Below are 144179 nucleotides of genomic sequence, written 5' to 3'. Positions count from 1 at the left end.
AATGAATATTTCAATGCAACATAGATTGGTTGTGTGTTTTTGTTTTGTTGTTAATACCACTTTTTTCAAGAATGTAAATGTTGCTAGTTGAATTGTATATTAAACAAAAATACCTCACTTCACTTTCATCTGTTTCAGCCCTTAAGCCTGCCAATGACTCAGTGTTTGATGATGTTTGAACCAAAAATTTGGATTTTAAATTCCAACTGTTAAAGCTATTCATAAGGGTTTATGATGCCAGGGATTACGTATTCATGAACATCACCATCATCATTATCATTATTATTGTCATCATTATTAAGTGCTGTTGTTATAGTTTTTATTATTAGGTAACAGATTTCTCATAAAGTTGTCATTTTCAGCAAAAACTTTTCAGAATGCTGAATGCCTTTCAAATACTTTGAAGGAGAGTGTACTAAAGAATATTGTAATATGCTCCAGCAAATCTCATCTCCTCTTTGCTCAAAGTTTCTATAAATAAAGGTTCAGAAGAATTAGTTCTGTTTTCACATCAGGGAGTGTATGAATTGCACATGGTGTATACATGGACATCATCACTATTATTAATGTTACCTTTATTTTTTTTTATTTTTTTATTTTTTTTATTTTTTAATATATGAAATTTACTGTCAAATTGGTTTCCATACAACACCCAGTGCTCATCCCAAAAGGTGCCCTCCTCAATACCCATCACCCACCCTGCCCTCCCTCCCACCCTGCCCTCCCTCCCACCCCCCATCAACCCTCAGTTTGTTCTCAGTTTTTAACAGTCTCTTATGCTTTGGCTCTCTCCCACTCTAACCTCTTTTTTTTTTTTTTTTTCCTTCCCCTCCCCCATGGGTTTCTGTTATGTTTCTCAGGATCCACATAAGAGTGAAACCATATGGTATCTGTCTTTCTCTGTATGGCTTATTTCACTTAGCATCACACTCTCCAGTTCCATCCATGTTGCTACAAAAGGCCATATTTCATTTTTTCTCATTGCCACGTAGTATTCCATTGTGTATATAAACCACAATTTCTTTATCCATTCATCAGTTGATGGACATTTAGGCTCTTTCCATAATTTGGCTATTGTTGAGAGTGCCGCTATAAACATTGGGGTACAGGTGCCCCTATGCATCAGTACTCCTGTATCCCTTGGATAAATTCCTAGCAGTGCTATTGCTGGGTCATAGGGTAGGTCTATTTTTAATTTTCTGAGGAACCTCCACACTGCTTTCCAGAGCGGCTGCACCAATTTGCATTCCCACCAACAGTGCAAGAGGGTTCCTGTTTCTCCACATCCTCTCCAGCATCTAGAGTCTCCTGATTTGTTCATTTTGGCCACTCTGACTGGCGTGAGGTGGTATCTGAGTGTGGTTTTGATTTGTATTTCCCTGATAAGGAGCGACGTTGAACATCTTTTCATGTGCCTGTTGGCCATCCGGATGTCTTCTTTAGAGAAGTGTCTATTCATGTTTTCTGCCCATTTCTTCACTGGGTTATTTGTTTTTCGGGTGTGGAGTTTGATGAGCTCTTTATAGATTTTGGATACTAGCCCTTTGTCCGATGTGTCATTTGCAAATATCTTTTCCCATTCCGTTGGTTGCCTTTTAGTTTTGTTGGTTGTTTCCTTTGCTGTGCAGAAGCTTTTTATCTTCATAAGGTCCCAGTAATTCACTTTTGCTTTTAATTCCCTTGCCTTTGGGGATGTGCCGAGTAAGAGATTGCTACGGCTGAGGTCAGAGAGGTCTTTTCCTGCTTTCTCCTCTAAGGTTTTGATGGTTTCCTGTCTCACATTCAGGTCCTTTATCCATTTCGAGTTTATTTTTGTGAATGGTGTGAGAAAGTGGTCTAGTTTCAACCTTCTGCATGTTGCTGTCCAGTTCTCCCAGCACCATTTGTTAAAGAGACTGTCTTTTTTCCATTGGATGTTCTTTCCTGCTTTGTCAAAGATGAGTTGGCCATACGTTTGTGGGTCTAGTTCTGGGGTTTCTATTCTATTCCATTGGTCTATGTGTCTGTTTTTATGCCAATACCATGCTGTCTTGATGATGACAGCTTTGCAGTAGAGGCTAAAGTCTGGGATTGTGATGCCTCCTGCTTTGGTCTTCTTCTTCAAAATTACTTTGGCTATTCGGGGCCTTTTGTGGTTCCATATGAATTTTAGGATTGCTTGTTCTAGTTTCGAGAAGAATGCTGGTGCAATTTTGATTGGGATTGCATTGAATGTGTAGATAGCTTTGGGTAGTATTGACATTTTGACAATATTTATTCTTCCAATCCATGAGCAGGGAATGTCTTTCCATTTCTTTATATCTTCTTCAATTACCTGCATAAGCTTTCTATAGTTTTCAGCATACAGATCTTTTACATCTTTGGTTAGATTTATTCCTAGGTATTTTATGCTTCTTGGTGCAATTGTGAATGGGATCAGTTTCTTCATTTGTCTTTCTGTTGCTTCATTGTTAGTGTATAAGAATGCAACTGATTTCTGCACATTGATTTTGTATCCTGCAACTTTGCTGAATTCATGTATCAGTTCTAGCAGACTTTTGGTGGAGTCTATCGGATTTTCCATGTATAATATCATGTCATCTGCAAAAAGCGAAAGCTTGACTTCATCTTTGCCAATTTGGATGCCTTTGATTTCCTTTTGTTGTCTGATTGCTGATGCTAGAACTTCCAGCACTATATTAAACAGCAGCGGTGACAGTGGGCATCCCTGTCGTGTTCCTGATCTCAGGGAAAAAGCTCTCAGTTTTTCCCCGTTGAGGATGATGTTAGCTGTGGGCTTTTCATAAATGGCCTTTATGATCTTTAAGTATGTTCCTTCTATCCCGACTTTCTCAAGGGTTTTTATTAAGAAAGGGTGCTGGATTTTGTCAAAGGCCTTTTCTGCATCGATTGACAGGATCCTATGGTTCTTCTCTTTTTTTTTGTTAATGTGATGTATCACGTTGATCGATTTGCGAATGTTGAACCAGCCCTGCATCCCAGGAATGAATCCCACTTGATCATGGTGAATAATTCTTTTTATATGCTGTTGAATTCGATTTGCTAGTATCTTATTAAGAATTTTTGCATCCATATTCATCAGGGATATTGGCCTGTAGTTCTCTTTTTTTACTGGGTCTCTGTCTGGTTTAGGAATCAAAGTAATACTGGCTTCATAGAATGAGTCTGGAAGTTTTCCTTCCCTTTCTATTTCTTGGAATAGCTTGAGAAGGATAGGTATTATCTCTGCTTTAAACGTCTGGTAGAACTCCCCTGGGAAGCCATCTGGTCCTGGACTCTTATTTGTTGGGAGATTCTTGATAACCGATTCAATTTCTTCGCTGGTTATGGGTCTGTTCAAGCTTTCTATTTCCTCCTGATTGAGTTTTGGAAGAGTGTGGGTGTTTAGAAATTTGTCCATTTCTTCCAGGTTGTCCAATTTGCTGGCATATAATTTTTCATAGTATTCCCTGATAATTGTTTGTATCTCTGAGGGATTGGTTGTAATCATTCCATTTTCATTCATGATTTTATCTATTTGGGTCATCTCCCTTTTCTTTTTGAGAAGCCTGGCTAGAGGTTTGTCAATTTTGTTTATTTTTTCAAAAAACCAACTCTTGGTTTCGTTGATCTGCTCTACAGTTTTTTTAGATTCTATATTGTTTATTTCTGCTCTGATCTTTATGATTTCTCTTCTTCTGCTGGGTTTAGGCTGCCTTTGCTGTTCTGCTTCTATTTCCTTTAGGTGTGCTGTTAGATTTTGTATTTGGGATTTTTCTTGTTTCTTGAGATAGGCCTGGATTGCAATGTATTTTCCTCTCAGGACTGCCTTCGCTGCATCCCAAAGCGTTTGGATTGTTGTATTTTCATTTTCGTTTGTTTCCAAATATGTTTTAATTTCTTCTCTAATTGCCTGGTTGACCCACTCATTCGTTAGGAGGGTGTTCTTTAACCTCCATGCTTTTGGAGGTTTTCCAGACTTTTTCCTGTGGTTGATTTCAAGCTTCATAGCATTGTGGTCTGAAAGTATGCATGGTATAATTTCAATTCTTGTAAACTTATGAAGGGCTGTTTTGTGACCCAGTATATGATCTATCTTGGAGAATGTTCCATGTGCACTTGAGAAGAAAGTATATTCTGTTGCTTTGGGATGCAGAGTTCTAAATATATCTGTCAAGTCCATCTGATCCAATGTATCATTCAGGGCCCTTGTTTCTTTATTGACTGTGTGTCTAGATGATCTATCCATTTCTGTAAGTGGGGTGTTAAAGTCCCCTGCAATGACCACATTCTTATCAATAAGGTTGCTTATGTTTATGAGTAATTGTTTTATATATCTGGGGGCTCGGGTATTTGGCGCATAGACATTTATAATAGTTAGCTCTTCCTGGTGGATAGACCCTGTGATTATTATATAATGCCCTTCTTCATCTCTTGTTACAGCCTTTAATTTAAAGTCTAGTTTGTCTGATATAAGTATGGCTACTCCAGCTTTCTTTTGGCTTCCAGGAGCATGATAAATAGTTCTCCATCCCCTCACTCTCAATCTAAAGGTGTCCTCAGATCTAAAATGAGTCTCTTGTAGACAGCAAATAGATGGGTCTTGTTTTTTTATCCATTCTGATACCCTATGTCTTTTAGTTGGCGCATTTAATCCATTTACATTCAGTGTTATTATAGAAAGATATGGGTTTAGAGTCATTGTGATGTCTGTATGTTTTATGCTTGTAGTGATGTGTCTGGTACTTTGTCTCACAGGATCCCCCTTAGGATCTCTTGTAGGGCTGGTTTCGTGGTGACAAATTCCTTCAGTTTTTGTTTGTTTGGGAAGACCTTTATCTCTCCTTCTATTCTAAATGACAGACTTGCTGGATAAAGGATTCTCGGCTGCATATTTTTTCTGTTTAGCACACTGTAGATATCGTGCCAAGCCTTTCTGGCCTGCCAAGTTTCAAAGGAGAGATCAGTCACGAGTCTTATAGGTCTCCCTTTATATGTGAGGGCACGTTTATCCCTTGCTGCTTTCAGAATTTTCTCTTTATCCTTGTATTTTGCCAGTTTCACTATGATATGTCGTGCAGAAGATCGATTCAAGTTACGTCTGAAGGGAGTTCTCTGTGCCTCTTGGATTTCAATGCCTTTTTCCTTCCCCAGTTCAGGGAAGTTCTCAGCTATAATTTGTTCAAGTACCCCTTCAGCACCTTTCCCTCTCTTTTCCTCCTCTGGGATACCAATTATGCGTATATTATTTTTTTTTAGTGTATCACTTAGTTCTCTAATTTTCCCCTCATACTCCTGGATTTTTTTATCTCTCTTTCTTTCAGCTTCCTCTTTCTCCATAACTTTATCTTCTAGTTCACCTATTCTCTCCTCTGCCTCTTCAAGCCGAGCCATCGTGGATTCCATTTTGTTTTGCAATTCGTTTAAAGCGTTTTTCAACTCCTCGTGACTGTTCCTTAGTCCCTCGATCTTTGTGGCAAGAGATTCTCTGCTGTCCTGTATACTGTTTTCAAGCCCAGCGATTAATTTTATGACTATTATTCTAAATTCACTTTCTGTTATATTATTTAAATCCTTTTTGATCAGTTCATTAGCTGTTGTTATTTCCTGGAGATTCTTCTGAGGGGAATTCTTCCGTTTGGTCATTTTGGAGAGTCCCTGGCGTGGTGAGGACCTGCAGTGCACTTCCCCTGTGCTGTGGTGTATAACTGGAGTTAGTGGGCGGGGCCGCAGTCCGACCCGATGTCTGCCCCCAGCCCACTGCTGGGGCCACAGTCAGACTGGTGTGTGCCTTCTCTTCCCCTCTCCTAGGGGCGGGATTCACTGTGGGGTGGCGTGTCCCGTCTGGGCTACTTGCACACTGCCAGGCTTGTGTTGCTGGGGATCTGGCGTATTAGCTGGGGTGGGTAGGCAAGGTGCACGGGGGCTGGAGGGGCAGGCTTAGCTCGCTTCTCCTTAGGTGATCCACTTCAGGAGGAGCCCTGTGTCAGCGGGAGGGAGTCAGATCCGCTGCCGGAGGTTTGGCTCCGCAGAAGCACAGAGTTGGGTGTTTGTGCGGAGCGAGCAAGTTCCCTGGCAGGAACTGGTTCCCTTTGGGATTTTGGCTGGGGGATGGGCGGGGGAGATGGCGCTGGCGCCTTTGTTCCCCGCCAAGCTGAGCTCTGCCGTCCGGGGGCTCGGCAGCTCTCCCTCCCTTTGTCCTCCAGCCTTCCCGCTTTCCGAGCAGAGCTGTTAACTTCTGACCTCCCAGAGGCTAAGTCGCGCTTGCTGTCGGAACACAGTCCGTCCGGCCCCTCCGCTTTTGCCAGCCAGACTCGGGGGCTCTGCTTGGCCGGCGAGCCGCCCCTCCGCCCCGGCTCCCTCCCGCCAGTCCGTGGAGCGCGCACCGCCTCGCCGCCCTTCCTACCCTCTTCCGTGGGCCTCTGGTCTGCGCTTGACTCCGGAGACTCCCTTCTGCTAATCCTCTGGCGGTTTTCTGGGTTCTTTAGGCAGGTGTAGGTGGAATCTAAGTGATCGGCAGGATGCTCTGTGAGCCCCGCGTCCTCCTACGCCGCCATCTTCCTAATGTTACCTTTAAATTCCAGAACTTTCTCTAATCTTCCCTTAGTGATTCTAGTGCTCGTCATTGAAAACTTTATATTAATATTGTACCTGTTACCATTTGGGGAGGTTTTAACATGCTTAGGGTTGACTGTTTCAAAATGCAAGTCTCAACATTTTCTGTTTTCTCTGTTCTAGTGCTTCATCTCTTATTTGCTGTTCATGAAAATAAATGTATTTAAACTTCCTCTTCACTAGGAATTATCCAACTGATTGGATATCATACTCTAAAAATCTACTCCCTTGCCACTGCCTCATGCCCTTTCATACCTCCTATACGTTTATGTCACTGAAATTTTGCATATCTTATATTGCACACGTGATCACAGTTCAGATGCCATCTTTTACATTCCTTTGCTTTTTTATCAGATTCTTCTCTCCATTTCAACACTTCTTATTTTAATACCCTAATTCTCCTGTTCTACTCTATTGCTTTCCTTAGTTTCTTCACATCTACCTTCTTGTTGAATCTATACTACTCTACAATGATAATCAAACCAAAGATTAGATTTTGTTGTTTGTAGTGTGTTTCTCTGTATGTTTTGATATTGTTGATAGGCCTCATGGGGACTTCTCTGCTTCCTTGGTTTGCAACACAATTCTTTCTAAGGTATTCAAAATCTTTTCTCTTCTTCCAACTGCTTCTCCAGATGTTTCTTGTCTTTTTGTTAAACTCCAAATCTACTCGAGACTCCTTTTTTTTTCTTTTTCTTAATTTCTTCTAGGTTTTCTTCAACAGTAAATACCTTCAGTTCACACCAGTTGGTTCACCTCTGTAGGCCAAATATTCCCAAATCTGTTTTCTAACGCTGAAATCTATGGAAGTTTACTTTGGCATTTCCATCTTCCCCTTTTACAACTTTATAGATATGTGACAGCAGAGTTGTAAGTCATAGGTTAGGCATTAAGAGCTCTTCTATCTAGATCTATATAAGTTTTCCTACTTTATGTTCCATACTTCAGTAACTCCATAAGAGTTCTCCCCTCCCCTGTCATAAATGTCTGTTAGTTCTTTCTCCTGCTCTTTGGCCCTGTTTTCTCAAGACCAAGGAACAGGTTCAAATGCCACTCCTTTTTCTGGCCCCATGCGAATTCACATCCATAATAACTTCTTCAATGTCTTCATCTCGAAGAAATCTCTCTCATTTGAATTTTAATTTTGTTTTATCTGTCTCTTGGGGAGACATATTACTATCTCCATATTAATAGAATATTAATCCATATTAATAGAATAAAATATTTTAGGAACATTTATTACTTTATAAACATTTATTTTTGTAACCTATGTTTCAGTATACCACATTGATATAATTATATAATAGCAGTTTTAAATATAAATGATTTAGCAAATTATCAAGAGAAGTATATCTTTGCTTATGCCAGGTGAATGTCACATAAGTATGAGGGACAGTGCATTTTCTGTTAAAGAATTCTAGACAAACCTTTGAAGTCCTATTTTTCATTATCTCTACATGTGTCTCGGAAAGGTAACTAAACTCATTTAACAAACAACTTTTGGAATAATGATTATGCATGCAAAACTAGAAAAGTGAAACTATTTTTTCAAATTTCAAACATGTTACCAAAAAGTATACCTCTACTTATAAACATTATCTTATATGTTAACAATAAATGGCTATGCAGATAAAAAACATAATATTTGAAGGTAATTATAAGCATATATACACACTTTCTTCTTTTTCAATTCTTTGAAACCAAGGAGAGCAGTGAAGGGAGTGAGTTTGCCTAACAGTATTTTTGTGGTCTATTTTAGAACAACTAGATTGACAATACAAGTTCAAGGAAAAGAGTTTGTTTTTCCTTTCCATTTAGAAGCATTTGACTATGTTGTCCCAACCTCTAATAGGAGGGTCATGTTTCCTCAGAGTATTTAATATAATAATAACATTTAGCTTATTAATGTTATTCACAAGATAATTTTATACTTGAAAAAACCTTGGTTTTCAAGTGAACCTTAAAAGTACCTCTCATGATATGAATAGCTCAGTCTACATTTTTGTGTATGTATGCCTACATTGTTTGTTTAATGGCTCAGTGAATACCTGAAGACTTTTGTGGCTTATAATCCTCAAGCAGTCCTTGGATGAAACAATTTTAGAGTTTTAGGTATTTTTCAAATAAAATACCCTATTTATAATAGTAGCAATAAGTGGTCCACTGGACATGGAGTATTCATTTGAGTCAAACCAATGCTTCTTAATCTTTAATTCTATAACTGGAGTGGAAAATTTCCCTCTACATTTAAGTGACAATAATGTAATAGAGTTTATGCAAGTAATTTCATTAGCCGTGAACAATGATTGCTAGATCAGACTAGCCAAGCAATGTAAGTGTCTGCTATCCCTTCCTAACAATCCTGTGAGCCACATTCCTTCCCAAAATGTAAACTCATGGCCTATAAATGTATGCATCCTGATTAGTACTGAGAATAATCAGACTGCATGATGACTTACTGAAATCCACCTCATAATTTAACTGAGTGATAAGAAACAGATTGATCTATTTTGTAACAATTTATTTTCAGATATCAAATATATGAGATATTTTAAAATGCATGTTAAAATCCGACTTTTAAGAGCATTTTGAATTTCCAAATTTTAATATATCAGTTGAAAATGCACAGAATGCTTAGCAGGAATGTTTTATGTTAGGAAGTCCCTTTACTGAGTTGAATGAATTTCATAGCTTTACATCCAAATATTTCTCTATTTGGTAAATCATTATGTGAAAGAGTTCTTTTCCTTGAGTTTACATGGAATATCATGAAAACAATTTAATTTGTATTTTATTCCTTTACATTTTATGATATTGGCAAAACTTTTTAAAAGCTTTACATGGTTGATCATTTTGGCCAAATATACAAATGATTCTTCTTGTGAGTATGGAACATTAAATGCACTGAAAATGTAGCATGCCAATATTCATAATATGTAATTAAAACTGTATATGGATTTTTTTTACTTTTAGTCTTTAGAGAAAAAATCTTAAACTCTATTTGGATGCACTGGAATCCCTTATTTATTTATTTCTATAAAGTTTTTATTTATTTATTTTGAGAAGGAGAGAGAAAGCACACACACCCACACAAACAGGGGAAGAGCAGAGAGAGAAAAGGAGAGAGAATCCCAAGCAGGCTCCACACTGTCAGCACAGAGCCTGATGCGGGGCTCCATGTCATGAACTGTGAGATCATGACCTAAGCTGAGAACAAGAGTCAGATGCTTAACTGACTGAGCCACCCAGGTCCCTCTGGAATTAATTTAGATTCCTATATCTGATAATTGATAATTTCAGTATCCAGGAACTATTTATTTATTTATTTATTGAAATATACTAACATTCATTGTGTTGTCATACATAAATAATTTGACCTAATTTATAAGCAACACTGACTTCACTCTGGGACTTGCGAGAGTATAAAGAAAGCAGTAGAAAGATTAATAAGTCTTGTCACTATTTTATTAATTTTCTTATAGGTAAAAAAAAAGTGGGATTAATACATACCAAAATATACATACCAAAATATGTCCCATAGCATTAGGTCTCTAGCCATATGAATCTGAGAATTTTTGATTAGACACAAAAGAATAGTTTGTTTATCAATGGACTGGAAACTTTTAATAAACAAATGTGTTTGACAAGACCCAGGAGAGATAGGGTATGGATGAAGTCACTGTGGGAATGGGGGTGGGTGGAGAGCAAGCATAAAATTAACATCTACTTGGGGGGATCTGCAGTACATATAAAAACTAATTGGAAATTTATAAAACCAATAAATACTGTTTTGAACCAAGTGGTTTATTGTTTTCTTCTTATCAAGACCCTCCTCTTGGATTTAAGATTTGTGCCTGTGTACATATTTGTATATATCTGCCATCTATAATAATGACAAGCCAAAGTGAAGTGTTCAATATATACATTATTAAATGTTTGGGTAAAAAAATATTTAATGATTCAAGAATATATTTGGAAAAATTATTATTCCAATCAAACTTTAGGATCAATGTAGAATGTTTCACTCAAAAGTAAAACTGGGGCTAGTAATAGGAATGTGTATATGAGAGAACTCTCTGTTCCTATATTACTAGACAGGCATGTAATATGCAGTAACCATTTTCTGTTCTGAAATAAGAAAAAAGTAGATAGCTTCTGCAATAGAGTCTCAAAATCTATAGTTTAATATAAAAAACTGAATCTTGTTTAGCCTTCACCGTTAAGATGCTGATGCATTTTTCCTTGAGGACACATTCTACAGGAAACTTTGTTGCTGGCAAAGTTTATACCGTTTGAAATAAGCAAACAGTCCATAAACTCTCTACAAGCAGGCAGCAGTAAACAATCAATCTCTAAACCATTCACTAGGCCAGAAAAACTTCCTAATATACCAAATAATTTCTTCAGACCTTGCGGTCCACACATGTGCCTAGCAGAAATTCATTTAAAATTCCTATCTTAGAGAATATGTACTATCTTATTAGACCTCATGAGAATCATTTCAGCAATGCTTAGCTTCGGAAATAGGGTAGCAGTGTATGGGAGCAAAGCCTCTTAAAAACAAGTCAATCAAAGTTGCCTCCTTTATTTTAACAGTGACCTTACAAATACCTGGTCTTGAAATCTTGTTGAATTTAGTTACTCCAAAGAGTCCATCTCTTTGTGATGACCCTATTTCTTTTCACTGGAAAATAATGAAAAGTAGCAAAATCCAAGATTTATAGGGATAGCTACACATACACGTAACATTTAAAAAAAATTAAAGTTCAAATAATGTTATTCTGCCTCTCTGGATTTCATAGATGGCTCTGTAAGTGATACCTGCATCCTGGTAATATTTCTGAACTATTTTGAGTAAAAGCACATATTACATTTGGAGATTCACGCTTTCCAATACATGCTGACTTTGAACTTAGTTCACGTTTGCTTAGCTTCAGCAATATATATTATATAAATATATAATTTATTTATTTAATATAATTTATATAATATATATTTATTTAATATAATTTAATATATATTTATTTAATATAAATATATATTATAAAATGTAATATAGTTATATTTAATATATATAATTTAATATATATTATATAATATATATTATATATTATATATATAAATTATATAATATAATTAATACATATATATAATATATATAATTTTATATATTATATATAATAAAATATATATTATATAATATAAAATTATAATATATATATTTATTTAATATAATTTATATAATATATACATATATTTATATATGTATATATTATATAAATTATATTAAATAAATATATATTTTATAATATATATAATATATGTGTGTATATATATAATACATATATATAAATATATGTGTATATTATATAATATATATATTTATGTTTTATTTTTTATTTTTTTCAGTTAAATGATGAATCCACATCCGGAAGGTAGATATGGAATGACATATTCTGGCTAGTAAATGTGTAAACATAAGGGTCTGGGTAATTATTTTCAAAATTTATTTGTCAAATTACTTTTTTATATGTTGTATATTATATAGGAGACCTATAGGAGACCTATTTTATTTTTGCTTTTTATATATTTCATTGAAGTACAATAAACAAACAGAAGAGTTCACATCATATGTTCTGCTCAGTGATATTCCACAAAGTGTATACACTAGAGGAACCAACACCCAGATAAATACAGCCATGTAACCAGCACACCACCCTCTTCTAGCCATTTTGTGTTACAATAAGAATAAGCATTATCCTGACTTCTAACACCTTAGAAAAGTTTTGCCAGTTTTAAAACATAAATAAATTATACTAAATGGACTCATTTGTGTGTTTGGTTTATTTGCCTCAATGTTAGAATCTTACAATTCCCCCTTGTTTTTTGATGTAGTAATAGGTCAAGGATTCTCTTTGCTGTATAGTAGCCCATTGTGTGGATATACCATAGTTTGTTTATCCATTATTCTGTTAATGGGCATTTGGGTTTTTACTTGGTAGGGAAAAATCTGTTAGAAGATGGCTGACAGGACTGATAGGAGAATTCCAGTCCCTGCCCAAAGACTCCCCTTCCAGGTTTTTCTTCCCACCCTGCTTGCTGCCCTTGCCAAATTACCACTAATGCTGAATGCAGAAGTAACAGACCATAAATTGTCCCCTTTGCTTATGCTCTGGACTTAGACCTTTGGAGAGTGATCTCCTCTGAGCCTGCTGGTGTAAAATAAACCTCCTGCCTTCCAAGATCTCAGAGTGCTGCTTTGTTCTTCCACCCACTGATCCAGACCAGGTTCCATAACATACTGTTTCAGAGACTGGAAGAAAAACAGTGCTGTGAACATTCTTCTACAAGTCTTTTAGTGAATACATGCACAGATTTCTTTTGAGTGTATTCGTAGGATCATATATTTACCTATTATACATACATATAGGATATATGTATAGCCTTCTAGACATTGTCAAAAAGTTAACATGTAAAGTTTCTGATGTTCCTCTTGCTGTACCTTCTCACCAACTAGTTATTGTCTGTTTATTCTATTTTTATTTCATTTATAAAACTATTTAGTGTGTTGTATAGTGTTTTTTTTTTTTAAATTGTTTTAATGTTTATTTATTTTTGAGAGACACAGAATCCAAAGCAGCTGGGCTGTCAGCAAAGGGCCTGAGATGGGGCTCGAACCCACCAACTGTGAGATCGTGACCTGATCCAAAGTCGGAGGCTTAACCAACTGAGCCACCCAGAAGCCCCTATACCATTGTTTTTTAAGTTGCAGTCCTCAAATCAGAAAAAAAATAGGTTTATTTGCCATTTTAACAAAGTGTAATTTTTAATATAAAATGCTCAAATGTAATTTTTAATATAAAATAGTCAAATGGAAAAATGCTCATCCTTATAGGAGTGTATAGCAAGACAGCCAAAATAAATCTGAATGAGAAACAAAATGTACTATTTATAAAGGGATAATTAATGAATAAAAAATTAGTTCTAAAATAACCATGTTATGGGATGAAAATACAGCATAGGGCATATAGTCAATAATATTGCAATAATATTGTATTGTGGTGGCGATTGTACTTAAGTGGTGAGCACCATGTAACTTGTGGTATGGAGTCACTATTTTGCACACCTGAAATTAATATAACATTATATATGTCAGCTAAACTTCAATAAAAAAACGAAATTACAAAAAAAAAATTCAAAAAATTAGAGTTAGATCCTATTGTTAGAACTCCTTTTCTCATCTCTTGTATGTATGACTATTATTTGAAGGAATGTCTTGATTGGTTCTGTTCCCTCTAAGAGGATACCTTTTCCACAAAATGTGCCTCTACAAATATGTGTTAGGTGCGTTAGAAAGGCAGTCTCACAAGTGCAGTCTCTCAACTTCCTCTCCCTGCACAGGAATGTGCCTCGGTCCTGGAACACTTGCTTATCAAGAGAGAAAGAGCCCCAACAGCCTGTGCTGGTTTTATCATCCTGTGAGCTAATGTGTCACGTGTCACAATATCTGGCCCATCCCACTGTTAAATCTGTCCCCTGAGGCAACAGAAGGGGCTTTCTTCCACTGTAGCCCTGAGAGGGATATGTTTAGGCTGAATTCCCTGTATGGGCCTCCCACTGCCAAGAGACCTGCTGGCCATGGGGAACCCACGTCCACTGTTGAAGCAGATCCTGCTTTGTCTCTTCCCTTTGTGAGTAAAGTACTGTCAGATACCAAGAGGCAGTGGGCGGAAGTGTGTGGAATTTTTCCTGATTAGTAACAGGTGCATGGTACTCCACAAGACACTAAGACTGGATGAATTCGTGAGTGCAGAATTTATTGTTGGCTGTTGTCAAAAGCCGAGCCAAGCATTCTTGTACATTAGTATACATCAGGATCACCTGAAGGGCTTGTTAAAAACAGATTCCTAGACTTCCCTTTCAGAGTTTCTATTTCAGGAGTTTTGGGTGGGACCTCAAAATTTGCATTTCTATCAAGTTGCCAAGTGATGCTGAGACTATTTGTCTGGAGGCATCACACTGACAATTATTGTTCTAAAAAAATAGGCCAGAGTGGTAAGAGGCCTTAAAAAAAAAAAAAAAAAAGTTATGTGAGACTCATTCAAATTTCCATTTGGTTCCTTAATTAGCTGTGTGACCTTGAATTACTTCACATCTGGGATTCATTTCTGCATTTCTATATAATAATTTTATTTTCAAATTCAGCAGAATAATGTATTATTTTCATATAATAGAATTATGTATGGTCTCTCCCACATTCTTGCTGATTCCAAAGGAGCATGCTGAAACTGTTTCAATCTGGTGATTATTATGTATGTGGGGTGTGTGTGTGTGTGTGTGTGTGTGTATCACCTCATTATATGGGGACATAAAAATTAGCATAAAATTTCTGAGCCACTGAGCTAGATATAGGCTAGCTAGTGAATGAGTCTTTCATTTCCTTCAATGGAAAAATTACAGCTTTGTGCATATGAATATGTATTTTATTTGCTTCTCCATGAGTTCCTCCTTACATCTTTGATAATTTGATATGGAAATGTTTCATCCAAATGCCAGAAGTTGTAGTATTACTTTAATGACCTTTTTGTTTTAATGCAAATTACATCTTGAGTAACCAGATGTCAAAGCAAAATATTTTCAGGGCGCCTGGCTGGCTCAGTCGATTAAGCATCCGATTTTGGCTCAGGTCATGATCTCATGGTTTCATGGGTTCAAGCCCTGCATCAGGCTCTGTGCTGACAGCTCAGAGCCTGGAGCCTGCTTTGGATTCTGTGTCTCCTTCTCTCTCTGCCCTTTCCCCGCTTGTACTCTGTCTCTCTCTCTCTCAAAAATAAAGAAACATTAAAAAAAAGCACAAAATATTTTCAACTTTGTTTCCTTGCTTTTCTCCTTCTCTCTCTTCCTCCTTCTGCCACCCTGTTTCTCCCCTCACCCTCACTCTCCCATCGCTCTGCCCCTACCTTTCCCTTATTATGAATTTTACAGGATCCTTTGTCCTTCTACAGACTGGCATTTGTTTATATTTTAACAATCTTGAAGCATATTTACAAGCTTTGAATTTTAAAGATCAATTTTAATTTTATGTATTGTGGTGTAACAAAATTTTTCTTTCTGTGGTATTTTCTTCTCAAATATTTTTTCTTGTGATTAGGGCTTTTAATATTAAAGATTTATCTGAGAAGTATTTTCACCTTAAAAATTATCATATTTGATAATTATATTTGAGAAGCACTTGGTGGTCCTATGTTTGGTAATATATTTAATAAAAATTTATGACATTTACTTATTAATCAAGGCATATTAAGAACTATTTATCTTTTAAATCAGTGTATTAGCTGTTCCTCAAAAAAGTTTGTTTAAAATATCCACTTCTCTTTATAACATAATCCATTTATGCCTCTAAATCTATTGTGAAATTGCTGTATGTTTACATTATTGCATGTATTTTCATCCTTAATATGATTAATAGGCCAAACGCAAAACTGAAGAAATATTTCAGATCTACCACTGTAGTTGCACAAGTAGACGTTACTTAGTATGTGTCATTTTGTCATTGCTGTTTATTTTTACTACATACAAATAATATCTTTTGCTGTGTTATAATTTTTGTTGTATTTGTTATTCTTTAAGTTGTTTAAGTTTATTTTTGAGAGAGAGAGAGAGAGAGAGGGAGAGCACATGTGCGTTCAAGTGGGGAAGATACAGAGAGAGAGAGAGGCAGGGAGAGAGTCCCAAGCAGGCTCCGCCCTGTCAGCCCAGAGCCTGAGGTGGGGTTTGAACTCACAAACCATGAGATCATAACCTGAGCCGAAATCCAGAGTCACTTAACTGACTGAGCCTCCCAGGCAGTCCTGTAGTATTTACATTTGTTATTTTGGATTGTGTTAGAAGTTAATAACTTAATTGAAGTAAGAATACAAACAACTGAAGGCATAGCTCCATTCCAAGCACATATGCAAAAATAAATATTAAGTTTCATTTACTTTATATTTCAATTTTCTATTGAACAATGCATTTGGATTTTCTTTTAAAGTTTAGTTACTTATTTTGAGAGAGAGAGAGAGAGAGAGAGAGAGAGAGAGAGAGAGAGAGAATGTGTGCACAAGCAGGGGAGGGACAGAGAGAGAGAGGGAGAAAGAGAATCCCAAGCAGGTTTAGTGTGCTGTCAGAAAAGAGCCAGATATGCAGTTCCATCTCAAGAACCATGAGATCATGACCTGAGCCAAGATCAAGAGTCAGATGCTTAAGCGACTCAACCACCCAGGCACCGCTTGATTTTTATTTTTGATATTTGATTCACAGAAATGGTAAATGTCTATTAAGAGGCTACCTTTTTAGATACTCTCTTCTAAAATTTTTGCAGTATTTAAAGTATTTAAAATAAATTATGAAAAGGCATATGAGATATGAAGCAGAATAACAGCAACAATAACAAAACAGAACACTTTTGGTGTTCTTGAAGTGAGACCTCATTTCTGATACCTTATGTGCCTTCTTAAGGAGATAAACCAATACCTGCAATTTTGCTTCCATTACTCAGTTGGATTAAAAAAAGTTCCATATATCTGATATTTCTAAAGAATATATCATCTAGTGTTTCTTTGCTTTGAGGTTGAAAAATGTGATATCATGTTATCATACTGTATATAATGTTCTGTATTATTCCTTTCGTTCAACATTGAGTTTCCACAACTCATCCATGTTGTTATTATAGAAGATTATGCATTCATTTTCACTGCCTTAAATATTTCATTGTGTATAAACATAATTATTCGCTTATCCATTTCGAGTCAATGAAAATTTGTCTTGTTGGTGTTTTTTTTGTTGCTAATATGAAATGCACAGGCAAATACGTTTTGGACATGCACCTTGGTACACATAGAACAATTATTCTAAGCCACATACTGAACAGCAAAATGACTGTGTAAGAAGTTTATAAATGTTCACCTAACATAATTCCAAATTATTTTTAAAGAGTTTGTACCAGTTTATGCTCTCGTTTTCAATGAGTAAGAATTATCTATTTCTAATTTTTTGCCTATAGTAACATTAGACTTTTTAATTGATGGATATATGGTGTGTATAAAGGTTATACTTTAGTAATCTTAATTTGCAAGTCCATCTTTGGTAATAAAACTTAACTAATTTATTTTCTAGCCACAAGAAGGCATGAGGTGATGTAGAACAGGCTTGTTCAGGAAAGATTTATACCACTGAATCATATCTACATTTTAATATTTTTTATTTAATGTTTTTATTTATTTTTGAGATAGACAGAGACAGAATGCAAGTGGGTTTGGGGCAGAGAGAGAGGGAGACGCAGAATGTGAAGCATGCTCCAGGCTCCAAGCTGTCAGCACAGAGCTGGATGCGGGGCTTGAACTCACAAACTGTGAGATCATGACCTGAGCCGAAGTCAGACGCTCAGCCGACTGAGCCACCCAGGCACCCCTGAATCATATCTACATTTTAAAATAACTAGCTTGCTCTGCCCCTGTCACCTTCCCTATTCAACTAATTATCATACCAGTGAAAAATGATTCAGGTTTGTATAATTAGAAAAAATTAGCATTCTCTTCCTCATTCATCTGCCATATTTTTACTCCTTTGCATGACCCAACTCAGCCATCTATTCTGAGAAGTTTTAAACTATTCAACATGGTGCATTTCCCTATTAAGTGTATTATGTTCTAGTGTAAATTGTGTGTTTTCTACAATACATCGTGTGTGCATCTTAACGACAGATCTATGTTGGGGCACCTGGGTGGCTCAGTCAGTTAAGTGTCTAACTTTGGCTCAGGTCAGCATCTTGCAGTTCGTGAGTTCGGGCTTGTTTCAGATTCTGTGTCTCCCTCTCTCTCTGCCCCTCCCCTACTCATGCTCGCTCGTGCGCGCGCGCTCTCTCTCTCTCTCTCCCTCTCTCTCTCAAAAATAAACATTAAAAAAATTAAAAACAAAAAATAAATAAAGTCGAAATAGCATTAAATTTCCTGTGTTTACCAGGGTAACTCCCTCACTGCATGCACTTATTAAGTTAAAAGATAGTACTTCTATGTTCACTCTTTAGTAGATCCCTTTGCAGAGCATTCATCCCTTCAAAAAGTGGCCTTCAACTATATTATACTCCAGTTGGAGAGATAAAGGATTGTGTTTAAACAGCTAATTTTACTAGATGTCAGTGAAATACATCCTGAAATTATAAGCCACAGGTTCTGAGTTGGAATGGAAAAAAGTAAGGTATTGGAAAGAGGAAGCAGAAAATGCAGCTGACATTCAAATTTTTCTTAGACAGATTTGCATGGATTTAAAGTGGGAATATAACTAAGGTCATTCCATACTGATAAAGCAGAAAAATAGAATGGCTTGTTCAGAAATCATAAACCAAACAATGCCTAGACTGTAAGATATATGCATGTAGTAATGTAGCGTTAGGCTAGAAAGTAGAGTGGAATAGCTCATAGAATTACCAAAAATTGACATTTTATCCTGGATATTTAATTGAATGGCTTACATGTAATTATTCAGAATAATATTATTCTAATACTATGGGAAAATCATTCTAGGACGTTAGGGTGAAAATTTTGAAGAATAATTGTACTAGAGTTACTCTTTTACTCTCATAATATTTTTGTGTTAAAATTTAGCTTTTTCTCTTTGATTTTATGGTAATATAGAGTCTCTTATTATATATAAATTAATCACACAATATTCATATATATTATATTCCCCAGAGTTATTTCTTTATGCAAGAAATGGTATGACAAGGAAATTCTAGTGTTGTAGATAATTTCCTATTTAGTTTGATTTCCCTGGCATAGTTACTGATGCAAGAAGTAAAATTCGTTCCTGTTGAAAAATTGCTACCCCAGGAGGGAAAGCATTCTACCATCTCTTCTTAGAAAAAAAAAATGTTATAGACTTGAAATCTAAAATAAGGATTAAGTAAATGTATGTGTAAACTTATCTGCTTATTTGAAAGAACAAATTAAATCACCAGATGAATTAAATTTTTGTTTTCTATACCCAGTTATATTTATTTTGAATAGATCATTTCCTGACTATACTAAGCATGTGAACATAGCCTTTAGAGGTACAATTAATGAACTAAGGAAATGGTTTATATCAAATAACTTAAATATGTTTCCAGGCATCTGTCTATTCACTGGTGGCCAGCTTTCACCTTGAGTCTAAAAGAAAAAAAGGAATGCTAAATATGTTGGCTGTCGACGATGCTGAAGGAGGCATGTAAGAAAAGTTTTATATAGCTCTTCCCATTATAAAACTTTCCAGGACCCAGTTTTTATAAAGTTACACGTATAATATAGTAACAACCATAGTCCTAAGTAAATGAAAACAAAAGTCCACAAAAGCACATCTGTATTGATATATACAGCAGATTTATTCATAATTACCAAAAATGCAGAATGCAAATATCCATTGGTGACTCACTGGGGTACATCTATCCATTGAGTTACTACTCAACAATAGAAAGATCATACTACTGCAAAATGTAACCATGTGAATGAATCTCAAAAATGGCAGGAAATTTGAGCAAAACATGTAGAAAAGGGTAAAACTGTAATATGATTTTAAAAGGGGAGGTGGGGTGACTGGGTGGTATAGTCAGTTAAGCATCCACTTCTGCTCAGGTTATGATCTTGTGGTTCATGGGTTCGAGCCCCTAGTTGGGATCTGTGCTGACAGCTCGGTGACTAGAGGCTGCTTCAGATTCTGTGTCTCCCTCTCTCTCTGCCCCTCCCCTGCTCACTCTCTGTCTCTCTCTCTCAAAAATAAGTAAACATTTAAAGAAAACTATAATACCATTTAATTAAGTTTCTATATGACAAAACCATAGGAAAAAGACATCCTATCACTGTTTCCCAGGGCCTGGGTTTGGGGAGAGAAAATTACCTATGAAAAACACGAAGAAACTTTTTGAGGTTTCAGAAATATTCTGCATCTTGATTGCAGATGTGGTTATGTCACTGCATGTATTTGTTTAAACTCACTGATTTGTACACTTAAAAAAAAGTGGATTTTACTGAGTTTAAATATCTCAACCTGTCTATATTTAAAGAAAAAAGAAAAGAGATGAAAAGAAAAGAAAACAGAAAACAAAACCACACAAACCAATGAACAAGGAAAGTCATCAATTAAAAAATAAAAATTCTAGGGAATATTTTCCTAGAATATTTAAATATAGCAAGGACAAAACACATAAACCCAACTACACAAATGTAAATTTTTTTAAAGTTGGTCTGCAAACTGTAATGAAATGAAGCCAAATTAAAAAAAAAAATTAAGCTTCATTCCATACATTCAAATAAGAGTAGCTTTTGTATGTATCAGATTTGTTAAGGTTTAGTGTCATTAGATAAATAACCTCCTCTATTGTAGATGAATTTATTTTAAAAGCAATACTTTCTTTCCCCATTTAAAGTAAAGGCCTTCATGATTTTAGTAAAGATGCTGAATTATTTCCCAGATAGTATGACCTCACCTGTCAATTTCCAGTGCACTTAAAAAGAAAGAAAGAAAAGAAAGAAAGAAAGAAAGAAAGAAAGAAAGAAAGAAAGAAAGAAAGAAAGTTATATGGTAGGTAGTTAAAGTTTTACCTCTCTGTTCAACGTAAGTCATCCTTTATTAATTTAAGCTGTAACAAAAATTAAGTTCACAAAAAACTTTTCTAAGTTTGAAAACAGGCACAAAAATAATGAGCACACTTTTGATATCCAAGCTCCATATCCAAGGTTTCAGGACAAAGTTAGTGTATTTCATTCATTCATTCATTCATTCATTCATTCATTCAGTAATAGCTCTTCAATAGCTAATCTGTGATCTGTGACCGGTGTATAGTAGTCCTAGCTCTAGATATTACACTCACAGTGACAACCAGAACCTCTCATGTGGGCTATGTCCCAGTTCGAGGTGACAGAGAACAAATTAGAATGTACTGTTTAGCACACAAGCTAGTTTAAAAGCATAATTTGAATATGTTGTAAATAAGCAGGATAGTTTGATGGAAAGGACCTGGGAAGAGTGTTTTCGACGCTGTTAGCAATTCACTCTGAAGAGTTAGGGCTTGGGCTGGGCATTTTCGAAAAGCACAATGAAGTCATATTTCTTGAAATGTCAGTGCGATGTAGGGAATAGCTGGAGCGAACTCACGTAGGACCTTTTAAGTGATGGTTAAAAGTCTGGATTTGATTCCAAATTCAGTGAAAAGCAAATGAAGGAGTTCAAATATGGTAGAAGTGTGATCTCAATTATGTTTTAAAATATCTACTCTGCTGTGTGTGGATAGTTTGTAATGTCCAGGAGGGAACTGCAACTATCATTTGAGATAAGAGTCCATTTTAGATCATTTTAGATCAGTGTCTCAGTTTGTTCATGTAAGGGGTGTTCACTGCTTGTGCAAAAGTTCTAGCAAGTGGAGGTGGAGGGAAGTTTTTAGATAGGGGTGGATCTTAGTTAACTTTACTGTCAACTAAAGTGTTGGATATCTTCCTTAAGATTTTGTGGGAGAGCAACAGACATAGCTTTCTAAATTTGGGTCATTGATTTTTGCATGTTATTTAAAAACATGGGGCTAATTAAAAGAACTGCTCTGAATGACAGCAGATTGTGACAATGAAAATTAGAAGACTATGAGTTATATAAAACAAGGCTTATTTTTTCCAGGATGTTCAAATGGACCAAGAGTGTTAACTCATATTAGTACCTGTTACAGAGGACTGGGAGGCAGCAGAGAATAATAGTGCCTACAATTTCCCAGTGAATAGGGAAAACAATCAAATATGTTTGCATATTTAAAAATCAAAAGCTTTTTAAAGTAAATTGTATTTCTTATTGAAATTTTATTTTGGAATATTAGGTTTTTGGTAAGAGCATAAAATTTTTGTGGCTCAATGTTAAAAAACATTTCCCCAAGTATACATAATAAAAGGTAAGATAATATTAAAAGTAAGATACTTCCATAATCATGTTTAGAGATTTGCTGTAAATAAAGTCCTTGCTGTTATGTGCATAATGATTGTACTCTAGTTGATAAAACTTGTTTCCCATGGGAATATAGGTTAGCAAGTCTGTTTCTTGTTGTATGTGCTATACATGTATACTGAAATTGAACAATTAAAAAATGGATATTGGTTGGAAACAGGTTTCTGTTGGAGTTAAAGTTGACATGTAAACAGGGAAAGGGATCTAGAATGATCTATGTGGTACTGCAATAGACTTGATGGCATTGGTATGAACTCATGTTTAGCTTATTGTAGATACAGATGGTTACATATAGAGCTGTTTATAGATACGTTTATATAGAGCATTAATATCCACACATGTATGTCATAACTTTGCTAGCTGAAAGGGTTTAGAAGCAAGGACATCCAAGTAGCAACAAGCATATCTTGAACCTAGATCTTAGGGGTTTTTTTATGTTTATTTATTTATTTTGAAAGAGAGAGTGAGTCAGGGGTGAGGGTGAGGGACAGAGAGAGATAGAGAAACTCAGAATCCCAAGCAGGCTCTGCACTGTTGCTGTCAGCACAGAGCCCAAGGCCGGCTCACGAACCATGAGATCATGACCTGAGCCAAAATCAAGAGTTGAATGCTTAACCAACTGAGCCACTCAGGCATTCCCAGATCTTAGGTTTTAATACCATTCTCTAATAAAAGACGCTAAGGCTCCTTGGAGAAATGTCTGATTCTAATACCTGAGGCAGAAAATATTCAAGATGAGCCTGGAACATCTTGCTGTGCCAGAAAGTAGAGAACTTCCCCTACAACCCAAAACCAAACAAACAGAAAACCTACATTAAAGAGGATATGGCAAAGTAAAATAGCCAAATGACATATTCTCTAATGGCCAAAGTGAGAAAAATGTGAGCAACAGAATAAATAATGTAGTATTGGGTTATAACCCACAGAATAAAATGATATTTATGAGTCCGTGGTAATATAAACAAATGACTGAATAAATAAAGAATTGGAGAAGTGGCAAATTTGCCATGCAAAAAAAGTCCAGATAATTTATGTAGATACTGTGCTTTAAAGTATGGGAAGCCTAATTCCCCACTCCTTCAGTGTTCGCTGGGCATAGTGACTGTCTTCTAATAAGTACAGATAAAAGAGAAGAGTTACTTTACAGTAGAAAACTCTGACAAACACCACCTAATCCAGGTGATCAAAGTCAACACCAACAATGAAAAATTATGTTGATACCCTGGTATCATCATCATACACCGCATATGATATGATAAAAATGGAACTTTACCTCTCTAGTATTCCCCTCCAAACCTATAAACCCAGTAAGCCATGATACAGCAGCAGCAGCAACAACAACAACAACAACAAAATAACACACCAGAAAAATTCAAGTTGGTAGGCCCTCTACAAAATACATGACCTCAAGACAATCAAGTCATCTGAGACAAGGAAGTCTGCCATATGTCCCAACAAAGAGGAACCTAAGACCAGATGCCTGAATGTAACATGATATCCTAGGCATGATAGAGAAACTGAAAAAGTTGTTAGGCTAAGCTAATGAAATATGAATGAAGTATGGACTATTATCATCTATTAATCATAATAAATATACTAACAAGATTTTTTTAAAGGGGGAAGTTAGACACAGAGTATGTGGAAACTCTCTATATTATCTTTCCAAAGGAAATATAAAACTTGTTTTTAAAGAATCTATGAAAAATATCAACAGAAAATTTTTAAAAAATGAAGTCTTATTTTTTTAGGATATTTGCTCCACAGTATTAATTGAAAAATAAAGTCCTCCTTCTAGCACTTCATCTCTGTGCACCAGACTTTTAATTTCTAACTTACATTTTGACACCTTTAAAAAGATTTTGCTAATCTTCTATATTTGCTTACTGTTCCCTAACTACCCACCTCATATCTAGTGGTTTGAAAGAGTAACCATTTATAATTACTCTGAATCTATGTTCAGCTGTGTGGCTCTTTTGGTCATGCCTAGCTGAGCTCTCTCGTATATCCACTGACAGCTGAATGGCTCTGCTCTGGGAGTCAGCCTGGTATTGGCTGCTTTGATTCTCTCCCATGTTATCTTATTTTTCAGAAGGCGAGTCTAGTCTTGCTTACATGGTTGTATCACCAAGTTCTTGCAGAGAAGGAGGAAGCATGCAAGGCCTGGGCTCAAGCTGGCACATCACTTCCGTCACATCGCATTGACCAAAGTAATCACTAAACTAGTACATATTCGAGGAGCTGGAAAAGAAACTTTACTACTACTGGGAGAAGTTGCAAAATCACATTGGGGACATGGATAGAGGTAAAGAAATAATTGTGGCCATATGACTATCTACTACACCCCCCATTGGAACTCATCCTTTAATGTTTGAATTTCTGGAACCCTTTGTCACTGACCTTCTATTACATTTTCTGCTAGATTTAAAATCAAGGGATACGTATAGTACCTTCATTGTTTTATAGGTCAGTATATTTCTTTATAAATTAGTAGTTGAGTAAATGTTAAATTTTTAAAATGCAGGATTATGGTGTATTTTTGTAATTTCCTCAAGATACTAAAAATATCAAACACTTTTCACCAATAATAGAACTTCAGCATAAGGCAGCTTCAGTATGATCCTTTCACCATTACATAAAGGAGAAAATCCCTGTCTCTTTGATCTTGGTATATTATTTTCAGTATGGTAATAGTTGTTATTGTACTAAGCCCAAATCTATTATCTAAATAGGGAAAAATCCCACATATAACTTTAATAATTTGAATTGAAAAATAAATAAGGATCAGACCAATACACTATTTAAGCGTCATTCTCTACCATAATTGAATATCTGAATGATTATTTAGCTTCCCAATTCCATTTCCTGGAATACAATTTATGATTAAATTAGACTGGAACCAAGTGGCAGAACCATAAATAGAAAGATAAGGAATTTCACCTTGAACCAGTTCAACCATTTGTCAGCCATAACATACATGTCAATTATTCATGTATCAGTTTACAAATCACTTATGGTAGCAATTTAGAAGTCATGGCTGTGTGAGAAATTAAATTACCAAAAAAATGACAAGAAGGAGGATGTATGTTTTTAAGTATTTTTAAAGATTTTTTTCTGATTTTTATAAGATTAAGATCCCTTTTATCATATTATAGTCCTTTAATGCTCAGACTAGTATTAGCTTGCTAGCTCTGGTCCAAATGATGATTAATTTAATGGATTATTAAACATTAGCAAATTCCAAATGTGTTAACTCTATAATTCTTCTATATCCAGTGGAGAGGTTATTGGCTAAATACCTGAAAGGCTTATGGTGTCAGTAGAAATGAATGCCTAACCTAGTGTCATATTTGTACTTACTTTGCTAACTGATTGTACAAATATCTTTTGCTGACCAAGCAAAGAAATTGTCATTCGTATTAAAATGAACTGTTAGAATCTAGAAAAATTGAACTGGCTAATGAATAACATCCTGAATATCTCTTCAATTGTTATGAGTAATTACAATAGAATTTTCTGGCACATGGCAGCTTCTTACAAAATTAGTAATGATTAAGTTGTTTTGTCATATAGGAAGATAAAATGGACACTACTTCTAGTTATCATAAAAAGGTAGAAAAGGTCCTTAGAATTCATTTAAAATATATTCTGTTTCTCATGATGACAAGAAGAAAATAAAAGGAACTTAAGAAGTCTTTATTTAAATTTAAAAGATAAAGGAAAACTTGTTTTGGTATTTTCATTCCAATGTAATTTGTTTAAAAAATTTCTATAACCATATGTTAGAAGATCTAATGCACAGAATATTTGCAATTTAAACTTTTATTTTGCACTCAGTTTTCCTTTGTTTTACTTGTCATGATAAATATCTTGGAATAAATTACATAATATTGGAGTAAATATTTGCCTTGCCCAAAGTGTTAGAGAGCTGAAGACTAGTAATAGCTAACACAGACTAGTCTTAATTTTCTCTCCTGATGAGTGTATTGATTTTGTGATCATAAAGTATGATAAAGTCAGTTTTGTTTAATAGAAAAGTCGAGTTTTGAAAGAAATTCGTATTAAACCCTGGTATACTGCTTACCTGGTTGGATGACCTTGAACTAGCTATTTAATCTCTGATTCTTGGTATAAACAGCAGTAAAATGTGGATACTGAAAACATTATCTTACCTAACGTATTTTGTTAGACCTTAATCAGAAGTTTGCTGTGGAGAACAAAGGAGATGTTGTATTTTAAAGTCCCTCCTAAAATTGAAAGCTTTAAATGAATATTAGTTTTCTATATCCATATGATTGATATGTATCTTTGCATGTCCCATATTTTCTGTCATTTTCATCCAATTATAAAACTTCTGAACTGAGGGCATCTGGTGGGCTCAGTCGGTTGAGTGTGTGACTTCAGCTCATGTCACGATCTCATGGTTTGTGAGTTTGAGCCCTGCAGTCGGGCTCTATGCTGATAGCTCAGAGCCTAGAACCTGCTTCCGATTCTGTGTCTCCCCCTGTCTCTGCCCCTACCCCACTCACAGTCTCTCTCTCTCTCCCTCTCTCTCTCTCTCAAAAATAAAATAAACAAAAAAAAATAATAATAAAATAAACAAACAAAAAAAAATAAATAAAAAAATAAAATAAACATTAAAAATTTTGAAAAAAAAAACCTTCTGAACTGATAGCTATTGTACAGATTTTATCAATATAACTACTTTTATTTCAAAGAACATGAAATTAACCCCCCTTTCTAAGCTTCTAATAGTTTATTTGTCCCTAAGATCCCACTTACGAAGTGTCTACATTTTAATCATATGCTAAAGACTATGGTTTGGAACTTTGAAAATTATTTCAGTGTTGCTGCTGATATTCTTACCCTTGATAAAGTCCAAAGTAAAAATAAACACTTAAGTGTCTAAATACTTTTTCAAAGTATATTTTCTCTTTTCCTTACAATGAGATGACATGTAAGTTGAGTATCACTTTAAAAAATTTTTCAAGTTAATTTGACTCATAACAAACTTAATTTATTTAAAAAGTGCTGGCTCCATTTCTTCTCTTCCTTCTTAAATTAATAAATTCAAAATAAAGTTGTTTTATTTGGAATTGATGCTTTTTAAGGCTAGAAAAAAGTGCCAAGCTTTGTAGAGTGATTGGGCTAAATTTCTGTAATTTTGTAGAAAAGAAAGATTTTTTATTGAACTTATTTATTAATTATTTGCTCAAGGAAGGGAAAAATTAGAAGAATGTATTTGTTGTATGTTTTAAATTTACATATTTATCAGAGTTATGACTATTTAAAAAACTGATAGCTTTGTTTTGTTTTAAGGATGAATATTATCCTTAGAGAATATAACTTCTCTTAATAATATTGATACATGAAGACCAGGGACAGACAGACAATTTTCATTCTCTCTCTCTCCCTTCTACCTCTCTTTTTCCCTCCACCCCCCTCTCTTTCCCTGTTTCTGTTCTATATCTACAGCATCTCCATTCTGAACTAATAGAAATTTCTGATGTACTCATCAGTGACTTAATTTTTTTAATATAATTTTATTGTCAAGTTAGCTAATATACAGTATACACAGTGTGCTCTTGGCTTCGGAGGTAGATTCCCATGATTCATTGCTTCCAGACAACACCCAGTGCTCATCCCAAAAAGTACCCTCCTCAATGACAATCACCCATTTTCCCCTCTCCGCCTCCTTCTCAATGCTCAGTTTGTTCTCTTTATTTCAGAGTCTCTTATGGTTTGCCTCCCTCTCTGTTTGACACTATTTTTATCCCTTCCCTCCCCCCATGGTCTTCTGCTAAGTTTCTCAAGTTCCACATATAAATGAAAACGTATGTGTCTTTCTCTGACTAATTTATTTCACTTAGCATAGTACCCTCCAGTTCCATCCACATTGTTCCAAATGACAAGATTTCATTCTTTCTCATTGCTAAGCAGTATTCCATTGTATATATAAACAACATCTTCTTTATCCATTTGTTAGTTGATGGAAATTTGGACTGTATAATTTGGCTCTTGTCGAAACTGCTGCTATAAACATTGGGATACATGTGCCCCTATGCATCAGCACTACTGTATCCTTTGGATAAATTCCTACTAGTGCCATTGATGGGTTGTAGGGTAATTCTATTTTTAATTTTTTGAGGACCTTCCACACTGTTTTCCAGAGTGGCTGCACCAATTTGCATTACCACCAACATTGCAAGAGAGTTCCATCTCTCCACACAGTTGTCAACATCTGTTGTTTCCTGAGTTATGAATTTTAGCCAATCTGACCAGTGTGAGATTGTATCTCAATGTAATTTTGATTTGTATTTACCTGATGATGAGTGATGTTGTTTCATGTGTCTGTTGGCCATCTAGATGTCTTCTTTGGAAAAGTGTCTTTTAATGTCTTCTGCTCATTTCTTTACTGGATAATTTGTTTTCCAGGTGTTGAATTTGGTAAATTCTTTATAGATTTTGTATAGTAACCCTTTATCCGATATGTCATTTGCAAATATCTTCTCTCATTCTGTCCGTTGCCTTTTAGTTTTGTTGATTGTTTCCTTTGCAGTGCAGAAGCTTTTTAACCTAATGAGGTCCCAATAGTTCAGTTTTGCTTTTATTTTCCTTGCCTTTAGACATGTGTTGAGTAAGGAGTTGCTGTGGCTGAGGTCAAAGAGGTTGTTTCCTGTTTTCTCTTCTAGAGTTTTGATGGTTTCCTGTCTCACATTTAGGTCTTTCACCAATTTTGAGTTTATTTTTGTGTATGGTGTAAGAAAGTGGTCCAGTTTCACTTTTCTGCATGTTGCAGTCCAGTTCTCCCAGTACCATTTATTGAAGAGATTGTCTTTTTTTCCATCAGATGGTCTTTCCTGCTTTGTCACAGATTAGTTGGCCGTACATTTGGGGGTCCCATTCTGGGTTCTCTATTATATTCCATTGGTCTATGTGTCTGTTTTTGTGCCAGTACCATACTGTCTTGATAATTACAGCTTTGTAGTAGAGGCTAAAGTCTGGGATTGTGATGCCTCTCGCTTTGGTTTTCTTTTCAACATTACTTTGGCTATTTGGGGTCTTTCGTGGTTCCATACAAATTTTAGCATTGTTGTTCTAGCTCTGAAAAGAATGCCAGTGCAATTTTGATTGGGATTGGATTGAATGTGTAGATTGCTTTAGGTTGTATTGACATTTTAACAGTATTTGTTCTTCCAATACATGAGCATGGGATGTTTCTCCATTTCTTTGTGTCTGATTCAATTTGTTTCATAAGTTTTCTATAGTTTTCAGCATACAGATCTTTTACACCTTTAGTTAGGTTTATTCCTAGGTATTTTACGGTTCTTGGTGCAATTGTAAATGGGATCACTTTCTTGATTTGTCTTTCTGTTGCTTCATTATTGTATAGAAATTCAACCAATATCTGTATATTGATTTTGTGTCCTGTGATTTTGCTGAATTCATGTACTAGTTCTAGTAGCTTTTTGATGGAGTCTTTCAGGTTTTCCATGTAGAGTATCATGTCATGTGCAAAGAGTGAAAGTTTGACTTCTTCTTTGCAAATTTGGACACATTTTATTTCATTTTGTTGTCTGATTGCTGAGGCTAGGACTTCCAACACTATGTTAAACAACAGTGGTGAGAATGGACATAACTGTCACGCTCCTGATCTCCAGGAGAAAGCTCTCAGTTTTTTCCCACTGAGGATGTTATTAGCTGTGGACTTTTCATAAATGGCTTTTATGATCCTTAAGTGACCTAGTATGTGATCTATCTTGGAGAATGTTCCATGTGCACTTGAGAAGAATGAGTATTCTGTTGCTTTTGGATGAAAAGTTCTGAATATATCTGTCAAGTCCATCTAGTCCAGTGTATCATTCAAGGCCATTGTTTCTTTATTGATTTTATGCCTAGATGATCTGTCCGTTGTTGCAAGTGGAGTATTACAGTCCCTTGCAATTACCACATTCTCATCAATACGATTGCTTATGTTTGTGATTAATTGATTTATATATTTGGATTTTTCAAGTTGGGGGCATGAACATTTATAATTGATAGCTCTTCTTGATGGAAAGACCCTGTAATTATGATATAATGCCCTTCATCATCTCTTGTTACAGGCGCTAGTTTAAAATCTAGTTTGTCTGATATAAATATGACTACTCCAGCTTTCTTTTGACTTCTAATAGCATGATAGGTAGTTCTCTATCCCCTCACTTTCAATTTGAAAGTGTCCTCATGTCTAAAATGAGTCTCTTATAGACAGCATATAGATGTATCTTGTTTTTTAAATCCATTATGGTACTCTATGTCTTTTGAACGGGCATTTAGTCCATTTACATTCAGAGTTATTATTGGAATATATGGATTTAGTGTCATTGTATTATGTGTCGGCTTTATGCTTGTGATGATGTCTCTGCTCCTTCGTAGTCTTTGTAGCATTACACTCACAGAGCACCCCCTTAGGATCTCTTGTAGGGCTGGTTTAGCTGTCATGAACTCCTTCAGTTTTTGTCTGGGAAAGCCTTTATCTCTCCTTCTATCCTGAATGACAGCCTTGCTGGAGAAAGAATTCCTGGTTGTATATTTTTCCTATTCAGCACATTGAATATTTCCTGCTACTCCCTTCTGGCCTGCCAAGTTTCAGTGGACAGGTCTGCTATTACCCTCATGTGTCTACCCTTGTAGCTTAAGGCCTTTTTGTCCCTAGCTTCTTTCAGAATTCTCTCTTTATCTTTGTATTTTGCCAGTTTCACCAGGAAATTCCATAGAGAACACCTATTCTTGTTGATTCTGAAGGGGGTTCTCTGTGCCTCCTGGATTTGGAGGTCTGCTTCCTTCCCTAGATTAGGGAATTCTCAGCTATAATTTGTTCAAGTAAACCTTCTGCCTCTTTCTCTCTCTCTTTTCTTCTGGAACTCCTATCATATGGAAATTATTATGTGTCATTGAATCGCTTAGTTCTCTAATTCTCCCCTCGTGGTCTAGTATTTTTTTTACCTCTTTTTTTTCCTTGGCTTCACCATTTTCCATAATTTTATCTTCTATTTCACTTATTCTCCCCTCTGCTTCCTCCATCCTTGCTGTCACTGCATCTATTTTGTACCTTATTTATAACATTTCTTAATTAGTCATGACTATTATTTAGTTCCTTGATCTCTGTAGCAATAGATTCTCTGCTGTTTTGTATGCTTTTTTCAAGCCCACCTATTAATCATAAGACTATTATTCTAAATTCTTGATCAGATATATTGTTTATATCTGTTTTGAGGAATTCTCTAGCTGTCATTTCTTCCTGGAATTTCTTTTGAAGAGAATTCTTCCATTTTATGATTTTGGCCAGTTTGCTGTCCTTTTGGTGTTTTAGTAGCTTATTATGTGTCCTGCACCTGCGAGCACTACTATATTAAAAAGGGGTCATATACTCTTCAGGGCCTGGACCTTCAGGAGGTGGTTTGGAAGTGGGTTGTGTGCTCTCTGTTGTGGCTCTGGTTGCTTTATCTCCCTAGTCATAGTGGTGCTTTGCACCTTCTACCAGGTGTGCTTTGATTTGTTGTTGAACTAATCCTGGAAAAAATTTATAAAGGGGGTGATGGTGGAAGAAGCCTTATTCCATACAAAGAGACAAATGACATGGTGGGGAAAAAGAAAAAAAATGACCAGGCAGAGACTCAGAGAAACTATACAGCTTAATCCAGAGATGGAGGGGAAAATAAAGTAGAAGGAGATGAAGAAGAGGTGTAAAATTAGATTAAAAATGCCTGCTTAGGGGCGTGTGGGTGGCTCAGTCGGTTGAGTGTCCGATTTCGGCTCAGGTCGTGATCTCGCGGTCCGTGAGTTTGAGCCGCGCGTCGGGCTCTGTGCTGACCGCTCAGAGCCTGGAGCCTGTTTCAGATTCTTTGTCTCCCTCTCTCTCTGACCCTCCCCCATTCATGCTCTGTCTCTCTCTGTCTCAAAAATAAATAAACGTTAAAAATTTTTTTTAAAAATGCCTACTTTAACAAACTAACAACCAGAATAGAGAAGGGAAGAAATAAGATGAAGAAAAGGAAGGAAAAATATATATAAAATAAGAATTGACCAAGAATCAAATCAGAAAATGCAAAAACGCTGTACAGATATCAGATGCTGCCTTGGAACCAGTAGCTGTGCTGGTCTGGTTAGGTCAGTGTCAATCTTGCTCTGGTTTACCAGTCTCTCCTCCCCAGATTGGGTGACCCAAACCACTCCGTTCAGATCATCCTCACAGTACTGCGTGAGCTCGAGCAGGCCAGTTTGACCCACTCCTCAGTTTCCTGCACCTCCCAGGAGCTCATCTGGGATTCATACCCTGATGTTTTAAAGGATCCCACTCCATGTACCCTGGTTCCAGGGAAGTGCCAGTCAACCCAGCTGACTAAGGGCTTCTGGCTGGTGGGTGTCAGCAGGGTCTTTTGTCCTTGGAGTGGCTACATACCTTCTTCCCACAGCATTCAAGGGAGGGACTGCTCTCTTTGACTGAGCCTCTGAGTTCACTACCAAGCCCAGGGCTGGCTTCCCTCCTTTCCAGGTGTGTTCAGGGCAGCAGGCCCCAGTCCACAGAAAGCCCTACAACCTGGATCATGTTAGAAGTTGGTTCTTACTCTGTTCCCCCCACCCCCAAGTCCATGGTTTTTCTCTTGTCCAAACACAATCCTACACTTCCACAGCCTCTCTCTCTTCCTTTTCTCTCTCCATAGGAAGGGATTCCTCCTCCCTGTGCCTATGCTGCCCATTTTATCTCTCTCAATTTACAATCATGCACGTATGGCCCACCAAGTTGTTCCCATGGACCCCTGTAGATATTTCTGTCACTCTGTAGCCTGGATTCCTGGAATTCCAAATATTCTGTCCTCAATACTGCTGTGTTTAAAGGACAAAGAAACTTTGGGTCTCCCTACTTCTCTGCCATGTTGACTCCTCTCCAGTGAGTTAATTTTTATAATAAAAAATACCAAACTTTTAAGACTATTTAGATTATGTTATACAAGAGACTTTGACAAATAAAATGTATTTTGAGTTATTTTTTTCTATTTGGAAAAATTTAAAGATCAAAGTTTTATTTATGTGAGTATAGTTTCTTTTATTTTTCTACTTCTCATGAGATTGGAAAGTAATATTATTTTTACCTACACTAAGAGAGTATTAGCAGGTGTGACAATTGAAATCTGTTATAAAAAGCACAGGATCAGGATTTACTAGATTGTTTTGATAAAAAGGTTTCCATATTTGCTTTTATTCATCCTTACTTTTGAAAAATTTTCCAGAAGTCAATTTTGTTTTTTCAATTCCACAGTCCTAGAACAATTGAGCAATGGACTGTGAAGTTGTAACTACCTTTCTTCATTTTCCAATACACCAATACACACAAATTAGACAAGGTTCTTAACATTCTTTCTCCAGTAAAATCTAAGTTGAACTACTGTGTGTGAAATGCTACTATTATAAGAGGTCCTGCTCTATGGAGGGCAGACAAGCATGAAACTAGATTTTTTTCAGCTTTAATTTATTACTTACTAAGAAAAAATGTCTAGAGAGGTAAAAAGTTCCCCTGATATGCAAATTTCTAGTTATTGATCAACAATTTAGACTATTTTCTAAATTGAGAATTGAAGGTTTTAATTATAATTAAATTTATTCTAAATATATGACTTAATTAAATATAAATAAACACACATGTATATACTCTGTGTTCTAATTATTCTTTAATGTAAGTGGCACAAGTGATTCTGTAGCTTAACCTGCAATACTTTTGTAAACAATCAGATTCCAGAGGAGTGCAAAACAATGAATGGTGTCATCAATGTTTTTTCTGCACAAATACTCTAAAAATGTATAACTTGCCCAAAAGAAGTTTGGGCATTGGCTTCAGCTCCTGAGAGGTAACCTATAAGCTCTTGGAATGTCCTACCTAATTAAAGAATCCTTGTTTACCTGGAGGCTTGGGCCATTCCTGATAATCTGTACTAACAACGTGATTTATGGTGGGGAGTCTTTGGCCACATGGTATCAGCTGTACCTCTGGAGGGAATGGAGTATGAGTTCAGCAACAAAAGTAGTTAACCATATCTATGTGACCCATTTCCAATAAAACTCTGGACACTAAGACTCAGGTGCATCTCTCTATCAGTACTCTATGTGTATTACTACACATCATTGCTGGGAAAAATGGGTGCTGTCTGCACAGTGCCACTGGGAGAGGACAACTGGAAGCTCCAATGTCCTGGTGTCTCCAGGACTCTGCCCTGTGTGCATATTTCCTCTCTGGTGTTAACTTATCCTTTTGTTGTAATCAATCATAATCATGAGTATAATGGCTTTTCTGAGTTCTGTGAGTACTTCTAGTGAATAATTAATCTTGCCTATAGTCTTGGGAATTCCAAAACTTGTGGTTGGTATGAGAAGTGAGAATGGTTTGGGGACCTCCAGAACTTCACAAAGGCAATTAAAGTAGGCAAATTAAAATTGTTTAAAAAATCAGTATCATTTTCACTGAACTAATTATGTCATTCTTAATTTCTTCAAAATATTCTAAATTTTATTTAGGTATATTTATTAAGGAATTACGCTGTGTAAGTTACTACATATACAAAGTCCTCAAGATGGTACAATCAACTGAAAATCATCCAAATTTCTGTGAAACAGTGTCTGTATTGTGATGATGTATATGATTCAGGGTCATATCTGTCTTGTCTACTGCTGTATCCCTAATACCTAATACAATACTTGGCACTAAATCCTCATATATTGTTTTAGTCTGTTTGGGCTGCTGTAACAAAAATACCATAGACTGGGTGGCTTAAGCAATAAATATTTATTTCTCATAGGTTGAGAGGCTGGAAGTCTAGGATTGAGGAGCTAGTAGATTGAGTTTTTGGTGAGAGTCTGCTTTCTGTCTCACATGGCTGTCAACTCACTGTGTGCTTCTCGTGGCAGAAGAGGCTAGAGAACGCTGGGAGGTTTTTTTGTTTGTTCTTTTTGTTTGTTTTGTTTTGTTTTTGTCTGTTTGTGTCTGTGTTTGTTTTTTTAGTACACTAATTCCATTCATGAGGGCCTTACCTTCATGATCTAATCACCTCCTGAATTCTCCATCTTCTGACACTATCACATTAAAGATTAGGATCTCATCATATGAATTTAGGGGGACAGGAATATTAAGTCATAATAGATAGATGGAACCAGAACTGAATTTTTGTAAATTAATTTTTCAGACATACGAAGTTCAAAGAATCTATGCAACATCTATCTAATTATGTCCAGATGACAGTTGTATGTATTGGTACTAAGATCAACATGGAAATAAAAATTGCAAAACAAGTCGTGAGATACTTGAACACCTACATGTAAAGGATGGATAGATATGGATGAGGCTATCCTATCAAAGTATACAGATGAAAAAGAATTTGGGTAAATTGCTGGGAATAGGCATTGGTGTCCATTGTTTGTTCCTCTGTTTCTTTGATATTTGAAAGTCAAAATTAAAAAAAAAGTCTGCTAGGTCATAATATTTATTTTTATGTACCATAGAATTTCAAAGTACTCTATTGAAGTCTCCTGTTCCAGTTTTTATTCAGAAGTAACATCACAACATATCTCTGAAGCTAAGACATCACCTACTTGGGTTGGGAAAGTGAGGAGAGGCACAAGAAACATTCTTCATCAATCCCTTTCCAAAATCTCTATTTTTTTTATACTTGGATGAATTGTAGGTCTTAGAAATAATTCACTGTAAGAACAGGCAGAATTAATAACCCAACTGACCCTCTTAGTTAAGAGTGTGGATATTTAAGGCATTTAACTCTTTGATATTACAATCTAGGATGCAAGGCTAACACCAGTTAAAGAGGCAGTAATTCCACACATTTTATGTATGTAATCGCTAGTAAATATGGACTCAGTACACTGTCATGTATTTACATCAATCATCACTTCAGTCAGGCAGGTAAATTCAATACTTAGACATTGTATTGATTACAATCAATAAACAGAATGAGAAAAAGACAGATATATAGTATACCAGGTTAGTATACTCTTGAAGTATGATGAAATATTTAGAGGAAGTATTACTTACTGATGCTACTGCAACAAAATTCACATGACATAAAATTAACTCTTTAATATGCAACAATTTAGTGGCATTTAGCACATTTGCAGTTTCTTATAATGACACTTCTATCCAGTTCCAAAATATCCACCATTCCAAAGTGAAGCTCCATAACCATTACATGGTTTCTCTCATTTTCCACTCACCCTCAAGAACAGCACCCATCAATGTGTATTTTATCTCTATTGATTTATATTTTTGTATATTTCATATAAATTGAATCATACACTGTATGGCATTTTGTGCCTGGCTTTTATCACTTAGGATAATATTTTGGAGATTCATCCACATTGTAGCATGGATCAGTACTTTGTTTCTTTTTAAGGCTGAATAATATTTAATTGCAAGTATATACCACATTTTGTTTATCCATTCACCCATTGATAGATTTTGTAGGCTGTTTCTACCTTTTGGCTATTTTGGATAGTAATGCTATTAACATGCATATACATGTACTTGTTTGTGTATCTATTTTAAATTTTTTTGTGGGAGAGCATGTATAGATTTAATGGTGGAATTGTGGAAGTCATTTGGTAATTTTATGTTTGACTATTTGATGAACCATCAAACGGTTTTCCACAGTGACTATGGTTGTACCATTTTGGTTTCCCATCAGCAATGGACCTTTTGATTATAATCATCATAGTGGATATGATATGGTACCTCACTGAGCTTTTGATTGTCATTTCATCTTTTCATGTGCTTCTTGGCTATTTGTACATCTTACTTGGAGAAAGTCTATTTTAGTTATTTGCCTGTTTTTTAATTGGGTTGTGTTTTGTAATTAAGTTGTGAGAGTTATTTATACATTTTGGATAATAAATCCTTATCAGAAACAATCATATATTTCAAATATATTACCTCACATGTAAAGTCAAGCTATGTTATGATGAAAGGCCTTAAAATTAGGAAACTTATTAAAATTTGGGCTTGTGTTTATGAAAAATAAATGGGTGGAGTTAGACTTATGAAATAGGTCTCATCCATCCTAAACATCCAATGAAGTCTTCCTAAACAAGAATTTTATCCAAGAAACTAATTTTTATTATATCCACGTTGGTTATTCCAATATAAGTATTTTTTTTCCTGTTGATTCAGAATTTCTAATTATTTCCTGTTTAATCTTTGTTTTCTTGCTTCTGTACAAGTAAAAGAGCTTCTTATTTTCTCTGAGAACAGATGAGAAAGGAGTAAAAAGATTTTCATGCTTATGGCAATCTCACCTAACAAAAAACTCCTCCAACCCCACCACAATAAAGAAAGAAGAGCAAATATCTGTTCTTACTTACTTTTCAAATAAGTTTTCTTATAATAATATTAATAATAAGAACAATGGTTTTATATGACACTTAAATTAGAATTATATATTGTACACAAGCTGTCCCTAAAAGCAAGCTTGGGAAAATCTTTAGCAAATAAAACTATATTGTACTATGAAAAATAAACAATAAAAGTCATTTTAAAAGACACCACTTTTGTGACTACTCAAAAGACTGAAATATACCATAATTTTTATAAACATATAATTTCTATATTTGTTGATTTCTGTAATTTCCATTCCAAATATAACTATTCTACAATTTTTGTTTCAAAGGCATAAAAGAAAGAGACCTCACAGTCAGCACTGTGATATGTCATTTTGGTGTTGTTCAGTTCAAGTGAAAGCTGGAAAACTGGATTCATCCCAGGGCTTGCAGTCAAGAGCATCTTTTTTTTCTCTTCTTTTCTTTTTTTCTTTTAATTTAAAGAACGGCAGACTGCCACATGCAGCACCTCATTTGGATGTGTCTTGAATCCTGGAAGCTTGACTATCTTATGTTCCACTACAAATGGACCTTGAGAGCCTGTTGGAAAGTTCTAGTGGGAGAGTGCAGCTAATCCCAAACCCTTGACCAAAGAACAATCCTCCTCTATCAGGAAAGATGGTCCTCTTCAACCGAGCCTGCAATTTCAGGAAGGATGTACAGGGAGTGGCGAGGGAGGAAGGGGACACCAGCCTAGCCAGTCACATCAGCCAAATTGACCCATGGGGTGACAGATGTTGCCAGATTGCCATCATATCCTTTTTTTTTTTTTTTAAGGTTTTGTATGTCTTGATTTCTAACCAGACAGCAACAACAGTGTGGTTTTGCCTTGAATATTTTAAAAGCAATAACCCAATTGTAGAAAGGAACTTATAATGATGATGCTTCTATAGTATTCCATTAAGTTTAATACTAAAATATACTATTTGAATTTTAGTGGCAATTAAAATTGTTTTTTTTTAAATTATTTTATATAGAGAGAGCACATGAGTGGGGAGAGGGGCAGAGGGAGAGAATCTTAAGCAGACTCCACGCTCAGTGTGGACCCTGATGTGGGGCTCCATATCATGACCCTGGGATCATGACCTGAACCCTGGGATCATGACCTGAGCTGAAATCAAGAGTCCAACGCTCAAAAGACTGAGCCACCCAGGCACCCCTCAGAATTCTTATCCATAGAAGTCATGTCTATTAACATGGGAATTAACTTTATTTACCATTATTATTTGAAGTAATGGAGTGTTAATAATTAGAAATAAACATCTGGATGCCTGGGTGGCTCAGTCGGTTAAGTGTTCAACCTCAGCTCAAGTCATGATCTCAAGGTTCCTTAGTTTGAGCGCTGCATTGGGCTCTGTGCTGACAGCGTGGAGCCTGGAACCTGCTTTGGATTCTGTCTCTCCTGCTCTCTCTGCCCCTCCCCCGCTCACACTCTCTTTCTTACTCTCTGTCAAAAATAAAGAAGCATCTTTCAATCCCTGTTGATTATTTTGAAATGATTTTTCAAATGCTGATATTTTTAAAACTGTACCATTAAATGTTCTGACTATTAATCCTCCCCAAAGCTATTTTGATTACACTGTTTTAATGATATACAAGGAAAGGTCCTGGATTTATTCTAGCACTGGTTCAATTTTCAATTAGTTACTTGCACTAATTAGATATGACACGATTTATTTCTGTGGCTTGTACTTTCACCTGTTTCCCTTCCTTTCATTCTTAACTCTATTTGCAATCTAGCAGAAAAAGCTCACCTGTTTTATCTATTCCTTTTGTTTAAATTTCATTGATTAAGAAATAGGATGTAAATTCACTGTAGCTAGCACCTCTATATTTCTAGCAAGAAATTCTGCCATTAGTTTTAAAAGATAAAGATAAAACTCACTTCCAAATGAAATCTGTTACCCATTTCAGACAGCTTCCTTATTAATCAACATCTAGACTCTTTATCTATTAAGCTTCTGTTTTATCCTCAAGACCTGTGTCATTTAGTTGTTAGAGGAGAATGTGAAATTTTCTGTATGGATTGGTCTAAAAGGTTTATTACTGGTTTTAGAGACTTAATTACCCCTTCAACATTCCTTCACTCCACCTGACTTACATAGGGATCAGCAAAAGGGGGAGGGGAGCATATTCACTTTTTCTCAGTATTACCTACTTGTAGGTTATCTTGCTATGCTTCAGAAGCCCTTATTATATTCACCTGATGAGAAACTAGCACAATTATGACAAAAATAGTCAGTTATTTCTGTGTGTATAAGGAAAACAAAGCTTCCTTGTTTAAATGGTTCATTGTGGTGGGGCTATGATCCTTTAGGAAGTCATATATATCTCAGTTGCCCACCAAGCCTAATGGAAACATTCAGCTGGAGACTAAGCATTTGCACAGCACAATCTAATCTTTGTGTCTTTATTTGAATCCCTCATCCAGGCAAGTATTCCCAGAAGCTACCCTGCAGATTCAGCCAGTGATTCTCAACCAGGTCACCCACCTGTATAAAAACATAGCCACTTTTGCAATGGCTCAACTGCACTGCATCTCTGTATTAGTAATTAAAAAAAAAATGCTTCCTTTAAAACTGCTTCTATAACTGCTTCTATAGCCTGCTATAACTAAAGCAGGCTATAGTGGCCTACTTGCAACTTCTTTAGTCCATCTATTCTTCTATAAAGCATAATAAACTTACTGTAATTAAGTATAACTATCCCAAAGGTCTCTTCTGAGGATAACTTTAAAATTAATTAATTAATTAATTAATTAATTAATGAGAGAGAGAGAGACAGCATGTGAGCAGGGAAGGAGCAGAGAGCGAGAGCGAGACACAGAATGTGAAGCAGGCTACAGCCTCTGAGCTGTCAGCACACAGTCCGATGTGGGGCTCGAACTCACGAACTGTGAGATCATGACCTGAGCCTGTGAGATAATGACCTGAGCCGAAGTGGGACGCTCAACCCACTGAGTCCCCCAGGCACCCCTCTTCTGAGGATAACTTTTAAAGATTTTCTGTCTTTAGCAGGATGGGATTTTCTTCCAGTCTTTCTTTTTCTACTTCTTTCCTGAGGAAGGATATTTAGTATTCTATCTTCTGTAGTCGTGGTCAATACCAAGTTTGGAGGAACAAAGCAAAATGTCAGAGGCTGTGTAATCATAACGACAGTGGGTATTATGCCAAGAAGAATCGACACTGTCAGAATTAGCAGAAAAGTATGTTAGTCTACAGACTTTAATTTTCTCAGTCTGAAGTTGCATCATGAGAAAGCCTCTCTTTAATCCCATCTTGCTTTTCTTCATTTTAAAGACTACAAGATCTATAAACAGGAAAAGCTGCATCTTCACTTCCCCCTGGCACCCATATGACCAGATCCATGTAGCTGAGAATATGATGTAGACAACTGCCTGAAAGCTAGAACAAGAGGCTAAACAGAAGATGAGTCAGAATCATGAGTGGAAAACAAAAACAAAAACAAAAATAGTTGCAATGAGGGTGTATCTAAAGGGAGGAGTTAGAGATGAAAGACTTTTAGAAAACTTGTAGTTTTATGATCTCATTGGTTTTGTAAAGCAGGTGCATCTGTGTTTTCTCAAAGAATAATCAAGTGCAAATTCACATGGTAATTTACAATCTTCAGCACCTTAGTTGTGATCTCATGAAAACCTTGATAAGTCATCTCATTAAATTCATATTTTTAAACTTGCAATTTTGTTTAATGCAATTATTGTGGAAATCACTCTAGGTAAGTTTTTACTACAGGTCCTAGAATTCTGGATGTTTTATCTTATTTACATCAAGAAACATGGAAACATCAAGAGTACTTACTGTCTCAAAAAGATTTGCTACTTTTTGGGGCCCTTGGATTTGAAATGTACCTTCATTAATGACTGTGCTACCTGAGCAACATCAGAAACTTCTCTACCTGTGTCAACATCCACTAGGTCCCCCTTGCCTTCAGATGGTGGAGAATGATGCCTTAGACCCAGACCTGGAGTTGCCACACTGTCCCAGCATGAACTGCCTGCTATTACCATGCACCAGGGTTCTGATTCCTTGACCTGTTTGTAGGGCTAGATAGTGAAGACACAATACTTCTTCCTTATCCTGTTCACCCCATCCCTCACCTCCATTTGTCTTCCCTGTTCTTTTCTTTTGGGGGAGGGGCGGCACCACAGGTGAAGCCCTTTGTCCCCATTGGACGTGGTCCAGGTGGTAGGTGGAGTGTGCGGTTTCCAAGGAAGGAAAATGTAGCAGTTGGAGCTCTTAAGGTAGGACACGCAGTGTTTAGGGAGAGTAGGAGAAACCTGATGGAGGGGCAGGAAAAGATAGGGTTGGAGGCGCGTTGCGTCAGAGGCGGCTCAGAAAATAGGAATCAGTAACAAGTTACTGCTAGTTCTTCCACTCGCGGCTCTTCCCAGAGGAAGTGGATCTCGCGGGATCTCACGAGTTCCAGGGGCATGCCAGGGGAATCCTGGGAGGAGAATCTGCCGGGAGTCATGGGTCCCCGAGGCTCCTTCTCTCTGTGTTTTCCATAAAAACGTCTGGCGCACCTCACCTAAGAAGCAAGCCCCAGTTCTGGTGGAGGCCTTGCTACCCTACTCCCCACTCGAGTCACAGTTCAGCGGTTCCTCTTCCAAGGGGCGCGGCCAGGTAAGGTCGGGAGGAAAGGGCTCTGGTCCAAAGGCAGTGCAGGGGTGGTTAAGAAATAAAAGCTATTTAAACCCAGCAATTAGCAATATCAATAAATATTTGTGGATTAAATGGGTTAATCAATGAATGTGGCTTTGGCACGGCTCCAGTGAAATTTTCTCAGATTAATTCATGATGCAGATATATTTCACGCGTATCAAAACAAATACACCGTTTTTAGAAATAATTAATATAGGGTTTTAACACAAAAATTTTGGAGGAATAGTGAGAGAACTAATAGTTACTCTAATTTATTTTAAAACATAAATTTAAATATATTGATGTGACTTGTATCTTTTATTTTGTTTTTGAAAAAAAAAAAAAAGATTGCTGTCATTCCATGTTAGCCCTCAAATGTGAAAAATGCTAACTTTTCAATATTTATCCCCTCTCCAGTGTATGTCTGTTGCATAGAAAAATACTTAATTGAAATAAGAGTCTTTCTAAAACAGGGAAATTTTTAAATGGGGTCTTGTAAAATTTTATATTTCAAACAGATTTGCCTCATGGTGAGAACCTGCTGTGTATCCTGTTTACAAGGTGCTTGGGGAACTTCTACTCATGGTTAGTAGTGATGTAAGTTCAATGCACATGAATACGAACATTAATATTGAATTTTTTAAAGGTAAAACACAGTACAAACCAAGAATTATATTGGTCTTATTTTTCTATTTATACATGATTATTTAAGGCGTCATTTGTTTATCTTCTTTCTACAGCTAAGTTACTCTAAAGTGGCAGCTAATTAGTCAAGGGATATAATAACATTTGATGAAGTGATCAAGTAAGACCTATGAAGAATATGAGAATCAAGCTAGTCCTTGAAGAGGAGGTTTCATTGTAAATTATTTTGATTTTCAGGCAGAGAACATCAGTGTATGCCACTGTGCAGTTTTGTTTTAAAATCAGCTTTTTTTTTTTCTGTATTTTTATTTCATTCATTCATTTGCAGATCCATCATTCAATAAGCATTCATAGGGTACATACTGTGTTCTAGGAACCGTGCTAAACCTTTGGGATACAAAATAAAATAATGCACAGTTATCTATAGTTGTCTCCAAACAATTCCATTGTGGTCATGACATATGTGTAACAGATTTAATATACACCTGCATTATGCATTAAATCCTCACAATCTATAGGAGCTCATTCATAAAGCAGACTGTTGTTGAGCAGATGCAGTAAACAAATGATGTAAAGCTAAGTGAGGAAGCACTGACAACTCTTGTGACTTACTGAGCCATTTAAAATGAGCAATGAGCCAAAGCAGGAGTCCTACAGAGAAAGAATCAATAATGAATACATTATCATGCATATTTCCCTAAGACAAGGGTAATAATCATGTGGCATTCATTTCTGTTACTAAATAATTTTAAGGAGCCTCTCCCTTCCCCTCCCCTCCCTTCTCCATGGACTCTAACATACCTATTTCTGGTACAAAATAGAGATCTCAACTGCTGTTAACACCGTAACTTTGTTAGACTCACTGCCAGGCCATTTTTCAGAATCCATTGGCTCATTTAAATCTTCAGAGGGAAAATGGCAATTGAGCATGAGTTTTACATTAAAGCAATACAGCACTGGCTAAAAGCAATGTGGCTTTCCACCATTTCATCAACTGTGCTGTAGCCTGAAAACTTACAAAGAATAAATAAGTAAATTTCTTGTCTCGTCTCCCACCTTACTTTCCAATGCCATTTCAAACACTAACCTTATTTTTGCTATATTATTAAAGGATTATTTTCATATACTTTTAAATTACCTTGTTTAAAAAAATAACAGGTAAAGAACCCTACTATCTACCTAGGTTTCTTATTATTCTCTGTTGTCTTTCTCTAGTATTTTATTAATATATTATTATTCAGTAGGAAAATTACATACATTCTGTAAATGGTGGTGTCATAAAATTCAACTACATTTGCCAGGGGGGAAAACGTTAAAATAGAAAGAAAACAGTAGTGCAGTTTATTCTGACCATCTTGTACTCACAAGGGTTATCGTCTGGATTGAAATGAAAAACGTAACTCGACTATTCTCTCAACCAGGTAAATTTCCTCATACTTTCCTTAGATTGAGAATCAAATCCAGGCAGGAGTACATATGTATAAGTATATTAAGACTAGCAGAATGTTGATAATTGCTGAAGTTGGATTATGGCTACATTGGGCTTTATTGTATTGTTGTCTGCATTATAATATATGCTTGAAATTTTCTGTGATACAAGCTAAAACTTGTAATAAAAATGCAAGTACACTCCATGGTCCTCCAAAGAACAAATGATTATTCCAAAAACATGGGAAAAACAAAGTATGGTTTCCATTCTACATGCTCTATAAAACAAGTCATCCATATCATTTACTTGTTCCTTGGAAAAAATATAATTTATTCTACTATTGCAGGAAATAACAGTTGCATTAGTTCATGTGTCACTTTCGCTAGATTGTAGTCCCCAGTTATCTGGGGGTGGGGGGTGGGGGTAATTGTTTCAGTCAGTTGAAAGTCCTTAAAAACAGACCTGAGGTTTCCTCAAAAGAGAAAGTCTGTTTGTGTGTTCCTTCAGCCTTCAATGGCCTGTTGTATGGATTTTGGAATTTCGAAGGCATTGCTTAAAATCATGTAAGCCAAGTCCATAATTTCTAGAATTACAAAAGTGAGAAAGCATTGTAAAGGTTTAGGGATTTTGTAAAATTCTTAAATTTTTGTTCCCAGATTCACACAACCTAGGATGGATTTTAGTGTTTTATTTTTATTTTTATTTTTTTTGAGGTTTACTTATTTATTTTGAGAGAGTGCTGGCAGGGGAGGGGCAGAGAGAGAATCCCAAGCAGGCTCCACACTGCTGGTGTGGAGCCGGACATGGGTCTCGAACCCACAAACTGTGATCATGACCTGAGGCAAAATCAAGAGTCAGAGCCTCACAGACTGAGCCACCCAGATATCCCTAGATAGCATTTTAGATGGAATTAGGCCAAAGAGTTTGCATGTGGGCCAAAATAAAGCATTTCAAACCATTCAAAGTATACATGGTTTTATATATACAACTTCCATAGTGTAAATGTATGCCAAAATTTGAGAATTATGAGCTACAAAAGGAGAATTAAAGAAAAAAATGTCTATCAACAGAGGTTTGAATTTTCAAACCATTTTGTCTTTAAGACTCTTTTATGAAATCCCGAATAGTGAGTAGGTGATATACAGAGAATTATAAATTTGCACACACCATTCTTTTTTTAGTATTATCTCTGTTACCTTAATATGTATTAATAGAGTTTGATTTTATGAAGAGTAAGCACAGATGTATCTTACTGGAGCAAAAAGATAATTTCTAATATTACCAAAAGAATTAAAAAAAAAAATATTTAGGACTTGATCTCACAATGTCTCCTGATTTAGCTGATGATAAGAAATGAGATAAGACCTCACTTTACTTTGGCGTTTTAATTTCTGAAGATGGAACCATCACATTGCACTCCTCACTGCTCTGCTTCAAAGAGAAACTTCAGGGGCACCTGGTTGGCTCAGTTGGTTAAGCATCTGACTTCGGCTCAAGTCATGATCTTACAGTTTGTGAGTTTGATCCCCACGTTGGGCTTGGTGCTGACATCTCAGAGCCTGAAGCCTTGCAGCCTGCTTCAGATTCTGTGTCTCCCTCTCTTTCTGCTCCTCTCCTCCTCGTCTCATAAATAAACATTAAAAAATTAAAAAAAAAAAGAGAAACTTCACACATTCATCTAGATCTCTCTTCAGCATTGATAGGCATTAAAATAAAACTTAAGAGAAAAAACTCCTTTAATCACATATGGCCAAAATCTCTTCTACTAACTTGGCACCTGGTTATTGTAAAGTCAGGACATAAATGTCATTATTTCCTGTTGTCCATTGATTTTATTCATTCTAGGCAATTTTCCATCCTTTACTCTTGGGACTGACTTCTCAACTTGCCTCCAGATTCTGGACAAGATGAGGATAAGTCGCATTACCTTTTACACCTCATTAGCTTTAACAAATAAGTAGCTGGCACTTACACAAACAGTATCTTACCTGCTGTTTTGTTCCTCACTGTATTGCTTTCCTGCTGTTTTTACAGGTGGCATTTAGGCATGCTGTTCTGAGATATATCATCTCACAGACTAGCAGACACATATCAGAGGACAAAAGTTAACTAGGAAAAAAATTACAAATAAAATATCATAAGTTCATTAATATAGCACAAAATGGAAAATAACTATATAATTAAGACCATCAACAACTGCCAAAATCATTGGAAATAAATCATTACTATCTTCCATTTACCCACATTATTGTTTTACTTTTAAACGTTTTAACATGAAAGTAAGTTTATTTTTAATGCCAAGAAGTTCTCTTTCTTTTTTCTTGGTTTTTTTTTTTTTTTTTTTTTTTGTCTTTATAAGGGTAGAGTATGCTATCATTGGTACTAAAATGGACAATACTTTCTCCACCTTCATATATCTTTTTGATGTAGCTGTTTGGACCTCTGCCACTGCTTAGTGTTAATCTATAATTGTTATCAGTAACTGAAAACAAATTCTAATGTGCCTCCTTTTAGGATTATAGTGAAGTGTGAAAGCAGGCATTTAATTTGGAAAAAAAAAAGATGAATTCAGATGCAAAGTTAAATGTAGATCCACCCTTTCTGAAACAAACAATAAAATACATAATCCTTTTTTGATTAACTCATTCGTTAATTAAAAAAATAACTTTTTCAGTAAGTAAATAATTATTCCTCCCATGTGCCAGGCTATGGGGATATAATACTTTATAAGGCAAGTAGGACCCATTCCACATGGAAGTCACTCCTTGAAATAGTGGGTTGAAGTTGTGAAAGTGGGATTTGTGAAGTTGGAGAAGGAAGTAGTGAAACAAGCTGTGATATAGGCCCCACAGATTTTATCCTCCTGGTTTTGCTAGTGAGAGAGCCATCATTATCACAGTTAGCTGCAGGATTGGGTTTAGGTCTCACTATGGCTAGCAATCTGGCACAGAAATAGACAAGAGTCTGAATAGAGTCCTGAAAATGAAGTCTGAATGAAGTTTTCCAATGAACATTCCTTTTCACTCTCCCCACTACCCTTCTCTCTCTCCCTCTCTCTCTCCTAAACCCATTCTTCTTGATTCCCTGTCTTTAGCACATACGGAGAATTTTCTGGGGAAATATTGCATGACCAGCTGTATCTTAACCCTGCCAGGGTGTCTCTGGACAGAATCATGGAACCCAAGTTAATTTAACTTAGGTGCCCCAATGTGTGAAATTGTCGTGTATTGTTTGCTGTTGTGAGATCTTTAGATTATATGCCTTGCATTCTGCCTGATCTCTCAGCTTTCCTTTGGTACAACATGCCACATATGATACTACTTACTTGCCTTCATCAGGCTAAAATACCCATTTTTCCTTTATTTTAAATGATTCTCCGACAATGAAATAAGAAACCAAAAAGAATGAGTAAAAAATGCCATAAACTTGTCCTTGTTAAATTGGCCTAAGAAAAAATCAACATGATGGAACATGAGAACAATTAGAGTCAATGGCCATGTTAAATACTTTATTTCCATTATTTCTAGGCAAGTTAAATTCTAATTAAAAAAAGAGAACAAACAATAAAAAAATAAAAACAGTACTGTCACTGCTAGTTAATGGATACCATTCATTGAATTTATTTTATATGTTAGTTAGAAATGAGCTTTTTGTGTTTGAATTGGTAAAAACAAAAACTCCCAAAATGTTACTGCTGCTTTTCTGCCACTTAAGATTAGGTGGTTTCATAGTCAGTGTCAAATTCACACTCATCCGCTACCCTGTTATCTCCAAAAAATCAAGTACATGTTCTCTTTATTTCTGGAAGGAAAGAACATTACATTTTCAGTGTCTGTGAGTTACTTTTTCCAGAGAGCAATAAATTATTGATTGTGTGAGATTCCATAAATAAAGCCAAATATAACCAGGTGATTAATCATTCATTTTTGGTTCACCTTGAGAGAGCAGTACAATGATAACAAAAACAAAACATTGACTGTGTTTCTTGTTCATTATGTGCAAGTTTAGTGAATGCATACTCTATACAGTTCATAAGGATTCTTGCACTGTTAGTTGAGACATTTTGGTGTGGAAAGTCTCCTCAAAAGGGAAAAATTACATCTTGAGAGTATCTACTATGTATTACTAGGTTATACTTAAGTGGGTTACTGTGACAAATGTCAATTTTTTTTTCTTTTTTTAAAAATAAAGCTTATATTACTGGTTCTGATCCTGACTGCATTACTTACTTGCCATGCATCCTTATGCAAGTTTTTTGATCCTCCTCTCCAAATGGGGATAAAACAGGAAATTATTTCATAAGATAGTTGTGAGAACACATGCACATATACTTATCACTTAGGATCCAACCAGAGGAGCAGAACCAGTAGGAGCTATAAATACACATATATGTTAATGCATTTGTTACAGGAAATGGGTCTTACTGTTAACCCCACATCTCATGCCAGAGCTCAGAGTCCGTAGGTAGTCAGGAAAGGAAGTTGGATGCAAATGGAAAAAATCAAGGGCAGCCTGGAACCCACAAGCATGAGCTGGAGCCCCAGTGGGACTCAAGTCTGGTACAAGAGTATTCTGTATATGCTAGGGCCCTTTGTCACGAAGATAAACACACCGGGTCGAGGAATGAGAGAAGCTGATGGTTGATCTTGAGAAGGGAGTGCTATTACATGCCCAGCTTCCCCTTTACACTAATAAGGTGAATCTGCTAATCAGCAACAATGTGTATTTCTGCTACAAAATGGCTGCTGCGTCCCTTTTGCTTTCCAGATCTCCAAGAATTCTCTTTGTGGCCTCCCCTAACCAGAAACATATAAGAAAAGTAAATCTAGAAAAAATAATACAGTTCATCTTTGTCAAGTTGACACATTAAAACAGCATATGACACACACATATGTGCACAAATGCAACATATATAAATATGTTGAGCTATTTGGGTTTTCTTTGACTAATCCATAGTATCTGTTGTATTTTTTTTTAATTTGCTTATTTTCACCTAGGAATGTAGTAAGACTCAGCTCTGATTTTGTGAGTAAATGTTGATCGAGAAGAGGGCTTGTCAAAACAAGGTAGTCAGACTTAAAACAATTGTCAGTTGACTGGATCAGAAGGACTAATGGATATATTCAGAACATTTCATCCTAAAGCAGCAGAATATACATTCTTCTCAAGTGCACATGGAACGTTACCCAGAATAGATCACATACTGGGACACAAATAAACCCTCAACAAGTACAAAGAGTTCGAGATCATACCATGCATATTTTCAGACCACAGCGCAATGAAACTTGAAATCAACCACAAGAAAATATTTGGAAAGATAACAAATACTTGGAGACTAAAGAACATCCTACTAAAGAATGAATGGGCTAACCAAGAAGTTAAAGAGGAAATTAAAAAGTACATGGAAGCCAATGAAAGTGATAACACCACAGCCCAAAACCTCTGGGACATGGCAAAGGCAGTCATAAGAGGGAAGTATATAGATAGCAATCCAGGCCTTCCTAAAGAAGGAAGAAAGGTCTCAGATATACAACCTAACCTTATACCTTAAAGAGCTGGAAAAAGAACAACAAATAAAATCCAAAACCAGCAGAAGACAGGAAATAATAATGATTAGAGCAGAAATCAGTGTTATCAAAAACAAAAACAAAACAAAACAAAAAAACAACAAAAAACAGATCACTGAAACCAGGAGCTAGTTCTTTGAAAGAATTAACAAAATTGATAAACCCATAGCAAGTTTGATCAAAAAGAAAAAGGAAAGGATCCAAATAAATAAAATCAAGAAGGAAGAGGAGAGATCACAACCAATACAGCAGAAATACTAACAGTAATAAGAGAATATTATGAGCAATTATATGCCAATAAAATGGGCACTCTGGAAGACATGGACAAATTCCTGGAAACATAAACTACCAAAACTGAAACAGGAAGAAATAGAAAATTTGAACAGACCCATAACCAGAAAGTGAATTAGTAATCAAAAATCTCCCAAAAAACAAGAGTCCAGGTCCCGATGGCTTTCCAGGGGAATTCTACCAAACATTTAAGGAAGAGTTAACACCTATTCTCTTGAAGCTGTTCCAAAAAATAGAAATGGAAGGAAAACTTCCAAGCTTTTCTATGAAGTCAGAATTACCTTCATTCCAAAACCAAAGACCCCACTAAAAAGAACTATAGACCACTTTCCCTAATGAACACGAATACAAAAATCCTCAACAAGATATTAGCCAACTAGATCCAATAACACATTAAAAAAATTATTCACCAGGGCGCCTGGGTGGCTCAGTCGGTTGAGCGTCCGACTTCAGCTCAGGTCATGATCTCATGGTACGTGAGTTCGAGCCCCGCGTCGGGCTCTGTGCTGACAGCTCAGAGCCTGAAGCCTGCTTCCGATTCTGTGTCTCCCTCTCTCTCTGCCCCTCCCCTGCTCATGCCCTGTCTCTCTCTGTCTCAGAAATAAATAAAAACATTAAAAAAAAATTATTCACCACAACAAACTGGGATTTATACCTGGGATGCGGGGCTGGTTCAATATCCGCAAAACAATCCATGTGATTCATCACATCAATAAAAGAAAGGACAAGAACCATATGATCCTCTCAGTAGATGCAGAGAAAACATTTGACAAAATACAGCATCCTTTCTTGATAAAAACCCTTAAGAAAATAGGTATAAAAGGATCATTCCTCAAGATCATTAAAGCCATTTATGAAACACCCAACACTAATATCATCCTCAGTGGGGAAAAAATGAGAGCTTTCCCCCTAAGGTCAGGAATAAGACACGGATGTCCACTCTCACCACTGTTATTCAATATAGTATTGGAAATCTTAGCCTCAGCAATCAGACGACACAAAGAAATAAAAGGCATTTAAATTGGCCAGGAAGAGGTCAAACTTTCACTCTTTGCAGATGACATGATACTCTATATGGAAAACTCAAAAGATTCCACCCAAAAACTGCTAGAACTGATCCATCAATTCAGCCAAGTGGCAGTATATAAAATCATTGTCCAGAAATCGGTTGCATTCCTATACACTAATAATGAAGCAAAAGAAGGAGAAACCAAGGAATTGATCCCATTTACAGTTGCACCAAAAACCATAAAATACCTAGGAATAAATCTAACCAAATAGTTGGAAAATCTGTATACTGAAAATTATAGAAAGCTTATGAAAAAAATTGAAGAAGACACAAAAGAATGGAAAAAGATTCCATGCTCCTGGATAGGAAGAAAAATATTGTTAAAAAGTCAATACTACCCAAAGCAATCTACATATTCAAATGTAATCCCTATCAAAATAACGTCAGCATTCTTCACAGGGCTAGAACAAACCATCCTAAAATTTGTATGGAACCACAAAAGACCCCGGATAGCCAAAGCAATCTTGAAAAAGAAAACCAAAGCAGGAGGCAGAATAATCCCAGGCTTCAAGATGTATTACAAAGCTTTAATCATCAAGACAGTATGGTACTGGCACAAAAACAGACAGATCAATGGAGCAGAATACAGAACCCAGAAATGGACCCACAAGCGTATGGCCAACTAATCTTTGACAAAGCAGGAAAGAATATCCAATGGAATAAAGACAGTCTCTTCAAGTGGTGATGGGAAAACTGGACAGTGACATGCAGAAAAATGAACTTGGACCACTTTCTTATACCATACACAAAAATAAACTCAAAATGGATGACTTAAATGTAAGACAGGAAGCCATCAAAATCCTCAAGGAGAAAGCAGGAAAAAACCTCTTTGATCTTGACCATAGCAACTTCTTACTCAATACTTCTCTGGAGGAAAAGGACACAAAAATGAACTGTTGGGACCCCATCAAAATAAAAAGCTTCTGCCCAGTGAGGGAAATGATCAGCAAAGCTAAAAGGGAACCGATGGAATGGGAGAAGATATTTGCAAATGACCTATCAGATAAAGGGTTAGTACCCAAAATCTATAAAGAACTTATCAAAGTAACCACCTCAAAACCAAATAATCCAGTGAAGAAATGGGGAAAAGACATGAATAGACACTTCTCTGAACAAAGTCCAGATGGCCAACCGACACCTGAAAAAATGCTCAACATCACTGATCATTAGGGAAATACAAATCAAAACCACAATGAGATACCGCCTCACACCTTTCAGAAATGGCTAACATTAACAAGTCAGGCAACAACATGTTGATGAGGATGCGGGGAAAGATGATCTCTTTTGCACTGCTGGTGGCAATGCAGGTGGTGCAACTCTGGAAAACAGTATGGAGGTTCCTCAAAAAGTTATAAATAGAACTACCCTATGACCCAACAATTGCACTACTACGTCTGCTAGGTATTTCTCCAAGGGATACGGATATGCTGTTTCGAAGGGACACATGCACCCCAGTGTTTATAGCAGCACTATCAAAAATAGTAAAAGTTTGGAAAGAGCCCAAATGCCCATTGATGGTTGAATGGTTAAAGAAAGTTGTGGTATGTATACACACACACACACACACACACACACACACACACATACACACATACACACATACACATACATACATACAGTGGAGTATTACTTGGCAATCAAAATGAATGGAATCTTGCCATTTGCAACTACATGGATGGAACTAAAGGGTATTATGGTAAGTGAAAAATTAGGCAGTTAAAGACAAATATCATATGACTTCACTCATATGAGGACTTTAAGATAAAAAACAGATGAACATAAGGGAAGGGAAGCAAAAATAATATGAAAACAGAGGGGGACAAAACATAGACTTTTAAATATGGAGAACAAACAGGGTTACTGGAGGGGTTGTGGGAGGGAGGATGGGCTAAATGGGTTAGGAGCATTAAGGAATGTACTCCTGAAATAATTGTTGCACTACATGTTAACTAACTTGGATATAAATTAAAAAAAATACATAGAAATACCCCCCAAAAAATGTTCTCAACACAAAAAAGAAATGGTAATTATGTGAGTTGATGAAAAGTATAAGGTAAAGCTACACTGGAGTCATTCACAATATATGCCCCTGATGAAATCAATATGTTGTACACCATAAACATACACAATGTTATATGTCAATTATATCACAATAATTTTTTTAAAAAGACAAAAAAAGTGTCAGTTGACATAAAGCTATTATTTTAAATGGATTAATTATTTAAAACAAACTTCAAAGTTACCAAAAATTAATTAAAAGTAGAAATTTCTGATCTTTGTGAGACAGCTTCTGCCTATCTAACATTTAAGATAAAATGTACTCAAGAAATCCCACTTTGACCTCTCTTCCATAAAAAGTTCAGGAGTGTAGCCCCAACTTCTCTGACCACTCATTTTCTAAATCTTCTTTAAAAGGGATAGATTTTATTTTGAAGTATTCATTTTACATATGGATTCTGTATAGAGCCACTTTATTCTTGCTGAGGAGAATATTCCTTTGCTGTAGGGGACAGAGTAAAGTAATCATTAACTGCTCAATTAAGTTTATTTTCAATTGAATGAATACAAATTCAGGTACTCTGACAATGTGTCAAACCATTTAACCTTTCATGATTGTTAGTTTAATTCTTCAGTGAATAGTATTAGCTTTTGTTCTTTAATAGTAATATAGTGACTAGTCAAATTCTTCTAATTTACTCTTAAATAGTATCTGCTATATTTTGGTGCATTGTGCCTTGAGATCTTCATGCGTTCGAGGACTCTTTGCAGTCACTAGCCCTGACTGCTTAGAGCAAAATCTCAATGTAGTGTATATAATAGCAACTGAGATACTTTTTTAAAAATATTCACATCTTATAGAATAAGGTTACTATTTATTATAAGGTCTGTTATGGAGTCCAGGATCTGAATTTTTAATAAACCAGAAGTCATTCTTGTATGGGTTTTTAACACTATACTTTGAGAACATTATTTTAGGAAATAGTATGATGTCAAGTTATGGCTGGCTACAGAGTGAGATATATATATATATATATATATATATATATAGAGAGAGAGAGAGAGAGAGAGAGAGAGAGAGAGAGAGAGAGAATGTGAATGAATGTAAGAGGAGGGAATTCCTAAAGGGTATGTGAGAATGTTATCTGTCACAGATTTTTGCCTGAGAACATTTGACATCTGCTTGTTCAATGCATTTTGAGTTCCAGAATCAACTGGTAGTAGACCAAGCTAGATTTCTGGGAGTTTATCAAGAATAACAGTGCACACAATATTTGCACCTAAAAAAATTTGCTCCTAGCAATTTGTAGAAAATATATTCTCACAAAGGCCAGAACTGCTGAAGTGTTGTATGAGAAATGAGTAATCATCATATTTAGATAGTTAGGGTCAAAACTGGAAGTTACTCAAATGCTTCAGTTGTGTTTAGTCCTTGAGTGTAGCAACTTACAATATAATAATCTTTGTATGCCTTTCCAAACTTTTTCTTAAGGCCTATTCTTTTTCTTAACTGTGAAGTTTAGATATATCCACTGTCTCTCATATTTAATTGTTAATCCCTATTAATGATTTCAGAAGAAATACTGCATGAAAATACAAAGCAAACTGTTTTAAGATATAAACTTTAGTGATTGTAGAAGAAAACCAAACCAAAACAAGACCAAAAAAAAAAAAAAAAAAAAGCATGTAAGCAATATCCATCAAACTGTACCATCGCTTAAAAAATTCACTAGGTGTTTTGTTTAAAGAGCTGATTTTTAGGAGCATATTATGACTCAGAGAATTGAAATAACAGTTTACATTAAATAAGACCCAATGAACACAGATGGGAAGTTTCATTCTTATAATTTCATCTATACCCTTTCTAATGGAGGTTTGTCTTTTGGAACTAGTCACACACTTAAATGGTAAAATATGGATGAAGAGATCATACTATCCATGTTTTGAGGGAAAATTAAAAAAAAAAAAATTTAGCTTATTTTTACTGCCCTAATGCCCCATTCTATTTTATTTATATATCCAATATTTTTGAATGTTTATTCTGTTTGGTTGCTAAGTGTTTTATCTGCATTGCTTAATCTTCACAGCACCCAAAACACTTGCATAAATAAGTAGCTTTACCCATAGCCAAGGTCTAAATAAGAAGTGATAAAATGAATTGAAATATGATTGTTAAATATTATATAAGCTTTAAGTGTTTTAAAAATATGTATTTTAACTCTGATTGCTTAAAAGTAAAGCTTTGTATAATCACTTAGTCAAAGTAGGGAGTATCTTGGCTCTTTTTCTTCTTTTTTTGCCTTCAATTTCAAGTGCACAAAGTTGAATTAATCCTCCTCCTCAAATCATGGTGTATTATGAACATTGGTCTGAGCAATGGCTGTGTTCTTATTTTGTTTACTTATGCCTTTTTGTCTCTGTCCCCTATTTCTACTTTCCTTCTGTTTCTTTATGGCAGTTATTCTGATATATTTATTATCAATTTTTTATTTTGTGTGCATTCTTGTAAATTGTGTCTTGTGTCCTATTCGTAGGCATTTATTCTGGCAAATGATATATCATTTTCATTTTTTTCCCAACTTAATATTATGTTAAAAAATTCTGTTCACCTGCATTTTTTTAAATATATTTTATTTATTTTTGAGAGAGGACAGAGTGTGAATGGGGGAGGAGGGGCAGAAATAGAGGGAGACAGAATCCAAAGCAGTCTCCAGGCTCTGAGCTGTCAGCACAGAGCCCAACGCTGGGCTCAAAGTCACTAACCTTGAGATCATGACCTGAGCCGAAGTCAGACGCTCAACCGACTGAGCCACCCAGGTGCCCTATTCACCTACATTGTTATACACACATCTAATCTATTTCTTCTAATTGTCCATTATATTCTATAATATTTATCCATATTATTTTACCTGTCTGCTCTTAATTGGTAATACTGACCTTTTTTTTTAAGTCCCCAACTATAAATAATTCTTCATTGAATATTGTTGAATATATTTGCCTTTGGGGCATTTACTCAAAAGCCAAAATGCTACGTCACAAGCTATCTTACAAAATAGTACTAGTTGGCACTCCAGATGGCCAGTCTATACTTCCCACCTATAATCCATGGTAGTTTCAATACTCCCACTTTTTCCCAAAAAATAATATTTTCAGCTTTTAATTTTTTACCATTATAAGGCATGTATGTAAAGTGATTTCTCATTTTTGTTTCAATTTCCATTTTTATGATTATTAAAATTTTAAGCACTCCTTCATATTCTCATAAGACTTTCAGGTACCTTCCTCAGTAAGTATCTTGGTCATATCTTTCACCTGATTTTCAATTGTGTTTGCTGTTTTATTCTTGTTGTTTTGAAGGAAATCCGTGGATAGTCTAAGTACTAATTCTTTGTTGATTTTATATTTGACAAATGTTCTTACTCATGATCAGTTAACTTTATTAAGAAGTTTGGAATTTTCTATTTATAACCAATATCCTAAAATATTACTATATATTTAAGTTAATTTTTTCTTTCTCTCACCTAACAGGGGGTCTATAAATAGTTTAGTTTTAGGTCTTCAGATTTATTTGAATCTGGGAAATTTTGACTCCATTATTACTGTATTATTTTCTCCTTTCTATTTTTTAAAAAAAATTAAATTTTATTGTTTTTATCATCCTTTCAATTTTTTATTTCTCTTTAAGATATCTATAATATTTGGATATTTATGCTTCTTTTATTTATATTTAACTTTTCTTTTGTATTCTTTATTCCAACATTTTTTGTGAAATTTACCCCATATAATCATTTAACTCATAAATTCATTCTTCAGCTGTTTCTGTTCCACTGTTTTTTTCTCTATTTGTCTTCTTCATTTCATTAGTATCTAACATGTTAATATATTCCTTTTCTTGATTAAATATACTTACACTTATTTTAAATTATTTGTTCACTGCTTCAATAATTCTTCTTCAGATGATAAATATTATCCACTTTGTGTTTTTCTTTTGAAGTACTTCTGTTCTTCAGTTATGTTGTATTTTGCCCTGTGAGCCCGTATTATCCTTAAGAGAGTAGCTTTCTCTTTTAGTAATGTCTATCATGGAAGTGGCTAATTACCCACCTTGTTCATTTTGTGCAGAATATTTAATAATGTAAATTTATATTAAGAGAAAACAAGTTTTATTATATTTTGCATGTTTATATTTGGTATAGTAGTTTTAATTTTCTGAACTGGTAGATGTCTTCATAATAATATCTACTAAAGAAAGAGTATCTGTACCAGACTCTATGTTAAAAATTTAATCTATGATATCAACTAGGATTGTATTTGAACAGAATAATCAAATAACTGGCTAGTACTGAAAAAATAAGTTAGAAAGTTGTTTGTTTAACACAAAAATTCTGCAGGTAGGCCATCTGGGGCTTTGTACAAGCTACAAAAATACATAAAAAGGAATTTGTTCCTTTTATTTTCTTATTCCAGTTAGCTTTTAGGGCTTTCATCCACACATGATAAGATAGCATCTGCATCTTTACTAATCAGAAGCATTTCTGACATTTCACATTAGAATCATGGAGTTTGGCAAAGGATAAAGAGCCAAATGAGATGTCATATGAGTTTGTACATTATATACATTTTTTTGGCAACCTTACCCAATATCTTTTTATTATATCACATTTGCTAAACTTGAGTCACACAATCACTCATAAAAGAAACTTGGAGGACTAAGATAGCATGGGATCATCCCCACTCTATCACCAATGAAAATACGAGACTGGGGCTTTGTAAGACTCTATACACATTACTCCGTGGATCCTTATTTGAACTTGGTGAAGTATGTGTGTAGCACCTACATTGGTGCAATGGATTTTTAAATGTTAGAATACCATTCTTTCCCATTATTTTCTTACAAAGAATAAGAATAATCTAATAATTAAATTATTATTTCTCATTATTATTCCTAATAATCCAGCATTAGGAGTAAATATTAAACTTTACTTGTGCTTGGGTCCAGGAGGTAAAGAATGGAAGCAAGAGAGACTAATTTATCACAGGAACCTTGGAGGAGCTTCATGTGATTTTGGTTTGCATAGCAAATGCAAGAGGAACTGATTAAGACTTGGTGACTAAATATAATGAGCTGTTCTAGGTGGAATCCTGGAACAGTAAAAGGACATTAGGTGAAAACTAAGGGAATCTTAATAAAGCATGGCCTTTAATTATTACTGATGTATCACTATTTGGTTTATCAATTTTAGTCATTGTATACCACACTAGTGTAAGATGTTAACATTAGAGGAAATTCAGTGTGGAGTGTATGAGAACTCTATATTATCTTTTTAATTTTTGTGTAAATCTAAATTTGTTCTAAAAATAAGGGTTTATTTAAAAGAAACAATAGATATATAGAGAGTTGAGGTCGAACTATGGAGCCACAAGATGTACCTTGAATTCTTCCAACTATAGGAAGCAAAGTTGACAATGAGCCCCAGCTGACGCATCCTGAAAGCCATTGTTCATTAGCTCCCAGTCAGTGACCAAGCATGTCAGGGATACTAAGCAGACTTGTTCTTAAGAGACATGGGACTCTTCTGAGGGGATTCTCCTCCTCCTCCTCCTCCTCCTTTTTTTTTTAATTAAGATTTTTAATTTATTTTGTTTTTTAATTTAAATTCAGGTTAGTCAACATATAGTGCAACAGTGGTTTCAGGAGTAGAATTTAGTGATCTGTCACATATAACGCCCAGTGCTTATCTCAACAAATGCCCTTCTTAATGCCCATCCCCCACCCCCGACATGCTTCCATCAAACTTCAGTTTGTTCTCTGTATTTAAGGTTATTTGTTTTTTGGGTGTTCGGTTTGTTAAGTTCTTTATATATTTTGGATACTAACCCTTTATCAGGTATGTTATTTGCAAATATCTTCTCCCTTTCTGTAGGTTGTCTTTTAGTTCTATTGATTGTTTCCTCACTTTACAGAAGCCTTTTATCGTGATGAGGTCCCAAGAGTTCATTTTTACTTTTGTTTCCCTTGCCTCTGGAGACTTAGTATGAAGTTGCTGTGGCTGAGGTCAGAGATGTGTTGCCTGTTTTCTCCTCTTGGAATTTGATGGTTTCCTGTCCTATGTTTAGGTCTTTCATCCATTTTGAGTTTATTTTTATGTATAGTGTAAGAAGTGGCCCAGATTCATTCTTCTGCATGTCACTGTGGGGTTTTTCCAACATCATTTGCTGAAGACACTGTCTTTTTTCCATTGGATATTCTTTCCCATTTTGTCGAAGATTAGTTGGCCATACATTTGTAGTCCATTTCTGGGTTCCCTATTCTGTTCTATTGATCTGTGTCTGTTTTTTTGTGCCAATACTGCACTGTCTTGAAAATTACAGCTTTGCAATACAGCTTGAAGTCTGGAATTGTGATGCCTCCAGCTTTGGTTTTCTTTTTTATCATTACTTTGGCCATTTGGGGTCTTTTCTGGTCCATACAAATTTTAGAATTGTTTGTTCTAGCTCTGTGAAGAATGCTGGTGTTATTTTGATAGGGACTGCATTGAATGTGTAGAGTTCTTTGAGTAGTACAGACATCTTAACACTATTTTTTCTTCCAATCCATGAGCATGGAATGTTTTTCCATTTCTTTGTGTCTTCTTCACTTTCTTTCATAAGCTTTCTATAGTTTTCAGCATACACATCTTTTACCTCTTTGGTTAGGTTTATTGCTAAATATCTTTTGGTTTTTGGTGCAATTGTAAATGGGAACATTTCCTTGATTTCTCTTTCTGCTGCTTTTTAATTGGTGTATAGAAATGCAACCGATTTCTGTACGTTGATTTTGTATCCTGCAATTTTGCTGAATTCATTTATCAGTTGCTGCAGTTTTTTGGTGGAGTATTTGGGATTTCTGACGTCCAGAACTTTAAGATGACATAGTTACATTGTTTAAGTCACAAAGTGTGTGTTATTTTGTTATGACAACAATAAAAATCAGTGCAAGCATACATAAAAAGTTAATTTGAAATATATCAGAGAACAAAATGTAAAAAACAAATAAACACTGAAAATCTTAGAGAAAGGCCTAGAAGAAAATCTTGACATATTTGGATAGGCAGAGATTTCAGAGACTACAACAAAAGCATGAAACATACAAGAGCCAAATAACAAAATTCAGATTTATCCACATTAGAAATGTTTGTTCTTCAGTATTCATCACTAAGAAATCAATAAGTTTTAGGTTGGTAGAAAATATTCATAATACATATATCTGACAAAGGATGTAAAAGATAAATATTTGACAAAAGTAAGTAAAAAACCACTGAAACTAGTAAATTATTTGATTAAAAGGCGTACAAGATGGCCAGTAATTCTGGGACAATATGTTCAACCTCATATAACTTTCACCAAATTAAAAATTAAAACCACAGTGAGATACCACAGCATATCTAATAGAATGACTAAAACTAAAGGGAGCAACCATAGCAAGTGTTGATGAGATGTAGCAGAGCTGGACTGTAATGCACTGCTGGTGAAAATGTGAAATGCACAACCACTTTGGAAAATCCTTTGTCAGTTTCTTAAAAACTTAAGTATATACCTACCACAGGACCCAGCCATTCCTCATTCTAATGGTTTCTCCAAGAGAAATGAAACCATACACCCACATGAGTCTTGTACAGGAGTATGTACAAAAACTTTATAATATACAAAAAATACAAAAATGTGAAAATCTAAATGTCCATCAGCAGTTGGCTGAAAAAATAACATATGATACATCCATACAACTTAATACTTCTCAGCAATAAAAGGGAATAGCTCTGAGACACACAACAGTGTAGATGAATCTCAGAATCATTATGCCGACTGAAAGAAGACAAACACAAAAGCATATACTGTAGGATTCCATTTATATAAAACAAAAGTTAACATACGGTGGCAGAGGCAGGTCACTATTTCTTGCAGCCAGGGGTGAGGAGGGCATTGTGGACCATAGAGGACTATGAAGAGTCTTAAGAAGGATGGAAAGATATGTTTATTGATGGTATATGGCTGAGGAGCCCCTCAAATTGTATTTTTAAATTAGGTACAGTTTACGGTTTCCTGAATAGTGTTGATATGGAAAAAATAAGAATGGACAGAAGTTGAAAGAAGATAGTTCTGGGTAAAAGAATTTGCTATAATGGAAAAACATGAACTTTAGAATTCAGTAGAGCCTGGGTTAAAAAAAAAAAAACAGACAAAAAAACAAAACCAAAAAACAAACAAACAAACAAAAAAAAACAACTTGCCGCTAGAACTTAATAGCTTTGAAATGTTAAGGAGTTATATAGCTCTCTGATTTTCAGTTTAATCATCTCGAATGACATAGAAAATAATCTAATAGTGTTATTTTAAAATTTAAATAAGAGCACATGTTACAGTACCTAATGAAGAATCAGTGTACATCATAGGTACTTACAACATTTTTGTAAAACTTGCTTTTTTTTTTTACTAGTGGTTGACACAAATTATAAATGATTTCAGACATCAGGTTGCTTAATAATTCATTGTGTTACATAATTTAAATCATTTAAAAATTAAAAGAGCTAATGCACTTTCATTATAAACCCCACTAACATTGTATCTATGTTTAAATTAACTTGCAAATCATTCTTCTCATTTTCTAGTACTCTTATTCGTAATTTTCTCATATTCAACTGCAAACTGCCAAGATCTTATTTGTTTCTAACAGAATGTTATCACCTTAATCACTTCCATGATCCATGTCAGGCTAGCATTATTTGTCTCATGTACTGAAGTCTGCTAAGAGTTAGAATTATAAGATCATTTAAATATAAGAATAGGTTAGGTATTATTAGTAATCTTTTAAGCAACCATTGCATTTCCGTCTGAGCTGCTGTATTCAATAAACATATCTCTGCTCTAAGAATGTGATTATCCTGTGAACTCCATTTATTCTACCCTATGTAGATTATTAGAAGACACCAGGAGATTTATACTTTTATTCTGTGATTCAGATCTCCTAGGGGGCATTCGTTAATTACTGTTCAAGGCCCAGTTTAAATAACAACGTCTTTTGAAACTTCCCTGGTCTTCTACAAAAGGAGAAAAGCACTGTAATTTAAGTAATAAGACTGTAAGGATATCTGATCCTTTTCCCTTATTTGGGAAATAGCTTTAGAGAAGCAAAATTTCTTGTCCAAAGAAAAACAACCTTATCATGTCAAAGGTAGGACTGGGTTCCAAGCTCATTATGCTCGGTAAAATTCAGTACGATATTTACTCACTAAGCTGTATTGACGTTTTGTACAACTTCTGAAATAATATAGCTATTTGTTTTTCCATTTATTTTTCTTTTTTCCCATTTATTCTTATACTTAGCATATACATAATTTAGAGTCCATTGATGTTATAAATAAAAAACCCTCCAAATAGTGACTTAAATAAGAGACCATTCGTTTCACTCATGTTTCAGTCAGAGGTGAGCCGTCTGGGGCTTATTGGCCAATGGCCCTGATCTCCCTCACGTGTGGTTTATTTTTTGGAGTCCAAGTGACTATTCAACGATTATCATAGTCTAAAGAGTTTGAAGCAATGAAGATAAAGTGGCAGGCAAGCAATTTCCTTTAGAGAGACCGTGCAGAAGTTGCATACACCATTTGTCCTTCTTTCTTCTTCTTCTTCTTCCTCCTCCTCCCCCTCCTCCTCCTCCTCCTCCTCCTCCTCCTCCTCCTCCTCCTCCTGCTTCTTCTTCTTCTTCTTCTTCTTCTTCTTCTTCTTCTTCTTCTTCATTTTATTTTTAAATAATCTCCAACACTGAATGTAGGGCTCAGATTTATAATCGCGAGATCAAGAGTTGCTCTCTCCGCTGACTGACTCTTGGCTGCATGGTCACAGCTAGATGCATGAGAAAGGGCAAATAAAATCAATAGCTAGGTGATTGATCTTTGATAAAATCAAGAATTATGACAAGAAAGAAATAAAGAATGCAAAGTAACAAAGTAAGTAGCAGTGTCTGTCTCAGAATGCAGTGACCTTCAGTCTTTTTTTTCCCCTGGTAAATCCCAAAAGATTTTTGAAAACAAAAAGTGTTTTTCTCACATTTCTAAGTTAACATAGAAAACACTATCATAAATATACACCAGTGCAGAGATTATAAATTTCAGCATACTACAAATATTGATATTTTTAAGTAATCTTTTTGATATTAAGTGTTATCCACTTAAAAATACATGAAAAACTATTCCTTTAACAATCATTTTATATCTTTTATCTCCTTGAATTTATATTTTTATTCTACCTTTAGCATAAAATTGTATTCTAATATGTTTATATTTTTCAAGCCTTTTTCTAATCAGCCTTTATAGCTTATTACCAATCTATAATTTCTTATCACCCTTTATAGCATGTTACATATATATCATATATATATCATATGTATAGCATATTACATATATATCGTATACATATGTATGATATATTACATATATGTATGATGATATATTACATATATATGCGATATATATGTAATATTTGTCATTATTATCATTCACTTTCTGGGCACTAAGCCACAATTTTGAAACATCTCTTATTTCTGCCCTTAATGAATTTTATGTGGTAGGGCAGTTCACAATTGTGATGTTAATTACCTTTTGAAAAATGAATAAGGAAGGCTGCTTAAGGGGAGAAGAGAAAGAAGAAACACTGACTTGTTCTTATGGAAGTTAAGTTCATGAAAGTGTATTTATGTTTTATTCCCTTGGAAAATCTGCATGTAACCCTAATGTACTTTAATTTGAAGATTATTACTTTATAACATATTATTTGTTTACCATTTTTAATGGTCTGTTTTTAAAGTTTTGCACATACACAGCCTTCTGTTCACAAAAGGCTTATCATTTGGCATTTTATATATATGTCCAACCAAGATTCCATTAGCACATCAGCCATTATGACAAGGAAATGGCTCTTTATCTTAGTTTTAAGAAACTGAAGGGAGACTACCGAGTAAAATAATGGACAAGAGCATAAAGTTTTCAAGATCCCTTGCTTTTCTCTGGATGGCAGGTTGAATTACTCATTTTCTCTCTTTTTTTCTTTTAACCCAAACGTTAAAATGGGAATAGCCAAAAAGTCACTGGGACTGTTGCCTGCAATTCTAACTAAAACACACTTTATACTCCACTTATCAGAGTCATTATATTCTTTATTTTGACTAAAAAAATGTTCAGGAGTCATTTTGAATGGCATTTTTCAAACTCTTCAAAACTATAAAGTTTACACAAGTTAGGATACTGTTGGAGTGTTCAGGGTGAAGAGCTATAAGTATGTAATCTCACTATCAAATAACCAACCTCAGAGATTCTTTCATGGCCACACTTCAAGGCCAGAAGCTAACCCTATGACAAATGTGCAAGTGAGATAAGAAAAGGGAGCTGCTCAGTAAGACCAGCTATCTATCAAGGCCACTGGTATCTTATCTCTGCTTTACCTATTGGCTATCTTGTAACATGTGTACTATTAATTAAAAGTAATACATCTTCTCTTGTTTAGTGACAAATATGTTTGCCCACAGGGAATAGAGGGTAAGGGAATAAGTGAACTATAAGAGAAGAACCTAATTTCTTTCTTTTTTTTAATTTTTTATTTTTTTAACGTTTATTTATTTTTGAGACAGAGAGAGATAGAGCATGAACGGGAGAGGGGCAGAGAGAGAGGGAGACACAGAATCGGAAGCAGGCTCCAGGCTCTGAGCCATCAGCCCAGAGCCCGACGCGGGGCTCGAACTCACGGACTGCAAGATCGTGACCTGAGCCGAAGTTGGACGCTCAACCGACTGAGCCAACCAGGTGCTCCTAGAAGAGCCTAATTTCTTAACAGAAAGTCCTCTATAGGCCATAAAAGGATATAAAACTTTATTTCCTCCAAAATATTTTAAAATGCTTGAGGAAAGAAACATTTTTGCACCTTTGGTTAGTTTTGTTTGTAAATGTTTACTTGTTCAACAAATACCTACTGACCCAGGCTTTATTAGAAGCTAAGAATATAACAGTAAACAAATCAGATAAAATCTCTGTCCCATAGGCTTGCACTTTAGTGGGAAATTCACAAAGTGAGTTTATGGAAACAGCAGAGAACTAAATGAGTGAATCCATGGATTCATAGATCTATATCTACTAAAATCCAAGTGTGTTGGTTATAAAGTTGCTTAATTGTAAGGAGAATATGGTTTCACAAGGGCAAAAGGGAAGACTGACGCATAAGACTTTTCCAGTCTTATTTTCAACAAATTTACCACTTCTATAAGCATGTTTTAAGATCCTATGAATTATTTGAAAAATAGTGAATACATATATGTGTATATATGTACACATATACTATATGAATACACACTTACATACACATATGTATATACACACACTGATATAAGGATCTTTGGAAGCATAGTGAAGAACATAGAGTGTTATATAATACTCTAGATAGTATTATGGTGTTCTTATTTTATATACTTTATCAACATAGTATTTTGGGGAACTCATCCATATTTCTTTTTATGTCATTAGTCCTTTTCTGTTGATAGTTGAATATATAACAATATGTTATCCTTTCTTCCACTTAATGGGCATTTACAGGGATTCAAATTTACATCTACTATGAATAAAACGTATATCTTCTTGTGTAAGTCATTTAGGCATATGATTTCATTTCTCTTGATGAGCAGAGAAATGTTTTATTATCAAGTCACATATATCAAGTGTTCATGTGGGGTTTTTTGTCCATTCTTACCTCATTCAAAATCAAGAAAATATCTTCCTATATTTTCTTCTAGAAGCTTTATGTTTTTAACTTTTTCATTTATATGTATGATTCATCCAATTAATGTCTGTGCATAAGCTGAGAGAGAAGTTAAGGTATATTTTAATCTAAAGTTCATTTTTTTTCTGGCACCACTCTTAAGAAAGAATATCCCCAGTGAACTGATTCAGTTCCTGTCATTATAAAACAATATGTTTATATTGTTATAATAGTAACGATAGTTATATTATGTAAGTCTATTTCTGAAATTTCTCATTCCAGTTATCTATTTTCATTATTATTGTAGGTCCATAGTAAGTCTTGAAATTAAGTAGTATAAATTCTTCATTTTTCTTTTCTAATATTATGTTGGCTATTATACATCTTTTCATTTTCATATACATTTTAAATCCATTCTCCAAATTTCTATGAAAGTTCTACTGAGATTGCATTGGCTTGTAGTAAGTTTATCAGTTGATTTGGAGGGAATTGGCATTTCAAAAGTATTGAAACATTCTTAGCCATTACTTTTCAAATACATCTTCTGTAAAATCTCTTTCTCTTATGTTTTGGAGTGTGATATGTTTGACTATTTTATTTGATCCTACAGATCTAAGATTTTTTTTTTAAATTCTCTTTTGCTCTTTGATTTGTTGTTTTCTATTTTAATATAGGTAATTTTTATGACTTGTCTTTAAGTCATTAAAACTTTATTCAAATACTTTCTTCAGGACTCCGTTGAGTCTGTGGAATAGATTTTTTGTTGTATCACTTTTTTTTTAATTTTTAGGATTTCCACATAGTCTTTCAAAATACGTTTTATACTACTTATGTAATTATCCATCATATTCGTAGTTTCCACCTTTTCCACTATTTCTTTAACATATTTATCATAATTATTTTAAAGAATGTGTTATCAGTGTATAGACCCACTTTGGGCCTGCTTCTGTGCTGGTGAATCACTTTATTGCCTCTTAGCTCCTAGTCCATTGTCTGTTGAGCTGCTTATAATGTGGGAGCTAGAATCTGTAATTGTTTCTCTTTTTCCCACTGACCTAATGGTGGATAGTATGTTGAACATCCAGTGGTGTTCACCTGCAGTGAATTTCACTGCACTACCCAGTATCTTCCCAGTAAATTCTGCAAGCATTACAATCACCTCATTAGCTCAGCAGCAGGCCTGTGGGCAAATTGCTGCAGAGTTTCATTGATGCCTTGCCTCTGCAGGCAATTCCCTGCATGCCTGCTTGGCCTGCAGTACCATAGTGAACTTTTCTGTTATCCAGGAGCTACAGACATGTACTCCCAGTAAAATCAGAACCTAAGCCGTGTGTAGAGGAACCTCTTTCATACATTTTCTTTCCTAGAGTATTCTGCCTCAGCCTTATTCATAGTAGCTATTCCCCAATATCTGATGATATTTTTTTATTCCTTATTTACACTCTACTACTTAATCTCTGTTACTAGTTAATAAATATTTATTATAAACTCTCCCTATTCAAATGTACTGTGTGATTTCTGTTTCTTGATAGGGCCTTAACCAATACAGAAATGATAGCAATAATGGTCCCAGGAGACAGACCCACAGAGATGGTATTTGGGGATTGGTTTTGATGTATCATTGGGATTTTTTTTTAATATGAAATTTATTGTCAGATTGGTTTCCATACAACACCCAGTGCTCATCCCAACAGGTGCCCTCCTCAGTACCCATCACCCACCCTCCCATCCCCCCATCAACCCTCAGTTTGTTCTCAGTTTTAAGATTCTCTTATGTTTTGGCTCCCTCCCTCTGTAACCTTTTTTTTTTTTCCTTCCCTTCTCCCATGGTCTTCTGTTAAGTTTCTCAGGCTTTAACACACTGCTAAATTCCCTCCTAATTAGAAATGGAATGCTAATATTTGAGGACATTCAGTGGCATTATAGTTAAACTATGGTCACTATTTGATTGTGGTGAAGTGCCAATTAAAACAAGTGCTTTGGGAGTCCAATGACTGTTCCCTTGTCTGTTATAGCTGTAGTGATGACCGTAAGAACTGTGGTGTAAGACAGATTTTACTGTGTGCACTGCAGGACTTATAGAAAGCAAATTGATAAGCTCAGGTCCCTTAACTGTCAGTTCAAGTTATGGTAAGAAAAAATAGAGCATTTTCTTGAGGACCTACAGGTCTGTTGTTGCTGAAAAATCAAAGATAAAATGTAAAGACAGGAATCAAAGACCAAAAATGCACTTGTATGGCATGATGAGTTACAATATTAGTTGAATTACATTTTGTTAAAGTTAGAGCATAGATTGGGAAACACTGAAACTTGGAATAGAAACATCTGGCAGACATATATGAAACAGGAAATCTTCATCTCCTATGTCACTCTTAATCGCATTTGTCAGTAGAAGTAGATTGCCCTCCTGTGTATGAGGGGATTAGGTTTCCTTTGCTTGTAAATTCTATATCCTTAAGAAGAAATGGATGCTAGTTCTACTCAAGACATATCACAGTCACTCCTTGTTACTGTTAGATCCATGACTAGTGTCAAATCTCACAGTGTTCCGGGAGGAAAGATAAACACTTTGACCCAGAAAGAAGTAGCTTAAACACCAAAAGATTTTCAAGACTTTGCTATTATATCTGTAGAAACCCAGAGGCCATATTAAATGAGCTAAGGAGGAAACAAATACTACTTATGTAAGTGAATTTTCTAGAGATTCTGAATTTAATGCATTACCTTATGCGCTGGAGGTGACTCAACTGGCTTATTATTTGGCTTGCTGAAACTTGGACTTAATGTGGACTACATACAATAAAAATCTATATAATTCTAGTATTGTCTGTGGATATTAAAATTTTTTTAACATTTATTTATTTTTGAGAGAAAGAGAGTGCGAGGGCGAGAGGGACAGAGAGAGAGGGAGACACAGAATCAGAAGCAGGCTCCAGGCTCTGAGCTGTCAGCACAGAGCCTGATGTGGGGCTTGAACTCACGAACCGTGAGACCATGACCTGAGCTGAAGTTGGACACTCAACCGACTGAGCCACCCAGGCACCCCTGTCTGTGGATATTTAAATGAAGATCTTTCAAGTATTCTGCATTTTCCCCAAATTATTCTTGCTATCAAAATTAGGTTGGTTAAAAAAAAAATACCCTAATCACATTCTTTAAATATGTCTATATTTTGTACTTTGAATTTTGAGTGGATTTAATAATTTGATTTGATTCTGTGCTGGGAGAAAAACAATAGAAATTTTTGGAAAAAAGAACATCTTAAAATTTCTTTATAATCATGAAAAAATAAAACTAAACTGTATTTGGGATAGACGCAGGCTGTGCATAAATAAATAGTTGATTTTGGTGCTGAATATCATAACAAGAAACTGTAACAGTTACCCCTTGTTCAAATTAAACAGATATTCACTGATTATGTGTGATGTAGTCAGTAGAAAGATGCATGATATCCAGTGTATACAAACTGGATATCGAGTTTGAATCCATAGATTCTGCCCTCAAGGATTACATTGTATTTGGGAAGAGATTGCTAAACAATAAAGTAAAGTCATTGCATTTACATATTATATATGCATTGTATACACAATTACATATATATGCAGTACAATTATTATATACTTTTTACATGAACATCACATATCATTACATACATGAGTGTATTTGTGCATACTTTGTTTTTACTATAACCTTTCCCTATATTAATAATGGGGCACTTTGTTCTCTGAGAGAGAAAGGGGAGAAATAAAGGGTATAGTAGAATAAAACATAACAAAGCCATAAAAACGTTTTAAATGATTTCTGTACACTTAGAAGCTAAATTGAAAAAAAAAAAGTACATAATTAACTTGATACCAGAGATGTATCATCACTTACATGACCATTGCTGGAGAAAACAATGAATAAATTCAACTTCTGTCTGGAGTAATAGAAGACTATTATATTATTTACTGTAGTTACATTTGTTGGAAGCCACTGTTGATTGAAGAAAAATTGTTGCTAAACTATTTATAAACTCAAGACCCTAATTTTGACTCCATGTGTAGTTTTCACGTTTATCATGTGGTATTTAAAATATGTTAATTTTGTGTTTATTTTTTTCCCTGTCAGTTGTTATATAATAGTGGAGTCTACATTTCAATAAATATTTGCCTACTGTAGTAGCACTCTGCACAGTGACTTGACTTAGACATATTCAGTACATTTCCTTTATTTATGGTATATTTTTATTTGGCAATGAGATGGATACACTATCTTTTGATTTAAAACTGTACAAACTTTTAGTGATTGAAGCTCAATTTTAAGAATGAAATTATTAAGCTAATGATAATATTACTCTTAGACTTCACTGTAAAGTAAAGCAACCTCAAATCCAAATTTTTTTATAGGCTGTTTTCATGCTTCCTCTTTTTGGAATTTTTCTCATTAGAGGAGGCCCTTATTTCTTTTTGGGATTTTTAAGTAAAAGGAATGAATATGTTACTATCAACAATCTCTTACATGCAATAAAGATTGTATGTTAGCTTTGTAGAAAAAAGTTTGAAATTATTCTTAAACACAATTGTGTGAACTTTGAAATGTTCTATTTTCTGGAAGAACTCATCAAGACCGGAGGTTTTCTCTAAAGTCATTCAGTGAAGTGACCAAATACCCCTCATTTTAATGGACTGTATCAGCCTCCTAGGAATTTTCATTGGAACATTAACTCGTTCCTTTATAGCACAGTTCTCAAATAGCAGTTCTTGTCCTCTTTCAAAAAGTCAGCAATTGTGAAAGCATTTTTTTTATTAAAGTTGTTCACAGTTTTGTGGAGACATTATTTTTAAAGCCAGGTTCATTCTTTTTGATTATTCAGTTTGTTGAGAGAGAATAAAAATAGTTTTGAGTAATTGGTGTACATAATACTCTCATTATCAGATATTTAATAATTTACCAAATAGTTGCTTTCCCTTAATTGAAAATTTTACAAATATTGATTGAAGATGTGATATGTCTTACAGTGCTAGATGCTGGCGTTGTGTAGATAGATTAAAATAAATCTGGAAATTGAAAAAAAAAGGTAAAATAGGACCAATTCCAGAAATAAAGAAGTATATGATATCTCTGCAGCTGAATCACTATAAAATTTGCAGCTGAGAATTGGGTAAAGCATTACAGGAGTTTAAGGAGAGATATCTGAAATACATACTAAAAAATGAGTGAGAATCATGAGTTGTTCAAAGAGAAAAGGAACAATATTCTGGGCCAGGGTCATTGTGGAAAGTATCAAAGAAGACTCAAACAAAACCAGTGAGAAACCCTGGGCATCATTCACTAATAGTGTCATGTGGGAGAAGGGAAACGAAGACACACAACTGAGTAAGGTTTTGTTTATTAAGAGAAGATAGCAGAATGCTCTTGGTTCTAAGCTACAGAAAATCCCAATTCAAACCTGTTTAAAAACAGTAAATTTATCATGTTACATAAAAGAAATTCAGGTTAAGAAGTATGTCTTCAATCATAAGTGTCATCCTCAAGCAGTTTGGGGCATCACTTACAGGCACAACAACATACAGAGATAGAAACATAAATAATATGTGTTGTACTCCTTTAAGGAAGATGGCCTGTGGAAACAATCAATAAAAATAATTTTAGAATAGGTATTTAAAAGACAAAATATATAACTAGAAATATATAAAAGTGAACTTGGAGAGTATTTTAAAGTGAAATTAGAATATTCCCACTATATATATACATATATATATGTATATAGTATTGTATACACATATAATCCATTTATATGGAGAGAATATATAGAATTCACCATGTACAAATCCCTTTATGTGATATGTAAAGCAGTTTAAATGAAAAGACAATCACATTCAGAGATAGAAAAGGCCTTCTCTGCTTTAGTATTTTTCCAAGCAATAGAGAATTCCTGTCAAGGAATTCTTAGCAGGTCTTCCCAAATTGGATCACATGCCATTGGCAAATTTATGATAGAGAAAAGAACGGGGCCATGGTGACTGACAGATTAATCAGTGAAGATTCCTAGAATCCTGGTAGCAGTCATCTTCTCTAGAGGGACATGAATGAATAGCTAAGGAGGAGTTTTGTTTTTTGTTTTGTGTTGTTTTGTTTGCTTTGCCTTGCTTTGCTTTTGTTTAAGGAAGGAAGATAAGGAGAAGATTGGATAGGTGAGCAATTTGTTCTTTACCAAGAGTACAAAGGCAAATATCCACATGTTTAATGAACTAAATGAATCAGTGAGACTCTTTCAGGTATGTAGTATCAAATGAGCATAAAATGTGTGGGCACTATGTTCCAGAATGATGTCCGGAGTCAAACTTATATGGTTTAAAAAAGATTGAAAAAGTCCCTCTCTGTTCTTTTCTTTGACATTATACTATGAGTTTGAATTTAACAAATGAAAAGTCAGCAGAGGTTCTGTGTAAGAGACGGTGATGATTTTTTCTTTTGAGAAGATAATGGTAAAAAAGATAATGGATGATAAGACCCCATAGGTTAGCAGCAAGAAAACCATATTTAAAATAATGGAATATACCAGGAAAATATTATATAGGGCTAAGTTAAAAAAAATCAGTAATGATATTATAGAAGTGTAGAGGTTTTCTACACATGTATCTAGGGTTAATATATATAGGATTTATGAACAATGAAGCAGTGAAAGAGGGAGAGAAAAACCTTAAGAATGATACCCACATTATATTAGTAGGGGCTTGTTATATAATAGCAATAACAGTGCGTAAGGTAAGACACTCAGGGAGGAAGAAGACATTTTTGATACACTATTTTGAAGTTATTGATGAGATATCGTAGAGGCCACCTTCAATATGTAAATGGAAATATGCATCTGAAGCACAGGAAACATGAAATCAAGAGCTGTTACCAAAGCAATCATATCTGAAGATGTAGGCTCCAGGCCCAGGATTTGTGATTTAGTAGACCTGGATGAAGGCACTAATTTGCGTTTGTGACAGGTTCAGAGTTGGTGCAGGTTGTGCTGGTCCATGGACTACACGTTGTGAGTCACTGCTGTGGAGAATAAGGGATTAAACTGAACAAAAAAATGTAGTCGTATTCCTGTACACTGTTGAGTGCTAATTTGAAATTGTGATCATGAGTTTATAGTGTTACCAACCTACTCTAATATTAAATATTTCTCTAGCAGAGTAAGCTCAGCTTACTCACTGAAAGCATTTACCTCTTGGGTACAGTCGGGACTAGGATGTCATAAAAACGTAGAGGGAAAGATGTTCATGAATAGGTGAAGATATTATTAAAATGGTAAGACTTAAAATCTTAACTGAAGATTTTAAAAATTATTCTGTATTAATATAACAGGTAAGCATGCAATATTTATCTCTCTTATCATTTGTAAATTGTCATCTTCAGGAGGTAATGCCTTAAGTCAAAGATAACAGAGCAAACCGCAAGGAGAGTGACTTTCATAAAAGGCAGGTTTTACATTATTTCATACTGGGCTTACATTACCATTTTAGTCACTTCTTTTCAGAAATTGCTTTATAAACTGCTTTCAAGCTTGTTAAGAATTTATAGCTTCTTATTTGTTTTATCAACACATTACATTCTCAAGGGATTTTATAATATTTAAGGCTATTTAAGGCTATTTAATATTTAAGGCTAAATTAATCAAAGCACAAATAGTAAAGTGAATACATTTAAATTAAATATTTTTGTAGCAATATTTAAAGAAAAAGTAAAAGAAGATTTTAAATTTTCTTAGCCACAGGATCTCCCAAACTACTTTGGCTGTCTGGAAGTTGAATAAATCATTACAGAAATAACTATACTGAATTTATATGCACTACTCTCTTTTTACCTATTAGCACAATTTTAAAGTTATTTTCAGCAGAAACATTGGCTTCTTTATCTTTTTAAGAGATAATTCACTAGAGTCTTTTCTTGGAAATAATTTCTTGTAGTTAATTTTTCAAAAAATTAATCTCTAAGCAGAATGGGCCACCAGAATAGGCAAGAATGTGTTGAGTTCTGCCACTTTCATCTATCCTATTCATTGGGTTCCACATTAAATTATTGTATATTAAATAAAATAGATTTAGGCACTTTAAAACAGAGCTTAAAGAACACTGTGAGAGATAAGCTTCCTTGTTACTGAGGAGTGGCTAATCATGGGGTTTGTCTGAGTTGCTTTACAGAAATACTCATGAAGCTACTAAGTGCACATATAATTAGTATATGCATTGCAGTAGGATTATTATTTTATCTCTCCTCGGTTTCTTCACCTATAATGTGGAAATACTAATATATTAGATGAATTAGTACTTATTTTAGTGTAGTGCCTGGCACATAGTATATATTGAGAGTATTGTCTACAATGACAACAAATATTTAGATATAGAAGATTTTTGAATGAGGCTTTTTTTCAACACACTGTTTCATTCAAAAGAAAGATCTTCTAGGTAGTGCTTCTTACACTCACACTGTTGTTACTTTCTGGCTGGAAATATTAATATATGAAATTATATGTTTTATGTAATTGCATATAAGTGACAAGGCCATACCTAATTACATGTAGAGGATTTTTATTATTGTTTTTTTTAATTGTAAACATTTATCACAGTTGCCTGGTACCTGATACTGACTTTAATACATTCTCTAAAAAGAATGAAAAAAGTTTTAAAAAAAGATCAGTAAGAGATGAACTTATAGTCACTTTAAAAGCATAATTCACTTTGACATGTATGGGGATATTTCATATGCTTTCTATTGACTTTATATTCACTATTGGAAAATCATAGACCTCAGTGTTAAGCATCGAAAGAAGGCCAGAGTATATTTTGGGGATTTTTACTGGCAAGGTGTGATAAAAAGAAAAAGGCTTCTGAAGCCAAACAAGTAAAATTATTCATTAGTACTTTCTGTATCCGTAATACAGTATGTGAAACCACTTACTCACTTTTCTGTAAAGATAGCCAAGTTTGGTTCCCACTTACTGGTAAATGATGCCAAATTTTAGGCGGCATTATGTTGTTAAGATCAGATGAATGAAACTGTTTCCAAAGATAAATTTTGGAAATATGAGTAACTTATAAACATTGAGGATTCTGAAACACTGGATTTCCTTTGTTCCTTTGCAAATGACTGGATTTCCTTTGCTGAATAATATTCCATGATATACATACCATCATGTGAAAAATAGAACAAAGGAAATCCAGTCATTTGCAGCAACATTAATGAGTTTGGAGGACATTATACCAAGTGAAATATGACAGAAAAAGATAAATACTGTGTGGTGTCAGTTGTATGTGGAACATCCCCCACCACCCACCTCATAGAAAAGAAGCAAAGTCATAGAAACAAAGTAGGAAGGTGGTTGCTGGGTGTGGGAGATGTGGGAAATGGAGAGAGGCTGTTAAAAGGGTATAAACTTCCTGTTATGAGATAAAGTCTGGGGATATAATGTATAACATAGTGACTATAGTTGATAAATATGTGCTAAGTAATTGAAACTTTCTAAGAAAATAGAACTTACGTGTTCTCACCAAACTGATGGAGGTGTTAATTAACTTAGTAGGGATCCTTTCATAATGCATACATATATCAAATCATCACATTGTACACTAAATATTTTACAATTTTATTTGTCATTTGTAACTCAGTAAAGCTGGTAAAAGAAAAGGACTGTGTATTGTCAACCTACCATCACAGTGGCTGGCAGGCAGGTAGGTAATAAAAGCTCAGTGGTTTTATTTAGCAATTAACTCCTTTTAATAAGATAGTATAGGAGTAAGTTTCAAAATGCAGTTTTTTTTAAGAATTCTGAAAATGTTATATTAAATGTTAAAAATATGTTTGACATTGATAAGAACCAGAGCAAATATATTTTTAACATTCCAATGGAGATCTTTCTTTTTTCTAAGAAAAGAATAATCTTGCAATGTGAAGGATATAAATTATTTATTGAATTAAAATTTGAAATTAAAAATATAAATAAACATAAGTAGGAAGTTGGAGATTTGAATTACTTGTGTACATAATTAAGCAAGTAAAAGTATTAATCAAAGGTTATGTTTTACTATTGCTTATTTTTATTTTACTTGATTTTTCATTTTTAATATTCATAATGATCCAGTTCAACTCAACTTTTTGTACTTTTTATACATAAGCCCTTGTCCATAAAACTATTCATATCAAACAGGTTTCTGAGTGTCATTGACTATTAGGTAATCATGGGAAGGAGTCAGCTGATTGATATGAGTGGCTTAGTACGCACTTTGGCAGGGAATCAATGTTTTATTTTTAATTGGAAGACAGTATTGTATAGGCACCATCAGAAGAATGTCTGGAAAGGGACAAATCAAAGGTAAAGCCATGTAGAAATAGACAATTTCAAGACCAAGGACGCAAACCTCTTTCAGGTGTGTGGAGCAATTCCAAGTTCAGGGTACACAGATAGCAAGAGGGTAAAATAACTTTTGTGCGCCATGTAAACAAGGCACCTTATGTTCAAATTTAAAAAGTGTTTGGTTGTAGTTTATTAACAATTTTGAATATTCAGAAGAATCTTGTTATGATAGTTGATGTATAGTCCTATGTAGAAGGATGGAATGATCCCATGTGGATACTACCATTTCTGTAATTCAGTCTGAGTAGCCACATTAACTAGAAACAATCTATTCAGTGTCAATGATCTGTAAAAAGGACATGTAAAGCAAGGAAAAAGGACTTGAACCAGATGGACTGGTTAACAATAGAACATTTTACAAATTGCCAAGAAAATAAAAACAAGAGGTGGGAAACCGCAGCCTTGACAACAACATTTTCCGTAATCTGATGAAAGCAGAGATAACTCTGATGCTGCATTCTAGCAAACAATCATTGTGTTCACTGTGAGAACCAATTGTTCTTAGCCATGTGGAACCAAAATTAATTTCTAAATTATGAACCAACAGATTGCAATGTGCTTCCCTATCATTTAGGAGTAGAAAGAACCAGATAATTGAGTTTATTGTTTCAGTGTTTAGGGAATATGTTTAAGGAATATAAATTTTGTGCATTTTAATGGTATGGCAGGTTTCAATGATGATGACTTTTCAAGAGTAAAGAAAAAACAGGAAGGTAATGTCAGCAATGTCAGCCTAATGGTGGCAAAACACATTCCTCATCTTACCCCTACTCCCACCCAATAACAAAAATTCAGCATTCGTCTGTTGACAGAAGTGCCTTTGAAGAAATCATATAATGGGCTCTATACACCAAGGGACCCAGAGGAAGTCTCATTCATCTGTGCTGTAGGTAATAGGCAGACAGATCTAGGTCCAGGCTGTGGAACTTGCAGTTGCCTGTGAACCAGCTCCAGCCCTTCTCAGCTCTTATCCAGGAGCACAGGGAAATTGTCTTATATAACTACTCATGGACAAGGGAGTCTTTGGGGGTATGTCTGGGTTTCCAAAGAAAGTTCTAGAACATAGTAGCAAAAAAAAAAGTCTTATGTATGTATGCATATATGTATTTTCGAGTTTGAATGCCCTGGAGTGGGTAAGAAAAGCAGCTTGATATTACCTTCATTATCCCTTCCTCAAAACAACACAGCTTAGGGCCATGACAGATCTTTATCACCCTATGATTTCCCCATGGGGGAAAGGGAGAGCCTGTAAGTGAGCACCAACTTCTCCAGCTGTGTGTGACACTGCCAAAAGGGCTCATTTCACTCTTACTCCATCAAAAGTATTGAATCATAAGCTACATGACTAGGGGTCCAGAAGAGGCTGAGAGAGCAGTAGATAGGATTCTCAGGGCACGAAATGGATGTGGGTACTACTAGCCTTTTGGACTCCCATCAGGAAGCCTGCCTACTAGCCAGTGGGTATGCTTCGTGTGAAGATCCCTTAAACTGGTCCACAGATATTCCTAGTGCTCTATGTGCATCACCTACACACACCTGCCCTTGGTTGCCTCTCTGTGTATACACCAGACTATGGCAGTGAGAATAAGCTTTGGCAATGAGGGTAAGCTTTGACACATAGCCAATGAGAATCTGTAGAAATCTGTAAATTTGAGAGCCAGGGAGAGACTACAAACTTGGGTTTTAGTACCAACTTTTGAAAAATAAGAGATGCTCTCAGCACTTGGCATAGTGCTCTGCATGATTCAGAGAAACAAGGTTAAGAATTTTGCCACAAGAAGGAACGCGTAGCATGGAACAGGTGCGCCTATAAAAGAAGGTCTGAGTTGGTCTCAGAATCTCTAGTAGGGCTGATTCTGAAGGCAGTAAATAAAGACTCGAGGAGTTGACTGCTAATTCAGTTGTGATGATGTATCACAAAACTTCAAGGAGTATGAAAATCAAGGAAACACGTCATCACCAAAGGATCACAATAATTTTTCAGTAACCAAACCTAAAGGCTTTAAGATCTGGAATTCACCCAGTGAAGAATTCAAAACAGCTCTTTTAGGGAAAACCAATGAGGCAGAAAAAAACACAGATAATTCAACAAAATTAGAAAAATAATATACAAACAAAATAAAAAGTTTAAAGAGTATCAAAAACAAAAACAAAAGTTATGCAGCTAAAGAATACAATAATGAAAGGAGAAATAGACAGCATTAAAATAATAGTGTGGGACTTCAATAACCCACTTTCAAGAATGGGTAGACAGAAAATGGAATCCAGACAGAAAATCAATAAGGAAACATTGGAAATGAATTCCACTTTAGACCAAATGGACTTAACAGACATATACTGAAAATTTCATCTATCAGCAGCACAATATACATTCTTCTCAAGTGCACTCAGAACATTCTCCAGGATAGATTATAGGTTAGGTCACAAAACAAGTCTTAGCAAATTTATGAAGATTGAAATCAAATCAAGTATCTTTTCCAACAATGCTGATAGGAAACTAGAAATAAAAACAGGTAGAAGACTGGTTTTTTTTAAAAATATATGGAAATTATACACTCCTGAAGAGCAGATAGGTCAAAAAAAAGAAAACAGAAGAGAAATAAAAAAAAATAACCTGAAACAAATAAAATTGGAAATACAACATACCAAAACTTATGGGATGCTGCTAAAGCAGTTCTAAGAGAAAAATTTGGCAAGAAATGCCTTATTGAGAAGAAAGATCTCAAATAAACAACCTAATCTTATACCTCAAGGAACCAGGAAAAAGAACAAAATTAGCAGAAGGAAATAACAAAGGTCAGAGCATGAATACATACATAGGCTTAGGAAAAAATTGGGTTTTGTAAAGGTAAACAAAATTGAGAAACCTTTAGCTAGACTAAAAAAAAGAGAAGGCTCAAAGTCAGAAATGAAAGAGGAGACAAAGAATCAAAGAGATGACTAAGAGCAACGTAATATACAGATATAACACAAGAGATCATAAGAGATGACTAAGAGCAATTATATGCCAACATATTGGATAACCTAGAACAAATGGACAAATTCATAGAAACATACAACCTACCAAGACTAAATCTTAAAGAAATAGAAAGTCTGAACATACTACCAAAGGAATTGAATCATTTATAAAAATGATCTCAACAAAGAAAAACCCAGAGCCAGATGGTTCTCTGATGCAATATTCTACCAAATATTTTAAGAAAAAATAATGCCAGTTCTTCTCAAATTCTTGCAAAAAATTGAAGAGGAGAGAATACTCCCAAACTCATTTTACAAGACCATTATTACCCTTCTACCAAAGTTAATAAGGACACAACAAAAAAACAGTAACTGCAGACTGATAGCCAGATGAATGGAAATGCAAATAAATCTCAGTACAGAATTAACAAACCAAATTAAACAGCACGTGATCAAGAGGGTTTTATCCCTAGCATGTAAGAATGGCTCAACATACAAACATCAACAATTGTTATATAACACAGTAATAGAGTGAAAGGGAAATTCATATTGTTACCTTAAAAGATGTAGAATAAGCATTTGACAAAATATAATGCCCTTCCATGATAAAAATGATCAAGAAATTAGGTATACAAGGATCATACCTCAACATAATAAAGGCCATGTATGACAAATCCACAGATAACATCATACTCAGTGTTGAAAGGTTGAAAGCCATTCCCCCAAGATCAGGGACAAGCCACGGTGCTTGCTCTCATCATTACTTTTCATCTAGTAGTGGAAGTCCTAGCCAGAGCAGTCAGGTAAGAAAAAGAAAGGCATCCGTATCAGAAGTAAGCAAAAATGTCTCTTTCTAGATGACGTGAATTTATATACTGAAAATTCTATCAACTCCACCAAACTCTGTTAAAACTAATCAACAAATTCAGTGAAGATGCCAGATACAAAATCAATATAGAATCAGTTGCGTTTTCATACCCTAGCAGTGAACTATCTGAAAAATAAATAAGACAGGTCCGTTCGCAAAGCATCAGATACAATAAAATCCTTTGGAATACAATGAATGTGACAGAACTGTCCACTGAAAACTGTAAGACTTTGATGAAAGAAATTGAGGAACACACAAACAAATGGAAAGATACCCCGTGTATATGGATTGGAATAATTTATATTGTTAAAATGCCTACAGTACCCAAAGCCATCAAAAAAATTCTAATGGCATTTTTCACAGAAATAGAAAAAAATAATCCTAACATTTTTGTGTAATCACAGAAGTGTCTGAATAGCCAAAACAATCCTTGGAAATAAAACCAAGCTGAGGCATCATACACCTCAAACTATACTACAAAGCTATAATAATCAATAAAGTATGGACTAACATAAAAACAGACACATAGGCCAATGGAAGAGTTGAGAGCCCAGAAATAAATCCTCCCATTTACATTCTACTAATATTTGACGAGGAAGCCAAGAATACTCCATGGGGAAAGGATAGCCTAACAATGGTGTTTGGAAAACTGAATAACCACATAGGGAATAATGAAATAGGGCTCCTATTGTAGATCACTCACAACAATGAAGTCAGAATGGATTAAAGACTTAAGACTTGAAACCATAAAACACCCAGAAGAAAACACAGGAAAATATCTCCTTGATATTGATCTTGGCAGTGAGTTTTGGATATGACACTCAAAGCATAAGCAACAAAACAAAGATGAATAAATAGGACTACATGAAGCTAAAAAGCTTTTGCCCGGCAAAAGAAACAACTAAATGAAAAGTCAACCTGCACAATGGAAAAACATAGACAAATCATATATCTGATAAGGGGTAAACATACAAAATATATTTGAAAAAACTCTTATAATTCAATAGCAAAAATAATACAAACCATCCAATTTTTAAAAAATGAACAGAGGAACTGAATAGACACTTTCCCAAGCAAGACATACAAATGACCAACAGGTGTATGAAAAAGTACTCAATATCAGCAATCATCAGGGAAATGCAAGTAAAATCCACAATGATCTATCACTTCATTCCTGTTAGGCTTTCTCTTATCAAGAAGACAAGATATAACAGATGCTGTCTAGAATTTGTAAGGGGAACCCTTGTGCCCTGTTGATGGAAATGTAAATTGATATACCTATTATGGGAGAGGGTATGTAGGTTCCTCAAAAAATTAAAAAAATCCTGACATTTGCAACAACATGGATGAACCCTGAGGGCGTTATGCTAAGTAAAACAGAGAAAGATAAAAACTGCATGACCTCACTTATATGTGGGATCTGAAAACAATAAAATTTTAGGAACAGAGATTAGAGTGGTGGTTACCAGGGGCTGTGAGGTTAGGGAAATGGTGAGACATTGGCCAAATAGTATAAACTTCCAGTTTTATGAAAGTAAGTTCTGGGGATCTGATGTACAATATGGTGACTATAGTTAATAAGACTGTATTATATACTTGAAAGTTGCTAAGAGAGTAAATCATAAATGTTCTCACCACAACAAAAGAAGTGGTGCTTATGTAATAAAATGGAGGTGTTAGCTAACAATATAGCGGTAATCATTTTGCAGTATGTAAGTGTATCAAATCAACATGCTGCATACTTTAAACAGTGTTATATATCAACTTCATCTTGTTAAAGCTATAAAATACATAAATGTGATGCATATCAAAAGAAGAAATACAGGAAAACTGGAAAAAATTTGTTAAATTTAACAAATATTATTCTTAACCATAATTGGTCATCATATTTTTAAAATCTGCTATAGATGGGGGAGTTTCCATCTTTCCAACTTATTTTATTTCCCCTATATTGTCAAAACTTAATGGCAAAAGTTTCTAGAGAAGCTTACAAATATTAAGAGAGTTTAGTTTATGATAAATAAAGGTGTATTATGTATTTCTGTGAAGAAGCAGGCTGACCTGAGTGAACGCTTGTTTTAGAATTATATTACTGTCAGAAATAAATGTCATTTAAGAAATTTGGATATTTGAGAAATGTATTTCCATCTTGAAGGGTATATGTATGTGTGTGTGTGTGTATATATATATATATATATACACACACACACACACACACACACATATACATACATATATACATACATACATACACACACCTATATATTCCTTCAAGATGGATATATATATGTATGTATATATATACATATATATACATACACATATATGTATGTATGTATATATATGTATGTATGTATATATATGTGTATATATATATGTGTGTGTGTATATATATATATATATATCCCCTTCAAGATGGAAATACATACACACACACACACACACACACAACTGTAACCTAATGACATACTTTTTTTTTTTTTTTACTTATCAGATAAAAATGCCAAATGAAACAGGGATAACTGGAAAATCTGAGTTTGGTAAAACTTGATGGAGAGGCAGAAGCAGAACCATAGTGCAGCATGATGAAACACTTTTTGTCTCTCTCTCTCTCTCTTTTTTAAGATTCTTGTGTGCATTAATAAATGGTCAAGATGCCTTGACAGGTAGGCTTCATGCGACAAATATCAAAGAACAGAGAAAAGTGATTGAGGCACTTAAACACCTGGAACTATTGTTAACATTCTAAATGTCGGGATTTAATTTGTAATTGTCTGTATTTCGTATTGTTACATGCAGTTGAGATAGGTCTTTGATAACATATTTTGTAAGTGAAATACTTATGCTTTTATACATACATATTTCATTTTTTTAAGATCCAGTGTACAATAGAATTTCCTTAAAAATTTCAAAAATCCCCTGGAACCAATGATGTTCAATTTCAAAAGACTATTCAACATGTACCATGTTATTAATAGCATTTGCATATTGGTAATCATACTTATGCACTTGAGGTTATAACTTCTCTGTATAACCGTGTGGCTTGAGGTAAGTAGCTTTGTCAGTAAATGTATAGCCATTAGAGATCACATATTTCATAAGGCTAAACTCAAAGATTTATTTAGAATCTAGTTTTCATAGGGGCACCTGGGTGGCTCAGTTGATTAAGTATCCAACTGTTGATCTCAGCTCAGGTTATGATCTCATGGTTCAGGGGATTGAGCCCTGTGTTGGGCTCCGTGCTGATGACGCAGAAGCTGCTTGATTTTTTTTCTCTCTCCCTCTCTCCCCCTTCCCTGCGCTCTCTCTCTTTCAAAATAAAGAAATAAATGACATACTTTGTCAATGTAGTGGACCAAAATTAATGAATGGGTTAGGATGTTTTCACAGTATCACATTTATTTTATTAATACCCAAGGCAGGATCACTACAAATTTCTTGATATATTATTGCATGACATACATCATTATAAAATTTAGAACATATTTATACACACTTTCATATGGCTAGTTTATGTTGATTTAAAATTCAGTACTACAATCAGAAGAAATACTTTCAAAATTAATTACACATGGCAGGGAAGTAGCAACCATTGATTATTAGTTAGACCACTTCCCAGGTAGAATTCTAGAATGCACATTAGAATATACAAGTCTGTACTCCAGAGGAGGGTCTCGCTGGGAATAGAGAAGAGATGAGTTCTGAGAACCAAGCCTTGGGCATGCTGATAATTATAACACAATAATTATTGTTGTGTTTGCATTTTTATTCTATTTATATTCTATTCACTTTTAATATGAAAATCTGAAGAGTTCATGATACATACTGTACCTAATTAATATTGCATTTTGGAAAACTTTTTTGATGAAATTATTCTTTTCAGTCTTAACTTTAACTTTTTACATCCAAAAGCATGTTATGATGTGTTCATATTAATGGTAAAATTAAAGTAAAATTATAATATTCATTTTGGAATTATTAAAGAGGAAAAAGATGTGTGCATAGTTCATTTGCAGTTTGTCTCATTTAGGCCCTGCAGCATAGACATTTATTAATTTTAAAACCACCTTTATATCCGTTATGTGACTTGTATAATAGGTGACTGTATCCATGAAGCTATTACCAGTTTCCAGCATCCTCAGGGATTTTTCATCTCATATAAATGATCAGAAGTTAAATGTTTTTAATTGAACACACGTATTTAGTTTGGGCTCTTTCTATGTGGGATTTCTTTTAAATCTACCTGTGTATCCTAGTGCAAACAGTGACAACAAATCCAAAAGCAGGTGCAGCCTGGCTGCACTTTCCACCCTCTAGGTGGAAAATAAAGTCTTTTGAATCCTGCTTCCTTGGAAGGAATGTGCCCTTACGAAAGAGTTCCTCTAAATTTGTTAATCATTTCTCTTTGTTTTCTTTGTATAATTTAGTTTTGCCTGTTTCTGACCTTTAAATTGAATTACAGTTTTAAAAAAGTTATTTTGGGAAGTTTGGACTGTAGTTTTTGAATGCAGAAGAAAAGGAAAAGTAGCAAGTTAACAATCATTTTTTTAGGACCTCAGCAATAGCATCTTAAATAAAAGCACCTAATTTTACAGAGCCCTTACAGGTACTAATCATTGTTCTGAACTCTTAACAGACATGATTTCCTTTAATCTTTATAAAACCCTGTACTTTGGATCTTTGGATATAGGCCAGTAACTCAAAGACAGCCTTGTGAAGATATTCAAAGTAATTAAATTTAGGGGTGACTGGGTGGCTCAGTCAGTTAAGCCAAGGACTTCAGCTCAGGTCATGATTTCATGGCTCCTGAGTTTGAGTCCTGCATCGGGCTCTGTGCTGACAGCTCAGAGCCTGGAGCCTGCTTTGGATTCTGTGTCTCCCAGTCTCTGTGCTTCTCCCTCACTCATGCTCTCTCTCTCTCTCAAAAATGAATAAACATTAAAAAAAAATTGGGGTGCCTGGGTGGCTCAGTCAGTTAAGCATCCCGGCTTCAGTTCAGGTCATGATCTCACTGTTTCTGGGTTTCAGCCCTGTATTGGGCTCTGTGCTGACAGCTTGGAGCCTGGAGCTGCTTTAGATTCTGTGTCTCCCTTTCTCTCTGTCCTTCCCCTGCTCACTCACTCTCTCTGTCTCTCAAAAAAATGAATAAATGTTAAAAAATTGTTTTTAAATAAAAAATTTAAAAAGTAATTAAATTAAAAAACAGTAGTACTATTTTTAATTTTTAGCATGGTAATGAATTAAGTTTTGAGTTTTTTTAACGTTTATTTATTTTTAAGATAGAGACAGACAGACCATGAACAGGGGAAGGTCAGAGAGAAAGGGAGACACAGAATCTGAAACGGGCTCCACAGGCTCTGAGCTGTCAGCACAGAACCCGACGCGGGGCTCTAACTCACGGACTGCGAGATCATGACCGGAGCCGAAGTCGGACACTTAACCGACTGAGCCACCCAGTCGCCCCCCCCCCCTTTTATTATTATTTTTTTAATGTTTATTTATTTTTGAGACAGAGAGACAGAGCATGAACGAGGGAGGGTCAGAGAGAGAGGGAGACACAGAATCTGAAAGTAATGAATTAAGTTTTAAATGGAGCCTAAATATATTTTTTGAGAAGAAGTGTTATTTATTTATTATTTTATTAGAAGTAGGTTATAAAATATATTTTAATTTTAAAAAATGAAATGTAAGTATGAGTAAATACACCTAGGGAATTGTAACAACAACAACCAAAAACAAACAAAAACATGCAATGGGAGAGATACAGTTATCAGAAATGAGGAAATGATACTATTTATAAAAATTATATGATCCTAAGAAATGGGACTGATATGAAAGAACTGCAGGGTTTTGTCAAATCCATAGACCCCTAGAATTAAACAAGGAAAGTATTAACATATCTAAGGACCAAGTGAATTAGAAATTTAATGAAATCATATAGAAAACTAGGTTAGTGTTACAGATTCCATTTGGGGAATGAAGAATTGGGTAAGTATAACTTGAATATAAGACTTTTGGACTACAGAACCATCTCTGTTGCGTTACTGTCATTAATAATAGAATGAAAAAAATACTATTCAGCTATCCAATCAGAATAGCCTAAAGAATCTTGGCAGCAGCATAGATTTTTAGGCAACCTCAGTTTGTATCCACCAAGCCCAAATTGCTTGAAATGTTCTAATTATTATCTTAAGAGACTAACATCTTTCCATCCCAGAAAGATATATAAATATAGAAATGTTTAAAAGAGTTACAACTCTCTGTTAATATTGTTGCGTTAACCTTGCATCTTCAGTAATTTTAACTTTGAAAAATTGTAACAGTATATACTCTTTTGTGACTATTCTTTCATTTAATACTCAGGAGTAATGAGTGCTCCGAAATATTCACAGGTGTTTTATTAATAATGAACAAAGAATATCCCTCGAGATAAAAATTAAAGAAAAATAATTTTTGTAAATCCATTTAGGATACTCAGAGAAATAAGATAGAAAACTAACAGGCAACATCTTGGAGTAATCTTATAGGTTTACTTTTTGTGTAGAAAGTTACTAATTAATGCATCATACAGATACATTTGAGAGACCTCAACTTTTATTATATGTACAAGTTTAGTTTATAAAATTTACCAGATTAAGTAGCTGAGGATATAATAGAAATATTAAAAAGAAATTAAATATTTTAAATATATAAAGATTGTTGAAAATAGTTGAAAGTATATGAGTTTTATAATCTCCTCAAACATTTGCAAAGGCTACAAAAGGTAATTTTTTACCTTTTAAATTTTATAGCTCTAATTATCCAGAATAAGTTTTGTACATCTAGACTTTAAGATTTGTAACTTCAGTAAATTGGAAATTATTTAAACTGAATACTGAATAAACCCTAGTAATCATTTCTGTGAGCAAAACTGCCCTCCAGGCCATCAAAACAAACAAAACCAAAAAAACTCTTCTTAAATGGAGCAGCAAGCAGTAAGCACAAATTTGGGTTTAAGATGAAAAGAGCTCACATTCTAATGTTCCCTTGGATTTTAAAAAAGATTTTGTAGGAGAGCACTTTGACCTGAAATATTGCTTAATGGTCTGTGGGTGCCAGTTCTGTACAGTCTTACCTCTTCTAACTTTTTGCTTTTTTTTTGCCTTTTGTAAATGTGCTTATAAATGAACAGATAATGATGCTTCCTTATTGGTATGAATTCTGTGCAGTTTAACAATTTTTGAGCAACTTACAGCCTGTAATTATCTCTGCCTCATAGTTATATACTGAGATTTCATTTTCAAATTATACTTTTATCCTTTGCAGTTTATTCCTCTACTTTTCTATTTTTATATATAATACGGTAAGTAAACACAGATATGAAGGGGATAATTATTGCTACCTTTTAACTTTTTAAAAAACACATGCTGCACCATAAAAATGGTTAATAATAACATAACCTTTGTTATTCACCTAGTAGCAGCCTGAAAGGAAAGGGCACAGAAAAGGACAAAGTCTAAAATACAAAGTTAAGAAGAATATCATTATCAGTTTGTTTCTGTATGTTTTTGCATACTTCACATCTCCAAGCTTTATAATTTCATAATATTTCATCACAAGTTTGAGATTCTATATTCTCAAGTTGTGTATCTGAGTAATTATAATAAAATAAAATTTAAAAAAGAGGAGTAAAAGCTTTTAAATGGAATTGCTTTAACATTCCTAAGGCTCTATGGGCTCCTGTTAGCATATTTTATTCTCAGTATTTATAGTTAAAGCACATTTCTCCCTTTTTATACATTTCTAAATTTTCATTAATTCCTTATAAACAATTAAATCACAGAGTAAGCAAAGCCAATTGAATGGTGGCTGAACAGCCATCACTACTACACAGTATTAAAAATTGAAAATTAGCACAGTTTTAGCTTTACCAGCTAATTTAGTTAGGTATCACCCTAAGGCATCAACACCATTTATCACTATCACTGCAGCTTGGCATGAAGGCACAGTCACCAGTAGCTTTTACAAAGCAAATTAAGAACTGTTAAAATTCTCTTTGCTCAGGGAAGGAAAACATTTAATATTCTTTGTGTATAAATCCTTTGTGGTCAACACCAATGCCATGATTAGCCTTAACCTTTGGACGTTCTAATAAAAAGGTGTGTTGCCATGTGTAATGGCTTATGATTTTCAATTCCTAAAAAAATATTTTAAAAATTATGATTTTCAAAGGTTGCTTTTATACTGAAAAATGACTATGTTCAATGTAGCCGGAAAGGCAACTATATTGTATTTCTTATTAAGAATTAAAATATAAATTACCTTTGCTTATTAGTTATTTTTTAAAAATGTTTAATTCTTATAAATCATATTTTGAATACAGATTTAAAAAAATATTTATTTATTTTGAGAGAGAGAGATAAAATACAAATGGAGGAGGGGACAGAGAGAGAGGGAGAGAGAGAATTCCAGGCAGGCTTATCGAAGTCAGTGCAAGTGAAGTCATTGCAAGCCCAACATGGGGCTTGAACCCATGAAGTGTGAGTTCATGACCTGAGCTGAATGATATCAAGACTCAGATGCTTAATCAACTGAGACACCCAGGTGCCCCTGAATGCAAAAAATTTTATTATTTTTTTAATAGTCTATTTTTTTAGAGCAGATTTAGGTTCATAATAAAATTAAGAGAAAAGAACAGAGATTTCCCATATGCCCGTCACTTTACTCATGCATAACCTTTCTATTATCAAATTCCCTCATCTGATTGGTACATTTGTTACAATTGATGAACCTATGTTGACACATCATTTTTACTCAAAAGTCATATTTTACATTAGGATTCACTTTAATGTTCTCTTGTATGGATTTGGACAAACATATAAAGACATTTATTCACCATTATAATATAATACAGTGTAGTTTCACTGCCCTAAAGATCCTCAGTGGTCCACCAGTTCATCCTTCACTATCCCCCACATTACAGCAATCCCTGTTTTGTGTTTTTCTTTTTTCACTGTCTCTATACCTTGCCTTTTCTAGAATGGAATATAGTTTGAGTCACACAGTATGATTTTTCAGAATGTCTTCTTTCACTTAGTAATATGCATTTAAGGCTTTCCTGAAGTTTCATAGCTTGATAGCTCTTTTTTTTTAGGGCTGAATAATACTTTATTTTCTGGATGTACTGGATATAACATTTGTCCTTTCACTTACTGAAGGATAGCATACTGTAACATTTTAAGTCTTGAAGTTGGTCAGTATTAGTACTCTTTTTTCTTCTTCAGTGTTAACTTTGCTATTCTCTGTCTTTTACTCTAGGTTTTTTACCTCTCCATATAATCTTTAGAATAAATTTGTTGATATTTGCAAAGTAGCCTGCTGGAATTTTGATTGTTAATGCACTGAATCTGTAAATCAAATTGGGAAGAACTGTTGCCTTGACAATATTGAGTCTTCCTGTCTATGGAGAGAGAGTATTTTTTTTTCTTTATCTCTTTGGTATCTTTCATCAGAATTTTGTGGTGTTTTCTAATAAAGAACTGTACATATTTTGTTAAATTTATACCTAAGTATTTCACTTCTAGAATACCAGTATAAATGATATTATGTTTTTAATTTCAGATTGCATTTGATTATTGTTGGTATATAGGAAAGCAATAGGCTTTTGTATATTAAGCTTGTATCCTGAATCCTTGTTAACATCACTTATTATCAGTTCTAGAAGTTTTTTGTTGTTGTTGATCATTTCAGATTTTCTACAGTAGATAGACCTCATGCCATCTCTGAACTAATATAGTTTTATTTCTTCCTGATCTATATACCTATATATTTTTTTCTTGTTTTATTGCATTGGCTAGGACTTCAGGATGATGTTGAAAAGCATTGGTAGAGGAGATATTCTTTCTTTGTTCTTTATCGTAGTGGGAAGGCCTGTAGCTTTTCACTATTGAGTAAGATGTTATCTTCAGTTTTTTTGTAGATATTCTTTGACAAAATTCCTTTCTATTCCTAGTTTATTAGTTTAACATCATAAATGGGTGTTGGATTTTATCAGATGTTTTTTCTGCATCTTTTGATATGATCATGTGATTGTTTTTCTTTTTTAGCCTGTTGATATGATGTTTATTACATTATTTTATTTTTGAATATTGAACTAACCTGGAATTGTTGATAGAAATCCTACCATTCATAGTGTAAACATTTTTTTATACATTGCTGCATTTTATCTTCTAATATTTTGAGGATTTTTGCATCTGTGTTCATGAGAGGTATCAGTGTGTAGTTGTTTGTTTTTAGTGTTAATGTAATGTCTGGTTTTAATATTACAGTATGGGTGGCCTAATAGAATGAGTTAGGAAATATTCCTCTACTTCTGTATTCTGAAACAGATTGTAGAGAATTGGTAGAATTTCTTCTTTAAATGTTTGTAGAATTCACCTTGAACACATTTGGGCCTGATGCTTTCTGTTTTGGAAGGTTGTTAATTGTTGATTCATTTTTTTTTTAAAATAGATATAGGCCTATCATACTGTCTATTCTGGTGTCAGTTTGGTAAATTGTATTTTTTAAGGAATTGTTCTATTTCAATTAGATTATTAAATTTGTGGGCATAGAGTTTTACATGGTATTCCTTTAATATTTCATGAATGTCCATGGAATAGTATTACCCCTGTTTTACCTATGATATTAAAGAATATCAAAGTGTGTTTTATGTCCCAGAATGATGTCTATCTTGGTAAATGTTTCATGTGATCTTGAGGAGAATGTGTATTCTACTTTTGTTGGATGAAGTAGTTCTAAGTTGTCCATTATATCCAATTTTTGTTGTTGAATTCATCTGTGTCTTTAATGGTTTTCTGCCCGCTAAATCTGTCCATTTCTGAGAGTGGGGATTGAAGTGCTCAGCTATAATAGTGGGTTTATCAATTTCTCCTTGCAGTTCTATAAGTTTTGCCTCATGTGTTTTGGCACTCTGTTGTTAGTCATATAGATATTAAACATCACTGTGTCTTCTTGGGGTGCCTGGGTGGCTGAGTCAGTTAAGCGTCTGACTTCAGCTCAGGTCATGATATCGTGATTTGTGAGTTGGAGCCCCGCATTGGGCTCTATGCTGACAGCTCAGAGCCTGGGGCCTGCTTCAGATTCTGTGTCTCCCTCTTTCTCTGCCCCTTCCCTGCTTGCACCCTGTCTCTCAAAAATGAATAAATGTAAAAAAATTATAAAAAAAATCATTGTGTTTTCTTGGTTAATTGACTCCTTTACCCTTGTATAGTAACACTCTATTCCTGATAACTTTCCTTTCTGTATCTGAAATTAATATAGCTACTCCTGCTTTCTTTTAATTAGTGTTATCATGGCTTATCTTTCTCCATCTGCTTACTTTTAGTCCATATGTGTCTTATATTTGAAGTGGGTTTCTTATAGATTACCTATAGCTGGAGCTTGTTTTTTGATCCACTCTGATAATGTCTTTCCATTGGTGCAATTAGATCACTACATTTAGTGTTTATCGATAAAGTTGGAACACTATCTACCATATTTGTTACTGTTTTCTATTTGTTGCTCTTGTTTCTATTTTTGTTTTCTACTCTTTTTCTGCCTTTTCTAGTTTTAATGGAGTATTGTATATAATTCTATTTTCTCTCCTTTCTTACCATATCAGGTTTACTTCGAGGCAGGTGGCAACAGAATCCCTTAACTTTTATTTGTCTGGGAAAAACTTTATATATCCTTCACTTTTAAAAAACGATTTCTTAGGTACAGATTTGTTGCTTGCTGTTTTTTTTCTCTCAGCCCTTGAAATATTTCACTTCACTTCTCGCTTGCATTTTTTCAAAGGAGAAGTTGAATTAATACTTATTTTGCTACTCAGTAGGTTAGAATTTTACCCCCTCTGGCTTCTTTCAAAATTTTTTTTTTCTTTATCTTTGCTTTTTTATAGATTGAAGTGATAAACTTAGGTGCAGTTTTTTGACATGTATCCTGCTTGGTGTTTTCTGAGTTTCCTGGATGAGTGGATTTATAGGTCATTAATTTGGGGAAATTGTTACTTATTATTTTAAATATTTTCTCTTTCTTTTTTTAAATGTTTATTTATTTATTTTGAGGGAAATATATATAGAGAGAGAGAACATGCATGTGAGTTGGGGAGGGGCAGAGAAAGAGGGAGAAAGAGAATCCCAAGCAGGCTCTTTGCTGACAGCACAGAGTGGGATGCTGGGCTCAATCCCACAAACTGTTAGATCATGACCTGAGCCTAAACCAAGACTCAGATGCTTAACCAACTTAGCCACCCAGGTGCCTTGTCCATCCTCCCTCCCTCTTTCCTTTGTTTCTTGCTTGCTTGCTTACTTTCCTCTTACCCTTCTGCAAAAAAAAAAAAAAAAAAAAAAATGCCATCAAAGACATTTTTCATTTGTTATTTTTTTTCTCTAGCATTTGTTTTTGGTTCTTTCATAGATTTTCCATCTCACTGCCTATATTGATCATTTGTTCTTATGCTGTCTACTTTATCCATTAAAGCCCTTATCAAATTAATCATAGGTGTTTTAAATTTCCAGGCTAATTCCAACATTCCTGCTGTATCTGAGTCTGATTCTATTGATTATCTCCTTCAAATCTGTTTTTTTTTTTTTTTTTCCTTTTTGGTATGTCTTGTAAATATACATTTACAAGGAACTGCTGTAAGTAGGCCTTTAGTAATGTGGTGGTAAGGCATGTGGAGAAGAATGAATAGGTCTCAGTCTTTTAGTGAGACTGTGCCCCTGGACTGTGACATGCGTATGATTATCAGTCCTCCCCTACTTCCACACTACGTTGGGCAATATGTCTAGAGTGAGCTGAAGTTTAGTATTTCCCTTCTCCCAGATCAGTTGAGTTCTCATAAAACCCAGACAAATTAGGCTCCTGTTAAATTATTCCTCATGAGGTCAGACCCTGTTAAAAAGAACAGAATGCTCAGGTTTATTTCTAAATGGGTCCTTTTCTTCTCCCCCTACCAGAAGTGCAAGGGGATTTTTCTCCGATACTCACTGTGAAAACCTGGTCAAGATTCAGGAGGTAAACTCACAAATAATGGAGTCCCTAGATAACTGGGTCTCCGTAGAGTTTTTAATTCTCAGAGTTGTCCACAGTAATCTTTACTGTCTGTTCTGCACAGTTACAGCTAGGCGTCACAAAATTTAAAAGTGAACGGAAATGTACTCTTACACATACATATAAACCAAATCCTATATGTGTATCCTATTTCTCTTATTTTCTTTGTCTTCTGCTTAGAGAATTTAGTCTATTTCTGGCTGACTTTTTTTTTTCTGTTCCTTTAACCTCTATTTTTTTCTGTCATCAAATAGTACCTTCTTTTCACTGAGTTTAAATTTCTCAATCGTAGACATTTAGGAACTTATGAATGTACAATAACTGTTACTGCCTAGCAAGAACTTTTTAGGATAATACATAAATAATGATTACTAACAGTGGCATAATAAGGGGAAGAATATCTAATCAATGTATCAGGTAACTTGTCAGTATATATTCTGTGTTAATAACTAAACACCTAATGGCTGTTTAGTAAATGAAGCAGATCACTTGGCATTGTCGACATTGTGATTATCATCAACAAATTTATAAGTTTTTTCTAGTTCTAAGCCAGTGTCTGAATACTATATTAATCCACAAAGTCTATCAGAGCCCTATTCAGTAAGAAAGTCCTTCACTGTACTAATTTTTGTCTTGATGGCTTGAACTCTGGGATAAAGCTATGCAAAAAACACTGGCTAATGCTTTTGAATTCATGCTGTTCTTCTGTAAAATTTATTGAGTTCAGATGCAAAATATGATTTTATAGGGTAGCTATTTGAGATTGATTTGTTGTTCATTATTTCCATGTAATCCAGTATCTTATTAACATTATTACCTAATGTTCAATAAACAAGACATTTACTCATGGATCCTAAAACTTGTGATGCCTTGAAACACACACTTTACTAATTCCAATAATGAGTCTAATGACTAAAATAGCAAACATTTCTATTATTAGCTTCTAAAGTAGAATGATCTTAGCTATATGGAACTTCCCTAAAGTTTCAGGGCACAAGTTATGCTCTCTAGCACTTCTGTGATAGACAAGACAGATATACAGTTTCTTATATAGGTATAAGAAGCACTATAAAATGACATATTCCACACATAATAGGATCCTTTCTCCTACTAAATAACTCATTAGCTCATCATTGCTTTATCAGCTTGTTTCTCTAGGAAAACATGCTGCTTTTGTGTGATGAACACAGACAGTCTGAGGAAAAATATAGCTATTACATTATTATTTGAGTATGAGCTCTACAGTAGGTTCTCATTGTCTAGATGCCTTGTTGCTCTCTACCTAAGATGTACTTAAAAATTTAGTTGTGTCTATTAATCCAGAGACTTAATAAAAATAACTGTGATCTCATAAATTCTAAATTTTGATGACTGCCAGTTCTTCAGATACATTTGTGAGGAGGCAAATATATCAAACAAGTAATTTGTTAAAGTATTTGTTTAAATCATCTGAATAAAATAAGAATCCAACATTTATATAAATGCCGAGATTCTCAGAAAGCTGTTATACCACTTCATATAAACAGTGCCACATTTTGGTAGAGCTTCATTTAAAATCTCTACCAACTTAAAATAGCTGTTTTTTATATTTGTTATATAATAGCATTTTCTGTCTCAGCTAAGAGTAATAATATCAGACACACACACACACACACACACACATTGTGCGTGTGCGTGTGTGTGTGTGTGTGTGTGTGTGTGTGTGCGTGTGTGTTTCATTTATTGTTATTCACTTTCATTATTCAGGATAGTTAATATTCTACAGAGTTGCCACAAACACACAGTTAGTGAATAGGGAATTCTTGCTCCTAGGGAAAATATAGGGTTAGGTTCCTGAGAGACTTGTCACATTTTCATCAACTAGCTTTATTTTATATGCATTTCTGTTTAAAGACACCTTATTTAATATATCTTACATAATGGATTGCATGGTCTTATGCCAGGGGTTTGGAGACCATTTCCATTACATAGGTTGATTTGACAATATCCTCATAAAACAAACCAGTACTTTCAGTGGTGAAAAAACTCAAAATTTGTGCCACTGTGCACATGTGTGTGAATGACCATGAAAACACTGGCAGTACTGATTTGGGAATTATAAATAAATTTTAGTGAGTAGGCAAATTCACAAATACAGAATCAATGAATAATGAAGTTTTTTCATGAATAATAAATTCTTGTTTTAATAATTCCACTACGAATAATTATATTTGTTTTAACTTTAATACCTATTTTTTAACTTCAGTTTATCCTGCTGAACTCCTGAGACTCAAAAATCAATTCATTCCCTCTCCTCTTCAGTGTTTATTCAACTGTGTTCTCCTTAATGAAAACATCTCTTTATACTTTTATCAGTTAGAGTTCAATATGACAAACAGAAGAACCATTGCGGGCTCTTTCAGACTTTGGTTTTTGTATTTGAGGCTGGAAGTTGAAGTCTGCAGAGCAGGCAGTTAGGAAGGAAAGATGGACAAAGAAGGAAAGATGGATAAAAAAGAGAACAAAGAGAAACTGAGACTCGTGTAAAAACTGGAACCCTTATATGTTAACTGGAACCCATTTCAGTTTTCATTGCTTCTGACTATGATGAGATTGTTGTCCTACATGAGAAACTGTTGCCCTTCTTTATGGAGCTAAACACACATCTGGCCCAGGATTCATAGAAGCTGAAGGAAGATCTAGGGGGATGTAAATCATTTGCAGGCTTGCTGCTACTGCTTGCCCATTTCCTCACCATACAGGTTTAGCCAGCAGAAAGCAGCAACACGTGTGAGCTCAAAAGTGCCCCATTACCTTGGTATACCTTCTGCACATAAAGATCAATAAACCTGCTGCTTTATTTCTTCCCTCCAAATCTTTGCAACAATGTGTCTTATGGCCTACTCTTACCAAAAGCCTACAGGTAAGGATATTCCAAGAAAAGTAATCAGCTTTGCTCAATTAACTTTTTGTTAGTTAGTACTCATACATATCTACCTTTTGTCACTGAGTACCTTTTGTCTACCTTTTGTCACTTAGTACCCATATATATCTCTTTAAACACACTAATTTCCAATAAAAACAATCAAGTGATGCTTCTACCTAACATGATATAACTTTTCCACTGACTTTAATCATAGTAGTTGAGGGTATTGAGAGGCCTCCTGGGGAATCACCTATCTTCTAGATATATTATTATGAGTCCTCATTGTGTAGTAGCAACCCACTATTTCCTTGATTGTCAGAGTCATTTACTCAATCAGAACTGTAACCCCTTGCTTTATCTGATTCATTGACACAAGGAGCCAAAAGTGGTTAGGTTGCCATCTCAAATTCTAGTTCAGTAGAATCATTATTTTGTCATTGATATAATCATTCCTACTTTCAGATTTAAGACTTCTCCACCATTAGAACCTAAAGTTATAGGGAATAGAAACTCTTACCTCCCCTCCACTCTCTTCTCCTCCCCTGCCCTTTTCTTTTCCTTTATCCTTTCCTTCCTTTCCTTTCCTTCCTTTCCTTTCCTTTCCTTTCCTTTCCTTTCCTTTCCTTTCCTTTCCTTTCCTTTCCTTATGTTTTGTTTCATTTCGTTTCGTTTCATTTTCTTTCCTTTTTTTTTCCTTCCCTAATGGATCACTTGTGGTAATAGTGAAAGGAGGTACTTTTCATTTTTACCCTTTGATTCACAGATCCATAAATCTTGGCTATGGGAGAAACATATATGTATTACTGATTTAGAGTAAGTATCACATCCTGGAGATAAATGTCCCACATCTGCAAGGTTATACAACTGAGATATAACCATAAGTAAGAGTTCATAAGGAAATTATTCTGTTTTATCAAGCCAGGTGTTTGTAGATGATAAGGAAAATATACATTCATTGAATTTATGGAACTGGGCTCATTTGCAAACTTCATTGGTTGATCAAAAATGATGTTGTATATAACATCAACCTGGTTAGTTTGGTATTCTGTAAGTCCATGGATAGTGACTTTGGTGGAAGCATTGCAGACAGTGAAGAAAAATCTATGTCTAGAGTAAATGTCTGCTCTAGTGAGAACAGATTGTTGCTTCTTCCACCAGTTGACCTGACTGCTAATCCTAGGGGATGGTGCCATAATAGGGGCTAAGTGTTGGGTTCTGCTGTAGGCATATTGGTACTCACCAGTGGCTGTAACCAGCTCTCCTCTGGTGAGTGGAAATCCTATATTCTCTTCCCACTATAACATCTACTGCTGCCATGGTCAATTTGTTCATCAGCCAGTTAGGCAATTTTAAGGAGTGCCTGGGAGCAGGATGACTGACTTTCAGAATAATGGTCACCTATTTTCCTCCATAACACCTACAACTATCTGACATACCATACTTATTTGTCTATTGGTATTTATTGGCTCTTTCCCACATTAGAACGTATACTCCATGGAAGGCAGAGGTTATTGACTATTTTGTTCACTGTATTCCCACACATAAAAAAGTATGTGAATCATAGTATATTAACTAAAAAATAATTTAAAATTAAACAACATTTAACTTTATAAATAACTTATGTATGACTGCTATTTTTATTTGTGATTTATTAACAACAACAGCAACAACAACAACAACAAAAAAACACCTGAGTGTCACAGACATGTTACTTACCAGTAGTCATTGATTTATTTTGTCATGGAACTTGGATTCACACCCTGTTTGCCTGATTTACAAACAGTACTTTTAACCAGGATGATATATTACCTCTTGTTTTGAAATACTGGATTTTTTTTCACAAAGTAGAACAGTGTCAGAGGGAGTTTTCTATTTTGAAATTTTAATGTCATATGGGAGAAGTCCTGCAGGAAGTCAAAACTGTGACCACTTTCAGTATCATGTGCTTTATGAAAAATGCAAATACTCTGGATTCATCTGTGGAGTTTTCTAGGGTCTGACAGTATTAAATAGACAATTTTTTAAAAAAATATTTATTTTTAAGAGAGAGAGAGAGCGAGCATGGGAAGGGCAGAGAGAAATGGAAACACAGAATCTGAAGCAGGAACCAGGCTCTGAGCTGTCAGCACAGAGCCTGACGCTGGGATCGAACTCAAGAACTGCAAGATCATGACCTGAGCCAAAGTCAGATGCTGAACTGACTGAGCCACCCAAGTGGCCCTAAATAGACAAATTTTGAATTTCAAGACCTGCTAAGGCTGTTAGACAGTAGTAAACACCTCAGAGCATCATTTAGGGCTCCTAGAGAGTTATTGTACAGTAAGGGCAAGAAACCACACCTACGCAAGTATTTTATAAAAAATTGCAACCCAGCTCGGTATGATTGAATTAAGATGGGATAGTCCCTCTTTGGAGAAAGATACTATAATATATAGTCTTTGTATATTTCATTAACAGTGTCCTTTATTCAATTAGAAATCTACTGGAATATTAAGAAAATATAGCCAAGAGGAGAAAATCAGATAATAGACATAGGGATGATCAGGTTATTAGTGTCCTCACATATAAACTCTAAGTTAACTGTGATTAACATGTCTAAGAAAATAGAAGGCAAGAATAATTTTGCCAGAGGACAGTAAATTATGAAAATAATCAATGGGAAATTCTGTTTCTAACCAGTACAATAACTGAAATTAGGAAATCAATGTATGGTATTAACTAAATTGGACAGACAAGAAGAGAGGATTTATGGACTAGAAGATAGATTATTAGAAAATATTCAGGCTGAATTGCCTAGATAAAAGCAGGGCAAATGCAGAAGGGAAGAGATGAAAAGGAAATGAGGGCAAAAACAACATCAAAGAGTTAATGGCTCAGAATTTCCTTTTTAATGACAAAAGCACATCAATTTATATATTCAGAAAGCATTAAGGAACCATATCAGGATAAATGCGTGGAAAAGCACATCTACACATATTGTGGAAAAGTGATAAAAAACAAATGAAAAGGAAAAATATCACAGTCAGAGAAGAAAAGACAACTTTCAAAGGAGCAACAATAACATGGACAGCACATCTCTCAGCAGAAACCGTTGGACCCAAAGGAGGAATAAAGCTAGATGCCTCCTGATAAATACTTTATAAAGCTACAGTAACTAACAATATGTAAACATGTAATAGTGAGTAAGTATACCAAGGAAACAGACTAGTTATAAAAGAAAGACCCATACACATATAATATCTTGAATTATGACAAAGGTATTCCTGTGCACTTGGGGAGAATAATCCTTCCAATAAATCACAGTCAGATATCCATATGGAAATTTGAAAGAATAAAAAAATTCCAGAATAATTTCACATCAAAATGTGAAGCATGAAGCTAATAAAGCTTCTAGAGTAAAATGTGAGAGAATATCCTTATGAATTAGGATAGTAAAAAAAATTTCTTTTAAAGACAGAAAATATAGAAAGTTGGCAGATTGTACTATATTAATAACTTGGTTTATCAAACGACACTGCTATGAGTGAAAAGCAAGTCTCTGAGTTAGAGAAGATGATTGCAATATATGTACCCCCGAAAAGGAGCTTACATTCATAATTTAAGTCTAGAAGAAAAAAATAGACAAAAAAATTAATAAATCCTTCACACACACACACACATACACATGCAAACGTACACGAAAGGATATCTATATCTACTATCTTTTTGTGCCTTTGTTAGAGAAGTGCAAGTTAAAATTATGATGAAATACCATTGTCCACGCAAAAAGTGGCTGCTTTCTGTGAATGTTGTCCCTCCCAGAACCTACCCCAAATTCATATGATGAAACCCTAACCTTCAAATGTGATCTTAATAGGTAGGGACTTTGGGAGGTGACATGATCTTGGGAATGGAGATCTCATTAAATGGGATTTATACACTTATAAAAGATACCCCATGAATCTCTCTAGCCAGTTCTACTAGGTAGAGACACTATGAGAAGAGTGCTGTCGGTGAAGTAGGAAAAGGGCCCTCACCATATCATCCTGGTGCCTGATCTCAGTCTGCCCAGTCTCTAGAATTGTGAGCAGCAACATTTTGTTGTTTTTAGGTTACCTAGTCTGTGGTATTTTGTTCTAGTAGCCCAAATGGAGTAAGACAATAGCTAAAATGAAAAACAAACAAACAAACAAAATTATTGCCTAAGATATAGAGAAACTGATTCTATTATACACTGTTTTAGGAAAGTTAGATTGGTATAATTACATTAGAAAATAGTTGTCACCATCAACCAAAGGTGAATGAGCTGATATCCTATTACCTAGCAATTCAACGTACAGCATATACCTAACAGAAATGCACATATAGAAATGTTGGTAGTAGCGTTATTCATTATAGTCCTAAAGTTAATATAACCAAAATATCTATCAATGTTAGGATAACAGAAAGGTTCATTCAGTGAATTACCTTTCAACACTGACAATGAACATTGTGTTCTGCACATCACAGCATAGATAGAACTCCCAAACATGATTATAAGTGTAAGAAGCCAGATATAAGAGAGTGAGTTTCCTATATCCTATTTATATACATTTCAAAAAATTAATTGGCACAAGAAACCTATGGTTACTGAGCTCAGGATAGTAGTTACTTTTGATGAAGCATAGTGAGTAATAACAGGTACGAGGGGAGCTTCTGGTAATATTCTATCCTACCAAGTACCGGTTTCATCACTGTTAATTTTGTAAAAAAAAATCACATTACTTTTTTGCACTTATTATTTTTGCATTTATTATTTTTGCATAAATTTTACACATTAAATACATTGACATAAAATTTCCCTTTTTTATATTTAAAAATTTTAACTAAAAATAAAAATGCCATCCTACGCCATAAAAAACTCTGATACTTGGCTTAGAGAGGTATTTTTTTTTAAGATTATTTATTTTGAGAGAGTGAGAACAAGTGCAGGGGATGGGCAGAGAGAGAGGGAGAGAGAGAGTTCCAAGCAGGCTCTGCACTGTCAGTACGGAGCCCCTACGTGGAGCTTCATCTCATGAAATGTGAGATCATGACCTGAGCTGAAATCAAGAGTTGGATGCCTAACTGACTGAGCCACCCTGGTGCCCTGAGAGGTATTTTTTAATTATATATTAATGAGCATTGTTGACAATAGACCATAGCAACAATTTGGGAAAGCAAAGTCTATTTCAATGATTACCGTGAAATAAATTTATTAAAGTTAATTTTGCCTGGAACCTTAAAATATTTTAAGAATAAAATTACTCTTTATTTTTATTAAAATTAAAAAAAAAAGGTGAACTGCTGTTACTTGTAATGCAATGGCTAGGAAAGTTCTTACAGATAGACTCTAAGGGCAAATATAAATTAAAAATAAGAAGCTTGATTCTCCTTGCTGGAAATAAGGGAAGAGATGTCTCCCTTTTCTTTCTCCCTTTTCTTAGAGTACTTACTTAAGATAACTTGTAACTTCTTTTCCTGTGTCCTGGAAATGTATGTAGTTTCTTTTAAAAGCTAAATAAGACTTATTGTGTCTGTGTTGCAACTCAGGAATGCCTTTCTCAAGAGCCTGGGAACCATCTCATTGAAATGTAATCATTTCATTTCATTTCATTTCATTTCAGAGACAGCACCCCCTATTACCAGTTTCCATGGGAGGACGGAAGCCTAACTTCAGCAAGCCACCTGGCTCTAAGACTGCCTCCTGTCATAAATATGTGAGAAGTTTATTTTTACTTTTTTTAGGTAAGCGAATTAAACATAGGTGACTACCTCAGTGAATTTAGGATGAGCTCTGTGTGACAGTGTTGTCAAGTTCTCTTATTATCTTGAGAACATATATGCAATGAGTTCTATCTGGTTACATGGATAAAAGTGTCAGATTTGTCTCTGTCTTGGCAATCTCTTAGATTGCCTGTGATGCACATCACATTCTGGTTTAATTCTAATTCAGTAACAAAATTGGTTTCTTTTATGCCTTTGTGGAGAAGTTTTCTGAGTTGGTAGAAGATTTTGTTTTTAATTATATTTTTCCACCAGTGCACATATATGATATAACTGCATATAGATGTGAATATACATCCAAATATATTAGAAAAAAACATATGTATAAGAGTTGTTATACTCCAGCCGTTTTTTTAGCAGCCTGTATATCATACCCATTGTAATATCTTCTTTTCTACTCTATTCATTAAATATTATTTTAAAATTTTTATATTTATGAAATACTTTATTTAAATAAGGAATGAAAACAATTTTGAGTGCAAGAGGGTTCTTTATGAGAAAAATGTCCATACTGAAATTTTATTTGTTAATTTTAATTATGGAATATATGGCTTCAGAGTCATCATTGATGAAGGATTCATTATATAGGGAACAGAAATTTGTCACATAACAAATGAGAGAAAAGAGGTAGAGTATATTTTAAATAATTTTTAAAACAATAAAAAAGGTTAATTCAAGAAAATTAAAGTTAATGTTGACATCTGAGAGGACAAAATGAGCCAAGTTGGTTTTAGGAGATACTAATGGTATGTGTTTTACTATTAAATCTATTCATGGCAAGTGACTTGGAGACCCAGACATTCCTGGACATCTTCTCAACATATTCATCTCTGATTACTAAAGAAGTGGAGAATAACTATGATTAATGATAATAAGTCCACTAAGCCTTCTGTCACTGTGCTACAGTAATACAGTTTTTGGCCAAAGCGCATTGTGGAGAAGATAGATAGCTAAAATAGTTTGTGAACAGTGCTAATGACCACAGTACTATTACTAAACTTCATCTTCCTACAGAAGAAAATACAGCTGAGCCAAAAATTGTTGGACCTCTGATGGTTGGACCTTGAGAGTACAGAAGCCATTGAATGAAGCAGTTTTAAAAGCAGTCTTATTTTCACATATTAAAGTGTACCACCTAAATCTCATGTTAAATTTGAAACTCTCATTAAATTCAAAATGTTAGCCTCCCTCTTTCTCCACAACCCCACCTCCATGAACCCCGGCCAGTGCTCTCATACCTCATTGCTTTCTCTCTGAGTGCAGTAGGAAAGTGAACACATGATCTATTTCACTCAAGTCTTACAAGCTCCAGGACCTTACCCTCATCTATTGATTTTAGCTCCTCCAAGATTGAGCAGTGTGGAGAGATTTCAGCATCAAGATAAGGATCCATTAATTTAGCCTTTTTAAATTTGTATTTCTCTCTTGGTTGAGTCATATACTTTTTTTTTCAAATGCTGGCTCTTTTAAGGAGTATATAGATGATTCTTTCAAAGACAATTAATGGAGATTCCTCTGGACTTTTTAACCACTTTCTAACACAGCCATTGTATTCTCCAACTGACCTTTGTCATATTCCTTTAGTTTTGATACAGTGGTGATCTCCCTCCTCCTGCTAATATCACCTTATCCAGAAGATAGTTTTGTTGAGCAACCCAAATTCAGTAGCCTTTCACGGAGCTGGAGTATGGAAATTTAACCCTTTGCCTACTACCTCAGAATGCAAATGGTCTTTTTTCTAATTTCCTTTCCACTTAGGGATATTCAAGTCAGCCTCTGCCTTCAGACTTTATCAGCCAGGTGCCAATCTCTATGATTCTCCCTCAAATATCAGAGGGTTCTTGTTAATTCTCCCAAGAATATCTCTGAGTCCTCTATTCCAATACCTGTGTGGCCTATACATCTCTGTCATTCATTGAGCATTCAGGTAGACAGTGAGATATTTCTCCTCTTATAAACCATCAAAATCTCTATTACCACTTCTTTTGACTACCCTTTCAGTTGGCTTGAATTATAGGAGATGCAGTCTTCTTCTATCTTCATAATTAAGAGAGAGTAAAAAAACATTAGACTGGTTATGGGTTTCGAAATTCTTTTTAAAGAAGCTCCTCCCCTGTTGAATAACCAGTCTTCTCTCATATAGGCTATTGAGGCTGATGATCACTGGACCAGTTAGCTACCTTTTAGTGAGACCTTTGAGTATGTCACTAAGTTTCCTTTTAGAAAGTGGGGACATATACCATTAATCATCTCTGAATTTGAGCTTTTAATTGACATTCTTGGAGATAGGAAGAGTCTAATTTTACATTCCATTCCATTTGAAAGGAACATAGCAAAGACAAGATGTGTCAGTTACACTCAACACGTCCATATCCAGGGAGAAGAAGAGTCCATGAAAATGTCCTATCTTGCAACAGGAAGTAGGATATAGGAGAAGGTGGACTTTGATGCTACTGTGTCGCTTTCTTTTGCCTGTCTGTGTGTGTATGTGCGTGAATGTTAGATAATCTCTTAAAATGCCGGTAACGTAAGCATCAAAACTCAATTTATTAATACATATAAATTATTTGCACTCAAACAACATTGATTCAGTTTTCAGGAGCTTCTCTATTTCTGAACAATACTAGAAGTAAAATGAAAATTTTTCTAACACCCCACTTCACATTAAGCTATTGAGTTCAAGAAGAATGAGATCATTCTCATAAAACAAACACTAATTTTCTTTGCCACTTAAAGTAGTAATGATAAAGAATGTAATAACACTGATGTGGCCTGCCATCATAAAATGATTATCATTTTCAATTTTTTACGTGTCTTCTCATAGGATTGTCAGATCTCAGAAAATGGGCAATAGAGATATTATAAATCCAAATGGAAATTGTTTTCAGTTTTATGTAGAAGATAATCATGAGATTATAAATTCTGACCCCAGCCTTAACCAGTGACAACTCAGCCCTTTTGACCTCAGTTTCTTAGTCTACATATACTTCCTCTATTATGCTGTTTCAGAGAATTCAGACTGCATGTATGTCCATGATTTGAATACCGATGAATGCTATAGCAGTGAGAGATTTGAATATGTGAGACAGAATTTATTTTATCATACTATGTTTCACAAGTAGCTTTTACTTTCTCATGGGGTTATCATATACTTTATATATTTTTATAACCATAGTGTGCTCTTTATTCCTAACTCACTAACTAAAGTTTCCAAATGTTTTATATACAGTAAACAAAAATGGGAATTTAGCCCAGCCTCTTTATTAAAGTATTTGTTTTCCCTGTCATCTTCAAAAAATGTCATATATCTATATATATATATATGTGTGTGTATGTATATATATATATATATATATATATATATACATATATATATATATATATATATATATGTCTACACACACATATTCCCCTTTGCTACTAATATATAGTTGATAGATATATCAGTTGAGACTTCTATTTACTGAGGTGAAAGAATCAGTAGCTGTAATTAGCAGGTTACTAAAGGAAAGGAGAGAATTGCTTGAATTTAATCTATGTGTGTGTGTATACATATATATGTGTGTGTGTGTATGTGTGTGTGTGTATACATACATACATACATATATATGATATTTATATGCTAATAGAATCTCATATAACTATCCAAATTCTTGATATGTATGAAATTCAGTAATAGTAAGTTGGATACATAACTTTAACTTTTTCTGAGGAATTCCTTACTTTTTCTACATTTTCATGTTTTAAAGAGCATGCACTTAAGTGCCTATTAGCATTTCTATTCTCCCCACTTGTTTTAGTACATTCATATTACATCTACTTTGTTAAATTTCATTTCACACTAAGTTTGAGTTTTTTATAGAGGAATTTGGCTCATAACTATTATATTTCAATTTGGTTATAGTAAACCCTAAATGTTAAAAAGAACAGCTGAGTCTTTATTTTATGGTTCCATGCTCCTAATTTGTGCTCTTAGAACTTGTGAGCTGCTTAGATTTCACAGGTCGTTAACAGCATCATGAGAGCCCCTGCCACTGGCTATATCAGAGAGACATTTAATTAGTCAGAGATACTGAGGCTTTACAAGTTTGTATTGCACACATCTATGACTACTTGGAATAAATTTTTTTTTCAATATATGAAATTTATTGTCAAATTGGTTTCCATACAACACCCAGTGCTCATCCCAAAAGGTGCCCTCCTCAATACCCATCACCCACCCTCCCCCCCCCACCCCCCATCAACCCTCAGTTTGTTCTCAGTTTTTAAGAGTCTCATGCTTTGGCTCTCTCCCACTCTAACCTCTTTTTTTTTCCCTTCCCCTCCCCCATGGGTTTCTGTTAAGTTTCTCAGGATCCACGTAAGAGTGAAAACATATGGTATCTGTCTTTCTCTGTATGGCTTATTTCACTTAGCGTCACACTCTCCAGTTCCATCCACGTTGCTACAAAAGGCCATATTTCGTTCTTTCTCATTGCCACGTAGTACTCCATTGTGTATATAAACCACAATTTCTTTATCCATTCATCAGTTGATGGACATTTAGGCTCTTTCCATAATTTGGCTATTGTTGAGAGTGCTGCTATAAACATTGGGGTACAAGTGCCCCTATGCATCAGCACTCCTGTATCCCTTGGGTAAATTCCTAGCAGTGCTATTGCTGGGTCATAGGGTAGGTCTATTTTTAATTTTCTGAGGAACCTCCACACTGCTTTCCAGAGCGGCTGCACCAATTTGCATTCCCACCAACAGTGCAAGAGGGTTCCCGTTTCTCCACATCCTCTCCAGCATCTATAGTCTCCTGATTTGTTCATTTTGGCCACTCTGACTGGCGTGAGGTGATATCTGAGTGTGGTTTTGATTTGTATTTCCCTGATTAGGGGCGACTTTGAGCATCTTTTCATGTGCCTGTTGGCCATCCGGATGTCTTCTTTAGAGAAGTGTCTATTCATGTTTTCTGCCCATTTCTTCACCGGGTTGTTTTTTGGGTGTGGAGTTTGGTGACCTCTTTATAGATTTTAGATACTAGCCCTTTGTCCGATATGTCATTTGCAAATATCTTTTCCCATTCCGTTGGTTGCCTTTTAGTTTTGTTGGTTGTTTCCTTTGCTGTGCAGAAGCTTTTTATCTTCATAAGGTCCCAGTAATTGATATTTGCTTTTAATTCCCTTGCCTTTGGGGATGTGTCGAGTAAGAGATTGCTACGGCTGAGGTCAGAGAGGTCTTTTCCTGCTTTCTCTTCTAGGGTTTTGATGGTTTCCTCTCTCACATTCAGGTCCTTCATTCATTTTGAGTTTATTTTTGTGAATGGTGTGAGAAAGTGGTCTAGTTTCAACCTTCTGCATGTTGCTGTCCAGTTCTCCCAGCACCATTTGTTAAAGAGACTGTCTTTTTTCCATTGGATGTTCTTTCCTGCTTTGTCAAAGATGAGTTGGCCATACGTTTGTGGGTCTAGTTCTGGGGTTTCTATTCTATTCCATTGGTCTATGTGTCTGTTTTTGTGCCAATACCATGCTGTCTTGATGATGACAGCTTTGTAGTAGAGGCTAAAGTCTGGGATTGTGATGCCTCCTGCTTTGGTCTTCTTCAAAATTACTTTGGCTATTCTGGGCCTTTTGTGGTTCCATATGAATTTTAGGATTGCTTGTTCTAGTTTCGAGAAGAATGCTCGTGCAATTTTGATTGGGATTGCATTGAATGTGTAGATAGCTTTGGGTAGTATTGACATTTTGACAATATTTATTCTTCCAATCCATGAGAAGGGAATGTCTTTCCATTTCTTTATATCTTCTTCAATTACCTTCATAAGCTTTCTATAGTTTTCAGCATACAGATCTTTTACATCTTTGATTAGATTTATTCCTAGGTTTTGATGCTTCTTGGTGCAATTGTGAATGAGATCAGTTTCTTTATTTGTCTTTCTGTTGCTTCATTGTTAGTGTATAAGAATGCAACTGATTTCTGTATATTGATTTTGTATCCTGCAACTTTGCTGAATTCATGTATCAGTGCTAGCAGACTTTTGGTGGAGTCTATCAGATTTTCCATGTATAGTATCATGTCATCTGCAAAAAGTGAAAGCTTGACTTCATCTTTGCCAATTTGGATGCCTTTGATTTCCTTTTGTTGTCTGATTGCTGATGCTAGAACTTCCAACACTATGTTAAACAACAGTGGTGAGAGTGGGCATCCCTGTCGTGTTCCTGATCTCAGGGAAAAAGCTCTCAGTTTTTCCCCATTGAGGGTGATGTTAGCTGTGGGCTTTTCATAAATGGCTTTTATGATGTTTAAGTATGTTCCTCCTATCCCGACTTTCTCAAGGGTTTTTATTAAGAAAGGGTGCTGGATTTTGTCAAAGGCCTTTTCTGCATCGATTGACAGGATCATATGGTTCTTATCTTTTCTTTTATTAATGTGATGTATCACGTTGATTGATTTTTGAATGTTGAACCAGCCCTGCATCCCAGGAATGAATCCCACTTGATCATGGTGAATAATTCTTTTTATATGCTGTTGAATTCGATTTGCTAGTATCTTATTGAGAATTTTTGCATCCATATTCATCAGGGATATTGGCCTGTAGTTCTCTTTTTTTACTGGGTCTCTGTCTGGTTTAGGAATCAAAGTAATACTGGCTTCATAGAATGAGTCTGGAAGTTTTCCTTCCCTTTCTATTTCTTGGAATAGCTTGAGAAGGATAGGTATTATTTCCGCTTTAAACATCTGGTAGAACTCCCCTGGGAAGCCATCTGGTCCTGGACTCTTATTTGTTGGGAAATTTTTGATAACCGATTCAATTTCTTCACTGGTTATGGGTCTGTTCAAGCTTTCTATTTCCTCCTGATTGAGTTTTGGAAGAGTGTGGGTGTTTAGGAATTTGTCCATTTCTTCCAGGTTGTCCAATTTGTTGGCATATAATTTTTCATAGTATTCCCTGATAATTGTTTGTATCTCTGAGGGATTGGTTGTAATCATTCCCTTTTCATTCATGATTTTATCTATTTGGGTCATCTCCCTTTTCTTTTTGAGAAGCCTGGCTAGAGGTTTGTCAATTTTGTTTATTTTTTCAAAAAACCAACTCTTGGTTTCGTTGATCTGCTCTACCGTTTTTTTAGATTCTATATTGTTTATTTCTGCTCTGATATTTATGATTTCTCTTCTTCTGCTGGGTTTAGGCTGCCTTTGCTGTTCTGCTTCTATTTCCTTTAGGTGTGCTGTTAGATTTTGTATTTGGGATTTTTCTTGTTTCTTGAGATAGGCCTGGATTGCAATGTATATTCCTCTAAGGACTGCCTTCGCTGCATCCCACAGCGTTTGGATGGTTGTATTTTCATTTTCGTTTGTTTCCATATATTTTTTGATTTCTTCTCTAATTGCCTGGTTGACCCACTCATTCGTTAGTAGGGTGTTCTTTAACCTCCATGCTTTTGGAGGTTTTCCAGACTTTTTCCTGTGGTTGATTTCAAGCTTCATAGCATTGTGGTCTGAAAGTATGCATGGTATAATTTCAATTCTTGTAAACTTATGAAGGGCTGTTTTGTGACCCAGTATATAATCTATCTTGGAGAATGTTCCATGTGCACTCGAAAGTATATTCTGTTGCTTTGGGATGCAGAGTTCTAAATATATCTGTCAAGTCCATCTGATCCAATGTATCATTCTGGGCCCTTGTTTCTTTATTGACCATGTGTCTAGATGATCTATCCATTTCTGTAAGTGGGGTGTTAAAGTCCCCTGCAACTACCACATTCTTATCAATAAGGTTGCTTATGTTTGTGAGTAATTGTTTTATATATATGGGGGCTCCGGTAGTTGGCGCATAGACATTTATAACTGTTAGCTCTTCCTGATGGATAGACCCTGTAATTATTATATAATGCCCTTGTTCATCTCTTGTTACAGCCTTTAATTTAAAGTCTAGTTTGTCTGATATAAGTATGGCTACTCCAGCTTTCTTTTGGCTTCCAGGAGCATGATAAATAGTTCTCCATCCCCTCATTCTCAATCTAAAGGTGTCCTCAGGTCTAAAATGAGTCCTTTGTAGACAGCAAATAGATGGGTCTTGTTTTTTTATCCATTCTGATACCTTGTGTCTTTTGGTTGGCGCATTTAGTCCATTTACATTCAGTGTTATCATAGAAAGATACGGGTTTAGAGTCATTGTGATGTCTGTATGTTTTATGCTTGTAGTGATGTCTCTGGTACTTTGTCTCACAGGATTCCCCTTAGGATCTTTTGTAGGGCTGGTTTAGTGGTGACGAATTCCTTCAGTTTTTGTTTGTTTGGGAAGACCTTCGTCTCTCCTTCTATTCTAAATGACAGACTTGCTGGATAAAGGATTCTTGGCTGCATATTTTTTCTGTTTAGCACATTGAAGATCTTGTGCCATTCCTTTCTGGCCTGCCAAGTTTCAAAAGCGAGATCAGTCATGAGTCTTATAGGTCTCCCTTATGTGTGAGGGCACCTTTATCCCTTGCCACTTTCAGAATTTTCTCTTTATCCTTGTATTTTGCCAGTTTCACTATGATATGTCGTGCAGAAGATCGATTCAAGTTACGTCTGAAGGGAGTTCTCTGTGCCTCTTGGATTTCAATGCCTTTTTTCTTCCCCAGTTCAGGGAGGTTCTCAGCTATAATTTCTTCAAGTACCCCTTCAGCACCTTTCCTTCTCTCTTCCTCCTCTGGGATACCAATTATGCGTATATTATTTCTTTTTAGTGTATCACTTAGTTCTCTATTTTTCCCTCATACTCCTGGATTTTTTTATCTCTCTTTCTCTCAGCTTCCTCTTTTTCCATAACTTTATCTTCTAGTTCACCTATTCTCTCCTCTGCCTCTTCAATCCGAGCCGTCGTCGTTTCCATTTTGTTTTGCATTTCGTTTAAAGCGCTTTTCAGCTTCTCGTGACTGTTCCTTAGTCCCTTGATCTCTGTGGCAAGAGATTCTCTGCTGTCCTCTATACTGTTTTCAAGCCCAGCGATTAATTTTATGACTATTATTCTAAATTCACTTTCTGTTATATTATTTAAATCCTTTTTGATCAGTTCATTACCTGTTGTTATTTCCTGGAGATTCTTCTGAGGGGAATTCTTCCGTTTGGTCATTTTGGATAGTTCCTGGAGTGGTGAGGACCTGCAGGGCACTTCCCCTGTGCTGTGGTGTATAACTGGAGTTGGTGGGCGGGGCCGCAGTCCTACCTGATGTCTGCCCCCAGCCCACAGCTGGGGCCACAGGCAGACTGGTGTGTGCCTCCTCTTCCCCTCTCCTAGGGGTGGGATTCACTGTGGGGTGGCGTGGCCCGTCTGGGCTACTTGCACACTGCCAGGCTTGTGGTGCTGGGGATCTGGCCTATTAGCTGGGGTGGGTAGGCAACGTGCACGGGGGCAGGAGGGGCAGGCTTAGCTCGCTTCTCCTTAGGTGATCCACTTCAGGAGGGGCCCTGTGGCAGCGGGAGGGAGTCAGACCCGCTGCCGGAGGGGTGGCTCTGCAGAAGCACAGCGTTGGGTGTTTGCGTGGAGCAAGCAAGTTCCCTGGCAGGAACTGGTTCCCTTTGGGATTTTGGCTGGGGGATGGGCGAGGGAGGTGGCGCTGGGGAGCGCCTTTGTTCCCCACCAAACTGAGCTCTGTCGTCCGGGGGCTCAGCAGCTCTCCCTCCCTTTGTCCTCCAGCCTTCCTGCTTTTTGAGCAGAGCTGTTAACTTATGACCTCACAGATGCTAAGTCGCGCTTGCTGTTGGAACACACTCCATCCGGCCCCTCTGCTTTTGCTAGCCAGTCTCGGGGGCTCTGCTTTGCCGGCAGGCTACCCCTCCGCCCCGGCTCCCTCCCGCCAGTCCGTGGAGCGCGCACTGCCTTGCCACCCTTCCTACCCTCTTCCGTGGGCCTCTCCTCTGCGCTTGGCTCCGGAGACTCCGTTCTGCTAATCCTCTGGCAGTTTTCTGGGTTATTTAGGCAGGTGTAGGTGGAATCTAAGTGATCAGCAGGATGCGTGGTGAGCCCAGCGTCCTCCTATGCCGCCATCTTCCCCCCAATCTCCTGGAATACATTTTTATAGGAGGAATTTCTTCTTTAGATGAATGGAACAAATATGGACACAAAATTAATTGTTCAAATAGAGAATATGTCATGGAAATTGATTGATTATTGTTTTCATAGAAATCCAGTATCATACGTCACATTGAGTTTTCTGTATCATTGTGAATTTTTTATTTGCTGGTTGGAAGATTATCAATTTTAGCAATCCATTTTCTACACCTTTTGAAATAATCTTATCATTTCCATGTGTACTAGAATCAGTTTAGAGTGTGTTCTCAATCCACACTTTTCAGACTTTTAACAAACTCTCTCCTCTATGAACAGATTTGCACTCTGGCAGTTATTTTTTACAATGAGACTTGCCCCCTGTCTCAGTTGATTTCTCCAGATGCCTAGTTGAAATCAGACCAATCCTAAACTCTTTTCTTGAATTTGGAATTGGGACAGAGCAATTTAACTCAGTCTCTGTAAATGCACTTAAACTGGTAAGTGTGACAAAACTTGGCTGAGATAACTTATTTGGCTGTGAGCATGCTATGCCGATCTGTGTACCCAAGGAAAAGAATGAAGCACATATGTGGAGAAATACAGACCAAGGAGACCATGTAGCTTAGAATTAAAAGAGGGCAGTCTCATTTTCTCATTTAAGAGCTCCTCATTCCTGTCACTAGTGAGAGCCAACTGCTTTCTGCTATTGGATTTCCTGTGGATAAGATATTGACAATACATTTTCTCCTCTTCATCCACTCTTTCTTTAAGCTAATTAGAATAAATTTCTAATGTTTTCATTCAAAAGAGCTTTGAATACACCCTCGTAGCTCAGCAAGGAGTGGTCAGTTTATTAATCAGTGTCATTGTCAGAGAGAACAGAGTACTTATAATAACAAGGTCAGGGGTTACTTAGAAATACAGAATATTAGAGGTGAAATGGACTCAGATCATCTAATGAAGTTATCATTTTTCATTTCCTCACACACAAGCAAGAAAGTAAACCACAGAGGTACTAAATTCATTTTTTTCTTTCTTTGTGCAATTATTTTTTTCTTTTACCTTGGCTATAGATTAGTATATAATAATTTTCACACAATTAGATAAAATATTTACCTTCTTTGAGTACTAATACAAATTATCTCTTTCATCTCGGCTACATAGTTAATTTACAATTTTTTATTCATGTTATTTACCTTTTTTGAATAACCACAGTCTTGTTTATAAAAAGTATTAATACCATTTCACAAATTGAGGGTGGGGCTGTGGTGAAGACAGTGAGTATTGCTTATCAAGGGGTAATGTATAATATTATTACATAGATATGACCAATGGAGTGATGGCGGGCAAGTAGAAATAAGAATTATTGAATCCTTGCAGCAATCCAAGAAAGGAAGGCAAAGGATAATAAGATCTCAGTCTGAATGCAAGTTAGGTCAAAATTGACTGAAATAAATGTGAATATACTACATGTACAAGGAAGGTAATAAATACCAGTCTAGAAAAATCTGTAGATGTTTGAATATATATGTACATATAAATATATTCAAGGGCACCTGGGTGGCTCAGTCGGTTAAGCATCTGACTTCAGCTCAAGTCATGATCTCACAGTCTGTGAGTTTGAGACCTGCATCGGGCTCTGTGCTAACAGCTCAGAGCCTGGAGCCTGCTTCAGATTCTGTGTCTTCCTCTCTCTCTGCCCCTCCCCTGCTCATGCTCTCTGTTTCTCTGTCTCAAAAATAAACAAAAACATTAAAAAATAAATATATTCGTATATTTCTATAAAATTCTATATAAAATATATCTTATGTATGTAATTTGATTTCCCCATATGCTACCTTGAATCTCTGAATCCTGGCACCCTTTGATTCAACAGAGTTCATGTAAGAGTTGCTGTTTTTCTTAAATGAGCATAAAGAAATACAATGAATGTTAACCCCACATGAAATAAGAAGGAAAACAAAATTTGAAAGAAGGAAAGTAAAAAAGTTGCTATGAATATTTCTTTGTCTTCCATAAGGGAAAAGGAGGAGAGATAAAAGAGAACAAAATGACCTACACCTGATATTTCTCACATGCCATTTCAAATCTTTAGTTTGTTACCCCATATCCCAGACAGTTCTCTGTTCACTATAACTTGATTCACACAGGTGCAATCTGATATTCACAGTTCTTGTTGACTGCCTTTGATCCTTTTTGAGATCTTAGTATGGGGTGTCTGAGGAACCATTTCTTCCTCAAGCATGAGCAGTCCAGTTAGGGAATTAATGCTACCTGTGAAAAGACTACTTTTTACAAATTTTTTAAATGTTTATTTATATTTGAGAGAGGGAGAAAGAGATAGTATGTGAGTGGGGGAGGGGCAAAGAGAGATGGAGACAGAATCTGAAGAAGGCTCCAGGCTCTGAGCTTTTAGCACAGAGCCTGATGGTGGAGCTTGAACTCATGAGCCATGAGATCATGACCTGAACTCCAAAGTCCAAAGCTTAGCCTGCTGAGCCTCCCAGGTGCCCTGAAAAGACTACTCTTGACAAAAGTGAGATTGGAGTAAAAGAATGAACATTTCTTTTGTTCCCCTGGTAGATAGTTCTGATAGCCATTGCATAAGACTGTTAAACAAGATCCCAGGGGATTGAGCCCCAGTAATAGATAGCAATGGCCAATTTAATAATGTACTCCTTTATTGGCTTTCCTTCCTTCTCTGTATTATTGCCTTTATGCCTCACTTGAGCATATGGGATAACTTCCAAATAAAGTATTTTCAATATGTGGCAATTTCAGGCTCAACTTTCAGGGAAACCCAGAGTGAGAAAGTCAGTACCTAGGAGTAGGCCTAGAAAGCACATAGTCACAGTGGAATTGTGGGACTGGGTCATTTGTCTACTAGATGAAAATCCTGACCCCATTGGTACCTATAATAAAGACAATCTTTAGTAAATAGTACCATCACAATTACAAAGAATCTCATCTGGTGGTTTGAGGTAATATATAGATAGAAAATGAAGTGTAGGTTATGAGGTTGTTATAGCACTTGAGCAATGTGAAGAAATACTAATAGTAAGAATTGTTTAATTAGAATACTTTTGTTAATTGCGTAATAAGTTTTGGAAAAGAAAATGATAAGTTCTGATCAACCAATTATCAACTCAAGGCATGCTGTAAAACCCACAGGGTCTCCATGGAGGCATTTAAGGAGACCAGCAGGGAAAATCAGGGCCAGAGTCTAATTGTCAAGGCAGGAAGACATGAAAAGTGCTGGAATTACAGCTTTGGCATGTAACTTATATTAGACTTAGGATTCTGATATTTAAAAAATGGAACACTAAGGACTGGGATGAGGCAAAGAGCTTTGTGGATGTCTACATTTTCACCACCTACCACTAAGAAAGAGAGCATATTGTGCCATCTTTAAAGCTGGGAGGCAGCATATCCCACACTTAGAATACTACTCTGATCCATTAGAGGATTCCGTAGGCTGCAAGTATTGATTTGAACTAAGATTATAAGAGGATTTGGAATAATTCCGGGTTTATGGCACAAGCTTCTGGACATCTCAGCCATATGATCCAGCACGTCTGATGAGACTAAAGTAAAAGTGGCAAATAAGAATGTGGTATGGGGTCTCTGATAACGCAGGAGGAAATTCTCAGCCCAGTTTCCTAAGGTTTTGGAGTAGGGCCATCATGCTGCCAAATATTATTTTTCTGTATGAAAAAATATAACATGTTGCTTAGTGCCTCAACAAAGAATACATAACTGTTTATCATGAACTTGTATTGTGAAATCTGTTGAGTCATAAGTTCAGGCAGGCGCAATAGTTAACCATTCCACAGTAGAAATTCATATTAAGGTACAGGAAAGAACAGAATCAGAAGGCACATGTAAATTACATGAAATTATAAGACTTTCATGACATCTTCTTCTATGGGACCTCTGTTTCTTATGAATATCAGATCTACTTGTAAGGTATCTTTCCTAATAGCACCATAAAATTCCCTAAATACCACCTCAGACACATTTACTTTGCTCTAAAAATTTCACTTCTGAGTTCTAGACTAAGGAAAAAATTTCAAACATGAAAAATTGTCTCAAAGTTATTTGAAATCCTGGAACGTTTAAACATTCACACATATGTGATATGATTATAGATAAGTAATTTAAAACTTCATGATTAAAATGTATTTAAGAATATTTGTAGTCAAAGAATTACAAGATTAAAACTGAGTTAAAAATAAGCTCTGCTAAGAAAACTTGGAAACTGCTGAAATATTAATTGTACTTGTGTGAGGGTGATATGACTGAGTTGTGTTTTTCATATTTCTGGTTTTTGTTGTTTTCCAAACTGTGTAGATATCATATTTATGATAAAAAATAACTACTCAAAAATGCAGTTAATAAATTTGTCCCTGGAAAAGGAGAAATAGGCATAATCAAGACAAACTTTTTTATTATTTTTGTTTTGGGTTTTGTAATTTGCTTGTTTTTTCTTAAATATTTAGAATATGATGACTATTATATTGCTAAGTATTTCATGTAGAAAAGATTTAAGGAAACAGAGAGGAAAAGACCTACCAAAGGAACTTGGTAAAGGAGACTCTAGCATGGAGATAAATAATCTATTTCATTAAGCTAAAAATGAAAATATTTTCCAGATGAACATCCAAGCACAATAGTTATATAACCTGGGGTTAATATTAGTGTTGACTTTATAGTTAGTTGAGGGAATTATTAATAACTAAGGTTGTTCTGAGAGTAGGTATAAAGAGAGGTTTCTTGACCTCATGAGAGAATGTAAAGGAACAGCATTTAGACTTCTGCCACAGTTCATGCAGACAAGTTTGTAAACTGCTAAAGAGGAGGAAAAAGAAGGCTGTGGAGTATTTTATGAAGACTTTAAAGAAGTAAGCAAACATCTTAACTAAAAATTACTAGTTGTTCAAGGCCTACCTGACTGTTAGTGGAAACAGATCTGTGATATTAATTAAGCTGTAGTCCATGAGAGGCCAGCCTTTCTTTTCTGGCCTAAATATGAAAAGTTGTTTAATTTACTCCTTTGGGAATCTGTTTTTATAAAGAATTCTGCTGAGTTGCCATCTGAGTTTAGAAGAGAAGCCCTGAACTGCCTGAATTCCAATTGATTTGGTTTGTTTGATAATCCTGAGAGGCAAAAGCAGTAGGTCATCAGTAATTGAAGATGTGAAAGAAATTATAACATTAATATGAGCACAAAACAAGAGATTTAAGAAATAAGAAGCAAGTTCATACGTCAAGAGAATCAAGAACTAAAGCACCATCATAGAAAGACCAGGATATGGGGCACCATAAATGACTTAAGGAGATAATATAGCAAATTGGTTAAGAGTACAGGTTCTTGTGTGAAATGCCCTGGGTTCAACTCTAACACGTCCTATGGGTACACAGCAAAGCTTCTTAACTCTTTTGAGTCTTGGTCTTCTAATTTACAAAATGATGGTTAAGAATAGTACTTAGCTCAAGAAGCCATTTTAAAGATTAAAAAAAAAAAAACTGTGCCAATACCTGACATAGTTAATAGTCAATAAAGAATAGCTGCTTTTAAAGATTTGTTTGGACAGTACATCCAACTTTGATAAATCCTGCTACCTGAAAACTTCAGACCTGACTATGAATTACTCTTGATGGATAGAGGTACAAGGTTAAAGACTATTACTTTCCCTCTTAGGTTAGAATCTCAGAAAGTTTGGACACTGATCCCCCAAAACCAAAGTTTAACCTGTATTCAAACATCTTTTGTATATCCTTATAATGAATTAAGCTGTGTTTTAGGAAACATTTCTACAAAAAAAAAAGCTAATCTGATTATTTAAATAAAAGAATGTAGTTAAACAAAGGTAAAGTTTCAATTATTTTGTTAAATTTCAGTTTCAGTAATATGTTCATAGGAAAAAGGAGAGTGGGTATTCAGTATTAATGTTTGGTAAATTATTGGGTAGGTGAATGAATGAATGAATGAATGGTTAAATGAATTGAATGGATAGGGGAAAAATCAATGCAATGTAAATGCATCCTAACATGTTAGAATGAGAAAAGAGTGGTGATTAATCTCTTGTTACAAATATATGATTTATGAGCTTTTATTAAAAAAGAAAGTACTAACCATAGATACAGCTTGTAATACTTATGAATTAGTCTCAGAAAATTCAAGTTCTAAGTGGAGCAAAAGTAAAGCAAATGTACATTGAGTCTTTGCTACTACAGGAGGTTTGCAGAACCTCAAAGGCTTCCTGCCCTCAAAGCAACAAAAGGTTTCCTCCTATAACCCAACATGCCTAACCTGGTGAAGAGGTCATGAGCCTCATCTACTGAGCCTCAAAATCTGGAGGAGAAAATCCTTAACAGTGATGTTTTCATTGTCCTTTTGAGTCAATGGCTGCTATAATATGATACTATGTGAAATGTAACATTGTTGATACCATCTATTTATTTTGTCATCTCTCAAATATTAGTTGACTTATGGTCACACTGGGTTAACCCAGATGAGAAGAAAGCGTGTTTCCCCCCTTTTCTTTAAAGCATAGTATATTGTTTGTAATTGAATGGATAACTTTACAGCAGTTTTGAGCTAGAAGTTATCATATGGAACTTCTTCCAGCCCCTTTTCAAGGCACCTCTCCATTTTCTACTCTAATTTTCCTGTTGGGGAAGGAAAAGTGTGATGTTTCCTTTTTCTATTAGATTTACATGCTTCCTCTGAAATAAAACTTTAATAAGATATTATACTCAGTGTATGTTCTAACCACTGGCTGGGACAAATTTTATAAGTACCCAACTAATTTGTGCTTTACCAATTTAAAAGCTTAGGCAGTCTCTTCTGGGTCAAATTGATTTTCCTTGTCCTTTTGTTACTAGCACAGCCTTGGAGCCTAGATGAGCTCTTCTCAGATCCTTTGGTCCCTTGCAAAGCCAGACTTTTCTCCCAGATTTATCTGACTCAGCATTAGGGTAAACTCAGACTGGGACTTTTGTTCTTGGCAAAAATGAGGAATAGGGACTAGATATCTCCTTCGATATAAGACAATAAGAAACTTAAAAAAAATGGAAATGCAAAACAGAAACAAAAACAAACCAAAAAACAAAAAGCAGACAAGGAACTTGAAAAAATATGAAAGTGGACACCATACAATAAATCTAAATGCAGGGTGCCTGGGTGACTCAGTCGGTTAAGTGTCCATCTTCGGCTTGAGTCATGATCTAATGGTTTATGGGTTTCAGTCCCACATCTTGGGCTCTGTACTGACAGCTCAGGGTCTGGAGCCTGCAAAGGATTCTGTGTCCCCCCCTCTCTCTGCCCCTCTCCCACTCATGCTCTGTCTCTCTCTGTCTGAAAAATAAATGAAAAAAAATCATTTAAAGATTAATAAATAAAGGTAAATGGCCTGTAAGAATTAGGGAACAAAATCCATAAACCCTACTATTGTCACAGCTTCCTACCAGGAGAGAGTTTCCAGGATGTAATAAGTATTGGGAAACCTGAAAAGCCTGGCAGATACCTTGAGCTGAACAGACAGAGCTGAGGATCTGGGGAGACTAAAACTAGAGTTCTTAAGGTAGAGTATCAGGAAGGAGGGAGCTGCATGGAAAGTATTTCCAGAGATCTGCAGAGAGGCTGCTGAGTATTCTTATGGGTATACCAGTACATCTATTTAAGGAAAACTACTTGAGGCTAGAGAAGGAACTACCTGGAAGGATTACAAGTGACAGCAAAGGGATTTTACACCAGGCTTGAAATAAATTATCATCATACAAGCGAAAGTAGAAAATTCTGGAATTCACTAGACATGCAGCATAAGGTTTTAACTTACTAGTGAGACAAAACTATCCCTAGATTGAATGTTATTCTGGCCCTGTCTAACAGAGCTTGAAAGAACCAAACAATCCAACTGTTTAACAGTAACTTAAATACTTCCCAAACTAAGTTGAGGAGATATGCATAGTAATGAAAACTATCTAGCACATTAAAACGTATAATTTACAATGTTTGACATCAAATTAAAAAAAAAAACATCAATTGCCATGGGGACAGGAAACAGCTTATAATGAAGAGTCAATTAAAATTGATTCAAATAACACAAACGATAGAATTAGTTGACTAGGACATTAAAGCCGTTATAACTATTACACATGTGCAAACAGAGGAAATTATTATAAGCAGGGATATGGAAGATATTTAAAATATATATATCAAATTCTCAGGAAAGTGTAGTATCTGGTATGATAAATGCCATAGATGACATTAACAGAAAATTTGACATTGCAGAAGAATGGAATAGTGAAATGAAGATATGAAAATGAAAATTAGGAGTAGAAGTAGGAAGCAGATAAGGAAAGGGCTGTTTCTCAGAATTAAGAGAGGATATATTTTAAGGGATGTTGGAATAACAGCTACTAAAACCTCAAATAATATGAAGGAAAAGAGGTGGATAGTGGCTATGGCTACAAAGAGATTGTCAAAGACTATGATGTAGCAGTGTTTTGATGAAGAAGTTGAGAATGGGATTGAGATTAATTTAGATTCTAGAGTGAACAGACACTGAGAAAGTACAAACATCAGTTGTAGAACTTGTTCAAAATTTTCTCATGGATATTAAATCTCTCTCTTCATCTCCCTCTCTTTCTTTATATATATAAATCTCAAAACAGATCCATAGCCTATTGGAGCACTGGATCTTGAATTGTGGGTGTTTCTATAGTATGTTTATATTCCTGATGAGTACAGTCTAGGAGAGAGGGAGATATTGGTGATAGAAAGGGGAAAAGATAAGTGACTGTTATATCTAAGTCTAAAAAGTCAAAATGGAGTAAGATTCCAACTGTGAGTTATAGGTTTGACTTTTGATTGACTCAGGAACATTTATTCTGTTGTACCTAGGGAACAAAGAATACGGGTAGCAATGTAGTTTGTTTGTAAACACTCATGAATGTATATGAAACACTCGTGAATGTACATGAAATTTAGATTAGGTGACAAAATAAGAAGCACAATAATGCATACTTTTAGTGTTATATACAATTAAGACCCCAAGAACTGTGAACAACACTTGAGATCTTTTTCATTGAAAGTGACATATATTGATTTTCTCACATTTTATTTACATTTACCACATCTGCTCCAGTATATATCAGGTTGGTACAAACATTGTTTTGTTGATTTTTATCAAGGTGCACAGTGATTACTTAATATCTTTCTATAGATCTTAGTTTGTGGATCCTCCATTAAAAAAATAAATAAACACCTGTTTGAAAGTTTATGGCATATCTACATTGTACAGAGCACGTGCCTTTACTATATCCAGAAAGGAAAACAAAGCCTTAATGTTTGCACTTTGGGGCACAATTTAACAGAGAGGGCGTAAAAAAAGAAAAAAAGAATGGTACTGAAGCTAATTAATACTGTGAGTAAAATGTTGCCTTTGTTTTGTGGAGGATTCAGAGAATGTGTCCTTTAGCCTAGTTAACAGTTTTTAAAAGATAAAGATTCTTTGTTATTGTAAAAAAAATTAATAGTCATCAAATTTCTGAAAATCCTATATTTTTCCGGTACTTATTTAGTGTTTGTTACTTACCAAATATTTTTGTGTAAAATGTGTTTTTTTCGTTTCTCCAAATCTCTTTTGTATAAAAGAACTGGGTTTCTGTTAATAAGTTTAACAAACCTTTATTATTTTATATGCCTTTGAACTGTGTGACTCAGTATTTTAATTCTTGATACTTTCTTTTAATATGTAATTGATACAGTGATGATGAGTATTAATGTTCACACAGTCATATACTTACCATGTCTGGGAATATGTGGTTATAGTTTTATGGAAGAAATACTTCATCAGTGTTACCAGTTTATAATAGCTTAATGTGAAAACTAAAAAATATAAAGCAATAATGAAGAGCCAGGAAAAAACTGAAAAATGGAAGGATCATACTTGAGAATTGATACATAAGTTGTAGTGTATTTATATAAGGAATGCTATACTTCAAGATGAAAAAAATAAATAATGCTACAAAGAAAAATATCAATGATTCTCACAAGCAAAATACTAAACAAACATTCAATAACAGAGAAGGGAGTATGTATCATTCCATGTGTGTCAAGTTTAAAAACAAGCAGAATTTTTTTAAGCTTTTATAACTGGTGATTGAAGAATAGAATGTATTTAGCCCAATTGTGATTTTATAAACACACACACACACACACACACACACACACACACACACACAATCTCTTTTCACTTACATATGCTTGTATACACATTCATGCACGTGTATACATACATATTAGATTGATTTAAGAGATAACTTTGATATTTGGAGAATATTTTTATTTGATTCAGCAGTGTTTAATGATTAAGCTATAGTGTTGAAAATATAAATCTTTAAAATAATTTTCACTTAAAAAAATTTTATGTCTTCAGATATGAAGTCAGATAACTACATTGACCTTGATTTTCCAATTTCTTCAACCTCAGAAATATATTCAAAATAATAAAACATTATTATAGCCTGTTTTATGCAAATTTTAATGTTCACTACTTTATAACCAGAGAAGAAAGTTATCAGGATTTATATTCTTTTACTATAAAAGCTGTAAGAATTATGTACTGAGTGATCAGAAATAAATTTACAAGGAATTAAAAATAAGTAACAAATTTGTTTTATTGAAATACAGTTTTTTGGATTATTGATATTGTTTGATATGTAGCATATCTCCCACACATTGGGAGTGTGCTCATGTGTATATGGGGTGTGAGTGTGTGAGGATATGTGAAAGCACAATGAATAGAGTCCAGTATGATGGTTAGTATAACTTTATAGTTATTGTAAAGTTTGATATGTTTTTTATTAAAAACTAAAAGAATATATAAACATTTAAAAATAATTTTAAAGTATCAAGAATATAACGTCCTATAACCATTTTGGAGTTGTCTGATGAAACAATATATTTATACAGAGAAAGAAAAGCTAATATTTTTGAGAGAACTTGATAGGTATAAATAAAATTTATTTCTTTTAAGGTAAATATTTTAGGGGCACCTGGGTGGCTCAGTCGGTTAAGCATCTGACTTTGGCTCAGGTCATGATCTCACAGCTTTTGAGTTCAAGCCCTGCATCAGGCTCTGTGCTGACAGCTCGGAGCCTGGAACCTACTTCGGATTCTGTGTCTCCCTCTCTCTCTGCTTGTGCTCTGTCTCTCTCTCTCTCTGTCGCTCAAAAATAAACATTAAAATTTTTTTGAAGGTAAACATTTTAATAACATAACCTACATATAGAAAATCTTTATGTATTTTTCCCTGAATTTTCATAAAGGGAAAGCATTGCATAATCAGTACTTAACTAAAGACAAAGAACAGAATAAGTAAAAACAGAATCTCAGAAATTTCCATCATGACCCCTCCTGTTCACTGTTCATCTAAGAACATTCACTCACCTGGTTTCTATAAGAGGGTCTTGCCTATTTGCAAGTTGATACACATGGAATCTTGTCTTTTGTGAGTAGCTTTGTTTGCTTCATATTTCGTTTGTGAGAGTCATCCAAGGTTTTATGTGTGGGGAAAATTGATTTAGTCTTATTGATGAATAGTACTTTTTTGATAGACTGTACCACAATTACTGTATGACAAATTGCCAATTCTGTGATTGATAAATATGTTGATGTTGGGTAATTTGATTGTTCCCTTTTTTATCTATTAAAAACATATACATTTATTTTGGTGGGCATTAGTGTACATTTCCATTGGATATATAACTAGGAGTGTAATGGCTAGGTTATGAGGCATCTATATATTTAGCAGTAACATAAACTAGCAAGATAATTTTCCAAAGAGTTTGTTCCATTTTACATATGAAGAGTGTATGAGTTCCAGATGCTCCATATCCTTACCTGAATTTGGTATTATCTTTTTCATATTATGCATTTCATGGATCAGTAGTAGTATAATATTTTGATTTTAATTAGAATTTCCCTTATGTCTAATAAAGTCAGATACCCTGTCCATGGTCCTCTGAGACATTTGGATAGCCACATTTGTGAAGTGCTACTGAAATTTTGCCTTCAAAAAAAATTCTCTGGAGAATTTGTGTGAGCTTATTGTTTGTCTTTTTTGTTTCTGGTTTGTTTTTTTTTTTCCCTCCTCTCTTAAATATTTGGAAAAATACTTTTTGAAGCCAATTAATCCTGCTTTTGGGGATGTTAGTAACTGAATTTAGTTAAGATACATAAGAGTATTCAGATTTTTTATTTGGCTTTGTATCATTGCTCTCTATTTCATAACACTAGAAAAGAAAATACTTAGCCCCAATGCTGGTTATTGTTGCCATGTATTTAAATTAAAAAAGAAAAAAAAAGACCATAGTCAAAATGTATTTATGTTTTCACTTGGCTCTTTATTTCTGCCTGGATTCTCATGGGTTTATTCATGAATATTTTTCCTTTACCTGTAGTTCTATTGACAACATATCTCTAGTTTTGATTTGATTTTTTTATTTTAATTTCATTCAGATTTTAAAAATATTTAATGTTTTAGAATTGTGGCTATTTGCTTCCAGTTTCTAAGCATGCCAGCATGCTTGACTTTTGGTTTTCATCATTTCTGTAAAAAAGTCAGTTATCAGTCTTGATGTTCTTCCTTTGAAGGTAATATCCCTTTTGTTCTCTGCATTTAGGATTTTTCTCTGTGCCTTCACATCTATCATCATTTTTGGAAATTTCTCAGACATGTTCTGTTTTTTCTTCTTTTGAAGTTCTTTATTTGATACAAAGGTGGTAATTTACATATAGCGAATTCCAAAAAAGTTTTATGCACATTTGGGTCAATTGTGAGAAACTTTTTCAACTTTCTAAAGACATTTCAGTCAAAGTATAGAATGTTTTCATCAATTCAAGCAACTTCCTTACGTTCCTTTCCAGTTCAGTCCTCCATCCAAAGTGCAATCACTATTCTTACTGGGCTTATTTCTGCAACCATAGAATAATTTTGCTTGTGTGTGTGTATACTAGCAATATATAGAAATCTATCAGTATGTTAACTTTTTTCCTGGCTTTTTTCATTTAACATGTTGACATATTTACATTATTGTTACATCAGTAGTCCATTCCTTTTATTGAACTATGGTATTCAATTCTATGAATATAACACAATTTGATTTTTTATTCTTTTGCCTACTATTGGAGTTGTTTTCGATTATTGGCTAATATGAGTAATTTTCTACATAGCTTTTTTTTTAATTTTTTTTTTGACGTTTATTTATTTTTGAGACAGAGAGAGACAGAGCATGAACAGGGGAGGAGCAGAGAGAAAGGGAGACACAGAATTTGAAACAGGCTCCAGGCTCTGAGCTGTCAGCACAGAGACCGACGCGGGGCTTGAACTCATGGACCGTGAGATCATGACCTGAGCCGAAGTCGGACGCTTAGCCGACCAAGCCACCCAGACGCCCCTCTACATAGCTTTTAGAGATATGATTTTATTTCTCTCAGATGAACCCCCATGAATATGACTTTTGGTTGTAAGAATAGTTGGATGTTTGACTACATACTAAGTGAAAGTAGCTATTCCATTTTCAGAAAGACAAAAATATAGTGAAGGAAGACAAATCAGCAGTTACTAGGGTTATGGATGGAGAGAGGATGTTGTTGTGAGTAGCACAAAGTTTTGCGAGTGATACCATGAACCAATGTGTATCTTAATTGTGAAAGTGGTTAAATGAATGTATTCATGTATTAAAATTCATAAAACTGTACACCAAAATTGCCAATTTTAGAGTGTGTTATTTTAATAAATAAAATAAAAAATGAAAATTTAAGGATAGGAATATTAATGTTCATGTATTCTTACTTGAGTGAATATAACTCTGGAAAGGTAAAATGTAAATTTTTAAGGATATAAAAAAGAAAAGGAAGGGTGGAAGGGACAGAGAAACCAAACTTCGCTATGAATATGTTGTTTTATGTTGTAACCTTGTGAACATTTTACATAAAACAAAGTATATAAAATCAAAATGGAGGGGTGCCTGGGTGGCTCAGTCGGTTGAGCGGCCGACTTCAGCTCAGGTCATGATCTCACAGTCCGTGGGTTCGAGCCCTGCGTCGGGCTCTGTGCTGACAGCTCAGAGCCTGGAGCCTGTTTTGGATTCTGTGTCTCCCTCTCTCTGACCCTCCCCCGTTCATGCTCTGTCTCTCTCTGTCTCAAAAATAAATAAACGTTAAAAAAAACTAAAAAAAAAAAACAAAATGGAAAAAAAATCCCAAAAGCAGAAAGAAAAAAATTGAAGTTAACTATAGTAGTTTTTTATTGCCACCATAATAAATGACCATTAAATTAGTGGCTTAAAACAATTCAGACTTATTATCTTAACAGTTCTGTAGTTTAGAAGTCCAGTATGTGTGTCACTGGACTAAAACCAAGTTGCCCAAGGGGAGAATCTATTTTCTTGCCCATCGAGCTTTATGGCAAAATTTAGTTTCTGCTGGTTGCGTGATTGAAGTCCTTGTTTTCTTGATGACTGTAAACTTAGGTTTGTTCATATATTCTACAGACTTGTGCATGCCCTGATTCATGTCCTCCTTCTTCTCTCTTCAACGATAACAGTAGCAGATCAAGTCCTTGTCATGTGTCATTTCTCTGTCTTCTAGCTCATCAATCTGACCCAACTAAAAATGTTCTACTGTTAAGGCACTATATGGTCCATCTGAATGATCCAGAATATTGTCTTCTGCAGCATCTCTTTTGTCATGGAAGGTAACATGGTCGCAGGCAAGTTTTTATAGAACAGAGCACAGACATCTTTGGAGTCCGTTTTTCTATATGCCCATGAAATTTTAACTTAACCTTACACACACACACACACACACACACACACACACACACACAAAGTATTGCAAGTGATTTTATATTAGGTTAATGCAATTATGTTAGTGTTGACAATACCCAAAATTGTCAACATAACAAAAAAAAACCCTGAATGTAAATGAAATAACTGAAATGTAAATTTGTTTTGGAAATGTCACGATGAGCCCATAATGTATTTTCTCTTAACAAAAAAAAATAATAACGGACTAATAATTCTCATTTCTACTCAACAAACAGACCTAGAAACAATGACTAAAGCCTTTACGATGAGCACTTTCAGCATCAGGTGTAATCTATAACTAAAAGGAAACAGGGCTCTTTGAGGGGGGATGTTATTTATCCCAAAATTGGAACAAGAGTTTTTATAGGGTGAGCCTGTAATACCTTGTCATGCAGAGAACAGTCGAGATTACAAAGACTACTAAGGTCATGTCAGACTGACCTAAACATCAATAAAAGTAATAATTTCAGTGATTTGAAGTATATCAAATATGTCAGAATTCATTAATTGTTCCTCTTTGTAAGATGCTAGGGAAGATGGGAAATGGTGATATTTTCAGTCTTGTAGGCCTAGAGAAAAATAAAGTGGAATGCAGGTCTCCTAAGTTGGCAAGAACTTGAGAATTTAATATCTTACTATTCTGAAAAGTAGTAAATAATAATGATACTCTTTTTTTAACCTCCAGTTCCTACTTGAACAACATCTCATGAAAATCAAATAATTGATGAAGGAAGGTTTAAGTTTCTCTAAAGAAATGTTTCAAATAAAAGTGAAGGATAAATGATTCTGAACATCATATTTTGCCAACATCTAATAGAATAATGATTTTAGGCAATGCTTATCAAGTCCATCAATATATAAAAAGGAAGATATGTAGATGTTATGTGCCACCTTGTGGAAATACATGACTGTACCAATGAGATGTTCTTGTTAAAATGAACCCTAAGCAATATCAAGATGCAGGTTGATTCCCAAATGACCAATAAACAGATGATAAATTTCTTAATCTAAAGAGCTGTAGAAAAATTTTAAATAAACCTAAATGTGATAATAGTAGAAACATTCAGTCCTGGGTCAAAGTAAAAGGGCTAATAATCTGATAATATGATTTTTAGGCAAGAATGAGAATTAATTGGACTGCTCAATAAACTGTTGGTGGGAATAAAAATTGGTGTAACTACTTTGAAAAATGTTTGGAGATCACCACTAAAGCTGAAAACTCACTCTATGACCTAGCACTTTCACTCCTAGGAATATAGCCAACATAAATATGGAAATGTTTGAAATAAAAGATATGTTTTAATTTTTTCAATGTTTATTTATTTTTGAGAGGGAGAGAAAGAGCATGAGCAATGGAGGGGCAGAGAGAAGGAAACACAGATCTCAAGCAGGCTCCAGGCTCTGAGCTGTCAGTACAGAGCCCAATGCAAATTCATGAACCAAGAGATCATGACCTGAGCTGAAGTCAGACACTTAACCGAATGAGTCACCCAGGCACCCCTGAAACAAAAGATATATTAATGTATTTTATTAGTAGGAATATTTATAATAGTTAAGTCTTGGAAACAGCAAAAGGCCTATCAATATTAGACTAATAGATAAATGGATAAATTATAATATGTGTTTTTCAGTGGAATACTATTTCGAAATGAGACTAAACAAGACCTGTGCACAACAAAATGTATAAATCACATGAACCTGGTTTGGGGTGAAATAAGCAGATACAGAAAAGTATCTACTGTGTGATGCCATGAAGATAAATTTAAAATTAAAATACAGGGGGTGCACATCCATGGCATTAGAGGTCAGGAAGGTAGTTACCTTTGGAGATGAGAAAAGATGTCACTAAGAGAACTATGAGGGGGCTTCTAGGGATGGGGAAATATGTTTCTTGATCAAAATAGTGGTTTCATAGGTGTGTTCAATTTGCAAAAAAAAAAAAAAAGAAAAAAGTAAGCAACCTATACTCTTCAGATGTGAATGATTTTCTGAATTAATTTTATATTATAATAAAATTTATTTCAAAAATTTGTTTTAAAAATCCTTCACATCAGCCCAAGTCTTGTGGAATTCTGAGAGGTTTCAAGACCCTTTGTCTGATCTGATTGTAAAAGCTTGGGGATAGGGCCAAATATAAAATAAGTAACAAGACACATACTTAAATTCAATGTTTATTCCTTATTTTGACTCTGATTCAAATAAGAATTGTTTTCATTAAAAGCTAAGAAATGTTTAATTTTGTACAGTAATTGTACTATGGTATACATTAAGAAGTTTTCAGCTTTGTATGTATGATAATTATACTATGGTATACATTGATAAATGAGTTCTTATGTTTTAGAGGTTTATTTATATTGACATATTATGAATAAACTTATATAATGTATGGAATTTGCTTCAGAATAATCCAGTGTATATGTCCACAAGAGGAGGAGAAAGCTATGTGGTTATAGGTAAAAGAAGTTTGGCCATGAGCTGATAATTGTTGAATCTGTGGGTTCATTATACTCATAATAGTACGTTTTAAAATGTAATTGAATATAACTGTAGTTTTCAGTTAAAAGCTTCTTTAATAACCTGTAAAATATTAAGGCATAATAGGAGAATATTACATAAAATTAATGGAAATAGCCTTATAAAGTCTGAATACAATATAAATAATTTCTTTGTTTAAAATAGACCACTTGAAGGTATTAATAAGTTTTTTTCCCCAAATGTACCTGTATTTTCTTCCAGAAAATTGACACTTCCAAATAGCTTATTTTTTTTGATTATCTACCTTATTTCTAACTTCAAATATTCAAAAATATTGAAGATTTTGGACACTAACAATATACTGTCTCTTAAGGACAAATTAGTTACTCAAGCCGGCTTTTTAGTTTATGTTAACTCCTTTTACATACATATCCTCCTGGATATTCTCATATATTAACTGAGAGATATCAGCATTCTAAAGACTAAAACTTTTATGAGGTTTTTAATTTAATGTTACTGAAAGCTCAGTAGTCACTGGTCATGCATTGAAGTAAAATAGAAAGATATCAGTAACCTTTCAATGACAGCTTCATGGAAGGATATGAAGACAGCTGTAGGTTATTTTCTTGCATAAAAGAGCTTCCTCATTTAATATGAATTCATAATGGATTATCAGCAAAATTTCAATAAAACATTTAATGTCAAACTTTTTAGAGTAACACCAGTGTTTTATAACTTTTCATTGTATTTTGCCACTGAAGTTCTTGAAGCTTTATTCAGATTTTTGTAAAGTAACCTAAAATCCTTTATGTTAGATTAACACATTTATAATCATTCTATTGTTTTACAAGTGAAGCAAGGCTATAAAACTTGCTCCAAAAGGCAGAAGATTGTCAGAAGACAGTAATGTGACATTTAACAACCATATTTTCTAGTCATCAACTTCTTATTTGATAGAGTCCATAGCACAGTTTTAAATTTCCCATCAGTTCAAATACCACTTAAAAGTTGGAGGGGGAAAAAATACCTGCTGTTGCAAAGAAGTTTATTCTTTTTTCCTTGTGAATAATTCTCTGAAAGATATCAGGTGATAGTTGCACCATTTCATGTTAAAGTTGGCTAATATGAATTAACTGGTTGTCTAACCAGTTAACTTGAGATCCAGTATACTTTCTTTTGCATTTTTTTCCTGAAAAACACCTTGGTTTTCTGTTAACTGAAGTTAAATACGGTGAACATGCATGTTGGTTACATGGATAGATCCTCCTGCTAAAAAAGTAAAATTACCAGTTTTATTATAAACATTCAAGTACTAGTTTAAATACTATATTTCTCTGACAGTGAGACTCAAATATATACCTTTAAAACCATATAATTTCAGTTATCTCTTATTTAATAGTTTGAAAGAGACCAGAAAATTCAGTAGTATATCTCTGCTTGTTGGTAATTTGTGACCCTGGTACCCTAGGATTGTTCTGCCTATCCTAAAAGGAAGAAAGGGGTTGAAGATCATGCAGACAGACTCTAAAAGTAAGTATTAGACCTGAAGTCTGTAGACATTGCTTCTGCTTACATTCCACATAAAAATATAGTCATATATAACTGCAGCGGAGGTTGAAAATTTTAGTCCAGCTGGGTAGCACTGTGGGCAGCTGTATATCTATTATTAAGATAAAGAGAACCAAACTTTTGTTGTTGTTGAGAACTCCCTGAAAGTTACTAACTAAAAACAAAGGTTCAGTATATTTGAATAAGAGAAATGATGAAGTAGGAGAAAGCCAAAGAAACAGTTACCTGTTGTTGCCTGGTTTACTGGGGATACCTGGGCCCTGAGGACTTGACCTGACCCATCTAAAAGAGTCTGCAGAAGTCCCTTGGTGCCTCACAAGAATGAATTCAAGGACAGACTAGACATACCAGATGAGTGGTACAAGCAGAAAGTTTATTTATGTGAATGTACATTCTTAGAAGAAGACCAGACAGACTTGAGGGAACAATTGCCTGAAATTCCTTGTTTCCAAGCTTTTATTGTATTTTGAATAATTAGGAGAGAAGTATTCATTGAGTAGGTGGGATCTTTTTTGGTAATGGCATGCCTTTTCCAGGAATTCAGGTACAACCCCTTTCCTTATTTGGATTAATCAGAACTGTCATGTTGATTTTAGAGGCAGAGATCCTCCGAAACTGCAATGTAAATGATATGATAATGGGGGAAGGATCATTTGAGGATACACATGACCTTAGTCACCTGTTGGCCCCAGAGATTTCCCAACCTCACCAGTTTGCCTCACTCTCCTTTGATAAGTAATAGGTATATTTCGGTTCCATCACTGCTCATTACTATTTAACTGCCTACTCTAACACTATGAGAATACCTTTTTACATACATAGGGCTTTTAGTTCAGTCCCTAATACTAATAATGAATGGCATTGGTTAAATTACACTTTCCAAAAACAACTCCTAACTATAAAGGATAACTTGTTAACTTTGTCCATAGTAAAATTATAAATCTCCCTTTATCAAAAGAGTAAAAATAAGGCATAGATAACCAACATATATAACCAATACACATAATCAGAAAGGACTAGTGTTCTAGATCATTCAATGTAGATCAATGGATTGATAGATGGACAAAATTTTAATAAGAAAAAAGACGTATTAATCAAACTGAAAATGAATAAAAAACTTGTATCATCTTGAAAGGAAATCTTTTACAATCATTAGTTAGCAAATGGTTTCTCATTACTGGAATCCACTTTGCCTGACACCGGTATGCTTCCTCTTTTCCCTCTATGATTTCCAAAGGGCCAATAAACCAATGCAAAGGAGCCAACACTATAAAAAATTAAGTAAATGCAATATAAAACCAAAGTAGGTTGTAATTACATATCAACCAGATTGGCAAAGATTTAAAATTTTGACCACACCTAATGTTGACAAAGATATAAACCAATAAAATGCTTTCTACAATGCTGTTGGGAGTATATTTGAGAAACAGTTTGGGTTTATCTAGAAAAGTTTTGTATTATATATGACTTACTTATATACCCTAGAGAAATCCTTGCACATTTACATTGAATGATAAGTACAAATGTTTATAATGGTATTACACTACATAGTCAAAAATAGGAAGCTTTGCAAAAGTTTTTAATATATCCTATTTCTATGAAAGACCTTAATAAACATATCAACTGTCCTTATAAATATAATTTTGGCTGGAAGAGTACTAAAAATAAAAGAGCAATTGAGAGTTGAAAAAATTAATTTCCTGTATGAGTTAGATGATTTGAAATCACTAAAACATTATCAATTAAAAAGAAGGAAAGTGAAATATACCACTTCTGGATGCAAAATCTATTACATAGTCCTAGTGTAGTCTTGACTTATAGGTACCTACATAATATGAATAAAAGTCCTAAGTTTTGGTGGACTACAAGTGTAATATATGCTAACATACTATGATTTCCAGTAAGACCTAAGTAATAAAATTTAAGACTCTTTTAGTACAAGCAAACATTCTCAAATCAAGGAAGATAACAGCCCTGGTTTTCTCTCCACTGGTTAGTCCATAGTTGGAATAGGCTTCATGGGCTAGAGAAGTAATCTGCTTTCTTGAGGTAGACTAAATAACGCAAATACATGAAGTGACTAAAGTTATTAAAACTTACACGTTCTATATCAAGAAAGCAGATTTTTTTTTTTTTTTTTTTTGGTCAGTAAGAGAGATCGAACAATTAGAATATGCTACTGATAAAAGCACAGGTGGGTTTTTTTTCGTTTTCTTTTGTTGCTTGTTTTTTTTTTTTTTTTTTTTTAACCCCTAGAAGAAATATTCCAGTGAATGTGAGATGATCAGTTCTGATGCAGGTTTCAGCACTGGGGAGAAGGTTTGATTGACTTTTGTATGAATTATCTTTGCCTTTAAAATTTTATCATTTGATCTTCCAAGAAACAAAGTTTTATAAAAATCTTCTTTTTAGGTATAATGTCATCTTTTTTTTTTTCAATATATGAAATTTATTGTCAAATTGGTTTCCATACAACACCCAGTGCTCATCCCAAAAGGTGCCCTCCTCAATACCCAGCACCCACCCTCCCCTCCCTCCCACCCCCCATCAACCCTCAGTTTGTTCCCAGTTTTTAAGAGTCTCTTATGCTTTGGCTCTCTCCCACTCTAACCTCTTTTTTTTTTTCCTTCCCCTCCCCCATGGGTTTCTGTTAAGTTTTTCAGGATCCACATAAGAGTGAAAACATATGGTATCTGTCTTTCTCTGTATGGCTTATTTCACTTAGCATCACACTCTCCAGTTCCATCCACGTTGCTACAAAGGGCCATATTTCGTTCTTTCTCATTGCCATGTAGTACTTCATTGTGTATATATAATGTCATCTTTTAAAAAATGTATATGATTGTTGTGTTCAAAAGAAATGGTATTTTTAAAAAGAAAAAGAACTTTACTCTCACATATTAATTAGCATTATAGTTCCCATATTAGATAGATGAAAAATTGACGTTTTTAAGCTCTTAAATTCATTCCAAGTTTCTAGATAAAATCTTTACACATGTATATTCATTTCTTCTCTATACTATGGACTTTTGGAAAACAATTTATTCTGCTTGTATTTAAGTGTAAAGTACAAAACTAGTCATCTAAATTTTGATTTTTAGATTTCACTTGCTATTTTGCCTGTGGGTAAGCCAATTGCTAAGGCTTTATCCCAAGTGATTCAAATTGTATACTAGTGATAATTGTGCCTAAGTGCACTTAATTTAAGTGGAATCTTTAGATGCTTTCCTTCTATACCAAATATAATTGTGATTTAATGTTAATGAGTTGAAATTTAGGATCATGGCCTTAAGAATGTTGTTGTGGTCATTTCATTTCTACATTTTGAAGTACTAATTTTAATTTATGTGTAAGGGTTATTTTCCTAATGGAGATGTAGACTTTATGTCATTTGTAAATTGAAACAATTGTATGAAAGAAAATTGCACAAAGCATGATCACATAGACTTTTTCAACCCTCAACCCTTGTTTCCTATTTATTCTTAAAATTTATAATAATTTTTAATATAAAATAGCCTAGTGAGCACTTACAGTTGCAGGCATGCATGTATCTAAGAAATTTACATGTCTTGCCTCAGTTAAACCTTCTAAAAATCATGGGAAGAATAAATAGATTTTTCTCTTCTAGGACTTTATTGCACCAAGCTTTGTTTGGATTATAGATCCAGGTTGGCTTGTTTGTTTGTTTACTCTGGTAACAAAAACCAATGTGAAGTTTCAGGTTTCGAGTGGAGTTAGACAATGTTATAATGTTATAATACCATAAAAGCTTCTCAGTTTACGGCGCATGGAGGGGTGGGTGTAGTAGAATAGAAATAATGCATTTACTATTGTTAAAATGCTTGTAGTTCTGCATGATGCATTCTTTGGGGCTACACTCCCTTGGAGGGCCACATGAACGAAGAAGAAACATTTAGGCTCATCGTAGCTTTATAAATAGGGGAGTCTCCTGCTACTGTAGTGCCTCTAGTATGCTAGGCACAGGTAATGTAAACATGCTCTAAACAGGTTGCCTTTCATTATAGGACAGATTCATACCCTAAAAAGAAGGTGAATAAATTCTGGACTGCAGAGGTGAGTAGAGGGCAAGAAAGCATGAAAATGTAGAGATTTAAGGGCCTGAATAATGTCCAAGAATGCAACTGCAAGTGAATTAATTTACAGTTTGTCAAAATAAGAGTGAAAGGTCAGTTTACAATCCCAATTTTTCTGTAAAATAAAAAATTGGATGTATTTTAAGAAAATGTTCTAACGTAAGGCAATTTCCTCTCAGAGTTGTTTTTAGTAAATCCTACTGCCTATTTACCAGAGATTTACAGGTGCTCTGTGAAGGGGAATTTGTACTGCCACACATTAACAGAAGGTGGAGAGTAAAGCATAGTCAAAGTCCTAACTTCTTGCCTTTATGGTATTGAAAGTCTTTTAAAGCCATTTTAAATTTGCTTCATTTAATTCTCCTGTTAATTTAAAAGAACATAAAACCTAGTAGTTTTATTGTCATACTTTATTTTGCCCTCTGGGGACCTCCATTTTAATTCATTTCATGGCAGTTTTAGGCAGGCAAACCTAGGTTCCTCACACTGCACCTCAATGATCCTACCAATCACTATGTCACTAACTAACATAGGGATACCTTGTCTTCCCTTATTTTACGTGTGCTCTCTCTTCTTTAGATGCACAATGAATACAAAATAAAGTTCTTTTCAAGATGAGATACAAAATGCAGTGTGTAAGAGTTCTTCCTTTTTTAGGCCTATTGTGAATTATCTATAGTGGGAAGGGCTGGATTTGGGGAGAGGACTGATGGAGGAAAGGATAAGTCATATGGTCCTTAATTGCTTCTCTGCGTTCCAAGTGGGATGGGAGCTATACGAGACTTACAGTTAATCTCCAAGGAGAATTTTTTTGATAATAAATGGGTGGCTGCTGTGGAATCCTGGCCATTTGTAAGCAGTATCCTGAGTGCTTCAAGTCATACTGTGAAGACCTGAAACTCTGGAATCCATTCTTTATGCTGGAATCCTGATTGCTGAGAATCAGTCTGGTACAATTGGTTACTTCCTTTTCTAACAATGATTCTTAAAAGTTAATTTTTGAAAGTGCCAATACTTCTTCTTAATCTAGGAAATTTATAGTCCTCCAATAGAAAATATGTATCAGAGGTTTCATAGTATTCACAGTTCTTATAAATTGTGTAATGAGACACTCGGGAAATTTATGGGTATTTTCTTATTGATTCCTCACAATAAAGGTATTATTTTTCCATTTCACAGAATAAGAAAATAGCATGGGAATTTGGGGCTGTCAGAGATCTTCCTAAGTAATCCCTAGCAACATGTGATCTATCCTACAAATAAACCCAAGACTACACTATTACCTGCTCCAACAGTGATCTTACAGGGGAGGCTACCCCTGAGTTAAACTGGAACTACCTGTTTCCTCATGCAGTTTCTAATCTTCTGAAATTTTGTCTGCTATACTTTGCACAGACAGCATTTAAATCTGATGATAAAATATAATGAAATACTTTAGTAAAGTTTACCACAGATAAAAGTTTTGTAATTATGCTGATTGATTTCTGCACTTGGTCCATCCCTACAGTTTACACATAGATAAATGGACTCATCTACAAATGTAATCAGGTCATAAGCTTATTTAAGGAAAAAAACATAATTAATTACCAATGAATAACAGTAAATGCCTGATAACCCTGCATTTTTTCTTTTACATTGTTTGCCTTATTGAAATTTTTAAAATATTTCACCCTTATTAGCATATTTTGAATTGTTCATTTCTAGGTAACATGCTAGAGATTTTTAAAGAAATGTACTTGTAGAAATTTGAAGTTATGGGTTACATTCATTGTTTAGAATATAATCAGTACTCAAAATGAATATAATATCCAGTAACAGTCTATGATACGACTAAATATGGGCAATAAGTGAAAAATCTAAATCTGAAATATTACATGCAACATGACACACATCTTACAAAGTAAAAGAATCATTGTTATATATACTCTTTACGAGATAAATGAATATAAAAGAAGGTAGGGTAATAATGATCATTGAGTTCAGACTGTTGGTTACTTCAAGGGCAGAAAGAGGATGGTACAAGATGGGTATAGATAACACAGAGATATTTTTTGCAGTCTTAGATTCTGTTTTTGCTGGGTTTCTGTGTTCTTATGTTATAATACATATAAATTGATTATATACACATTTTTACTTATATAAAATAAATAAAAAGAGCATTTTATACAGACCAATCACTAGTGTACCATGAGGCAATATTTATGATTAACCTATTTGTACCTGGCAGCTTAACTGAAAATAAGTACACAAATGTAGATATGATATTAATTTCTAACTCTTCCATTTGCTACCTAGGTGTTTGTTGCAAGTTACTTAATATTTCTGACCCTAATTTACTTCATCCATAAATATTTGTGTTGATTAATAATACCTATGTCTCCAGGTGTGGATTAAATGATGCAGTTGCTCTACTTCCGGGTTAGAGTGTAGAGGTTATTTTATTGTCATTTTAAAGAATAAGATATATATATAGATATATATAGATATAGATATATAGATAGATATATCTATAGATATATCTACATGCATATATATACGCATATACATGTATATATAATATATATACATTCCATTATGTAATATATATATATCTACATGCATATATACGTGTATATGCATGTAGATATATATATATTACATAATGGAATATTATTTGGCAATCAAGAAGAATGAAATCTTGCCATTTGCAACAACGTGGATGCAATTAGAGTATATTATGCTAAGCAAAATACGTCAGAGAAAGACAAATACATGATTTCACTCATGTGGAATTTAAGAAACAAAACAGATGAACATAGGGAAGCAAAAATAATATAAAAACAGAGAGGGAGACAAACCATAAGAGACTCTTAAATACAGAGAACAAACAGAGTTGCTGGCGGGTGCTGGGGGGGGTGGGTGGGCTAAATGGATGAGGGACATTAAGGAGGACATTTGCTGGGTATTATATGCAAGTGATGAATCACTAAATACTATTCCTGAAATCATTATTACACTATATGTTAACTAACTTGGACTTAAATTAAGATAATAATAATAATAATAATAATAATAATAATAATTAATAGAATTTATTTCACTCAATTCTGAGCTGAAATTACCTGAGATGTATAAGGCTAACCTTTAAAAGTATTAAAAATTCCCCCACATTTTTACCTACTATGTCTATGTATTACTTGTATAGTGTGTTCTCTGCATAAATAGATTATAAAGGGAGAATATAAAAGTAATTTATTACATAAAATAATAGATGAAAAATCATAATTCAGTAAAAATCTGATTCTGTATGCTAAGAAGTTAAAGTAAATCACTTGCCATTCTTTGTTTTGGTAAACCTTAGTCCTTTAAAATATCTTTTATGCTACCCCTATAACTAATTAGCTCAATTACATTGATTTCAAGGTATGCCTAGTCTGCCTGGGAAGATTTCAATATTCTGGAAATATCCTTTTGATTAAATATTTTTGAAAGTCTTTAAGGGGAATTCATTGACCTTGGTACTTGAGTTTCCTTCAGTGTAGTCCCCGACCTTGAGGGTGGACTATGTAGCTTTGGAGAGAAAACCTATATGTCAAATATATAATATCTAAGTATGATATAATTTATTCCATACCTGGCTCAAGCTTTTTAAAAGTGTTTTACGGAGTATCACATTTAATATTTTTAAAGTCTATTAAATAGTTGCATTATTTTTATTCTTGTATCACAGATGATGTAATTGAAGCACAGAGAGTTTAAATAATTTGCCAAGGTCACAAAGGTTGACAGTAGCTAGGATTTGAATCTAGCTGCTATCTCCAGTCCTTTGATATTAGACTCTATGCTGTCTGCTTATTTCTGTTTTTCCAATGCTACATACTGTCATGTGATACATGGAAAATGGTAAGTAATTACTTCTCACAGAATTCTAAAATTCCATTAGATGGAGGTGACAATACTATTGGCCAGTTAAGATATGGCTGTACTGAGAAGATTTGATTTGAAGCCAAAGTAAGATGTATATAAGTTGCCAGAGCAGTAACAGTACGATTAAATTACTCATAAGAAACTAGTGCTGAGTGACCAGCTACCATTCATTCACTTATTTATTTATTCATTTAAAAAAGCGTTAGTGGATATTTACCATGTGAAAATCAGCATATGGTTCCAGAGCTACCAAACTGATTAATATAAGACCAGTGGTCCAGTTAAGTTAATATATAGTAGGGAAGAAAGCTATATGAAGCATAAATTATACAAATTGCACATCTAAAAAGTAGCAGAGGGTATCCAACTTCAAATAGATATGATGGCTTATAAAATAAGATGGTGAGGAAGATATTATTAGTAAGACATTACTAGTATTTAACCAGAGTCTACTTTTTTTCTCCTTCTTGGTTACAGGAATGACAATTTCCCCAGTACCCTTGTAGTTAGATGTGGTAATAAGATTAATTCTGTCTTTTGGACTATAATCAAAAATGATGCTAACACCAAAAGCAAAGCATAGAAGGGCAGGTGTGAACTCTTTATGCTCCTTCTCCCCCAGTCATGGTGATGGAGACTCACAGGGAGATGGTAGAGCCCAGAAGACCAAAGGAGGTGTGATAGAAGCTGGAGGGCAGCTGCCCAAGCAAGTTACCTAAACCTATCAGGATTGTTGCCTGAGAATAAATTGGCTATATTAAATCACTAGGTTTGTCTTTGAGGGTTGTCTTTTATTGCAGTATAGTTTAGTCAAACTAGACTAATGCAAATGATTAATTACCCTTATCTTGAAAAAAAATATGCCAGAGGAAAAGTAGAGTGTTGTAAAAATATTGTAGGACTGACCAGAAGAATTTATCGGTCCTAGTATTTACTTCACAATAATGGTTTGCATGTCTTTGGGTAAATCTTTTTGATCTAAGTGGTCATCTCTAAAATTAAAAAAAAAATAATAAATATTTAAGGTCTCTTTCAGCTCTAATAATTCATGACTGCATAAGATATAATCTTTGAAAATATTGCAATGGTAGCTCTATGCTTTTGAGAGAAGGTACATGACCTTTTCTCTTCAAGATAGTAAAGGACGTAAAACAAAATGATCTGACTTTGATTGCTTTGTGCTTTGATAAAGGGAGGTAGGTTAAATGACTTCTAGTATGTAGTGTGTCCCTACTCCTTGGTTCAAATGCAATATTAATATTCAGTTGGTGTACAAATATTCTTTCTTTAAGGTATGGAGACTATTTCCCCTTAAGATAAATTAAATACACTAAATTGCTTGCTATTCAAGGTATTTGGTAATAGCTTACATTCACTTCCTAAATGTATGCATAATAGCTTATCATGATCTTCCATCAAACCTTCTTACAACATGCTTTATAATTTACTTCATAATTTATTAGGATGAATAGCTACATTCATGAAATTTTGTTACATCATGAATAGAATTTTATGGATGATACTATACTAAGAGTCACCAAAATATTTTATATATTTTAATTCCACAAAGTTCTGCTCGATAATAACTATTACCTATTTCATAGGTGTAATTGAATATATAAATGTCAATTAAAATATTTATCCTTAAATGAATCAGCCAAACTCTCTCCCCTCTCGGGAAAAGAGAAGACTCATATTTTTCTAGTTAAGGAAAAGACACAGTATTCTGTCTTCTATTTTCGCTATTTAAAAAGATATGAGTGCAATGGTCTTTGGGGCACAGAATTGCAGGTTGACATGACTGGGCCCAAGAAAGTGGACACAGAGAAAGAAAAATGCACTAACTGTGATCTCTTTCCACCTGCTGGCAGCAATCACCACAAAGCCCCTATTCCCATTTACTACTTTCCTTCTGCATGAAATGTCTCCAGATCACATCTGTAATGAAATAAATGCACTGAATTTATTAGCTTTCTTTATTGTAAGATGTAACAGAAAATATTGCTAGACATTTCCATATGTAGCCTTGAAACAATTTAGCTCCTTTTCAAAGATACCAAGGTTAGCCAGAAATTTTCCTGTCAAATCTGTAAATGAGTACCTGCTGTTTGTAATATTTTTTCAAAGGCTTATAACAGAAAAGGAAATATTTTGTTTATTACCTAGAAATGTCAGTAAATATTATTGCCAAATCACATGTTTTAAATTTTATATTTGACCATAAATGACAAAGAGTTAAGAACTGCATTGCTGTGTTCTCACTATGAGACCTTCAAAGTTCATATTTGAAGATTTTTTTATCCAGTTCTTCCAGTTGAAAAAAAATGCTGCAGATGATGAGAAATTCCCCATCTCTGTCTCTTGTCATTGAAATAGGCATCTGTCTTCATTCCTCTGAAGTTGAGTCATTGCACATAGTGATGGTGGTGGTGGTGGGTGTGTATATGCACGCGTTAGAGTTGGGCCTGAACCAATACAGCTAAATGAGTTTTCTGTGTTGCTTTCACACAGGGAAAGGAACTGATACTTTACTCATTTTTTATTCCCAAACAGAGGGATAAGCCCTAGAGAAGATAGCAACCCTAATACTGTTCACTCTTCCCATTCTCACAGAGCTAAGTGACAAGCCTTCTATAAAACTAGCTCAATAACAGATTAACACATCATGCCAGTCTAACCAGTAAATGCTGTTTAAGTTTCAAATGAATTTAAGGCCAAGTGCCTCTTCTCTCCTGACTTAGAAAGCTTACTTAAGACAAACCTCTTAAGTAGAATTTGAATAACTGAATGCTGTTGCTCTAAATGATATGGATTTGTCAATATAATAACTTGAGCAACTTACCTAAAACAGTACATTATGTAAATAAATAAAGGCCTGTAGTGAAGGCAAAAGACTTGAATGTATTCAGCAAGTTTAAAGATTATTGTTAAGCATCCACATGGCTAGTTATGTTTGTAGACTTTACCATAGTTGCTGTGGAAGTTGTAAGGAAAGCTAATGAAGTCACATGTAAGAACTGATGCTTTACGAGTGTTAGCTATTTTATCTTGTTAACATTTTCCTGGTAATATTTAGGTTCAGTTTCTGTATTTGAGGAACATGAAAATGATGATAAATGTTATATCATCATGATAGACTTCAAAATGTTAAAATATTATTCTGTTCCCCGTCTTACTAAAATTTAACTTAGATTTAGATCTACCCAATGTAAACAACAAAATTGTTAATGCTTTTATTGTTGTTTATCAAATTGGCAGCATTTTCAATACAACCAAATTGTGTGTTTTGAATTGCAATAAGCCTTCAAGAAAATTGACAGAAATGCTGACTCCTAAATACTTTGCAAATTGATTTATTCATATTCTAATTCCCTCATCTCTGAATTGGTGGTCATTTCTATATTTGAGAGGAACATCTGTTGCAAGCAGAGAATTAATGAGGGTTGGGGAAAAGGTATGTAGGTGTTGACTCAGCATCTTGGTGTTCAGTATAAATTCAAAGTAAAATTGGGCAGTGTAGTACAAGTATGAAATAGAAGGAGGTCAAAGACTTCATTCACACAATTATAATTTCCAAGTCAGAGAAGTTAAAATATTTTTTCCAGTTAACATAAGTTAGGATATTTTAAAGAGGAAAAACATGTTGTTTCTTTGCCTTGTTTTCCTCCCTTTCCTTGTAAGTGTACTAAATTTTTAATAAAGAGTGACCAGGGGTGCCTGGGTGGCTCAGTCGGTTGAGCGTCCGACTTCGGCTCAGGTCACTATCTCGCGGTCCGTGAGTTCGAGCCCCGCGTCAGGCTCTGGGCTGATGGCTCAGAGCCTGGAGCCTGCTTCCGATTCTGTGTCTCCCTCTCTCTCTGCCCCTCCTCCGTTCATGCTCTGTCTCTCTCTGTCTCAAAAATAAATAAATGTTAAAAAAAAAAAAAAAAAAAAAAAAAGAGTGACCAAATGGTATCACTGCATGGATTGTCTTGTCCCCACAACTTGGTAGTAGGAGTGATGTATTTGGCCCCTCCAACTAAGAGAACACCTCAAATTAGGCCTGACACTGAAGAACACAAAGAGAAGGTTGCTAGGGCTCCAAAGGGTGATGCACGAAGTACTTTCTGAAGGTACTGTTCAGAGCAGATTGCCAGAAGGTAGTACAATAGAGAAAATCAGGGGATTTTAAAAGTTATGTTTGAAAATATTTAGCTTTGTAGAGTGGAGAATTTCCTTCTCTTAATCTTTTTTTTTTCCTCCTATAACACTTAGAACAGTAGAAACCTCCTGAGAACTAGAGAACATTAACTGATAAAATTTGGTATATGTTTTGAAATAGCTATTGAACCAGTCCTATAGTATGAAATAAGCTTCATATTTAGAAAAAAAGAATACATGATGCATATGTTCAGATTACTGCTATATAATTTGACTTTTAATATGACCTCATTTTCAGAAATAGGGAATTTGGAGGAATGAAAGTTATATATGTTATGGATTTTTCTCCTTTTTAAGCAAAAGTTGTTCTAGTGTATACCAAGGGCTAATCACACTTCTCAGTGCTGGGAATATATATTTTTGATGATGACCAAGAATTTCCAGGTAATATAAAGAACCCTCTTTAAAGACATCTATCACCACATTATCCAAAAGACATGTGTATTTAGTTGGGTCCTTGTCTTAGGGTCTTTAGCAGACTGATTGAAGTGTATGTAACTAGAACTAAGATTCTCATTTGTCGTTCAAGGTCCTCTTTGAAGATCACTGATTGTTGGCAGAATATATCTTCTTCCCCCAGCCTTTGATTAAAGCTTTACTCTTCTCTGATGATGGAGCCT

At 34.8% G+C, this 144179-nt stretch overlaps 1 long non-coding RNA gene across 2 annotated transcripts; it reads left to right on the top strand.

Annotated features, from left to right (window-relative positions):
• The first annotated feature begins 24687 nt into the window (after window positions 1–24687).
• On the top strand, window positions 24688–131310 carry LOC122200946. Of its 2 annotated transcripts, none has more exons than XR_006194015.1 (4): window positions 24688–24895; window positions 43181–43247; window positions 102255–102375; window positions 131259–131310. It is a non-coding gene; the product is annotated as an uncharacterized LOC122200946 (long non-coding RNA). The 2 variants fall into 2 exon arrangements; XR_006194014.1 differs by having other exon boundaries at window positions 43181–43259.
• The last annotated feature ends 12869 nt before the right edge of the window (window positions 131311–144179 follow it).

This window comes from Panthera leo, chromosome A1 (assembly GCF_018350215.1).
Source record: "Panthera leo isolate Ple1 chromosome A1, P.leo_Ple1_pat1.1, whole genome shotgun sequence".
Classification (NCBI taxonomy): domain Eukaryota; kingdom Metazoa; phylum Chordata; class Mammalia; order Carnivora; family Felidae; genus Panthera; species Panthera leo.
This window is presented reverse-complemented; position numbering and strand designations above follow the sequence as displayed.